The sequence below is a fragment of the Drosophila grimshawi genome, unplaced genomic scaffold (assembly GCF_018153295.1).
Source record: "Drosophila grimshawi isolate 15287-2541.00 unplaced genomic scaffold, ASM1815329v1 contig_59, whole genome shotgun sequence".
NCBI lineage: Eukaryota > Metazoa > Arthropoda > Insecta > Diptera > Drosophilidae > Drosophila > Drosophila grimshawi.
In genome coordinates, this window is record NW_025063406.1 from 271,767 (window position 1) to 413,659 (window position 141,893).

At 36.8% G+C, this 141,893-nt stretch overlaps 17 protein-coding genes and 1 non-coding gene across 31 annotated transcripts; 12 read left to right on the forward strand and 6 right to left on the reverse strand.

Annotated features, from left to right (window-relative positions):
* Nucleotides 1-15,850: 15,850 nt before the first annotated feature.
* Nucleotides 15,851-20,102, reverse strand: LOC6564074. The gene is made up of 7 exons (XM_001990846.2): nt 19,883-20,102; nt 18,210-18,326; nt 17,872-18,133; nt 17,660-17,814; nt 17,499-17,588; nt 16,957-17,438; nt 15,851-16,126 (listed from the first exon to the last, which is right to left on the reverse strand). Exons 1-7 carry the CDS (start codon nt 20,054-20,056, stop codon nt 15,898-15,900), a joined length of 1,509 nt encoding a protein of 502 aa, XP_001990882.2. The 5' UTR covers nt 20,057-20,102; the 3' UTR covers nt 15,851-15,897.
* A 2,660-nt stretch (nt 20,103-22,762) lies between these two features.
* LOC6564073 (all trans-polyprenyl-diphosphate synthase PDSS1) lies at nt 22,763-51,116 on the reverse strand. Its single transcript, XM_001990845.3, has 8 exons — nt 50,141-51,116; nt 33,092-33,268; nt 31,553-31,692; nt 31,212-31,353; nt 30,633-30,722; nt 25,500-25,631; nt 25,140-25,334; nt 22,763-24,317 (listed from the first exon to the last, which is right to left on the reverse strand). The coding sequence occupies exons 1-8, from the start codon at nt 50,390-50,392 to the stop codon at nt 24,096-24,098; spliced, it is 1,350 nt and encodes a 449-aa protein (XP_001990881.1). The 5' UTR covers nt 50,393-51,116; the 3' UTR covers nt 22,763-24,095.
* Nucleotides 51,117-51,345: 229 nt separating this feature from the next.
* On the forward strand, nt 51,346-52,207 carry LOC6564072 (39S ribosomal protein L32, mitochondrial). The gene is made up of 2 exons (XM_001990844.2): nt 51,346-51,844; nt 51,906-52,207. The coding sequence occupies exons 1-2, from the start codon at nt 51,523-51,525 to the stop codon at nt 52,157-52,159; spliced, it is 576 nt and encodes a 191-aa protein (XP_001990880.1). The 5' UTR covers nt 51,346-51,522; the 3' UTR covers nt 52,160-52,207.
* Nucleotides 52,150-53,383, reverse strand: LOC6564071 (methionyl-tRNA formyltransferase, mitochondrial). Its single transcript, XM_001990843.2, has 3 exons — nt 52,861-53,383; nt 52,621-52,783; nt 52,150-52,563 (listed from the first exon to the last, which is right to left on the reverse strand). The coding sequence occupies exons 1-3, from the start codon at nt 53,356-53,358 to the stop codon at nt 52,175-52,177; spliced, it is 1,050 nt and encodes a 349-aa protein (XP_001990879.1). The 5' UTR covers nt 53,359-53,383; the 3' UTR covers nt 52,150-52,174.
* A 543-nt stretch (nt 53,384-53,926) lies between these two features.
* Nucleotides 53,927-55,369, forward strand: LOC6564070 (protein spindle-F). Its single transcript, XM_001990842.2, has 2 exons — nt 53,927-54,762; nt 54,818-55,369. Exons 1-2 carry the CDS (start codon nt 54,027-54,029, stop codon nt 55,180-55,182), a joined length of 1,101 nt encoding a protein of 366 aa, XP_001990878.1. The 5' UTR covers nt 53,927-54,026; the 3' UTR covers nt 55,183-55,369.
* Nucleotides 55,370-58,646: 3,277 nt separating this feature from the next.
* Nucleotides 58,647-62,272, forward strand: LOC6564069 (carbonic anhydrase 2). The gene is made up of 5 exons (XM_001990841.2): nt 58,647-58,844; nt 59,068-59,180; nt 60,308-60,398; nt 60,479-60,741; nt 61,706-62,272. Exons 1-5 carry the CDS (start codon nt 58,775-58,777, stop codon nt 62,051-62,053), a joined length of 885 nt encoding a protein of 294 aa, XP_001990877.2. The 5' UTR covers nt 58,647-58,774; the 3' UTR covers nt 62,054-62,272.
* Nucleotides 62,273-66,327: 4,055 nt separating this feature from the next.
* Nucleotides 66,328-94,307, forward strand: LOC6563228 (carbonic anhydrase 14). 3 transcript variants are annotated; one of them, XM_043215769.1, is made up of 4 exons: nt 66,328-66,568; nt 66,628-66,718; nt 66,776-67,189; nt 94,113-94,307. In XM_043215769.1, exons 1-4 carry the CDS (start codon nt 66,404-66,406, stop codon nt 94,301-94,303), a joined length of 861 nt encoding a protein of 286 aa, XP_043071704.1. In that variant the 5' UTR covers nt 66,328-66,403; the 3' UTR covers nt 94,304-94,307. The 3 variants fall into 3 exon arrangements, with proteins under 3 accessions (XP_043071704.1, XP_032592941.2, XP_043071705.1); XM_032737050.2 differs by lacking the exons at nt 66,328-66,568; nt 66,628-66,718; nt 66,776-67,189 and adding exons at nt 82,635-82,715; nt 93,478-93,568; nt 93,626-94,039; XM_043215770.1 differs by lacking the exons at nt 66,328-66,568; nt 66,628-66,718; nt 66,776-67,189 and adding exons at nt 93,179-93,418; nt 93,478-93,568; nt 93,626-94,039.
* On the forward strand, nt 71,198-71,915 carry LOC122322703 (carbonic anhydrase 7-like; the record flags this gene model as incomplete). The annotated part of the gene is made up of 2 exons (XM_043215764.1): nt 71,198-71,651; nt 71,725-71,915. Coding segments are annotated over 2 exons (645 nt in total), but the record flags the coding sequence as incomplete, so codon positions are not given.
* On the forward strand, nt 88,029-88,761 carry LOC116805438 (putative carbonic anhydrase 3). 2 transcript variants are annotated; one of them, XR_004365183.2, is made up of 2 exons: nt 88,029-88,181; nt 88,240-88,761. XR_004365183.2 is itself a non-coding variant. In XM_032737362.2 (2 exons), the coding sequence occupies exons 1-2, from the start codon at nt 88,063-88,065 to the stop codon at nt 88,558-88,560; spliced, it is 432 nt and encodes a 143-aa protein (XP_032593253.2). In that variant the 5' UTR covers nt 88,029-88,062; the 3' UTR covers nt 88,561-88,761. The 2 variants fall into 2 exon arrangements, 1 of the variants encoding a protein (XP_032593253.2); XM_032737362.2 differs by having other exon boundaries at nt 88,248-88,761.
* A 184-nt stretch (nt 94,308-94,491) lies between the features above and the next one.
* LOC116805459 (carbonic anhydrase 2-like) lies at nt 94,492-95,208 on the forward strand. Of its 2 annotated transcripts, none has more exons than XR_004365195.2 (2): nt 94,492-94,643; nt 94,702-95,208. XR_004365195.2 is itself a non-coding variant. In XM_032737442.2 (2 exons), the coding sequence occupies exons 1-2, from the start codon at nt 94,525-94,527 to the stop codon at nt 94,969-94,971; spliced, it is 381 nt and encodes a 126-aa protein (XP_032593333.2). In that variant the 5' UTR covers nt 94,492-94,524; the 3' UTR covers nt 94,972-95,208. The 2 variants fall into 2 exon arrangements, 1 of the variants encoding a protein (XP_032593333.2); XM_032737442.2 differs by having other exon boundaries at nt 94,710-95,208.
* A 15,883-nt stretch (nt 95,209-111,091) lies between these two features.
* LOC6571332 (carbonic anhydrase 7) lies at nt 111,092-112,252 on the forward strand. The gene is made up of 4 exons (XM_043215771.1): nt 111,092-111,366; nt 111,426-111,516; nt 111,574-111,987; nt 112,061-112,252. The coding sequence occupies exons 1-4, from the start codon at nt 111,202-111,204 to the stop codon at nt 112,249-112,251; spliced, it is 861 nt and encodes a 286-aa protein (XP_043071706.1). The 5' UTR covers nt 111,092-111,201; the 3' UTR covers nt 112,252.
* Nucleotides 112,253-115,912: 3,660 nt separating this feature from the next.
* LOC6563225 (carbonic anhydrase 7) lies at nt 115,913-117,240 on the forward strand. Its single transcript, XM_001990835.3, has 4 exons — nt 115,913-116,225; nt 116,285-116,375; nt 116,433-116,846; nt 116,920-117,240. The coding sequence occupies exons 1-4, from the start codon at nt 116,061-116,063 to the stop codon at nt 117,108-117,110; spliced, it is 861 nt and encodes a 286-aa protein (XP_001990871.2). The 5' UTR covers nt 115,913-116,060; the 3' UTR covers nt 117,111-117,240.
* Nucleotides 117,241-117,270: 30 nt separating this feature from the next.
* LOC6563684 (carbonic anhydrase 2) lies at nt 117,271-119,478 on the forward strand. Of its 7 annotated transcripts, XM_032736758.2 has the most exons (6): nt 117,271-117,451; nt 117,510-117,863; nt 118,748-118,898; nt 118,956-119,035; nt 119,092-119,173; nt 119,412-119,478. In XM_032736758.2, exons 1-6 carry the CDS (start codon nt 117,332-117,334, stop codon nt 119,414-119,416), a joined length of 792 nt encoding a protein of 263 aa, XP_032592649.1. In that variant the 5' UTR covers nt 117,271-117,331; the 3' UTR covers nt 119,417-119,478. The 7 variants fall into 7 exon arrangements, with proteins under 7 accessions (XP_032592649.1, XP_032592647.1, XP_032592648.1 ...); XM_032736756.2 differs by having other exon boundaries at nt 118,748-119,035; XM_032736757.1 differs by lacking the exon at nt 119,412-119,478 and having other exon boundaries at nt 119,092-119,406.
* A 179-nt stretch (nt 119,479-119,657) lies between these two features.
* On the forward strand, nt 119,658-120,813 carry LOC122322354 (histone deacetylase 11). Its single transcript, XM_043215773.1, has 2 exons — nt 119,658-119,786; nt 119,848-120,813. The coding sequence occupies exons 1-2, from the start codon at nt 119,658-119,660 to the stop codon at nt 120,694-120,696; spliced, it is 978 nt and encodes a 325-aa protein (XP_043071708.1). The 3' UTR covers nt 120,697-120,813.
* A 435-nt stretch (nt 120,814-121,248) lies between these two features.
* On the reverse strand, nt 121,249-124,422 carry LOC6563683 (nicastrin). Of its 3 annotated transcripts, none has more exons than XM_032736753.1 (7): nt 124,285-124,422; nt 124,098-124,193; nt 123,326-124,030; nt 122,454-123,270; nt 122,182-122,393; nt 121,908-122,118; nt 121,249-121,755 (listed from the first exon to the last, which is right to left on the reverse strand). In XM_032736753.1, exons 1-7 carry the CDS (start codon nt 124,346-124,348, stop codon nt 121,743-121,745), a joined length of 2,118 nt encoding a protein of 705 aa, XP_032592644.1. In that variant the 5' UTR covers nt 124,349-124,422; the 3' UTR covers nt 121,249-121,742. The 3 variants fall into 3 exon arrangements, with proteins under 3 accessions (XP_032592644.1, XP_001990868.2, XP_043071707.1); XM_001990832.3 differs by having other exon boundaries at nt 121,249-121,593; nt 124,285-124,387; XM_043215772.1 differs by having other exon boundaries at nt 121,908-122,393; nt 124,285-124,397.
* Nucleotides 124,423-124,955: 533 nt separating this feature from the next.
* LOC6563682 (60S ribosome subunit biogenesis protein NIP7 homolog) lies at nt 124,956-125,831 on the reverse strand. Its single transcript, XM_001990831.2, has 2 exons — nt 125,675-125,831; nt 124,956-125,615 (listed from the first exon to the last, which is right to left on the reverse strand). The coding sequence occupies exons 1-2, from the start codon at nt 125,728-125,730 to the stop codon at nt 125,129-125,131; spliced, it is 543 nt and encodes a 180-aa protein (XP_001990867.1). The 5' UTR covers nt 125,731-125,831; the 3' UTR covers nt 124,956-125,128.
* Nucleotides 125,832-127,157: 1,326 nt separating this feature from the next.
* On the forward strand, nt 127,158-127,230 carry Trnak-cuu. The gene has a single exon. It is a non-coding gene; the product is annotated as a tRNA-Lys (tRNA).
* Nucleotides 127,231-128,000: 770 nt separating this feature from the next.
* Nucleotides 128,001-135,382, reverse strand: LOC6563680. 2 transcript variants are annotated; one of them, XM_032737211.2, is made up of 4 exons: nt 135,334-135,382; nt 130,512-130,658; nt 128,547-128,723; nt 128,001-128,478 (listed from the first exon to the last, which is right to left on the reverse strand). In XM_032737211.2, exons 2-4 carry the CDS (start codon nt 130,573-130,575, stop codon nt 128,381-128,383), a joined length of 339 nt encoding a protein of 112 aa, XP_032593102.1. In that variant the 5' UTR covers nt 130,576-130,658; nt 135,334-135,382; the 3' UTR covers nt 128,001-128,380. The 2 variants fall into 2 exon arrangements, with proteins under 2 accessions (XP_032593102.1, XP_043071711.1); XM_043215776.1 differs by lacking the exon at nt 135,334-135,382 and adding an exon at nt 133,386-133,739 and having other exon boundaries at nt 128,002-128,478.
* Nucleotides 135,383-141,893: the final 6,511 nt, after the last annotated feature.

Here is a 141,893-nt window from a genome sequence, read left to right on the forward strand (position 1 = left end):
CGCGAACTTTTGCTCTTGAACTGTCAAGTTGGCTGCGCATGCGTTTCTGAATTTTATTCTTCCGCATGCTGTCGATGCAAGAAGCAAAAGCAGATCGGTGCCAAGAAAAAGTTTCTGTTGGTTTTACGTGAAAATTTGCACGTGGTCAAACAAATACAATCGGCAAACATCCGAAGCTGGGATAGAATTTAAAGTGCGATATTACGGATACCAGAACACTGAAGACGGGTCATACCCGACAGCAGTTGAATTTAATAAAATTTCGACTCATTACCGGGATTTTGGCAGTTCACGTGTTTCGAGTGTTGGGTGGATCTGCAAGGCATTGCAAGCAAAACAAAAAGTGCATACTATTGTGTCGGTACCCTGCAAATACTGCACCACACCACAATACACCATCGACCACGGAACTGGCCACCCACGCCCCTTCTTCTATTCTTATACCTCATTGTGAGTATTTCCTGAAGCATAGTAATTGTGAGCGGACTTTAAAGTTGTATCTCTTTTGTGCTCGGCTATAGATTTTGTTAAAAAATAAAATCAAGCCGAATTCAGCAGAGAGGCGTTGCCAGCGCCTATTCAGGGCTGCTCAACGCCTCTCAATAACAACAACAGAAGAACAACTACAACAACAATAACAAGAGCAACAATAACAACAACAGAAGAACAACTACAACAACAATAGCCGGCATAGAGTATTAAAAAATAAAGGAAAAAAATGAATTTTAGTTCTAAGTAAAATTATACTCCATACTTATAAATTTGTACAATATTTTCTAGTGAGCGCTTTGTATCCATTTTGCACCTTTGACTCTAATTATCACCGCCTACAGATCGTCTACATCGACAGGCCTGCTGACATCGATGGATCGCTAAGGATGATATGGTAGTAAGTACAATATTGGTAACTAAAGCGCCCATAGAATTTTGTTCAAGCATTCAACTGCATAAGTATTGATATTCCTAATAGTATAAAATTATTAAGATTATAATAGTATGAGAGCCATAATTTATAATGAAGTTACAATGTCCTTATTGAATCCCATTATCATGAATTGCCCTTGTATTTAACTTTAATTCAATTATAGAAATATAAACATGGGATAATTTGTTATTATTAAAGGCACCTTAGGTTTGTAGCCCCGCAGGCTTCATAGGGTAGGATCCGAAATTGCAATAGATTCCTACAAGGTTGGGTGGGTAAAGAAGGAGAACTCTAACAACTTAGTTCTCCAACTTTAGATAGGCTATAAGCAACATCAGTCCGTTCCATTTGTATGGCTCACATTCCTTATCCCGTTCTTCCCTGTCTACGAAATTATTAGTGTAGCACCGTTTGTTTAGGCGGCACAATACCCACGCCAAATTTCCCTGAGCAAGGCCGCCCCAAATAATAGACAGGGTGTGCAAGCCGAGACGACATTGTTAGTGTTCCTTACAAAGTCTACCAACGATTTCAATTGAATCATCCCAATATACATAATTTAGCTTGGTTGAACGGATTTCTTTTAGAGGTGCATACATTGCACTTGGATCATCTAGAACAGGTAGAAAATACGTGAATCCTAGCTATATAAGGTTAGGATTATAAGAAATAAAGTCAGTTCTAAATTACAACTCAACACAAACAGTTGTTGAATGAGTTTTCCTTGCTAACCTCTTGAGAGGGCAACTGTTCGTCACTATCTATTTCCCGCTTTATGTCCTCTCCTCAATCACATTCAGTATCATTTGGCACACATTTTCCAATTGTCGTTTTAGACATGATAACACAAAAAATCAAAGAGCATTAAGCAACGAGGGTTCTATCGAGAAGATAGGTAAAGACGTGAACAGACACGTACTCGGCACCAGTCGTGACCGTAATAAAACCTCCCGCGATAAGAGTTCTCCAAACTGATGGGATAATGATTCTACTATGCCGCAGTAAATATGTACCTAGATAATGTCCTAATGGGAAGAATAATCGTATATAGTTGTAAGATAATTTAGAAATTTTCTATTTTCTATTTTCGATACTTAAACAACGCCGTTGTGCTCTAAATTTGCTCTCGGGATCACCTTTCAGTTGTACGTGTACCTTATTATTACACCGCGCGTAAATTAAATAGTCATGTTATTGCTGTTTAAACAATCTAAAAATGTATTCACCCTTTCGAAGTGGGTATGGCACTCAATTGGGGAATGTATGTTTCTTTCAGTCTTGAATGAAAAACGACTAGCGCGAGGCAAAATACCATCCGCACAATTATTCACAGACTTCAAAATCCATATATGCATGAGGATAGTGACGGAGAAGGCGAAGAAGTTTGAAATACCTATGTATGCATTGAGACAAGAAACCTAATACCAACTAGAAATCGCACAAGAATCACAGTACACCAATAAGTACGAAGGTGATAACAACTAGTTCGAATTAAAATTAATAGGGTAATTAACAGGTTGATAAAAACGGCAGAGCAACTTTGTGGCTCTGCCTGCATAGCAAATGCTGCATCTAGCATGTCAATATATTTAAGCTTAAACCGTTTGTGAATCGTAAGATAAACGTATATCAAAGAAAATGCCCTGAAGTAGGCAACACAAGTTTTGCATTGTCCGTTCGTTCGTATGTACTCAAATATTAATCTCACAATAGTTCTGTACCCACTCCGTTTTTGACTGCCGAATGCGTCGCGTCATTAGACTAATAAAAGTGTGATTCCTGCATATCGTTATCTTGTTTGTATACCATGCATTTTAGTAGTAGGGAAATGGGGATTCTATGACAGGAAGCAAGTTATTGCTTTTTTGATTTTTAATTGCTTCATTATTGGAGCTAATTTATTGCTTTTGGGTGGGGGAGTGACAGGTGTGTGACCTTTTTTAGGAAAATGTGTGATTTTGGATCACGTATGAGACATTTATGATCGAAGGGTATAGATTTATGGCTGACTTTTTTTTTTATTGTGCGTTGGCATGAGGTGGAGGATCACTCAGCAGCACTTGTGTGTGCGTACGTGATTGTGGTTTTAAGGAGAATATTGTGTGCGAGGCGTGTAACCTGTAACCTGTGTGTTAGAATCAAGTGGAAGATCAGCTAGCAGCTGGCGCACTGTTGTGCATGTTCATGATTTGATCATTGAGGGTGGGTGCAATGATCAGTGGAAAGGTAATGCTCGCTTCTCTTTTGTCACTTTTCATACTCATACGAGACCTCACACCTGAATGTTTTCCCACACAATAATTAAAGTATTATTGGTGTAAACTGTTGTTAAGTAGATACTTCGCACGTACGTTTACCACGTGCAGGTACCTTCTTCGTGTGTTTGGTTCTCTCCCTTTTTACAGTGCACTCTGTTTGAGTGACCCTCCTTATGTTAATTTCACAATAATTTGAAATAATAACCTGCGTTGCTTTGTGCACCTTTGAAATAATAGCCAGCGTTGCTTTGTGCACTTGTGGGCTTCATAACTAATATTATTGATTCTGATTTCTAAAACCTTAATAGTTTTCGAACTCTGCATTCTTTTGGTTTCAAAGTTTTAAAAGAATCTAAACTCCGTCAACGCCGTCAAGGGATTCAACTATGTCGCCCGGAATAACTCGGCTCAAGGACAGAGCCACCCAAGGATTTCGACCACTTGACTTATGTGGCTAATACAGGCATACCCGCCAATTCTACCAACTCCATCATCAACAACAATATCATCACCAATCCCAACATCACCACCACCAACACCAGCTCCATCATCAACTCCGTCACCACCACCAATAACACCAACTTCGTCGCTTCCAATATCATCTCTAATGGAGTACCAACTCAGGGTCTGCACTGCATGCAATATACAAATTGCATCATCAAAGTGGAGCGCGCATCTTCGTTCCAATGCCCACAAGATGCTCGTTTTTACGCCTGTAAATAGTCAGGTGAAATTAATTTCGAGCGGATTTAAGAATCAGATCTCGACATTCTTATTTGAGAATAAACACAAAAATGTAGTCGATCCAACAGAGTTTCTAGGTGCAGCAGCTCAAGAAACTCTTCCATTAATTCATAATGTATTGCTAACTCACACAGCATGCAAAATGGATATTGAACTCTTTGCAGAGTATATAAAATTCACTGATGATGAATTGCTGATGACAATTAAATCTCATCGGTCTAATATGAGTGTCTTAACAGCATCTAGTGGTCTTGGAGAGATCATCAAAGATCATTCAGCAATAATTTGTGTGAAAATGAATGAGTTCCAAGAGAAGGACAGTGGTTGGACATTGTCTCAAATATTAAGACTGGAGATAAATATTAACAAATATACTCCACTCAAAGTTTCAAGCTTTATTGAAACACCAAAAGTTTTGAGGAACAAGAAGACGATCATCAATGTTAAAAATGCTGATGAATTTTGTTTTAAATGGGCATTAATATCAGCCCTTAAAGCACCAGCTAACAACCAGCCTGAACGATGCTCAGCATATAAAGTTGATGCGATTGAGAGCGACTTAATACAAATTGATGGAGCACTCACGCTCAATTTTTCCAATTTGGATTTCCCTCTACCATTGGATCAAATAAAAATTTTTGAAGCTCAAAACCAAAACATTAGCATCAATGTTTTTGGTTTCGATGAGCAGTCCAATGCAGTCAACGGACCATTGTATGTGACGGAGATGGAGAAGAATACCCACATAAGCCTTATGTTGCTGGAGAGTGAGGAGCGCGGACATTTCGTGTCGATGAAAAATTTGTCAAGGTAATATTTAAATAAATACTCTTTTCCAAAACACAAAATTTTTTAAAACAAATATATTTGTTTTTTTTTATATTTCCAGACTTGTAAGACGTCAACTTACATCGCACAAGACGCAATTGTACTTCTGCAAGACGTGCTTGAACTTTTCACATAATGCGTGGATGCATGAAGAGCACCGTCAACAGTGTGGGAAGGTTGTGTCAACGCTCTCTGCGGAAGAAAAAGCAAGTCTTAATTTAATAATTTTAATCATAGCTTAGAAGTACATTTTGTTGTATACGCAGATTTTGAGCGTGTTCTAACCCTTAGCATATCTCCATAGCTTATTCGTACTATAAAGTGCGCCTTTAACCCAACGTTCGATAAGCTTGTTCTAGAAACTGGGGTAGATACAGGTATAAAATTCGTCAAGTCTCTTATCAGAGATGTAAACGATATTTATACTTTCTACCTAAGCACCATCAAGCCAATAAATATGAGTGCAGATGATGAGTTTAGGTTTAGAAATGCAGCCATTTGTCACATCTGTGAAAAAACTTTAGGCAATGATCGAGTTAGGGATCATTGCCATTTAACTGGGTTGTATAGCGGTGCAGCACATAATGCCTGCAACATTAATTTTCAAATTGCACCTTTTGTTCCTGTATTTTTCCACAACTTTTCTAAATATGATTATCAATTGTTCGTTAGGGAATTAAATAAAGTTGAAGGTGATATAAAAGTACTCCCTCTTAATAAGGAGTTGTACATTTCACTATCAAAATATGTTCATATTGCATCCCATGACAATAACATTGAGATTAGATTCTTAGATACATTCCGCAATGGCAACAAATCTAGATGCACTTAGTAGCAATCTAGATATAGACAGTCTCAACAACGTTAAAGCATTTTTCCCATTAGATGATGAATTTCATCTAATGTGTAGAAAGGGGGTATTTCCCTATGAGTATATTGACTCAGAGAGCAGATCAGATGAGTCAGCTCGTCCCCCCAGAGATAAATTCTTCAACAGTTTATCTTATACAGAATGTTCAGTCGAACACTATTCCCACGCGCAAAAAGTCTGGTCAGTTTTTGGATGTCAAAGCCTTAAAGATTACATGGAATTGTATCTTAAGACAGACGTTCTTTTACTATCGGATGTCTTTCAAAATTTTCGTACAATTTGTAAGAAAATTTATTCATTAGATCCCGCCCATTATTACACTACACCCGGTCTCTCATGGGATGCAATGTTGAAGACCACAAAAATAGAACTAGAATTATTAACTGACATTTATAAGTATAGGTTAATTCAAAATGGTATTCGTGGTGGATTAGTTCAGTGCTGCAAGCGCTATTCGAAAGCCAATCATATGTATATGGAGAATTATGACAGCACTAAGCCATCAGAATTCCTGATGTATTTAGATGCCAATAATTTATATGGTTCCGGCTTTGGATGGATGAATGATGCAGAATTGAATGCATTTGATATTTCATCTATCAAAGATAATTCAGAGTCTGGGTACATTCTCGAGGTAGATCTTTTGTATCCAGACTCTCTTTACGATTACCATAATGATCTACCTTTTGGACCATCAAACCAAAAGCCTACTCCGGAGGCTAAAGTTAAAAAACTTGTTGCTGACCTTAGGTCAAAAATAAAGTATCCTATCCATTATAGAAATCTTCAGCAATGTCTAAGAAATGGCTTAGTATTAACAAAAATACACAAAATTTTAGAATTTAAGCAGTCTCCCTGGCTTAAAAAGTACATAGACTTAAATACATATCATAGAACACAAGCAAAAAATAATTTTGAAAAATACTTTTTCAAATTGCTCAATAATGCGGTCTATGGAAAAACTATGGAAAACGTGGAAAATCGTAAAGACATCAAACTGGTCACATCGTGGGAAACCACAAGTCGCAATAGATTGGATGCTCGTGCAAAGGCCAATTTCCACAGTTCAGCCCAATTTTCTGAAGATATGTATGCGATTCAAATGAATCGTCTCCATAACGTCTATGATAAGCCTATGTACTTAGGTTTTACAGTTCTAGAACTGTCAAAATGGCAAATGTACGATTTTCATTATGTTTACATGAAGCCAAAGTATCAAGAAAAAGTTTCTTTGAATTATATAGATACGGACTCATTCATATATTCTATTGAGACTAAAGATTTCTTTAAAGACATTGCGGAAGATGTAGAAAAGAGATTTGATACATCTGACTATCCGGAGGAGTTATCAAAAAAATATGGGATCAGAAGGTGTAATAAGAAAGTTTTGGGAATGATGAAAGACGAAAACAGTGGAAAAAGAATGTTGGAGTTTGTTGGTCTTAGAGCCAAAATGTATTCATTGTCTCTTGAGGGGGGTGGATGCATCAAAAAATCAAAAGGTGTTAAAAAGTCTGCGTTAGATAAGTTGACTATAAATAGTTATAAGCAATGTCTATTTGAAAAGAAGACATTTTGTGATAGCATGTTGATGCTTAGATCTAAGATTCACAATTTGTATACACATAGAATAAGAAAAACAACTTTAAATTCTAGAGATGATAAGAGAAAAATAAAAGAAGATGGGATAAATACATATGCCTGGGGGCATTATAGAATTAATTCATAGTAGTAAAAAAAAATAAAATAAATAAATAAATAATAAATTAATTAATAAACAAACAATCAAAAATGTTAGTAAAATTAAGTGGAAAAAAAATGTAAATAAAATTAAGAAAAAAATAAATAAAATAAAATAAATGAATATTTAAAACAAAAAATAAGTACATCTATCTCTTTTACTTTAATTTATGCAAGCTGAAAATGTAGGGTGTTGATATGAAAAAAAGAAAAGTAGAAATACCAAATATATATAGTTGAAAATGTGTGTGTGTGTTTGTGTATCTGTTTGTGCCTGTATTTAGAAATGCAGTGTACCTGTAAAAAAAAGGAGAAGATAAACACAAGACTTTAGGATTCAAGTGTGTGCTTGTGTACCTGCGTGTGTCTATTTAAAAATTCAATGTACCTGAATAAAAAGAAGAAGATGATAAAGACATGATTTTAGGTTGAACATATATGCATATTATTTGAATTCATGAAGCTGAAAATAAAATGTGTATGTGTATATGTATGTGTGGAATAAATAATAACACAAAGAAATATGTATTTTGTAATGTTTTTTTATTTAAATGTGAACTAAAGATGAAATACAATTTGAGTTGACTTAGTATTAAGGTAATTTGTATTTATTATTATTATTATTGTTAAATATTTTTAATAAAATTTAAAAATTCTATTGAATTTTCGAGATCACCGTCAGCATCGAAAATTTTCTTTATATTCCATTCCTCAGCAATGGGCTCCATCCTTTGTCCCTCCTCGGTTATATTGATGCTGAAGGTTTCCGAGCCGTCGTCAACCTTTTGCTTCTTGTTGAACGAAGCGTCCTCCTCCTCCTCGATTTTCCGTTTCTCCCTGGGTGAAATTTCCAAGAGAAGAAGCTGCAAAGAGGAGGAAGAAGTTGAATCTCCGGAACACTTTTTCTGCCTCTGCCCAGCACTTGCCAGGAAAAGGCTGACAATCCTGGGAAACTACTCCCTAAATGGTTTATCGGAGCTCCGATATATGAGACTGGTCAAGATAGCGAAATACATAAACGCATCGGGTTGGGCAAATGTTTGAATAAATGTTAGAATGCTTGAAAGCACGACTGCAAGAGAAAACCCCTGGATCCCATTTCGGTATGACAACGGGCCAAATATGGCCTAAGTGTGTCAGCCAACCGGGCTGACTGCCGATACAACCTAACCTAACCTAGATAGAGCCCATTGCCTAAAGCAATGGCTTCCATTTTTCTGTTATGTCGTTTATTTTCTTCCAATTCTTTCTTTGCATTTTTAGCACTATTAATACTCTTTGCAATAGATGCACCACCAGAGGCAAGTCCACCTAATGCTCCGAGTGCTGTTATAATGGGTATAAGCGGCAAGAAGCCACCAACTTTCGGAACACTAATAACTCGAGGTATTATTACTTCATTTTTGTTTCGCCCAAAAGTCTTGTTTATTGCTTTTTTAGCGATTTTTATCGCAGATTGAATATCATAAGGCTTCTCCTTCTTCAATGCTCTGGTAGCCACTCTTACGGCATGCATGAATTTTTTCTTTTTCTCACATGGCTTTTTATATTCTCTTTGTTTGAGTCCCATGCCAAATTTTTTCTTTGCTTTCATTATGTTGGTTACAAAATAAGCTGCGGCTCTTTCCCCAAGAGTACTATCAGAGGCCTTTACACGCTCCCACGCTCTTTCGGCCAAATTTGAATCAGCTATATGCCGATTTCTCAAATCTTTATGATTAGCATATGCTATGTCGTGCTCCCTACAAGCAGCATCTAATGAATTTATTCCCTTTTCGCCTCTTTCCAAACGACTTTCTAGCTTAGTTCCTGGACCACAGAACTGATAACCTGGTATATGTAGTTCAATTGGGAGGGAGTTGATTATTTTATTGATGAGACCTCTACCTCGATAGAGCTGTGATTTGCTACTAGTTGATTTATAAAAGCGCACTACCATTTTAATTGATGTTTATTCTTCAAAGACTTGCAAGAGAGTAACGATCTGCTGAGAGAAGTGTATCTGATATGAGATTAATAAAACAAAAAACGAACATAGAAGTGAGGAATATCGATTTTAAAAATGGAGAAGACAAACAAGTTAGACATAGCAGATTATTACCCAATTCAATTAGAGCCCTAATTGTTGGACCTTCTAATTGTGGGAAAACAAATTTAATGATCAGTTTGATTGAAAGCCCAAATGGACAACAATTTGAAAATATTTATTTATATTCAAAGTCTTTACATCAACCAAAATATGAATACTTGAAAACGCTCGTGAACCCAATAAAAGCGATGAGATATTTCTTATTTTCAGAAAATGAAAGTGTTCTAGCACCAATTAAAGCCAAAAAGAACTCTATAATGATTTTTGATGCTGTTGCTTGTGAAAAACAAAATAATATTCCTGCATACTTCTGTATGGGACGACATAATAACATTGATGCGTTTTATTTATGTCAAACGTGTACACGCATCCCTAAACATCTTATTCGTGATAATACAAATCTAATAATAATGTTCAAGCAGGATGAACTAAATATGAAATATGTGTATCAAGATCATGTAGGCGTAGATATGAAATTTGATGAATTTAAGAATATATGTCAATTTTGTTGGAAGGAAAAATATGGTTTTGTACTTATAAGTAAAGATGATCCTCTAGAAAATGGACGCAATAGACTGGGATTCGCTGACTTTATTAGAATTTGAAATATAATATGAACAAATCTCAGTATTACTTTACTTAACAATAATCGATCGAAATGACAACTCTTACATTAACGGACAACAGCTCAATTTTAATGGCAAACAATTATCCACCCATTAAATTGAAGGGAAATTATGAATGTGCACTCATTGATTTCCACATGTATAACTCAATTCCAAATGTTGATCACGATAATAATTTATTTCATATTGGAGAACATGTTTTTGAGATACCTGTTGGATCATATGAGCTTAGTGATATAAGAAATATTATTATTGAGAAAATGGAGGAAAAAGAACCAAATAAATTAAGACACCCTCTCATCGAAAGTAACAACAATACGCTTACGCAATACGCCAAGTGATGATATCAACTAAGGAACATCCTATATATTTTAACAAAGTATTCCTTTGGTCAAATTGGTCAATTATTCGGGTTTAATAAAAAAGTTCACCGAATTCTATTCTACACATCTCAGACCAGCCTATTGATATTTTAAAAGTAAATAGAATTCGAAAAGAATATAATATTGTAAGCGGATCATATGTTAATGCAGAATCAAGTCATGTATTGCATGAGTTTGCTTTAAATGTCCCCCCAGGCTATAAAATGAGTGAGAAGCCACCCAATCTTATTTATTCGCAGTGAACACGAGAGAGATACAGTCGTTAAAAATACGGATTGTTGATCAGGACGGAAATTTAGTTAATTTACGTAATGAGAGTGTTACACTTCTCCTTCATTTCAAACAACGAAAATGATTATTTACAATAAAAATGCATGCTATCCTCCATTATCAAATACTTTGAGTTATACAGCAGAAGAAGAAAGGTCGTTAAGGACAGCACTCACAACAGAGAACGAATTGTTTTTAAGGTCATTGGGTCTAAAAATTAGAGAACAATGCCTAATTTTTTAACTGTTCGAGAAAAACCGTATTCGGATGAGAGAATAATAAAAAAATAATATCATAGCTACTCTCCCTATACTCAATCATTTAAGAGTAATGATGAAGTTAGAATCACAATCCAGAATCAGGACTTATATGTGCTACCGAGCGAGAGTTTTATTAATATTGAGGGCGTGATATCTTTGGCTAATAATGCGCCTACTGGAGGTGGTAAACTGAAAAACAATTGCATGAGTTACCTTTTTGATGTGGTTCGATTCGAGTTGAATGAAATTGAAATTGAGCGAACTAGATTTGTTGGCACTCCAACAACCTTAAGAAACTATATTTCCTTGAATAAACCTGAAAGTCGAATGCTTGAGAATTCTGGTTGGTTTAATGGAAACGAAAAACTAGTGCCAAATGATGGATATTTTAATTTCTCTATTCCTATTAAATACCTACTTGGATTTTGTGAAGACTATAACAAAGTCTTATTAAATTGTAAACATGAACTAATACTACTCATAACATAGTAAAATTGGAAGTATTGAGTATAAATTAAATATAACTAATATTACATGGAAAGTACCACATATTACTCTCAGTGATGAGAAGAAATTACTAATGTTAAATATAACAAAATATGGAGGATCACTACCACTAGCATTCCGCAGTTGGGATTGTTATTTCAATCCAACACTAGCAGAAGGCACTCATCATGTGTGGAATGTAAAACTTGCAGCCAATAGAGAACGCCCACGTTTCGCTATAATAGCCTTTATACTGGATAATAAATTGATTCAAAATCAATTGCGAAACTTGAAAGTGTACTTGAACTCTGAAACTTATCCCTATGATGATTTGAATATAAATTTTAGTCGTGAACGATTTGCAACTTTGTATGATATGTATGCAAATTTCCAAGCAAGTTACTATATGAAGCAGTCTGAACCGTTGTTAACACCTAAGGAATTTAAGGAAAAAGCACCGATTGTTGTTATAGATCTAACACATCAGAATGAGTCTGTTAAAACAGGACCGATCGATATCAGAGTTTCCATCGAGTTGGAGAGTGCAAGTGTGAGAAACACTAAAGTATATTGTCTGCTTATGCATGATCGGTTAGTTGAGTATTCACCATTAACAGGATTAGTTCAGCGCATTGTTTAAATCAATTCGATGGAGAATCAAGTAGTTGTCGACATTCAAGGATTTTTTGATAATTGAAATTAAAATAAATTGCTCTTGTTTTTAAGAATGGTTATTATCATGACATTCATTACCTTATAAGACCGCCATATGATTTTCTTAGACTAACGAAGAAGGCCCGTAAAACGGCAATATGGTTAACTAGAAATCAGCACAATCTCTGTTGGAATGATGGAAATGATAGCTTTTTAGAAGTCAGAAACTATCTTCGTGAGCTTCTCAAGGATATGAGAGTAATCACAAAGGGAGATACAAAGAAAAAGTTTCTTGAAAAGTTTCTAAAGACGTGTGTAATCAACATTGAAGACTTTGGATGTCCACGATTATATACAATGAAATTAAATGTTTTCTCCGATTGTGGGTCCCATTTAAATAAAGGTGTAAGTGCCCTAAAAAATGCGCGAGTTGTATTCGATTTTATTATAACGTGTAATTTAAGTGAAATGTAGACCCATTGGCTAAATTGAATAAAGCAAACTCGATATATAGAATTTTATAGATTTTATAGTTTGTTTATATTTAGGAACATAATGGTATAATCAAATTTTAATTTCCATATATTTCAAAATTAGAGCTTTCTAAGATTACAAAGAGTTTAAATAAATTGTTTAGTTCAAGAAAACTTCAAGATCACGAAATCATTTTTGGTTTCGAGTATTTTGTTAATCTACAACTAAAATTAAAGTGTGGCTTTTCAACAACGAGACGATTTACACCAATGGTTTGGATGCAGCAGCATAAACGTAATTTCATTGGATTTGGAAAAGAGGAATGGATTCAATTACTGAAGTTTAAGGAGTATATCCAGTTAAGGCTTGATCAGTTTGAGTTATTGATGTCTGATGAAATAATTGATAATCCCAAGATTGAGAGCATAAAGTGTCATTTTAAGATTAGAAAATCCGATAAGCAATGCATATTAATTTTAAATCAATACGGAAATAAAATTGAATTTGATAGTGAATCATGGAGAGCCTTCATAAGATTAGCGATATTTTTCACGTAATTTTTATGTTGGAATACACTGCTTAAAAATCAAATTTGTAATATATATAATAATTATATTATCCCAAAATGTTCAAAGATGGGGAAATATGATGTACAACTTCTAGATTTAAATGTGTCTTATGGACATGAAGCAGAAATTGATTTAACTCGCTTATGCTTTGAAATTTCAAGAAATAAAAAATAGATGTAAACCAGTATTGACAAGTATTACAAAAGAAAGTTACACAAGTATAGACACTTTATAAATAAAGTAAAATAATTCTTCAGTTGCATTTCTGCTTTTGGAGAATACACAACAGAATGGGTCTAATTTTGAATTTTGGATTTAAAATAAATGTGAGGAAAATTGATGATTTCCTCAAGGAGTGTGAGGATGCAATTTTTCCAGAACATTCTAAATTGTTGGAGGAATACCGAGTATTTTTCTTGGAATATGAAAACTATCGTCTAATTAAATCAAAATATGGAAAGCACTTGACAGTGTGCTCATGGTCTTCGGATAACGCCAGAGAAGGAGCTGATACATGTGCTTGTCACTACTTTGTATCATATAAAAGAAAACTGGATCGTCTTATTAAGAAAGTAACTTAAGAAAGAGGTTAAGCAAAATGGATAATAATAATAATATACTTTCATAATGTACATGTATCCTAAAATTAAACTATATCAATAAGAATAAACAAATTTTCACATTTGTAAACATTCTATACATAAATAAATAAAATATATTATGAAAATTAGAAAAAAGAAGTTATTTTATTTAAACATTTTAAACTCTACAAACCTAGTTATGAAGCCCACAGGTGCACAAAGCAACGCAGGTTATTATTTCAAATTATTGTGAAATTAACATAAGGAGGCTCACTCAAACAGAGTGCACTGTAAAAAGGGAGAGAACCAAACACACGAAGAAGGTACCAGCACGTGGCAAACGTACGTGCGAAGTACCTACTTAACAACAGCTTACACCAATAATACTTTAATTATTGTGTGGGAAAACATTCAGGTGTGAGGTCTCGTATGAGTTCTTTGCATTGACAAAAAAGTGACAAAAGAGATGCGAGAATTACCTTTCCACTGATCATTGCACCCACCCTCAATAATCAAATCATGAACATGCACAACAGTGCGCCAGCTGCTAGCTGATCTTCCACTTGATTCTAACACACAGGTTACAGGTTACACGCCTCGCACACAATATCTTCCTTAAAACCACAATCACGTACGCACACACAAGTGCTGCTGAGTGATCCTCCACCTGATGTCAACCCTCAATAAGAAAGGGTCAGCCATAAATCTATGCCCTTCGATCATAAATGTCTCATACGTGATCCAAAACCACAAATTTTTCTAAAAAAGGTTACACACCTGTCACTTCCCCACCCAAAAGCAATAAATTAACTCCAATAATGAAGTAATTAAAAATCAAAAGCAATAAGCCACTTCCTGTTATAGAATCCCCAATTCCCTACTACTGTGCAGAAAAAATAAACTGCATCAACTGCTGACTATTATCATTAGTAGGCGTTAGTAGTTTAGGTGGCGTAAACCTTACCGGAGCCAATAAATTTGAAGCAAAGCAAGCTCAGTAGATCGCTTCTGCCTAAGAGCTCTTTCAATAGTTTACACTATCAAATTAAGTGTCCAAAATCAGCACTGAGCCTACTGAAAGCTCGTCGTCTAACTACAAGCAAACTTGTTTACGATGGTAGTTAAATAGGGAGTTAGAGAAAAAAATTACACAACAATAAATTAACAAGTGAGAGCGTTGCAATCGAGCACAAGGAATACTCTGATATCAGCATTATGAACACCTCAAATTTTGTAATACAACCTCTAAAATTGCTGGAGATACAGACTTTTTTGGGTCTAGATGAGTTTGGCCGAGGCATGGTCTTACTAATCTTATAAGGAAGTTCCTATTCATCTACATATCAAGTATGGTAAAACCCACTCTTAAATTGGCGGGAATGGTCTAGCTGGCGGTTGCTATGAGTAATATATATTTCAGCAAGCTACTTAGTTGTTCAATATGTTAAGCACATCGAAATTATGAAATGCTTTTAAGCTCAATCTCATTGATATTAGTAGTTATATCACAAATACTCAAACGAATCAACAAGATTTTACACTTTAAGGCTCGCCTGCACCAGGTTATCTGGAAACAAAATAACCCCGCAGTTGGACATACAGACCTACAGTTTGACATCAATTGTTTACATTAAGTTCCTATAACAGTAGCAATCGTCTGCTTGGTTTGAGTACCACTGTACAATGCTATTATTTAGACAACACACCCGGAATAAAAACGATAAGCTGTGTGTACAAACTTTAAATACGCATAATACATTTTATTTACACAATATGTTTACTTTATATATATACTATTTATGACTAGCAGAAATTTGTTGTTTATTTCACATATTTCAATGCAATTTCGATATAGTCAAGTGGGATATAAAAACTAACTAAATACTAAAAAATCGAATAATTTTTTGTGTCCACCAGACCTAGTTGACTAATGCAAAACTTTGGGCAACTTGCGAACTATGCAAGTTGGCAAAACTTTGAAGTCAACTTTTACTCCGCAGATATGCAAATCGTCTGCTGGGCCGTGGCGCCAAAAAGCGGCATCGATTGATTTCAGTGCAAACGATTTGCGTCGAACAAACAACGAGCCGAATGCGAATCGAGTATCTGTAGCAGGAACTGGACTTGGACCCGTACAGCTTACGATGTCTCAGGGTCACCGTAAAGCAAATTATCCAATTTTAATTTGTTTATCTTATCGCCAGAGGGTGCGCCGTGTCCGGGCCGTCCCCAGAATGTTTCGAATGTGTCGAAATGTTGATTACACAAGTCTCGCTCCATCTGCCTCGAGACACTGACCGAGCGCCGTTTCTGTGATATTTGCACGTTCAAATCGTGCAGGTAGCGCATATCGGCGGCTGTTTGTATCCTACACCATTTAATTGCCACAGTGGGATGTCAAGTTGCAAGTTGGGTGATGGGCGATGGGCAGCAGCAGCAGCAGCAGCAGCAGCAGCAGCAGCATTGTTGATTGTTGTATTGTGATAAGTCATTTGATTTGATTTTAGCGATTGGTTTCGTTTTGTTTTGATTTTTTGGGTTTCGGTTTTTCACGGGGATGGATACATAGAAGATTTGTATTATGATTTGGATATTGTTTGGGGTTGTTCAGTTAGTTTTTAGTTTGGTGTGTTTGGGTTTACTCTTTTGGTTGCTATACTTTCACTTGTATTACAATTGATATTTTGTTGCTGAATGAGCCAAAAGAAGTGATAGAGAAACCATTAAAAACACAAAGATGACGCAATCGTATAAATTTCTATTCAATTGCTATGAACTTCAAAAGCTGAACTCAAATTTAAGAAATTGTCGCAGAGCAAGCAAATGAGAAACGGTAACAGAATCAGAAACAGAAACGGAAACGGAAGGGGGAAACGGATGCAGGTGCAAACATTCAGATCGACACAAAGAGAGACACATTAACAGATACAGATGCAGATGCAGATGCAGATTTGGTTGCAATAAACACATGACAGATAGACAGATGACTAGCGTATGTGCAGGGTGAGTCGCCTGAGGCAGCAGGTGGGCGCTTGGGGCGGCGTTGCTGTGGCTGGCACACAGCCGCAGCTGCAACTGCAGCATTGCAATTTGCAGTTCAAGTTCTTGGAATGGCGCTTCATGTGACTAATGTTCTTGATGATGTTGTTGATGTTCTGCTCTTTGTTGGACTTTGACTTGTGCTTGGGTGGTGCGTACCTATCATGCGAGGGCGTCCTCTTTGTCACATCCGTGCTGGACAGGCTGATTGGGCGATGCAGGCCGCGCCTACGTGCCAACAATGGCACCAGCTCAACACCACCGCCTACTCCATTCTCGATTACAGCATCCGGGGTACCATCGACACCAGTGCTGTTGCTGTTGTTGGTGCTGGCCATACAGTGGCCACGTAGCAGGCGCGGACAGAGCTTAATGGGCTTGCATTCTTTGGGCGGCGATCGTTTGCCACATGGTTGTTGGTGCGGGTGTGGGGGTGGAGGTGGCACTACTGCGGCAATCTTTCGGGACGTCTTCGTTGGACTGGAGCTGTTCATGGCGGGGCAAGTGCAGGTGCAACGCTCGCAACAGCGCTGCAGCTTGGATGGCTTACTACCTTTCGATTTGCGAAATGTGTTTTTTTCAGCGGGAGTCACGGGATTGTCCTGGTCCAACTCCTTCAGCATTTCCTTATTTGTCCAGCCCTGTAAGTAATTTAACATTTGCTTCACATTCTCAAGTCCGTTTATTCAAATGAAGCCTACCAGAGATTTCATAAAAGTGTTGCCTACTTCTTTGGGACTGCGCCAGGGCTTGCCACCGGGACCGGCCTTGCCCCAGGGTTCTTTGAAGAGCTGAAAATGTTGGGATGAAAGCCATAAGATTAGAAATGCTACGTCCCTCGTGAATTGTAACTGCCGCTCACCGGCTTTTCCAACTTGCTCTGCAGTTTCTTCTTCTGGCAGGCAAATTTCTCCTGCAGACGGTGTTCGGTCTCACTGTTGACAACAATCTTATCCAGCATTGCTTTGCCCTTGCACGGCGGAGAGGGCTTGTAGCGCAACTCAATGTCCACGTGCCCTTTATTGCGAAATGACATTGAGTTGTGTTCTTTCAGATCGATCTGCAGACTCTCACCATTCGGAGCATTCTGAGCCAGACTGACGCCACCCTTAAGCGGATGCTCTCGCTCACAGATAGTCACGGTGCTGCTCCGTGGTCCACTCTCCTGCAGATGATGTATCGAATGGGCGTGTGCCAGACGACCACCGGGGGGAGGCGGATGATGATGATGATGGTGGTGATAGGCGGCCAGTGGATTTTTATGGCAAGTTTTCTGCATTGAGAAATAGTCATTGTAGCGACAAGGCTGCAGTGAATTGATGCGATGGGCGGTAGTCTGTCGTAGAGGTAGTTAGATTCGAAGTCGAGACATTAGACACATTATCTGAAAACACACCCCACCCTACACTTACAACAGTTGGCGTTGAGTGCAGTCCGACTGCGGTAATATCCTTTCGTCGCACCTCCACATTTGGAGCGCCCCCACCTGGCCTGCCCCAGGGGCAGTGCTGCAGAAACAAATCGTAGTACTGCAACAAATACAGATTCAGAGATGATAACAGTAATGGTACCCATTTATTACTTATGCTATTCCAATGCCTATATTTTGCTATGTATATATGTATATATATATATATATATATATATATATATTCCATCCATGAACAAGCCCAACCCTATATCGAATTCTATCAGGTTTGTTTTCTCCTGTTTATTGTTTGTAGGTTGTTGTTATAGTTGCAATGTGGGCCGCTTTGCTTTTCATTCACCCATTTTTTCTCCTTAAATTCAGTCGGATTTGAGTCGCATTCGCAATCATAAACACGCGACCTGATCCCAGTGGAACTATGTTGCTTCTGGTTGATTGCTCGCCTTGACTACGTATTGGTGAAGTCAAACTCGTCAAATGGTTTGTTGAACCAATTTCTGGCCAAGTTAATAAATTCGCTCATAGGTCTTTGAACTCAACTTAAGTGCGGGATCTCGTGTGGGTGTAGTTGGTTACTTTAAATAAATGAATATACACTGAACAATTCGAAAAGGATAACAAGAAATGAACCCTTACCAAAGACTCTTTAGGTGAAAAACGTTGCGTTACCTACATTTGTAACATGTTGAATTTATTTTCAACATTGTTTTAATTTTCCAAATTACTTCACCATTCAAGATAAGTTAGGTCATGGCTGTCTCTGTATGACTGGGACTGTCAAAACGAACCGCTCACATTTTAAAAATTTAAAAGATTACATACATCTAAGTATACGAAAGATGCACAACACACTTTTCAAAATCATAAGAGCCCAAACCAATACAAAGTCCTCTTATAAAATGTTAGCAAACTTCGACATAAGCTATTTCCTTAAATCTCGAGTTAACATTCACAGAGAAAGCGCAAGGAATTTTAGAGGTAGTAAAAGAAACACTAAGTTCAAAAATAGGTAAAACAAAAATAATTAAAAATGATAAAATACATTTATGTAACATGAATATATATTCATCAAGAAGAATGAATATCCGATTGCAGTAAAAAGCACTCTTTCTTGGATACGACTCTTTCTGGGTACTGATGATGCATAAGTATCAAGCATATCAGTTGCGTTGTTAGGAAGTTGTTAGAGCATTTGATATTAACCTATTCACGGCCACTTTTAAATTTCAAATTTCGAATTTGATTTGTGTAATTTTCATCCAAAATGCAGTGCAGTGGCACTGTATGATCATTATTCAAAGGCATGAAGACAAAATAAATAAAGAACTGTATAATTTACAATCAATTAAGTTTTATAGACACATATTCTGCACACCAAAGATGCATTCACTTAAAAGCCAATTGTAGGTGAAACTATGCAAAAAAAATATATTTTTGGCATTATCAGCGTGCGTGTGAATCATTCATATGATCAGATAAAAAAAACCTCAATTATGAAAAGAGTAAGAAACAAGTTGTTGTAAAAACACTACCGATTTGAAAGCAACTAAAACACCGAAATTGTAAAAATCGTTTGGAACTTTGCTGGAATTGATTTCTGTGACATCCCTGTATATCAGTCAGTTTGTAATATTATATACCTAAAAATGTATTTACCTCCTGTTTATCCTTTTCCTTGCGGGCGCATTCCTCAGCTTTGCGTCGTCGCCACATCCGTAAACTCTCCTCGGCATTTTTGCGCTCGACCAGCCGCTTCTTCTCATCACACCACATCAACGGATGTTGGATGTGGTCGTGGCAGAAGGCACCCATCTCATCGCTGGTTGTCATCGCTTGCAGTGTGAGCGGCTGGATAGCGGAAGTAGCGCCACGTTCAGCAAATAACGCGCTACTGAAACAGTCCCGCCGTGCAAAAACCCAAACCTTCGACTTCTATATCATACAGTCGAAGTCGAGTTGGCCGCGCTGATCCGTGCCTGGCACGGATGTTCGTCTCGGCTCAACTTTCGTCCGGCCCAGCCCAACCACTTTGGTTGTCTAGGCAGCGTTGCCAGCCAGCAAATTATTTATAGTCTAGGTTAGGGCGGTGCACAAGGTGCACAAGTGAGCGGGCACGCTTCTGTCCTTGAAGTTGTTTGTTAAGTCAGGCCAGGATTGCAGTTCATTTGCGTAACTTGCTCTGGCCGGGCCATTTAAATATTTTGCCAGTTAGGCACGCTGCCACTTTACTTTGCGCGTTTGTTTGCTTGCACACTCTGCAATTGAGCTGAAGTGCTTCTGGGACGCTTCGTTTCGTTTCGTTTACCAAGCCTAACAGGACTTGGACATTGAATACATTTATTTTATAGCTATGGCAGGCCATGTGCTTTGGTTAAATTGTGGCACAGTTTGCCCTGATTCGTGTGGTTGCATTAAAATGGAAAGTTCCCAAAACTATCAATATTGGATTGGGGCTTGGGATTTCCGGCTGCAATATTGCGTGCTCCACTTCATAGCCAACGTTAACCTAATTAAGCAGCCCTCACTAACTTGTTGATGTTTAACAAACTATAAGCTCTGCAAGTGTGTCAAATGTAAAAAAGATTCAGTTGAAACCGGAGCCGAAGCAACCTCCATTCCTTAAAATGTAAACCCATGTGAAGTGAGCCTTGCAGTGTGGCCTAATTTTAATGCAAGTCTTTGAACATTCATACAGTCCAATAAAAAATCGCAATGAAAACTAGAAAGATTTTTTGGATTTTCAAAGTTATTTAAAATATACTTAAAGCTAATTTTTTAAAATTGAAGCTTAGGGACCGCCTAGCTCTATGGGAAGTCACACAGGTCGTTAACAAAGGCTCAAAGCAAAGTTCGAATCGACCCAAAATCGTGAGTTTTTTCAAATAAGTTACACTTTTTTTTTAAATAATAAATTATATAACCTAAAAGCTAATGTACAAATTCGGTGAATAAATTAAAAACACTTTGGAAATTAGACATATTTTTTTTAAATTGTAGGGGTTAAGTAAATAAGAACCCTGTTTTTTAGAACGACACAACTTTTTGTCTTAGAAATATACTTTCTAAGTAATATGGTGAGATATTCTTGGCACCAAAAGTATACCGATTTTTTAAAGTTCAGTGTATCCTTGTGTTTTATATCTCTGTCAGGCTAATAGGCAGTGCTAGAATATTGTCTTTATCTGTTACAGGTCATTTTAGATATTGACAATCTTGTAGCAATCTAAACATAATGATATTAAAATTTCTGACAAGGATTTTCAATTAAATCAAATTAACTATTTGAAATGATGTAATTTGTTTGCCTTTCGCCCGTACCTCAATAAGCTCCACCTTAATTGTAATTTTTGCGATGTGCCGAACCTTTTATTAAAATCCGCCCATCATAAAATTTAGAACAAACATTTCTAGGCTCACTTTAGGTCAAATTGAATAATCATTAATGTACCTTTCAAAATTTAGTGAGTCTGGCTTTAAAATTGCAGGAGATGGACATTTACAATTTTTGGCGCGAGATTGGCGATGCAATGAAATTTTCTTACGTATCTTTTAAGGAAGTTCCTAGTAATCTAGCTTCCAGGTTTGGTAATTACGGCTTATTCTCAACAAACGTCATAAAACGGCAGATAAAATTCTTTAAAAAATCACAATTTAATATATTTGGTGTATAAAACACATCTCAAAATTAATACTCTCTTACAAACTCATACTTTTAAAAACAATTATTCAACCAATATTCCACATTTACAAAGATTAACAAAAACTCTTTTTAATTGTAGGCAACACTTCATTAATAAGAAACACAATTGTACATGGAGACATTTGCAGTCTTTCATGGGCATAATTATTTATTTTTAATGCAAACTCCTTTTAAGCTCCAACTCCAACTCACTTTCTCGAAACATTGTACATAACAGTTAACTTTTTAGAAAAACACTAAAACGATTTCACCCACAATAACTACCCTTAAGTACCAATGTTTTTGGAAGACTTTGAACTGAATTGCCCCGTTTTATCATTTTAATATTTTAATAATAATTATCACGAACACGTCCTACCAGCGATTTATGTTTATACTGTAAATAACCACTATTATTTTATATTATCGATGAAAATTGTACTCTGAAATTGTGAGAGATATTACATTTTTAATTTGTTGGTTGCGGGATGTGAATGTTCCAAATAAAATGATTTTGTAAATACAGCTTTAAAATTGCAGGAGATATGTATTCTTATCGATTTGGAATTATTTGAAGGTAGACGAGTAGATTACTGGTAACCTCCTCAATAACATCGTCCGCTGAAAAAGTGATCGCTGACACCACGCAAAAAAAAAATCTTAATCTGTCACAATTCTAGAGATAACCTTATTAACAGAGTATTGAAAACTTTCCTGTCATCGGATAGATTACTGGTAATCTTCTACATAGGACGAACATAGGCCATATCAACTATCGCGGCTTCCTATGCTCACAAGCCGAATCTTTTCCAACTGCAGCGTTCTTTCATATTTCAATCTACGATTGATATTCTTAGTTTGGTTTTCTCAAAAAATCGTATTTTATTCATCGTTATTATCATTACATAATTATCATTATCAAAAACATTGTCAACATTTGCATATTTATTCAGTAGACCAATAACACAATAACACCCATGTGATTTGTATGCTAGAATATGAAGTTGATCTATTTACGTAGTTTTCGTTGTACCTGGCTGTAAAGGTGCCTTTGGCTTATCTAAAATTACACCGAAGCCGGAAAGGGTTGCTTACAAACCAGTCTTAAATATATTTACAATCATTTAACATTCGTTTCCAATGTGTTCATTGAGGATTGCAATTAAAATTTTATTCTTTTTTTTTTTGATTTATATTTTTATTGTGTATGGATATTAAAATAATTTTTTTAAATTAAGACTGGGGCAGCTTAAGCAATATATTATCTCTTTGATTTGCATTATGGACTTAATTAGCAAATATTTTGTGATTATATGAGTATGCTGTGCATTTCATGCACAAACGCTTTAAAACTCAAAAAAAACCGTATTTAAAGAAATAAAAAATAAACAAAACGAATAATATGTAAATTTGTGCTTGAATATGCTTATATGGGTGACAAAAAGCATGCAGTGGCCATAAAACCATTCAGACATGTCTTAGAAACACACAAATTTAGTTACGATTTTAATTATATTTTTCTAAATTATTAAACACTGCTCATTATATATAAATATCGTTTGTTGCGTTGTTGACTAATAATCATTTGTCTTATTGATTTTTAAGGTTCAAAATCAGCTTATTACATTAGCGCAATTACTTTGTATTACACAAAAAATTTAGATTTTTAGCACTGATTTTCTTTAGTATTTTGTATTTTCAATCATCCAAATATCAAACAAGAGCATTAGTAAACATAATCAATTTTTTCCAGTGGACTCTTCCTTAAAGTTAAGCTGAATTGGTTCGATTTGTACAATTTGTTCTTAATTTTCGCTTTAGCTTGGGCATCGCAAATAAGATCTTACATTGCGATTTATATACATGCATATACATATATTTCAAAAACATTGCATATAAAGTTTATTAAAAATTCTTTTCAAGTTTTACATGTACATATTTACATACAATGTACATCGTTATCATAAATTTGTCTCAATATCTTGTGTACTTTTAATGCAATTATTTACAGTGTCAACAAAAATGCTTAAAAACTAAATAATAAATCTTGTTTTTACCATTTACTAATTTCCTTTTTACAAATGTTTTCCTTGTTGCACTCATTTGCTGACTTAATTAACATTAAGTGTTGCCTGCTACTAACTTACTAGTATATGTATAATTTTAATTTAGTATATTTTGTTGCGGTTTCTACTTCATTCGATTGATGACTAAATCGGCAACAACTTGCAGACCCTTTTGATACGGAGACTCAGTCAGCTCCTGTGCCAGACGTATCGCCTCATTGCAATGCTTCTTAGCCAGAAAACGCGTCTGCTCGAGTCCATGTGACTTATGTACCAGTTCAAAGGCACGCTCCACATCGCCCGGCTCACTGAAACGACGCATCACCATGGGATTCAGCTCGGGATACTGTGAAATAAAAATACGAAATTGTTGTTAAGTACATAAGCAGTATGTGTGCAATATACGTTAATACATATGTGTGGCTATTTTATTTATGTAATTTATATAGACACCTCCTAGGTGACTTGGGAGAGCGTTGCAATTAAGATTGCTAGTTAATACGCATTACACGCGCACGCCTATCGCGCCCCGCATAATAAACTGATCTAAAATGGAAACGCATTTGAAGGCACGCGGTGCACACACCCAAAAGTATAATGATATCATCAACATCATGACCGATGGTGCTTTGTAAATGACCACAAGTGGGAAATGCACATAGCTGTCAATGCAAACACACAGCTGGACAAATATCAAATGCTGCGACTTCTATAAACACTTATTTATATATATATATATATATATGCGTATATTAACACACTTAGAAAAAAATCATCCTACAATGAGAAACTAGAAAGTTCTCCTTGGTTTTGGGCTTTTATACTTGATTTTACTAGTTGTCTACCTTAGACAGGCCCCACGTAAAATCGGAAGGTTTATCAAATTAAATTGTACGAATTTGTGAAGTCTCAAAAGTTTGTATATCTTAATACGTTAATTGTTATTAATAATATAAGCAATAAAATTGCTAGTGTTATTGATTTCTTTTTACACATCTGAAATACAGGCGTATTTTTTCTACATTTTCGAAAAACATTGAGAAAAGAAAACTCCTGGTTTTAGAAATCTTCTTTCTGAATAGTAAACTAAGTTACCCCCCGCGTCAAAAGTTGAAAAGTCTGATTTTTGTTAGTGTTGTAGCAATACGGAAGTTATTACGTCGCTCACCTTTTCGCATGCAAAGAGAACCGGCGCTGTGGCCAGGCCAAGCTTTAGGTCCGCTGCCGTTGGCTTGCCCATTTGCTCTGTGGAGGAGACGAAATCCAGCATGTCGTCCACCAGCTGAAAGGCCAGGCCAATGTTGCGTCCATATTGGAAGGCCACTTCGGCGACATTATCATCAGCCTGGGCGATGACGGCGGTCTGCGAAATAAAAATAAAAAGATTTCAAAGTCAATTGCTGGCCAATCACCCGTCCGAATGGGCACAATGACAAACGCATTCGTGCAAATCCAAATGCAAGCAAATAATTGCATTTAAATGTGCAATTGCAATACAAATTGCATTTTTAATGATCGCCCAACTTACCGCCTTCAGCGCATTGGCAATCAGCGAAGCGGTCTTCCTGTATGTCTTTGTTAGATAGTGTGCGAAGCGCTCGTTCTCCGTTTCCCTCGAGCCGAGCTGCATGAATTCGCCTTGAACTAAATCGGTTAAGATCTGAAACAAATGAAACAAGTGAAATTCAAATTTACTGTCGTCTTTATGATTTAAATATTCCCTCACGAGTAAAAAGAGCAAGTGATGTAAGTTTGTTGAAGAATTAAGTTATTTTAATTAAGGATAATAATAATAAATAAAAAAAATAGTATTTTCTAACTTCAACTTAATTATGTAATCAATTCAGAGTCCTATATTTCTAATATTACGAATCATATTTTCGCATACATTTGTGATTGGTTCATACTAACTATTTATTTTAAATATATATATAAATATAGAATATATATACCGTAAGCTTCTTTCTGCCCTTATCCACCGTGTTTAAGTTTAATGGGTACAGTATTACAATAATTATTTTTGATTGCTGTAAACATAAATATTCCTTCCCGAAATCAGAGTGGTTCGCAACTTAGACTCATAGATAGGAAACGAACATCCAAAATTATAAGACTCTTACAACAGACAGATACGTACAAATTGATTTAAAGAAATATTAAGTTGTTGGGTGTAGCACGCCTAATTTTGCAATATGCTTATAAGCATACATACTCGTATACATATGTATGTAGAAACCACAGATGATCGATATGCGGGCAACTTCCGCATGGCTGGCAATTCAAATGAATTCGGCAAACAGAGTTGTGCCAAATAATTTAGGTAAATAAAATTTCATTGATAGTTTGGAATCCAGCAGGATGGATAATACCACTCAGATACGCCAAAGATAAACTTATGAGCATTAAAATATACAAGTGTAAGGGTTGTTCACTAAGTACGTCAATATTATCCCAAGCAAATTTTCTTATTTTGTCTTCATGACAAAACTGCAACTTTTATTACTTAACCCAATTGTATTATCTGGTTGGTTATTATTAATAAACAATAAGTTTATTACTTTTTCATTATTTCTTAATATACTATTATATATTTTTTATATATATATATTATATAATTTTGTCGTGAAGGAAACGTGTACCTTACAATATTTATGATATTTTTTAGCATCACAAGGCGGCTGTCCGCCTGTCCCATATGTATATATAAGCAGAAGTCCTTAAGCTTTAATAGTTCAGATATTTTTCACACAACACCGTTTTCAATAAAGATATAGATTTTTGATTGATTGATTTGATTTCTAATTATTCCAAATCCCAATTGATTTCCACATCTAATAAAAACTTTACATAAGACCCTCGTGGCTGGATGCCATTGTTGTTTGCATAAAAAATGTTGGCGCGCCCTTCGCTTAATTTTGATTTTGTTCATAGTTGATGCTGCTCGCATAAGTATTTCCATTCATTCATTCATTCATTCTGACAATTTCGCAGGTAGTTGTCAAAATGTTGAGTAAACAAACGGCAGAGTAGTATTTTGTCGTCTAGTATAACAAATATACAGTAGTTGTCGCTTGTCGGTTGTCGGTTGTAGCTTAAGGAGCCCAAGGTGAGAGCCAGAGTCACAGCTCAGATACCGATACGGTCACAAATATATTTTTGGCCAAAACCCAGCGAGTTGGCTTGTTTAAATGACGTTAGTTGAAGTTGTTTTTTTTTCGCTGTAGTTCGCCTTAGAAGCAAAAACAACATATTGATTTTCAATGTTAACTAATTTACACATGCGGCCAAAATAAGTGCGACTATTGCGTACGACCAGCACCACCAACAACAATAAAACAACATCAACCCGCCGAGCAAGAAATAGAGAAGAGCAACAAATTGCAGTTGGTTGAAGCCTTTTAAGCCGCTGACGATGCCAATTTTTCATTTATCTGCCTAAATTGGAGCACATTTTAACAATTAGCTTTTCGAAATGCTGTGCAAAATAAATCAAATTAAGCAAATATGTATTTCATGCCGTCTTAAATTGTTATAACATTGAATGGTTGACCAAAAATGTCGCAATTTCAATACAATTGTGCGGCTGTTTTTTTTTTTTTTTAAAAACAACATGAATCGGTTCTTTGTGTTATTAATAAAATATTTAAAGGGTACAGGGTATACAAAGAACAACTCTCATTTTAAGTGTGAAACGCCTTATTTTGAGGGAGACTTTAAATGCACCGATGCGAAGGTCAGGGAAGTTCTACAAATAAATGAATAACTTAATTTTTATGATCTGCTACCAATGTTCGCAAATCGACACTTCAAACTTGGAATAAATGTATATTCGTGCAAGTCGATAAAAATCACCTCTCCCACAATTAAAATTAAAATTTTGATGAATTCCTTAAAAGATCGATATACAAATTTACAGAAGATTGAGGAATACATTTCCTGGTTAAAGTGACTATTTGTTCCTTGAAATAAATCAAAAATTTTAAATTCCCATTTATTTGAAATATAGTTTTTTTTTGAATACAAATTGAATGAAAACATTTAATATGTGTATTTATATTTGTACAGCGTATTTAAGCTTTACCTTGATTAGATATTTGCGTAAATGTGATGTATTTAAAACATAATTTGCCATTTGTACAATAATGCCAACCGAGCATTCAAAACTTTAACCGACTGGTTTAACCCACTATATAGAAACAACCAAAAAATTCCCATTGGATTCGAACGTTCTGCTAATATTTTAATGCCGGCAGCGTCTGTAAGCTCGTTGAAATTATTTTGACACATGTTTTGCATATCAAATACAACAGTCTTTCATAGATAAGAGGAAATGCAAATCAGTGGAAAAATATAAGGCTTGGACAAAAGCTGCTTATAAGCATTACAAAAAAGTAAACAACAAAAATATACAAAATACAAAACTACTTTCAGTATAAGAGGGATTTTATGGGCTTGCCTTTGGATCTGTTGTAAGAGCAGTCAAGCTCATTAATTCAAGTTTGATCTTGTTACTATAAATTCTGAATATCTTCGTCAGGTCGAGCTTAAGCTAAAAACAAAACTGATGGACAAGTCTTCATAGGAACCGACAAACAGAAACTTTCCACAATATGCGCCAATGTAAGCTACATTAATTTATGGAAGTCCGATGTTAATTTGATTTGGACAAAATGTAAGTTACATTTTAAAATACAACTGATGAGTTTGGTTAAGTCCAATTAAAAAGCCACAAGTATTTTTAATATTGTAAAAATGTACAATAGGTTTATGTATAAATTATGTGAGTCGATAAAATGAATATATTTCCCACAATTTTATAACTAGAATCAAATATATTGAAAGTTTACCTTAAGAAAGTTGCATATTAGTTAAGTTTTATACCCTGTACCAATTAAAAACGGACTAAAGGGGTTTTTGATTTTCTGAAATTTATGCAACAGGCAAAAGAAAGCTTCTCCTCTACATACTTTATATATTTTCTTGATCTATAACAACATGTCAGACAGTCTCGTATTCCACGCGCAGGTTTAAATAGTTTCATTTGATCGATAACTCCTTCCCATTTCTAACCTCGGTAATCGATTATCGATAGTTGTAAAAGCCAAGTAATAATACTTATCAACTGTATACATTTTCTTGGATGTACATATCGAAAAGGTGTACGATTTAAGATAGTATAATAGAGTAATGGGTATCTCGTAGTTTACATATAGCTATGTAAAATTGATTCTTACGTCTTCCCTAGTTTATTATACACTTTTCTGCCCATTTAATGGGTATTGAGCTTAGCAATTTCAATAGCGGACAGAGATGGCTTGTTAAAGTGTTAGCGGATCTGTGGTTTGCTTTGGCCATTAGCTCGATTGTGTAAATAACAATAGATCGAGATGAGATGAGATGACTGAAAGAGGCCAGCTTCAAGTTCACTCAAGCAACAGAAAGTGAAATTGTCAGGTGACTAATTTAAAGTTTATTAAAACTGCCTGTAGCTGCGAATTTTGTTTTGTATTTCACTAGTCGAAGCGATTCTTCTGGAATTTTGTAAATGACTGAGGGGTAACTTCAACAAAGCGAAACATGCTGGTTTATGGTGTAGTGCAAAAAAATGAATGTTGCAATCAGATGCCCTTCGCCTTTGCATTGAACTATCCCAGGGTTCCAGGAAGTTCAACTGAAAAGGCCCCGTAATTTGTGGTCGTTAACGGAACAGGTTTTTCACATGGATACAAAGCCATGCTGGACATTTCTTAATTTAAAAACTGTTTACATTTCGAGTAGATTTTTTATTTTTTTATTCTGTTGAGCCAACGTGCGTGTGAATTTCGACACTGAATATGTATTTATGCACCCGGAGACAGCACACAAGTCCGGGACTTTTTGTGGTGAATTCTTGACGGCAGATTTGCTTTTGAACAATCTCAGTAAACAACACATAGGCACTGTTTGTGTTTGATTTAAAAATCATCTAGGTTTGTCAAATATGTGCTTAAAATAACTTGAAACTATAGAAACATTAAATACTTACACTAGCTGATACCCGGCTAAACTGTTAACTTAATAAAAAAAAATATTAGCCATCTTAAGCATGCGAAATTAAACATACCCTCGCGGAATGTCTTAAATAAATTATCAACTTCAGCACGCTCTACCATTCTGAATCAAAATTGAATCATTAAAGCCGCCATTCTTTTTCCAATGGTAGCACCATAACATATATTAGTAAGATTTGAATACTTATAGCGTAAATGTGAGGAGCATTATAACATATATATATTTGTTTATTACGGATATATTTTTAAATTAAGACATTTGACGGACATATTCTAAATTAAATCAAGATCTTCTAATTGCAAGCATTTACTTTTGGGGTCGGAGATGTCTTCTCGAACATGCCCTGTCAACATTTTAAATACTCATAAAATAGCAAAAAATCATGAATAAATTCTGAGTAGTTCAAATATGCCTCACTTTTTCCGTTTTTTAATTCAAGAAAAAGTCGACTCTTGACAACTGTCGCGTGTAAGTAGAATTAAAGTATTGATTGGGATTCATTTAATACACATGCTGTAATATTTACCACTTATATTATATATATGCTTATTTATGTATTTGTATGTAGTGAATCAAGTCACCCATATTGAAAGCAATTGATCAAGCTTACCTGACTCAACACGATCGTCACATCATCGCTGCGCAATCGCGATATCATTATCGAGGCAATCGATAGAATGTAATCACCAGCCATTGTGACCTGTAAGCACAATGATGAAAATCGTAATTAACTTTTAAATAGCTGAAAATAATGTTTGATGCACACACGAACACATCGACAAGAGTACAAATCAATTTGTTGAGCAACTAATTTTTATGGTCCAACACACCGATAGCATCAAAACACAACACGCTTTTTGCGTCGGCTTGTCAAGATGACGATCGAAATTAATTTGAAAGTGTCGCATGGAAAAATGTAAAACTGTTAATGGAAAGCCCAGACTATTATTAAAAGACCTTCATTCAAAGGCCTCTCAAATGAAGCAACTTGTTGACTAAATCTTCACACAATTCATTTCAAATACACAATGCATTGATGACCAAGTCAGAGATGCGTGAAATAATTTTTCTTGCGTTTGATGATCTTCGGCGTTATTAATTCCACTTGAGTGTGATAAACATATATATATATATATATATATCATATAGTTGACATACATATCTCATCTGATATTCATAACGCGCTTACCTTTTTGTGGTTCCACAGAGCATTTACGCTGGGCTTGCCGCGTCGAAAGTCCGACTGATCGATGACATCGTCGTGGACTAAGCTGGCCGAGTGGACCATCTCGGAAAAGAGGGCTATCTGTCGTTGTTTGTGTACTAATTGGCTGTCAAGGCGATATGCGATGGGTAAATATAATTTCTTAATCAGTATATAAGTGGCTATATTTTGGCATTAATTGTTATTCATAGACGCAGCGCAGAATGTGCACATATCGCAAAGGTCTGTTAATTACATTACACCGCCTTACAAATATGTGCACCATCCGTCGGTCATCCACTCCGTTCCCACCCAACCACACTCACTGTGATTCGTTGTTCAGATGATAGTTTAACGCCTTAGCCATCAGCAGGGTCACCATGGGACGCAGCGCCTTGCCCTGTCCATCAAAGTAGTAGCACGCGATGGTGTCCAGTTCTGGCTGTGATGTTCCCGACTGTAATAGCTGTGGAGATGGAATGATGAAGGATTGCGTTTCTACCAAAAATTAACAAATATTTGTGAACTATTTACTCATTCTTTTGCTAAAAACAATTAATTATCAATGTATGCGGGTGCCAGGCCCGACTAAGTATATACCCTGTAGTGAAAAAACATTTAGTTTAATCGGACTATTATCACACATACTTGATCCAATGTGAGTGTGAATATTTGGATTGATATTTGAAATTAAGTTGACCAGTGTTAATTTCTACCATGAGATCGAATTCTCACAAAGCTGTTAACTTTAGCTCTCAGAATGGTAAAAAATTTGACTATATCTATATATATTGATTTCTCAAATTATCTATATTGAACTCCTAATCTAGGATATTTCTCGATTTTATCGGATTCTTTGAAATATGAGTCAATCGATTCAAAACTAATGTGCCTTTCCTTATACATGCGTATCCGCTACTAGAGGGTATCCAAAAATATCACAAATGCTAATTAAGTTAAGTATGGAAAAGACCCTGATGTCATTGTGACGTAATAAGTTTGATTGTTGACAATAATATAAATGGAAAATAACAATGTGATAACAGAAAAACATTGGTTTCTGTCTGGAATTTTGTCCAAATGATTCATAGGCTTAAAATAAACATTTCAGATCGTTGCAGTCAGACATAACTGACTGCAGATTACTCTATTATCATGTGGTATCGATTTTCGACTATCAATTAATCGATTTCCGAATCTCCAATCAACGTAGTACTTTGTACCTTATGTATGTTTTATTGATGTGATATTTAGTAATATTTTTTTTCAAGTGCTACAAGCTTAGGCTCATTATTTAAGGCTGTAATGAATAACATATTATATAAAAGTTAAACAGCTTATATTAATGGTAAATAGGTATAAAATATTTACAATTATAGTTTCAAAATTAGTTGCAATCACTTTTATACTTTGACCCGAAGGTATATTAGTATCATGGTTTTGTGCAATGTCCTTCATGCTGTCTGTCCGTCTAGATATACTGACTTGAAACTTGGGAAAATTGGAGTGCTACGTCCACTTGGAAATTGATAAAATCGATAAAGCTTCATATCTAACATAATGTTAAGGCTAAAGTTACCAAATTTGGTTGGTAGATCGTTAGCGGTGTCGTTCAAAGATCGGCAATGCCACACAAATACCCGCCGCTCGCCGCCCCGCCGCTCCCCTCCCCCCCCCCCCCCCCCACCTCATCCCCAAACAAAATTTGTTTAAATGGCTATATCTTCCGTAGTTTTTGAGCTAGTAATTATAAAAATATTAGTTCTTATTTTCCGTTTTCTGGACAAAATCAACACATAAATATAATAACAATGATAACTAAATGTATATATATATATATATATATATATACATATTGAACTTACATCTCTCACATCGTCGTAGAAATACTTGAGCTCGTCGTCGAGGATTATATAGGGATCAATTTGGATTTCTCTCACAGGTCCGGCCGGCTGCTGTGTGTGAACGGAGCTGTGTTTGCGTATACTTGATGCTAAGCAGCCTGAGTACTGTGAGCTGTGACTGCAGCTGTGTGGGTTTTGCTACGAGTTAAAGAAAACAAAAATTATAAGAACGATGTGATTAACGAATTTTCCATAAATGCTGTAATTAGTAATAAAGTGTGAAAATTGCAGCGCTTGGATAAACGGTCATAGCTCCTAATGTCAGCGGTAACACAACATAAAAACGTAGTAAAACGAAAAACCGAAAACGGTTTTTGAGTCACTTAACAACTTTCAATTGCTGGCAGCACCACTAACGAGTTTTTGTTTGCTGCCCCAAAGCAATTTGAAACAAACGCAACTTGTTTTTTTTTGACACTCAAATTAGTTGACAAGATTAATAACATTAAAATTGCAGCGGCAAATTGCCAACAAATTCAAGTTTATTTGTTGGCACCTACGCATCGACATTTGACCTTGTCGCCAATTTGAACTATGCCCGTAAATCCTTTTGTTGCTGCACACAACAAAGCGAAACTGCCACGTGGCAGGCAGTTTTGGGATATAATTTCTAAATTAGGCTATGTATGTACATGCAAATAATGTTGGTTATGTGCCTGAGTAGTTTCACAACATGATGAATGAATTGTATACTTTTATACTTTTTGTAACCAAATACATAATACAGATAAATACTTTGCTTTAGATGGCTTTCAAATAGTGTGAACTACAAGTTTCCTGGAATTGTTTTACTTGTTTTATGTCAATTACAAAATTAATTTTAATTATATTAAATTAAATTCAAAATAAAATGAAATATTTAAGTTTAAATTATAAAAAAAGTAAAGAATAATTATAAGATTTTCTTTCTCATCTTTAAATGTAATTTATACATTTTCTAGAATTTGCTATTTTTACCTTTCTTGTAAGTTTTCTGAGTACACGTCCTTTTCGCAAAACAGAAAAACCGGCAACTCGGCTTTGCTATTTGATATTTGTTTGATAACTGACTGATAACTATTTAGACGATTTTTTTTCTAGATACCTTTATTTACAACAGGTTTTTTACTGCAACTAAATTCAATTAACATATTTGCAATGACTTCTTTTTTATATATGGACATTGGTTGAAACCAGACATATCTAAATCAACCAATATACATTTACTTTGTAATATATATATATATATAATAAGAGAGAGCAGCCATATTTGCGAAGCTTAAAACAATAATCCCTTGCAGACTGAAAGCCCATCAACTTATTGTTCCTGGAGCTACATGAAATGAAATTGTAATCTGATCATTATATTGTTAATTGCCAAAATAATGCCAAAACTACAATACTTGCAGAGAATAAGATTACTAATATTTTGACTCAGTTGACGATTTTCCGGAAGGAATTAAGAGTCACTGTTGTAATGGTGTTATTATTGTAATAACTATTTTGGTTGTTTTTAACATGTAATGAACATTATGCTGTTGGAATTTTATAAAATATATTTACTTATTATCCTTTTTTATATCAATTTTTTCATTCAAACTGGAATTTTATTATTCTCCATAAATCTATATTATTTAAATTGCAACTTTATATAACATTTTAAATTTATATCTTAAGAACCTGTTTAAAATATGTGGACTGTTTTCAGTCCGCATTAAATACGCAAAAAGTGTCGTTCTTTACATTTCCTCTTGTGTGTTTGTTTTGTTTGCTTCCCTTGTGTGCAATTGTGCAACTTGCTATTTGGCATTTGAACATGACTCTAAACATATATATGCATATGTACATGCAAATGTATGTACATATTTGTGCATAATATATTTTGAATTTGCCAATTCGTACGTCAGTCAATAAAAGTGGTGCGCATGTAAGCACGATAACATGTAAATTTTATGTTGCCAACTGTCAACAGAGAGAGCGCTAAACTACTGCTGCCAAATGGAGGCATCTTCTACAGCCAAAGCCAATTGAGCTGCAAATATTTGTGTTAGGTTATGTGATGCGTTGAGATGAGATGTGATGGAGCTGGGCGTGGCCATTACGCATCAATACAAGCGCAGACTACAAAATCACATGCATGTTGACCCAGATGCATACACTAAAAAAAAAAAATAGCGCGATATTGTAGAAAATCGGCATAAACTGATTTTTAAATATAAGAATAAACAAGATCGACAATTCGAAAAATATGGTTCTCTTAGTTTTCTAATATTATGTATCAAAACTTAGAAATGCACACTATCATTTTTAAAAAAAATTCTTTCCAAAATTCAGAATCAATGAATGCACAGCTTTTATATTAAAGTTTAACTGTCCTCCGTCTTAAAGGCCGAGTAGCTCAGTGCGAACTCACTCAACTCACAAACCAAGGCTTGTATGTGAAATCTTAAAATATCAATGTTTAATGATAATATAATTAACAAAAGAGCTAATAACGGTAAGCATAGAAATCAACAGCGTGGAAATTATATATATTTTTTCAAAAATGTTGAAAGATCCTCGTTGTAATTAAGCATTACACAACATTAAATTTTAGCAATTAAATTTCTGAATAAAAATATGAGAAGCCCTTGTCGATTTTCCAAAATTCACGGGTATTTTTTTTCAGTGTATAGATCCTGCAGCTCAAATCGCTCCCATCAAGAGGCCATAAAGTTTAACGCCCTTGGCAACACACCGGTCGGTCTGAGAGAGTAGTCCAGCATCTCATAAGCGGTCATAATTAATGGTCTTTGGTGCACGTGTAGACGAACACGACGCCCCAACTGCTCCAACTGGTTGAATCTGATGATGACTTTTCATTGATGGTGGTCGTCGTATCATAAAAATAAATACTTATGTACATATATACATATATGTATTTACGCATAAATTTTGACCATCGCTCGCTTTTGTGTTCATTGAAAAGATCTCGTTCACATTGAGCTTGTAATGACCCACTTTTATATTGAGTAAGAGTGGACAAACATATGTGTCATAAATACAATACATATATATATTTATATATATATATATATATATATATATATATATAAGTATTTGAAGTAGAAAGCGCCAGGCAATGGCGACCAAACTTGACTGATTGTTATAAAATCAACCCATCACAATTATAAAGCCAATTAAATTCAGCTCGTGAAAAGTTTCAGTTTCAATATGTGCGTGAAAATAATACAAGTGCAAAAGTCCGCAACAAATGTTTGGCTACTTCTTATACACAAAATCAAAAACAAAAATCAACATTAATTTCACTTTTTTCTCTTCTTTCTTTGTTGGTCTTCATTTGCTGGTTAAGAAACGTGCAAAAATGCATTTAATCGTGGTTATTTTTTCGTTCGCAAACTACGTTGAATGATTTATAAATTTTTAAATTGTTTTTATGGCCAATGTCCAATGACCAAATAACCAGGCAGCCAACCAGCCACATAGCAGACTATCGCACATCAATTTCATTCAAAGGTGTTTAACAAACAATGATAAGCATTTCGATTTCGTGCAGTTAAAGTCGAGATAAGTCAATTCTAAATTGCAATAACAGCTAACGAGCAATAATTTTTAATCTTGTAAGCTGAAATTGCTTTAGTTTTCTGCTTGCAATGCGTGCTGCGCAAATAGGAAGAAAAGTCTTCGTCGCACTTGGCTGCCACTGGCGGGCAGAGGACTTTGACTCAATTCAGTTTATTATATTATTATATAGTCGGAGCGAAAGATAAAAGTAATATCAAATGCATAACTAAACATTTCTGAAATCGTTCCAAGTACCAAACACTATCTTTGAACTTTTATAGCATCATAATTGCAAATTATTAAAAAGCGGTTGTTTAATTTCCTCTTTTGGTATTTCTCAATAAATAAGCACATCAAATTTGAGCAGACGATTCATTGGTATTTTATATATCGTATTTAGATACGCACAACTCGAGACTAGAATAAAAAAGAGTTGGAATTAACCCAAAAAAGGCCAAAACACTGAATAATAAAAAAGACCATGGGGTTTTTATGTTTAAATTAATTGAAAATAAGATAAGCAACTTACGAAAACATGAAAAATTAAAAAAAAATCATTCATTTTTAGCCTTTTTACCCAACCGAAATTTACATTAACATTTTAAAGTGCAAAATTTTTTTAATGGAAATTCTTTGCAATTTAAAAGAACGAATGAAGAATTTAAAGGACATGCTTCAAATACAGAGAAATTCACACTGATCGTAATTCGTCATCTCAACTTTGCTCTGTCACCATTCAGCATATAGTGCATAATGAATCTGTGCAAAAGAAATGTGAACAATTTATTTCTTGTTGCTTGTACCCAACTAGCTACAGTAGTAGGGCGGAAATAGGTTAAAAACTGAAAAAAGACTTAATTCTTACATTTGCATTTTGAATGACAATAACATTTTTTAGCAGCCACTTATAGTGTAAACTGTAGTTGATGTTCGTTCAAGTCTTATACTAGCCAGTGAATTGAAATGTGAACTGTGTTGAAGTTTATCAACGTTTGGATTTAAGAGTGCATTATTATATTATAATGTTATGGTCTCTACATAACTCTTAAAATTACACCTTAATAGCGTCTAGGGTTTTAAGTATCGTCTTAAGAAGTAAACGTTCTTTAAAAACCCCTTTTTATAGTGCACAATAATCCAATCACGGATTAAGATTAAAAACAAACAACTGTTGCCAGTTAAATAGGGTTTATTATTTTCGAAAAATGTAAGACAAGATGCATATGGCTATAGCTCAGGCGAGGGATAGTCTATATATAACTGTTGCGGGACCTTTCTTAACTTTTGCGGATTCATCAATATTTAACAACCCTATAAGCATATTGATTATACAAATTACTGCACAATTTGCGCGTTAGTAATTTAATTATTTATTGCAACAGCAAAAAAATAAAACTATTCGCAAAATGTATGAACACATTTTTGCAGCACTTGAAATGCGATGCGTGAAATGTAAATTGATAGTCAAGCCAAAAAACACACACACTCACCAAACAAATTAACAGGTGTACATAGATACATACACATACACATACACATACACATATACACATATATATATATATATATATATGTATAATAATCGAATTTAACATTTTTGCTTTGGGCCTCGGGGCCTCGGGGCGCTCCCACGACCTAATCTTGAGGATTTTGGAGCGGCCTGTGCTCGATTGCGATTGAAGATGGAACCGAATTGCCACAAAGCAATTGAAATGTGCAAAATCTTGTAAGTGACACACGCGTAGACAACAAAACATAATCAAAAGAAAGAAAAAAAGAAAACAAACAAATAACAAATACAAAAAGACGTTAACGATTTTCAAGTAGCTGACAAGTGCGCTGATTGATGTAATTTTAACTTGGCGCACTTTTGATTGACAAGCCTGTCATGCAATTGCAACATTTGGCATTAGATATTGACTACTCTATTCGAGTTTGCTTTGAATTTGAATTGACTTTGATTCTTTTCACAATGTCTGCATATATATGTGTATGCCAGAAGTATGTCTATTTCTGTGTCTATATTTCGCCTAAAATTAGCATTACATTTAGCTATTTTTATGGATGCCACATGAAGCATATGTGTTTCAACGTCCTTGGGCACTAAGTGCACAATAAAAAATTTGCGAGTGGGGGGAAGCATATAAAACAGTTGAATTTTGAAGCTGATGAAATGTGACTTTATAACTCAAACATTCTTTCTCATAATAGATAAAACAAACGTCTAATATACCGACACACAAAGTCACATGTACTTTGCAAATTAAAAACAAGTTCTTTGCCGGATTATGTGTATTTCTTCCTTTTTTTCGTGTTTTTAGAAATAATTTCAAAATTTATTCAAATTAAAAAAGCTTTTTCTATTTTTGTTTAGACATTTTTCTAAAATAATAATAAATAAATTTCGAAAAAGTTAAATTAAAAGCCCTTATTAAAAAAAAAATATTTTTTTTTTAATTCAGAAAAAGTAATCAAATTTTATGTCTCGTCTTATATGTTAGAGTTTAGTTTGTTTCTATCTGAGTGTGAAATCTCAGTGGGGAATTACAATCAATTAAGTTACAAAAATATATTGTTCAAAATATTAGATAAAAATATATAGTGAAATTAAGAATAGGAAGACACAACCTTATGTGCTTGAAATATACTGTCTGAATAATAATGTGAGTTATTTCCAAAATGCAGGACTAATATTTTTCTGAGTGTAAATTTCATGTTATATAACACATTTAGATGTATTTCTAATCTTAGATTAGATCTTTTGGATTGACACTCATCATTCACCTGCTGATTTTGATTGCACTTAAAAAGAGATACATATATGTACAACTAAGCAGGTATAACGGGTAAAGCAGCCAACGGCCTGTAAAAGCGGAAGCTACAGCAGCAAGAGCAGCAAGAGCAACAACAACAATAATAACCAACGGGCAGATTTGTACAACAAGAAAGTATTGGCCAAAAGCGGCCAAGAAAGTGAATAGCATTTTGTTGAGGGCCGCTAAAGACGAAGACGAAGGCGAAAACGAAGATGAAGGTGAAGACGTAGACGTAGACGAAGAGGGAGCCGAACGAGCAAACCAGAGACACTTTGGACTTTCCCTTTTTGTCGTCATCGTCATCGTTGTCTTCGTTGTCGTTGTGGATGTCGCTGACGTAATAAAAATGCCGCTTGAGTTGTTGTTAAGGTGTGGAGAGGAGCAAAAGCTGCGACAATTGGCTGCATAAATCGCTCTCCATGGCCATGTCAGTTAGTGGTAAATTCTCTCATTGATTTTGTTAATGTTGACAACAGCAGCAGCAACGGCAGCAGCAACAACAGCAGCAGAAACAACAGCAGCAGAAACAACAGCAGCAGTAGCTTTTGCTGTGGGGATTCGTTAACATGCGTGTTAACATAACATATTGCTAGGAGATATCATCGCATGCATTTTGAGTACCAATGAGGAGGGTTTGTATTTGTTTGGTATTTGAATTCGTATTGCAGATTCGAACTCGAACACTGAACAAAAAGATCGCGCATGAAATTTAGAAACGGGCAGCTCACCTTGACTTTTATTCCTAATTACCGGTTCGACTTTTCTAACACTTCGATAAAATATGTCTAATTCCCTTTTTTACATATAATTCTTATATAAGCTAACCTGTTCTTTCTATTATTTTTATTTTTAATAATAAGTATTTTAAGATTTAAAAACATAAAAAAATAAAAATTTAGAACAGAAGTCGAACCAGCAATTTTAATACCTTCTTTCCCAATTTAAAAAACAAAATGTTTTCCCAAAAATAAGAGTTTAATTTCTGCTTTTTAGAAATTTATTTCTTAATAAAAGAAACCCTTTCGTAAAAGATACAAAACAAATAAGCATTTATAATTTTAAAAATATGTTTCATTCTAGTTTTTAGGTGTTTTTTTTTCTGAGTGTATGTATTTGTTTGGTACTTAAATTCGAATTGCATATTCGGATTCGTGCATATTTGTGTATTTGAGTTTATAAATTGAGTCTGTTACACGCATTGGGAACGCTTCTTAAGCCGCCGTAACTAATAGCACATTGACGATATTTAAGTTTACTGGCGACACAGACAAACACACACACATACACACGGATGCTCAAAAAATGTCGCAATTGCCATGCATCACGGTTTTATTACGACAGAAATGGCCTCATTGTAAGCTAAGTATGTACCATCAAATATTGCAATTTTAGTCATGTCAATCAGAGAGAACTGCTCTCCACGAACTTCAAGAAATCGAAACATTTTTACTGAACGATAATTGTATCTAAGAGAATTTTAAGCAATGAGAAACTGATTTCGTGATTTCACTTCTTGCTAGAAACTCAAGTTTATACTGATTTTGCATAATAGTGCTGTGATTGAGTTTACTTTTTTTATTGTTCGATGAAGCGAATAAATTAAAACTTCATAACTTAAGGCTTACTCAATTGTCCCTATACAATGCCATGAAAATTCGTCAGATCCCTTCTATATTTTTTCTCTCGCTCTGGTTCTCTCCTTTCTTAGCGTTTCACTTTCATTTTTCTTGTCTGATTGTATTTTGTGTGATTTACCCGAATCCTTGCAATAATTGTTTAACCATTTTCGATTTCAATACCCATAGATTTCATGCATTTTTAACAGTTTCTTCACATTTTAATTTAATTATTTAATTGCAAATTTAAATCATTCAATTTGTAATTTCAATTTTAATTTAAAATGTTAATTTTTTAACACTTTTTTAAATTTATGTGCTTTTTGTAGTCCACATTAATTCATCAAATAAATAAAATAACATGAATAATTAAAGTTAAACTCACATGAATAAAGCGTGGCGGCAGATAAATCAATAAAAAACGCAGAAGAACTTTTGGATGCCCAAAAAAGAAAAAGATTCGACCATATAGACCAAGAAGGTACCTTTTTACCTTTTTATTAAAACCAGATTTCAGAACGACTTTCGATCATTTTAGTTTTATTTTATTATTTTTGGGAATATCAGCAAAGCAGTATAATAGTATCGTTTTATGATATTTAGGGTTCCATTAATTCATTGTATTCATGCTCAGTAGCTGTGATAATTGGTTTTTGCAAAAAAAAAAAAAATCCCCCGACAAAGATAGATTATTTTGGTGCTAATTTTTCCGAAATGTTTTAATTGTTGAGATTTTTTAGAGCTATCAGCTTGTCTCATTTTTTAATCAAGTGCTCAAAGTTTTTGTGGCTAACGAGACAACTGCATAACGCTTACACAGCCATAACACCTTGCACACACGCATACACACCAGATGTGCGTGTGTATGCGTGTGTGTGCTTTGACAAAAACGCCATGGCTTCCGCGCAACTAGAAATCGCCGAATATTCGGTTTTATATGTGGCATTGCGGCTTAAATAAGTAATTTATAGACTGGTCGACGAGTGCTTGTGATTATAGCAATTTATCAAATACAGACAGAAACGAAGAAAAAACGAAAAGAAAAAACGTTTTAAAAAACACTATTGCAGCCCAAATATGCAGACATTTTGAAAACAAGTTGCAGCAAGTGCCAAAAACCAGTCAAATTCAAGTTTATCCTGCGACTCCAGTGAAAATAAATGGCCAGCAAAAGCAAAAGCAAACGCAAAAAATAACTGACAAGCTCCAAATTCCAAATTCCAAAACAAAAACACCAAAATGCAAACTGTAATAAGCAACAAATCAGTTAACTTTATTTACTTGCTGCTCAAAATCGTTTATTATGCGGTTGCTGTTGTTGTTATTGTCTAATCAGGAAGTCAACGTATAATGTTGACATGTCGGTCGATTCATGACAGACATTTAACCAAATTTAAATGTAAATTAAGTGAAATTTTTTTCCGCCCAAATTGCGACAAATATCAATTGGATTATTTTGTACAAAGCAAGCAAACAGGTCAAAGACTAAAAATGTTTAAACAACAACGGAAATTTAATAGTTCAAGTTGCTGCATCAGGGTCAGGTCAGGAGTCAAAGGGTTCATTTTTTTTATTTATGTATGCACACTTAGAAAAAAATCTACATTAATTTAAGAAAATCGTAAAATAAAACAGTTGAATATATACCTCTTTATAACTTTAATATTACTTATTATAGAAGACATACATATCATAACAGATAAAACCAACATCTAACTAATGAACCGACAAAAATTGAGATGCACTGTACAAAGGTTTTTTCTATTTTTTGAAATGTTTCATATTATCAAGAAATTAATTTTTAAAAAGTTGAAATAAAGGCCCTTTTTTTAAAAATATTTTTATAAATTTAAAAAGAAAAATTGAGATTCTATGTTTAGTTCGTGTCTGCCTTTTTTTATTTTCGTTCAAAATAAGATATTTCTTTTCTGAAAACACTTATTTTATTCAGACTCCTCACATCAGATTTTTTACTACATTTATTACTAAACATTAGTATTTTAAGTATTTAAGAATTGGAAAAACTTACGATTTTACACACAACTGTTAAAATCGAACAAAGCATTAGATGGTACCAATTAAATTGCTCATTGGGTTGCATTTTTACTTTTTGGAAATTTATTTATTTTTAATAAGAGAATATATTTCTAAAAATTAGAAAAAGACTTTCAATTTAAGAAATCTTTTTTATATATATAAAAAAAAAATTATTTCTAGAAACAGAAAAACTTTAATTTGGGCGATTTTTCTGCTGAGTGTAGGTGCTTATGCATATGCTTAAGATGGTGCTATGTGCACTAACAAAACATCGAATAGGTTGAGTTATGATTGCCTGAAAAAAGTCAACTTTGTTGACCGACATTGATGGAATGTGAGCCGACAGATGGGATCGGCCTGCTGTCCAGCCTCCCGACTTGCGGCTAGGGCTGGGTCTCTGAGTTCGTTGGAGTTCGTCTGGGGTTCGTGTCTGGTGCTTGGCGGGGTTATGCAACTCTGACTGCTGTTCAAAAGCTGCAAACTTGCTTTTTTACAGTTACACGATGGCGATGGCGATGGCAGCGCTTCTTTGGCTTTCAAATCGAAATTCGAAAATGTTGCCGAGAGAAAAACAATAACAACAGCAACAGCAATGCCGAAATCATTAACAGTTAACAGTTAACAGTTGGCCGCAAGAGCCGCCAATCAATGCGGTCCGAAACCAAACCAAGACCAAAAACCAAAAGTAAAACCAGTTTAGGAAAACAACGACAGCAAACGAAACGCATGCGTCTTTGGAATTGGGTCACCAAGTACGAGCCAAAGAAATGGAAGCGAAATAGCCAAACGGCAACAAGACCAAGACCCAATGCAGGCCCAAGCCACACCAAGCAAGCCATCAACAATATGAGAAAAGTTCAACAACAACAGCAACAGCAACAACAAGTGAGGCAACAACTAAAAGCAGGTGTACGGCAGGTGAATGAAAGTAGCTTCGCTTAGGCATGCCCGGAATCAAATTGACTTTGCCAATCGATCGGCGTATTTTCGATTTCAATTTGATTTGCATATATGTTTGTATATCATAGATTTGCAGAATGTTGATCTTTTAACGTTTAATAAATACACTGTGCTGGCATTCCTTGGATACCTTTCAGCCAATTCACTCGGCGATTCGCACTTTAGCTCGTCTCGCAATCCCATTTGCCAGTGAAAGTGTCCGGCTCAGCAAAAACAAAAACAACAACACCAAAAAAAAAGTTTTAAAAAAAACAATAACACGTAAATGATGACACGGTAACAAAGACAAAGATTTACGATATGGCCACATCATACATATCATAGATATTGTTTTTTTTTTTTAAACATTTACCTAAAGTATTTATTTATATTTTCATCTCTTTTTTTTGTTTGTTTCTTAAACATATTTTTCACAAAATTATGAGCCGACTCAAAAGAAAGCAAAAGTAAAAACTCTCTGTGACTCTTTAAATTTAAACAAATCTCAATCAGTAACTCAGCAAAACAGTAACTCAAAATCTATTCTCTAACAGAGTTCTCATTAAAAATGGATGGCCAATAGCCAAGAAAGGAATCATTCAGCAGAGCAGTCATGCTCAAAATAATCATTATTTAGAAATGTACTAATAATCATACAAATACTATTTAATAAACACTATCTACGTTCTTTGACTCGACCTAATCTGGCACAGTGTGCTTATAGTTGATAACAAACGAAAACAATATCAGAGCGACCTGAATGGGGTTTCACTTTCGCAGACTTTAGAGACTTAGTCTTAAGTCGACTCAGACACAAACAAGCTCTCGACTTTAATAATGTCTCTTCTAGACTTGGTCTAAGCAAATTCACATATGCAGGCCATGGTTTAAACTGATCAAACAGCTCATCAAATTCACACGCAACCGTTAAACTCTTCGCAAATTTCACGCGTTCATAATGAAAGTGAAAATATTAATTCAAACACAAGCAACAACAACAGCAGAATCGAAAGCCAGAAGACAGTCTTTGTATACTCATATAATTTCGTATAAAAAAAGAAGCAATTCATATGCGTCGATCATGATAACAATCCCTGATCTAGCTGAAGTCTAGGCTTTTGTTTTGTTTTCTTTTCGTATTGCGACCGGATAGATAAAGATTAATCGGTATTTACATAGCCAAGAGCAATAAGGGACAGTGGCAACTGCGACGTTGACTTTGAAGCTGTTGTCTGTCTGTCGTCAAATAAAACGAAGAAGAAAGTCAATTGAGTTTCTTATGTTTACAAATGGATACATATACATATACCTAAACGTATACTATATATATTTATACTTAGAAAAAATCGACTTGCATTTGCGAAAATCGCCATATTTTTGACGCTAACGGCAACTCCTTATTATTCAAAAAGTATATTTCTAAAAACAAGGGATTTTCTTTTCTTACAACATAATAAATAAATGTATCAAATTTTCAGTGCTTTTTGTATGTTTAGAAACGCCAAATATTAATTTCTTAAGATTTCTTTTTACAAAGTATTTCTAAATTTAAGAAAAAGACCAAATATTTGGGATTGTCGATTTAGTGCAAGCCTTTCTAATTTGTAGGATTTTTTTCTTTTATTATATTCAGAAAAAGACAAATGTTCTAGTTTTCCGGATGACTCAGGTCAATTTTTTTCTAAGTGTATAAATACTATAAAGCATAGCTGTGTGGTTATTTTATTATTGGTGTTATTTCTGTTGACTACTGTTGGCGCCTTTTTGTACCCTGTATTGTTTTTTTAGACACATAATTTGGTATATAGGTTCTCGTTTACCATACGCAACTCAAGTTCTATTCATTTATTTTCTTTATTATTTTAAATTAATTTCAATATCTTGTCGTCAAGAATATTTAACTTTATAAGTATTGTTCGCTGCTTTGCTTTAAATATTTACACACTTCTAGGATTATTAGGACTGGGACGAAAAAGGGCATTTTATAGTCGAGCACTCGTGACTAGAGCGCTCTTACTCGTTTTCGGCTGCGCTGCTTGCGTCGCTGCTGCTGCGACGTGCGCTTTCTTTTTGCTTTTTGTTTATTGTTTACCTATGATGGAGGTACACACATACACACATACTCCGGTGTGTGAGCTGGGCATAAAACCATTTGGCGCTGAATTGAATGAATTTTTATTCGGTTTAACCAAATTTCAAGCCAGCAAGCGAAAATGCATAACTAATTTGAAGCCGTCGACTGCATACAAAGTTGCCTTTGGGATTGGTTTTGGATTTAACTCTTGCATTTTCATTTTCTTCAATAGCTCATAAAATTGGATTCAAAATGTATATATTATTTAATGCGTAATTTTTTAAGTGTGAGTCTAAACTTAAATATAGCCCTAATGTGTGTCAAACGAGTCAATTAAAATGTGTATTTTTATGGGCACTTGGCCTTTTTACCTTTTTATTTTATTTTTATTTTTTGTTTGTCACTTGACCGATCTAAGACCCCAAGCACAAACAAAACCTTGAAACAGTGGCCATTATTAAAGCACATTATTTACAAGGCATAAATGCAATGCACTGAGCGAAAAAGTGCAATGCTAAAGCAATTAAGGCCAGCGCTCAAGTTCTCAACCACGGCCGCTCAAATTGCGTGCACGAAAACAATAAAGAGTGTTAATTCTCAAATTGAATGCTCGCACATTTTCATGGCAATGCGAACAATCCGAGTGTAAAATGGAAAATGCTTAACGAATTAATTTCCCGAATGCATCCAATTACAGAACTTCCCATCAATAGGAAAATGCTTTCACACGAGCTAAGCAGAAAATTAGAAAATTGCCATAATTAAGAAAATACTTTACTTCAATCGTAATTTAAATTCACTCGTTATATTCGTTGATTATACATTCAAAATTTCATCTTGTATACATATACACTTTGCGAAATTCGATTAAAGGTAATTGATTATAAGGAAAAACTTACAAAATTGAAAATTAAATGTATGAAATTTTTTTGTTCCACAAAAGTTAGCTGTTTTACATATACCTCAAATAAAAAAGGATTTTTTAAAGTGAGGTTAAGGTGTGAATTTCGATTAAAGGCAGTGCTAATAAAATTAATATAATATGTAGAAATGACATAAAAATAACAAATTAATAATGAGTTTGGACTCCAGATTTGTTTATAACTAAAAAAAAATCGATTTGACATCGATTCAACAACTTTTTAAAACTCAGATAGTAGGATTTTGGACCATTCCTTAACGACAGCTTTCGTAGCTCGTGATGTCGGTTACCCACTTAAGCTCGACGGAACAGATGTCCCCTATAGTATTATTCAGGTCGGGCGATCTTGCTAGCCTTTCTAAAAGTTTAAAATCGTTTTCCCGAAACCACTCGCGACAGGCCCCCGACACGCGTATTGGAGCATTATCCTGTCGGAATAAGCCATTTGGGTCTGGTTTATGCTTTATAAAGTTTTAAAAAACTACGTTCAGCAGGTTTTTATAACCATCTGAGCTCATACGGCCTGTTGTGATGACTGAATACAGCCCAGATCATGAGTGAAGTACAACGACAGCTTCGATTAGGAAAAAATCTCTCTTGCCTTTTAATTTAAAGCATTTGGACCATCGAGATTAAATTTTTTCTCATCAGAAATGACTACATTATGCCACTCCTGGGCCCAAGACATGGATTCTTTTGCAACATTTAACCTGGCTCTGTGGTGGGCCTTCGTTAATATTGGCTTTGTTCTCATTTTCTTCCAAACCAATCGATCACTACCTGATCAAATTTAATGAATACGATGTTTCGATACTTGCAACCTTACATTATGCCGATATGTGATCATTTTTTGCTGTTGACTTTTTAGCATTGATTGTTGTAGTTTTCTTTTAATTTTAACAAGTCATCAATTGCTGATGCTAATCGAATTTAATTTAATAATCATTCATTCGAATGCATCATTACAGTGTAAGAAGCACCGTTATAAAATTCGTAAACGTCCAGTTAGGCTTGATACAGCACCATAAACACAAGTGCCTTTAATCGAATTTCGCAGAGTGGATCTTTAGATTTGCACATTCATATATGTATCGTATTGGGATTTTTCAGGGTCTCCCCAATTCTTAAAATTTTTTAAAATCATAATTGAAAGTAATAAACAAAAATAAATAATACTAACTATTTATCGTGGCCACATTTATATAAATTTTGTATGCACTTTGAATTTATAAATAGAAAGTTTTCAAACTGTGAACAAAGTTAAAATAAATGCAACGCTTATGTGACTTAACTCACAGTTCGACATTCATATGTATTTACTTTGTGGTTTATCAGGCACCGGTTCGTGCTTAGAGTTCACAAACAGCAACAGTTCAACTTTTGCAATAACAAACGACAAACAATTAAATAAATAAATTGCACAACCAAAAAAAAAACAAGCCACAAGAAGAATAGAGAAATTATTGGTGTAAAATATAAAAATAAATAAAAATTTTTAAATGTTTCATCTGCAAATATGTGATGATAAAATTTGCAAAACCGAAAAACAATCAACCAATATATAATAAATAACGGCTTCCGCCAACAGAAGCAAAAGCGCCCACAGCAACCAAAATGTTGTTGTGGTTGTTGTTTTTGTTGTTGTCGTTGTCTTCTTTACGCTAGCTGCACAAAAGCAATAGCGAATAACCAACGACGAAGTCAAAGCCACAACCAATTTCACTTTCCTTTTCTTTTGCTTTTGCAGCGAAATGAAAAGCGAACAAATGCAACAAAACAACAAAGCAGAGCAAAGCAAAAAGAGCAACAAAAAAAACTTAAGTCACGCAGACGCATTTGCGGCAAGCACTTGATGCACTTTGGGCATATCAAGCAACGACTTGTTGTTGTTGTCAACTAGTTGGCGGTCGATGTCATTGTTGTGATTGTCGTCGCTGTTTTTTTTTAATTTATTTTTTTTTTTAATAATTTTATTTCTAATTTTCTATCTGTGGGTGTCCGTGCACCAGAGTACGACCATGAAGACAATCAAACCTGTAAAAAACGACCAAATGCTTCTTCTTCCCTCGTGCTTGTGAGCAGCAAATGATCGAATCAAAAGAACAGATCAAATCAAATCAATCATAGCAGTCATGCGTGAGCTGATTTTAGTGTTGAGTTGCTTCATTTAATGCACAATCTATTTTTCATTTCTCTTCATTTATATTCCTTTTTTATGCAAAAATGATCTTGAACGAACAAATTTCAACAGAATAATTTTACCGTTTACCAAGGTCACATACAAAATGCTAGACAAAAAATCGCTCATTTCTAACGGGATCGGCCGACAAAGAAATTGCAAAATCGTCAACAGCTGTTGTCCAAACACTTTCTTGACAATCCAAAGAATGTATAATTTTTAAAATGTTTAAAATTAATGAATCTTGAACATTTTTTTGTTAAATAGTTTAAGAAGTCCACTTAATATTAGAAAAGTAAGAGTCAATAATAAAATACATTTTTAGAAAATGAATTGATAAAATATGAATTTTTCATGACAAACTGTATGTATTTTGTGAATGAAAAATTAAAGAAAATATGTCTGATTTTGCTCCAAAGCCAATTATTTTATAACAAATGAAAAGAAAGATGCATAATAATAATAAATACAAATTTAATATGAGTTTTTCAGTTTGATAAAAGTTTTGAAAAAGCAATCGCTACAATTTAATATTCGGAGCTCTCTCGTTTTGTACTCTCATGGAGAATGGGAGAAATAATAAAAAAAAATGGGTTTGCTCTAAAAACAGATTATTGTTAAAAATGCAACTTCTTTAAAATTCTAATTTTATAATATCAAAAAAGTGAAGGAAAAAATCAGTACTAATAAGCAAAAGTTTAGATAAATTATTCACTTTTTAATGCCTATATTTTAACAAAAATATTAAAAAACAAAAAGAAAACATAATAATAATAAATAAACATTTCAAATGCGTTTTTCGTGTTTAAAGGCTAAATTATAATAAAAAAAAATTTACAGATCATTGTGAACTATAAACCTTTTATCTCTCGATTTGTACTCACCAGCAAGCTGAGGTAATCCTGGTTAATGCCGCAGCCTAATCCTTGAAAGCTACGCACCAATTGTGGCTTATTGTTCGTGTACTTTTTCATACATTGTCCTTGGGCAGCTGCTGCTAATGCTGCTGGTGGCAGCTGGCTGCTTTGCCGTCGCAAGCTCAGCTGATGATTAAGGAACAGGCGACAGATGAATTTGTGCGTCTGTTGTCGACGCGAAACGCACGCGACGCGACCGGAAGTGCTCAAACAGGCCATTTTTTATTTATGCTGCGATTGATTTGATTTTGATTTGCTTTTGTTTTCCTTTTTTATTTAATTTAATTTTTTTTTTCTGTTAAAGATTTTTCAATTCGAAAAAAATGCAACTTGTTAAATTTAGAACAGCATTATTATTGCTGGCTTTTGTTTCGCTTAAGACTGCATCGAATTGGAAAAAACGACACAGATACAGATACAGTTAAGATATATGATGTTCAGATAATGACTCTGAAACACACGCGCCAAATAATTGAAACGACAGAGCGCTTTGCTTGCGTCCGACTACAGCAGCTGCAGCGAAGTGTTTCGCCTTTTGACCACTGTGTGCGCAGCAAGCTTGCCAGTAAGCTGTGGTGAGTTTATTCGCGCTTAGCGGTGGTGGGTTTGAGTGCGAATGCGAAAGCTAAGCGACTTGAAGACGTTGCCCAAAGCGTATTGAATTTGAACTTGACTTCACCGCACCTTATGGCAACCAGAAATTGCATATCCGTTGTGCAGTTTGAGGTGCACTGCACAGGCGCTTAACTTGCCTGTACTTGCCGACTTGGTTAAGACGCCTGTTGCACATCCAGCGTCATCATGTTTTCACCTCTACGTATTGCAGGGCACTAGAATCTTATTATATGCTAATTGTTTTTAGTTATTTTAAACTTTGCCTGGCTTTTCATTTCACAATTTTTTAAATTTCCTGGCACACAAGCAGACTTGTTTTGACGTAATAGTGTTAACACAGCTGTGCAGGCCGCCGATTGGAAAACGGACGGAGCTGCCAACTCACGTTTGCCAGCGAAACAGCTGTGCAACACCTGATGCATATCGATAACAGCATATCGTTGGCTTTCCTTTCATTATTCAAAATGTCTTAGCGAGCATATGAATTTAGTATGCAATCAAAGCGATTTAGCGAATATTGAAACGTAATCGATATATAAATACAAACATGTGCATTTTGAATGCAAAGCCACAATGAAGACGACGTTTGTGGGTATATCGATAAATGAAAATATATTTCGAGCTTAATTGATATTAATATCTATATATTGCACACAATATGAGTCGAAATTGATCGATACCTTGGTACACGCCGATTACATCGCTGCATTTACATAAACTTGCTCAATTGCACGATGTCTCGTAACCTGTTTTTATCAATTACAAACATTGTAAAATACTTGGAGCGAATGTTCCTGACCAACGCTGCACCACCTGCACCTGCGCTAGCCTACATAGTGCAACCACACAGCGATCCGCACAACAGCAGCTTCAGTCTAAGGGAACTAATTGGCGATGGCATTTTGTGGGCTGTTCCTAAACACCGGCGCAGCGTTGAAAAGCGCTTAAATCGTAAATTTGGCCATCCCGATTATGTTTGGAAACCACTGAAGGAGAAGAGAAATCTTCGCTCCTGCTTGCAATGTGGAAATGACCACGAAATGGGCGTGCTCTGCCGTAAGTCAGAACAAGTACAATAATAACACTTAATTAAAAAATCAAATATCTAAAACTACAGCTCACTGCTACGCCAAAGTGCGCGATGAAACGCAGCTAATGCAGGACAAAATCCAAGCGCAACTTGGCCTGGAACCCATCGAGCAGGAAGTGATTGTCCTCTACGAGGGCGAAACAACAGCAACAACGGAGGAGCAGCAAGGCAAACGCATTGTCGAAATGAAGAAACCACGACCCATGTGGTTCACCAAAAATCTGCTGCAAAAATCCACACAGCAATCCTCCAATGAAATTAAACCCACCAATTTGGGTTAAAAATTTTATCATCAATCAATAAATTGCGATTTGTTTATTCTGCGTAAATTGCCGGGATTGTGCACGCTTGAGATAACCATTGTTGAAATCCTGGGCACTCATCGGTCTCCTGCCCTCCAAGCGGAGCTGCTTCAACTCCAGCTGAGTGCCGCCTGCACAGCCAATTATCAGCGATCTGCGCAGGCGATTAAAGCAAAAGCAGCCAGGAGCTAAGGCTGCAGTTGGAGCAGCTGCTCTGTCCCACTCCCTTTCGTGCTGCTTCAGCTCGAGCAGTTGAATTTGTCGCTCCTCGAAGCTTGTGCTTAGATGCTTGAAGCCATAAAGTGCACGATGCCGCGCAAAGATCTCTAGCGCTGTTTGATGACTCCAAACGATCTCCGTAATTTGTGGCGTTATTTTGGGAGCTATAAAAATGTTATAAATTATATAATTGCATTTACTGATTGTATCAAATTACTTGCCATAAGTGGCAAGTGTTTCATCTTGAGGCGTCACTTTTGAGAGTCTCTCCTCCAGGTGATGGACTGTATCCACAAGCAGCTCGGCGCCCAATTGCGACAAGGTTGAGTGCAACTCAGGCAAGAAGATGTCGCTTCTCAGGGAAATCTCGCGCTGATTGAGGATCTGCAAGGGGCAAATGAGTTGGGTTAGCTGTTTAGTTTTAGTTTAGCAGTACAGCTACTTTAGTTTGCTGCACTCACGGGACCGATGTCGAAGCGATGAGGCTGTATTTGCATTATGGAAATGCCCGTCTTCGCATCTCCATTCATGATCGCATATATAATAGGCGCAGCTCCCCGCCAACGAGGCAACAAACTGGCGTGCACATTGATGATGCCCCGCGGCAATGCGTTAATGATGTGCAGCGGTATCAAATGGCCAAAGGACACCACGATGCCCAACTCGAAGGGGGTGCATTGTTCCGCCGTTATGGGCCAACGATAAAGCGGCAGTTTGTGCTTATCCGCATAGCTTCGCACACAATTTGCCGGGCTTTTGAAGGAGGTGACCACGGCAACATCGACTTTACTTTGATGTAACTTTGTTAGACTTGGCAACGAGAAGTTGTCAGTGCCGAAGAACAAAACTTTGGGCGATTGGTGTGTTATCTTACAGCGCCTGCTGCTCTGCCAGATGTTTCCATACACTTTTCTCTTATATTTAAAAAAGTTATTTGCTAAACTCTTGCCGCATAACATCTTCACAGCTGTTTACACAATTTAACAGCCCTGTCTTTATGTCGTGCGATATTTGGGCGAATTTCTATCGATATGCACGACGATCGAGAATTTAAAGTACTTAAATAACAATAATAATCATTTTGCAACAAGCAAATGCTTGTAAAACTATTCCGCCATACGTTTCTCATATATTGAAACAAGTTATTTAGTAAACTCTTGCCGTATATCATCTTCACAGCTGTTGAGACGAATTAACAACCTTGTCTTTGTGTCCTGCGATGTTTTTGTGCATTTCTATCGATATGTTGCAACAAATTTAAACATACAATTTTATTGCCGCAATTTTGCAGTCACACTATGCTCTTATATTAAAAAAAAAATCTAACCCATTTATGTATTCATGCTGCTGAAATTTGTGAGAAAATAATAGGTTTGCGGACAAGGACGGTTTGCCAATGTATCAGGCAAACTGAAAAAAGCCTGATACAGCACTGGTGGAGCTGTAATATCGATACGACATATGGATCAAATACATTCAAGTAAAAAATGAAAAGACCGACATCGATATGCCATATCGATAAAAGTCATTCGTCATTGTAAGTAAGAAAAATGAAAACAGCTACGCTACGGAAAAACACATCTAGTTAAATTCTAGAAAATTGAGTACGACTCCAAGAAGGCAGACGATGGAAGCGAAAGCTGCCAACATCACACCCACATCCCTGGCCAGCAGCAGTTCATCGAACAGTGATAAAATGAATTACGCATTGCAAGTCGCTTTGCAGACAATGAAAGAAAGATGCATTCAGCTGCAGCGAAGAGTGTCCAATATGGAAGAGGAAAACCAACGTCTGCGGGAAAACACTGCAACTGGCACTGGCACTAGGACTGTGAGTGCCACTGGGACTGGGTCAACAAATGGCGATATCATCTCGCTTCGCTCGAGGGTGGATGAGCTGCAACGGCAAAAGGAGCAGCTCGAAGATCAGAATAACATGGTGGCTAACGAGAATCGGAGACTCTGGGCGCGTCTATCAAAAATATCGAAAGATCAGCCACTGCTAACAAGAGACGACGATGCGGCGAACACTTCGTATATACGCAGCGCCGGCATAACTTCAATTGGTGCCAATCAGAACCTGATTCGATCGAAAACTTTCACACAACACTCGCCAAACCCGCAATTGCGCCAGAAACTGATCACTGAGATGAGCCTGGAAGAGGTGGCCCTGGACGAATTCGAGACGAAACTGGGCTACCCCTACGGACTGAATGTGGACGACGTGAGCACTGTGAGCGGCGAGCTGGATGCCAATGCCGATGCCAAGCACTGCATGGACGGACTGCAGGATTTGCGACGTGAGGCGATGAAACAGCAGCAGCAGCTCAACTCGGCGCTGACACAACTAGAGACTCGACTGGGTCAGTCGATGATTTGCGTTATTTTATTTTTATTTACTAACATAGCGCTTTGCAGCTTTGCATCCATGTCCCGAGTGTGCCAAGAAGGCGGCCAACAAGCCGGAAATGGCTGATAAGAGCTTGGAGACTGAAGATAACAGTGAGCACCCCTCACATTACACATTCAACGGGCATGTGACAACGATGACTACACCGCTTCCGCCCACTCCCACGCCTCGCTTCAATATCATCCAAGAGAAAATTAACGCTGATTCCATAGACAAGACATGTCCCATGTGCGGCAAACTCTATTCGTGCCAGGTGTCGTTCAAGGCATTTCAGGAGCATGTCGAAATGCATTTCATTGATGACGCTCTGGATGTGGACGCGAGCGTGGAGCGCCAATTTGAGTTCATATCACATGCCGTTGGTGATTTTTGACCCAACAAACTGATTCATTTGTTATATATTCAATTCTGTATAATAGTGTAAGAAAATTATGATAGAGTTATGCTTAGTTCTCAGTGGAGTTGTGCGCTCTGATTATGATCATGATTATATCATTATACATTGTGTTTTGATATAGTAAGTATAAAAAACTGTATTAAAAGAACTTTACTTAATGTTATGTTTAATATGTGATTTTTTTTATTTATATATATATATATTTTTTTCTTTTGCCGAAATCAACTTTCTACAGCGTTGGAATTTTATATACTTCATTTCCATTTGAATTTATTTTACATATTTTATTTTGACAAGCGAGATTCGCTTTCTGTTGTTATAAAGTTTATATTTAGTGTATTCGAATCGGAAATGCAATGGAGATCTTGCCAAAAGTGTGCTGTGGCTAATAATAAATTAGGAGGATATTTCTATAATAAATAAGTGGTTTTCAATTCGTGCTGATCTGGCAGAGTTGTCAAAAAACAAACAACATACTCGAACTAAGTATTATAACGAAATAGCCAATTTGAAGTCGGAGATGTTTTTTTCTATAGCAGTTAAACAATGTGTTTATTTACATAGTTTTTATCAAAGAATGCGATAGATGGTTCAGTTAAAATAAATACATTTTTTAACTACAAGCTTTGGTTACAATCAGAGCCGATATTTATATTTAAAAATGCTCTCTTTATTTTATGTGATTTTTTTTTATATTTGGTTTACTTTGGTTTTATGATATGGACTTATACTTAAACATAATTTCTCCAATTGAATCTTATTTGATTCATCTCGAAAAGTGAGACGCCCCAATTAGGAGCATTTACTAATTGCCTTTTGATTTTTGTTCACAAAAAAAGGACAAAATATAATTTTAATTTTGAATGCGTAATAAGCAACTGTGAACTTAATTTAATGTCTCTTCATCGTTATATGAAATGATGCTTTAAATTTTCAAACTGGAACGACTTTGGTTTCTCTGGTAAAATGTTTGTTTATGTCGATAATCAATAATGAAATGGAGCTTAAGGCACAAAGGAAACCAGTATTCAAAATATTTTTTTTTTCAAATACAACATCTGATTCAAGAGAGATAAGCAAGGGAGCCTGACATCCTTACCAAAAAAATTAATAACTTATATCAAATGTGAATGAAATTGATAATTGATGATTTGTGTAAAATATAAATAAATGTGACTGCAACATGGTTGTAATTATGATTTTATTTTAATGTAGTCATAGATGTATTTTTGATTTTTTTTTTTTTAATTTTTCGTATATAATAATTCAAATGATAAATTTTATTTACTTTCCAATTAGGTGTCTAAATAAAACATTTAACACAGCGAGAACTTAAATACTTTTTTACGGCTATTACCACAATTTAATTCTAAATTCTTATTTAATTATAAATTCTTTTCGATAACAAATCTTTTGAACTAACAAATTTTTGTATATCCGTAAAAATAACATTTTGAAAATAGTTTGCGCAACTACAGTTTTCCCAAAATTCCTAATGTGGGGTGTACAGCGCCACCTACCAGAATTCATAAAAACCATGTACATTTTAAAAACTATAAGGAATGTATTCTGATATAAAGAAATATTAGAAAATATAGTTTTAAAGAAGTTCCATCATAATCGTCACTTAGATGGCTTAAATTTAATTCATTTATTCAAGAGATATTTTGAATTTGTTTAAATATTTTAAGCTGATTGTTTTAAATTCATGCCTCCGGAAAACAACTCACCGAAACCTTGCAAGCTGTTAAAAGTATTGTGTAATCGGTTCACCGGTTTTGGACACTAGTATCTGAAACGTTGATACAATATTAAAATATATTTATAACTGAACTGGACCATCCAGACCTTTTCACAAACCTTTTAAGTTACCGAAATTGTAATTCGTGTAAACTACAAAGTACCGAATACAAATGTATATGTTTATTATCAACTCGATGACCCAATTATTGTACAGTATAAGAACAATTAACGTATACGACGTAAGCAGCAAATTTTGGATCGATTCTTCCTTTATGACCAGTCTTAATTAACAAAGTCGAAAAAAAAAAATAAAATTCTACAGCTGCCTTGTATGCACCGAAGTTTCACACCCTGGCAGAAGGAAATTTAGCTGATAAGAGAAAAGAAAAAAATAAATTATTAATTTAGACATTTTCAATTATTGTTTTTGCGATTGAGTGATTTAAATTGTTAAATTTGTAGCTTTGTGGTATAGCACGAATTCCAAATACCGACTTTTTATTTATTTTTTTCACAAAAAAATTTGAATAAAAAATCCATATTTTAACAAAGCTTAAGTATGCTAAATTTAATAAATAGCAACACTGGCGAAAGAACAAAGGAGAAAGTAAAGACGTTATATTTATTTCATATGTCTTAACAACATTTTTAAGGGAGTTCTATGCTTATGTCAACATTCGCGTCAGTGGAGCAAGTCCAATTTAGAGTAAATTAGAAATCGTTTAACAACACCTATGAAAAATATTATCATTTTAATTGACTTACATACATAAATAAAAATCGATTAAATTGCATAGGAACACAACTGCAAAAAAATGTTATATTCACAGAATGTAGATATAGCGGATATAGCGGAAAGAAAATGAATGAAGAACGTTAACAGAATAATAACAAATTCTTCAATGTGGATTACAAAGCTTCAGATTTATACAAATATAAATATAAATAAAACAAGTATTCACTGTGGTGAGACTAAACTACCACTTAAGCCATATTATCAAGAGTATTTAAATGCTTTTTAATTTGCTTCAATTAATTTTTAACAATATATGTGTATATTTATAAAGCAATCCGATCCACTGGGTTTCTTTTCTATATATACCGCTTAAGGAATAATGAGTATTAATCTGTCAACTAAAATCACACAAAACATGGCTAATATCCTCTAATCAAGAAGGAATGATTACTTTAATTTACCTTATTATTATTTTATAAATGTCTATTTAACGAGCATACATCATAAATTCTACATTATATATTATATAATTTAAATTATATTATATATTTAAATTATTTTTATTTTTTGTATTTCTCCGTTTCGACTGATATAAATCGACATTAAATAAATAAATAAGCAAAAATTAAAAAAAAAAATGTTCTGCAAATTTAACATATTGAAGAAGTCATTTACAACAATCAGCCCAATGTGTTTAATAATATAATATAATAATTAAGTATTATTAGTACAAAATGCGAGTTAAATTAATAATTAACTTTAAAACTTGCTGTAAAATTTTTTCCGCAAAAGTTTTTTTTTTGTTGAGATGGCTTATTTGTCTGTTGTCTTCGATGCAAAGTAGTGTATGTATTTGAAGTGTATATTGGGATGAGACTGCGACGGTTGTGTGGCTTTTGCGACTGCGCGCAGCTCTCTTGGTGGTATAAAAGGTTTTGTGTTTTTCAGGCCCACTCAGTTGTGTTCGAGCGGTAGCCGCAGCAGCCAATTTAATCGTAGTTCCACATAAAAAAACGTCTCGTTTCACATGTGAAGAAATATTGACAGCTACAACAATTATCAACATACAAATAATAAGACAAAAAAATTATGCAATCATCTAATCTCTTCCAAAGAATATTTATATTGGTGGCACTCGCATATCAGCCACCCCCAAATAGTAAGTGTGGAAATGTAACTCTTTTCTTTATTGTGTGAAAGAATCAATCTCAATTCTCACCCAATTCCGCTTAATATTAGTTATATTTTTCATTGTGCGTAAAGAAGAATTTTGAAGTGACGATGTGAGAGAGAAGTGGCAAAAACCATTTAGCGCGTGGAAGAAAGTGAAACTGATAACTATGGCTCAGCTCATTAATTATGTTGATTGCTTCTTCTTTTAGATAATGATAGTGCGGATAATGCCGACTGGAATTTGAACGAAAACGGTGCGGATTGGGAGGGAATTTGTGCGGCTGGTATGAGGCAGAGCCCTATTAAACTGTCTATTAATAGTGTAAGCAAATTTTATGTCATATTTAATACTTGCATCTTAGTTGAGCGAAGTTTGTGGTTCTTCAGTCTTCACCTCTATATGGGTGGATATGGATAGAGTTTAACGTAATTTTAGTTTATCTTAAAGACATGGAAAAAGCGAAGAAATATTATTATAGAAAATATCTTAGCACGTTTATGTAAATGCGCCAAAGTCAGCAATCCGTAAATTAAAATTTTGATTACCACATGCCACAGAAACAAGTTAGCTGACTGCTGGTTAACTGCACTGCAATCTATTACAGCACACAATACTCACTGTTTCCGTTACAAACGATGACAGCTAATTTGATAAATGCTGCTCGAGAGCTCATTTCACGAAATTGCTTCCGAATGGCCCAATTTTCTTTAAGCTCTACGCAATTTTTCGCTTCTTTTCACTATTAGCCTTATCTGTGCAAATTGCTTTCGATTATGGGTATAGGGGGTAACAAATGTATACACTCAGAAAATAAATCGCCATAAAATGAAAATCGGTCTATAATTAGAAAGTTTTTCTTGTTTTTAGAATTAATTTCTAAAAATAAGAAAGACTATTTATTTTCTTTTTGGAGAGGCCAGCCCTAAATATACAATCTCAAAAGTATGGGTTTTTTTCTATTAATTTATGTCTAGGAATATATTTTAATAATAGAAAATAGTTCTGCAAAGTCTAAATGCAGGTCCTTATTTTTAGCAAACAAGTAATGAATGTAATGAAATTAACCTACTGTCGCGGGATCAAATCGTTCGATTTTCAAATTAAGTTATATGAATTTATAAACTATGTAAACTGTTTGTGTACATGTGAAATCTTAAAAAACTAATGATTAGCTTACAGAAAAGATAATATAAGAATTCCTCAAAATACACACATAGATAACAATCACCTTGGAAATCAGACATATATTTTTTTTAATTTTAGCAAAATCCGCTCCGAAATTGAAAAATGTAAACACTGTTTTTTAGAAAGCCACAATCTTCGATATTAGAAAATTATTTCCAGAATATAAGGTGAGGAACCCTTGGCGGCAAAAGTATGGTGCATTTCCAAAATTAAGGGTGCTTTTTTCTGAGTGTGGTTTTCATTTAATGTCTTGCTTTCCGTAGTCTATTATTAGGCCGCTACCACGAATTTTCTTTGGAAATTATGACGTAAGGCTCAAAAGACCGCTAAAATTGGCTAACAAAGGATACACGGGTATGTGAAAGATCGTATTACCATTTGTATAAATCATTTTGATAATCGAATTTTTGTTGTTGTATTTTGTCACTGTTCAGTTGAAATGGCCATACCACAAACACGCAATGGCCAAAAACCATTTATTGCAGGCGGCCTGCTCAGGGGACAATATGTGGCCGAAGGCGTGCATTTGCATTGGGGATCGCCTGCTTCCGGCGGATCCGAGCATATGGTGAATAAGAGACGCTACGATGCGGAAATGCATATTGTGCATCGGAATGCACGCTACACCAATATAGACGAAGCCTTAAACTATTCAGATGGTGTTGCCGTACTCGGCATTATGTTTAAGATTGTCAGAGTGAGTTAATACTAAACCTAAATCGGAATTGAACCCGGAACAGGAACCGCATTTTTACAGATTGAGCTTCAGAATTGGAATCAGTGCATAAGTTCAAAATTCGTTTAAAAACATCGTAGCGCAATATCAGAATGTTCAATCCTGTGTTTAAACTGGTATACGAAAACTTATATTCCCAGCTTGATGTTTTTAGCTCTTAAGGTCTCTGAGATCCATTTGTTCATACGGACGGAGAGACAGACTGAAATGGCTAGATCGACTCGGCTATTGAAGCTGATTATAAATATATATGTGCCTTATAGGGTGCTTCGTTCTGCCTTTGGTGACGTTTCCTTGGAAACGCCACTGCCTTCTAGCTATCAAATTTTAGAAGATAAATGGTTTTATCGACATATACCATGAGGCTTATCGGTTTTGGTATGCGGAGTGTGCGTGACCATCCAATGTTTTTTTTTACCCGTGATATGCCTTCAAAATTTGTTGGCCCTAACTCAAAAACTGTGGGCGGTTTTTAAGCGATAAGGATTCTTAGCCAATGTCGATCTTTGAGGGATATCCCTAACAACCTACCAACCAAATTGACTGACTGTATCCATAAAATTGTGGGAGATATATGGCCTTATCGATTGTGGCTATCGATTTTATCGATTCCCTAGCTTCCTAGTGGTCGTACCACCCTAATGTTTACACTTTGTTTGACCATTCTTAGACCCATATATGTTGCATAGTTCTAGGCTTTTTCCCTAAGAGTGTCGAAAAAAGTTGCGTTCATACAGACAGACAGATGAACAGACAGCATGACGGACATTGCACCAAACTAATATACTCTGAAAACCTTCGGTATCAGAGTATAAATACCGGAATATTTCTCAAAAATTGTATACTTATTCGTTTCGGTTTGACACACGGACTGGCGTATGCATTTCTGGTCAAAAATATACAAATCTATTCTTTTTCTTTACAGATACCGGATCGCATTTATCCAGGACTAAAGAAGATATATGCAGAGCTTCCCAATTTGGTTGAATATCACAGCGAAGCCAAGCTACCAGGCTCCATCACACTTGGTCAATTGCTGGGCGACTTGAATACACGCGACTTTTACACCTACAGGGGATCGTTAACCACGCCGGAGTGCAACGAGGCTGTTACGTGGACGGTGTTTGCCAAGCCCTTGCCCGTAGCCATGACAGATGTGGTCAAGTTGTGGAAACTGCAGGATTCCGATGGCAATCTGATAAGAAATAACTACCGGGTACTTCAGCGTCGCAACAATCGACCCGTTTTTTATCGCACTCCTGAATCTCAGTAGTTATTATCTAGCTTAGTAAGGGGGTCTCTCGAAAATCCGCATCAAAAATATATAAATAATGTATGTAGTGTATATATATATATATATATAGGAGGTCGATACGCTTGTTGCCTACTTCTGGTACGACATGATACACTTAATGACTTAATTAAAAGTAAAATATAATGTTTATGGTGTTAAAGTATTGAAACACATTTTAAATATAAATGACTCTAGCTCCAAAATTGACAGATATATAAACTAACTCAATATTTGTGGGTGGGTGTAAAAAGCATTTCCGCTTTATGAAGAGAAACGCCCTTCAAGAAATGTGGAAAGTTAATGATTTTCCAAAAGCAGGTGTGGTGAGTGGCGACGGTGCTCAATGAGCAGTTTTTTTTAAGACTTATCATGGATAATAAATTAAGTTATGTTAAAAAAAGGTACAGAATAATAATAAGCAACTTGTACATATCCCTTACTTGTTTTAATAACTGTCTCGCGCTTTACCTGTACAGCGGGTATATTATAAGTTAAGTCACTTGTTTTAATGAGTTAAATCAGTTTAAAATTATGACGGTGCTATGGGTGCATTTTCATTTAATAGTTAATTTTTAATTTTTTTTAATTTATAGTTTAATTTTAATTTTGAATTTTTGTATTTTTATTTTTGGACGTGTTTTAGTCAACTTTAAATAAATTAAATACATAATAAATAAATAGTGTATTCCTCTCTGGCGACAAACTTGAACAATATCAGTGGCAGTCACAAAGACATCCAGTTGGCTCTGAAACATCAATAATAAGTAACAATAACAATATAATAAGAATAAGAACAAAATTGTTTCATTCTTAAACCAGCGTCTGGTCTCAATGCTGCTGTTTACAAATTCGGTTTGTTAATTATGCAACTGTCCAAAAGAGTGGAGCTCGAATACCGATTGAGTGAAATGATCGAGCACTTCAATACATGGGCTCCTTTTTAATTTTATTTTCTAGTGTTTTTTTTTTTTCAATTCTGTTTTAAGTATGTGACTTTCATTACAACATTAAGTGAAGTCATTCGAAAAAATTAATTTCATCATGGCATTACTAGTTAATGAGGCATACTCAACGAATTGGGAGCAACTAATCTCTTGGAGACATTTTACATTTTTAGTAATGGTACTTCTTATCATTTCAGAAAAATAAACTAACTTTGTACAAATAAATATATCTTATTGCTCGGTCGGGTTTTTAAATGAAATTGAGGTGTCAGCAGGTGGGCAATGGTATGTGTCTTCGCTATGATTATAGCCTAAAACCATTAAAAATTGATTAAAAAAAAGGTACAATGAAGTTGTGCAAGCTTATGTAACTTATAGAAGAAGGAATGTCCGACTCCATAAGGAAAAAAAAACAGTCGAGTCGATCTAGCCATGTTCATCTGTCTGTCCGTCTGTGTGAATAAACGGGTATCAAATACATTAAGAGACTTCAAATTTAGAATACAAGTTCTCAAATACCAGCTTGAATACAGGTACACACACTAAGATGTTTTGGTTCTGATATCTCCTTTCGGGACAATTAATATCAAATACGGTATTTGGGTTTTGAAGGAACTTTGATTTTAAGAATGCGGTTGATACACTGGTCGCAAGTTAATTTTAATCTGGAGTGAATTAAGAAAATTATTCAGTCATTCATTATCCTATTTGTATACCTATGACAGCAGATTTTTGGTGTTCACAAGTGAAGCTAATATACTTGAAATGTTAATTAATTTAATTTAAATAACAAATCTTTTGTTCAACTTCTTTCCGAAAGTTGTAAACGGGCATAAATATAACTAAACTGAAATAAATAAATGCAGACTGAATACCGGAAACTATCGGCAAACAATAAAAAATTGCAGAGAAAATAGATTATTTATACAAAAGAAGTCCGACATATAAATGTAAGAATCATTTTAGCACACGTAACTGGTGAGTTTGTTCGAGATTGTTTTATGATATAGTGTACAGTTTAGATAAATAAGTAGTCTAATATGAATAGCTTATGTCAAAATTCTAGGATTGGTAAAAAAAAATATTTTCATGCAATACATTATTTTTGAACTGATAGAAATTTAGGTGTTTTTTTCCTGCTCATTCCTGGTTCTTGGCAACGGAATGTTAAAATTCCATTACTTCTATTAAATTTCTCTGTCTTAGCTAAATATAAATGCAAATAGAAATAACACATATGCATAAACTAGCTTCCATTTCGACCTTGAGATTTGTTTAGGAACTTCTAGCTTGCCTAAGATAGTCTATATCATAACTCATGTGATTTATCGGCGAGAGGGTAACCCTATAAGCAAGAACTCAATGTTGTGCAAGTGTCAATGTTGTGCAAGTACAGAATTCAATAAATTATCTCTAATGTGAAAATTAATTTTAATCACGTGTAGTTACAAATAACATTTACATGATATTTTATATCTGATTGTGTCTCTAATCATTAACAATTTTGTTCTGATTGCATACTTATGGGTTTCCCAATCCATGCTATATTGTTGGACCACTTTACACCCAACTATTTTATATATATTTTTTTTTGCATTTTAAATTTTAGCTTAACTATTCCATTAATATTTAATCTTTAAAGTTTGCAGGCTACGCTTAGTCTAAATTATCTAAATAAATAAATGAAAAGAAAGTTAACTAACACCTACTCTTCATTATTAATATGTGTTATAATTACCATCTAATATTAAAACTTCGGGAAACTTTATTTTTTATTTACGGAAGCTTGAGAAATATTAATAATCAATATAGATTGTATTGACCATCATTATCATACATCAAAATTAAACATATTGAGTTAAAATACTATTACTATTCAAATATATTTCCTGCGATTTTTAACATCATGTGTGCTACAAATATATGTTAGTAGGTCTGTAATAATTGTAATAATAATACAGGTTCAAGGATTTCCCCCTCTTCTTTATTTTTTCTGTCATTCAATTTCCTTTTCATTCTATCTCTTGCCATGAACCATATTTTGTCTTATTGGTCTTTTTCTGGATTTACTTAATCTTTGTAATAAATGTTTAACCATTTTTCTCTTGAATACCCCCAGATCCATTTATCCTTTTGTCATGTTTAATATAAATGTAATTGTTCATAAAATAAAAAATATATCAATAAACAAGTAGTATTAGCCAAAATATTCCGTTGGGACGAGAGTGCACTTGGAATGATTTTTGGAATTTTAAATGTTCAATAACGACAAGAAAATGTGAAAGTATATTTTATAATAATTAATGGCTCGTTGTGCGATTAGCTTGAATATTTGTTTCAAAGATGTATCTGCACGCCTGTATTCAAACTGCAGCTTCTTTAAGTACAGACTACAATCAAATAAGCAAATCGAATCCTAGCGTACTCAAAACAAATTGCATCCGTGCAAAAATGAACGCGTGAATAAATGAACGCAGAATAACAATCAGTGTAGAGTACAATGAATACGCAATTGAATTGAGCAGCTGCGGTTTAGTTTTCTATAATTAAGCAATTACAATATGAATTAAACAAAACCCAGTGTCAGTCTTTTATTTCATTTCGCAAAACCCAATTAAAAACAAAATTAACTATATATATATATATATATACTCACTCATCTCTTATACTTAAATATGCACTGCCAATTCTTTTTAAGTGCAAAAGTGATCAGAGGAGGGAAAACCGTTAATTTTAAAAGATTTGTATACAAATATATTTCAAAATGAAAACAATTTCTTAAATCTCTGTTCAAATTTGTACCTTGGAAAATGATTTTTCATGACTGAATACATTTTTCTAGCGGTACTTGTTGTACTAATGATTTTATTTTATTGATTTATTTCGACTCTTTTAGGATGGGATATATGGGCTGGCAATATAAATACATAAATACAAAATTAAATTACCTTTAATAATAAATTTATTATTAACAAAATATATATATATAAATAAATTGATAAATAATGGCCAAATGAAAGAAACCTTTTTCCAAGTGCAATCAGCTGGAACAAGATTTTACAGCTCTTTCTCACTTTCTTTTATTGGAAAGAAGTTTGATGAACCAGTGTCAGGGGCACTAACGCAGCTGACTGACGCAGTGATGAGGACAAAATTCAAATATTTCGAATACGTTGCAACCTCTATACAAATTTTCAACCTCGCTTGACAAGAGCTGAGCAAAAAACGGCTTCTTATCTTTGCTTTAGAAGCTCCCGCCAAGCAGACTCTGCGCCTATAAATTGCTGCGTCCCATTGCACAATTATTGCAGTCTTCTTACAAGCGTTATTCAGTGCATATCGTCAGAAATTACCTGTAACTTCTACATACGCATCGAAACAGAAAATGTGTGTTTTAAATCGTAGGCGATTTATAGTCTTTCTGCAGTTCTTACTGCTGGCAGCCAAACAGGCGAGTGGACAATTCAACTACGACCAACAAGGCAGGGATTGGGCGGGAACATGCGCAACTGGCCGAAGTCAATCTCCAATTAGATTGGCGGACAATACTGTGAGTGACATAGACTTTCATAACACTGAACGGTTTTTAGAAAAGTTACCTTTTCACAGGCTATTCGCAGACCCATACCACGAATTCGATTCACGAACTACAATCGGGCCTTGCAGTCACCGCTGATTATGACAAACAATGGACATACAGGTGTGCAGTAATTTTGATTTATCTGTGCCTTAATTACAGTATTAAAGTGTACTTCAGCGAACATTGTTTTGCCGCCCACAAATAACGGACAGCGTGCTTCCATCCAGGGCGGCCTGTTGCCAGGCACCTTTGAAGCGCAGAGCGTGCACTTCCATTGGGGCTCGGCCAACAGTCGTGGATCCGAGCATCTCATCAATGGTCAACGCTACGACGTCGAAATGCATATTGTTCATAAGAATGTTCGTTATGCCACGGTAGCCGAAGCAAGTTTGCGTCCAGATGGTCTTGCCGTTTTGGGAGTCATGCTTCAAGCTGTACCTACACTGATCTCGACGCATTTTGGCCTTAACCGAATCTTAGATCGATTACCTCAAGTTATTAGAGACCAATCTAGTACGATGATAGCTGGGCAATTAACGATGAACGATCTCTTGGGACGAATTCCTACTGGAAGGTTTTACTCATATAATGGTAAGCATTTAACGAAGATTTTTCACTCTCACTATTATGCACATATATTTATATATTCTACATTGTAATACAGGCTCCATGACTATGCCTGAATGCGCCGAATCTGTTACTTGGACTGTGTTCTCGAGTTCTGTGAGACTACCTAGACGACAGATCGCCAAATTTTGGGATTTGCTAGACGAACGCAGTCTTCCTTTGATAAACAATTACCGTAGTCCGCAGGAAATAAATGGAAGGCCAATCTTCCAGCGAACTCTGATATAAGTTTTAAAACGAATTTCACTGAATATATATATATACGACGACTACTACTGACAAAAAAAAAAAAAAAACAGAAAAAAAATAACACAAAAAATACCAACCAAATAAACTTGACATATGCAGACACAAATTCGCAGTTGAGTTTCACTTATTTCTCATGGTTTCTTAGCAGATCCCATTTAATTCACATACGTATTCATTTAGACAAGTCGGTACGGATTTTGAACTGAATTGTATACTTCACACAGCAATCAATATTATTATATATATAAAATATATTATATATAAGATATAATATAATGTGGGACTGATTATGTCCTGTTTATTAATAATATAAAAGTTGTAAGTCTATTATAGTGAAAGATGCGTATTGGATGTACAAAGCAATGACCGACTTTAAAAACCAACGACTTATTTTTCGACGCACCGACAACTTTCCCACTTTAGGTACTCGGGACTTTGATTACCCTGAGCTTCACGAACTCGACTGTCTCGTTCTGCTGTTCTTCTACGACTCTTCCTCTAAGATGAATGCTTATGCTGCTAATAGGTCTGTTAACCAGCGTTGCCACCCAACAGCACTGCAATCTACTGTAACATCGCGTTACATTCGGTCATCTTGATCATCGAAGTCCTCGTATGCATTTTCATATCTTGAGCAGCTTTTTTGACCTCATATCGACCGTTGCGCTAGTCTTAATTTTATATGGACAAAGAAATGTACTAGCGAGTTCCCTTCCTTCAAAAAGTTAAGTGCTAAGCCGTCTTTGTCATAATTCGTCTTGTACTTCCGCTGAGTCTGCTCGATTTGCCACTTGTTCTTAATTTGCTCACTTTCGACAATAAGACTGAGAGAATTCGCAGTATGGGTCACTCAGAATATGGGCCTTGCCCACGAAACATCCGGTCCACTAGCAACCGTGGCTTTCTACACAGATGGCACAAAGCTCGGAAATCACGTTGGAGTTTGGGTATAAATATGATTTGGGTTTAAAGATGATTTCTGACTGAAGCAAAGCGGGAGGGATTTGGCCAGTCTTGAGAGCTTTTTGGAAAATTGCATTTAGTCAATTTGTGGCTGTTGCGCCCGCATTTTGTAATTGGGCTGAACTTATGTTGTCAAGGCCTTGGGATTTAATCGTCTTGAATCTGTTTATTGCCCATTTTAAATTTTCTTTGCGAAGAAAAGGTTTCATTTATGTTCATTCATACCTGGTCTAAACTTGTGGGACAATTGGGATGGGGCTGAGCTGAGGCCACCAAGCAGGTCGCGGATTGCGGATAGCGATCGGCCTCCCCCCGAGGAGGTTAGCTGCGAATAATACGAGATTAATCGTAAATAAACAGTCCCGGATAAACAGCGGGTGCGATATTGTCAATCGTACCGACACTTCGTACCGGCGCTTGTGTTGCGCCTTTTGAAGCATAGCCTTACACAACCGCCTATTTCCCCACACTACTACCTATCCCCATCCTGTCCCCGCACCTTACCTCACTCCGGGCCGGACTAAGACGTTACCTGAACCGTGCCGAGAGTCAGCTTGGCTGGGGGCCCGGGCTAAAAAGTAGCCCTAGCCACTAATGGTGGGCTCAGGCAAATGTCGACCGTCTGTTCTAAATAGCCATACCCGGGAAACGCGGATCTCTGCCCGAGCAGATCGTGAGAACAACATGAATCGTTCTGAATACACAAAATTACCACAGGATCTCCCTGCGGAGAATATCGCAAGACATTTAGAGGATCAAGTCCTTGACAGAGAGAGATCCTCTCGTGTGGTAGACCATGCATCACACCGTACTGTTCCAGCACCAAATAGGAGAATGCCCTAAGCACCGCAAGCTCCGGCTTCGAGGCGAGAGTGGTAGTTGGACCATCCCGACAACCACGCTTAGCACCGAGCGCTGCGAGGCAAGGCGCACAGCGCCCACACATCACATCTTTAAAAGAATATGGGAACAATATCGTGAAAGTCTGACATCCTATAATAAGGTAATCTGAAAGGCCAAACGGAAGAATTATAGAAACTTCTGCGAAAGCATAGTAAGCACAAGTGAAGGCGCCAGGCTCCATAGAGTACTGGCGAAACGAACGCCTGATGAAAACTTAGCACTGAAGCGTAAGGATAACTCCTTTACAAGCAGTAATGTGCAGAAATTAGAACTGCTTTTCGAAATTCACTTCCCAGGTACGCCCCTGCAGGAAGCTGCTATCGAAAGAGAGAGTAGATACAGATTGGGCATGCGCCAAGTCGACAGTCACAAGGGAGCGCTTAAATTGGGCAATTGGTACATTCCAACCCTAAAAATCACCCGGAATGGACGAAATATCGCCAGCTTTCTTTCAAACGGACTAGGACGTACTCCTCTCCCTTATTAGGAAAGCACTAGTAAGCAGCCTAGCCCTCGGACATATAGCGGGCGCATGGAGGAGAGCTAGGGTAGTCTTCATCCCCAAAGCAGGGAAGTAAGATATTACCGACCCAAAGTCCTTCAGACCCATCAGCTTATGCTGCGGTCCAGACAAGCCACGGCATCTTTACACGATAGCACTGTAACCTAACCACTAAAGGCGGTTCCCAAGTGGGAGTATTATCTCCGCCACTCTGGAGCCTGTTTGTAGACGAACTACTTAACAGACTTGCAAACAGTGGTATTCGATGTCAAGGTTATGCCGATGACATTGTTATTATAGCGAAAGGTAAATTTGAAGAATAGCTTTGTGACATAGTCCAGTCATGGCTGAGAATAACGAGTGACTGGTGTAATGAGGTTGGACTCAACCTAAACCCTACGAAAACAGTCACCGTCCGCTTTACTAGACGACATAAGTTACAGGATATTGACAGGACACTGTAGACTAAGAAGTTGCCTAACTAAATTGGGTATATTTAGTAGCGATCTGTGCAGGATTTGTGAGAGAGAGATGGATTCCTCGATGCACATCCTAGCAGAATGTGTCGCCTTAACTAGAAGAAGATGCAGCCACCTAGGGATGCATGTTACGCATTTTAGAGACATAGAAGCCTTCAACCCAACAACAATCCTCACATTCGTGCGGGACCTAGGGCTGATGGAAGAGCTATAGGCTCAGAAGGGGGCACAATAGATTGAGAAGGGCGCGGTACAATTCGTAGCGTACTCAAAACAAATTGCATTGAGTGAGTGTGCGTGCAAAACGAAGCGAATAAATGAACGCAGAATAACAATCAGTGTAGAGTACAATGTATACGCAATTGAATTGAGCAGCTGCGGCTTACTTTTCTATAATTAAGAATAAAGAAGCTCACGCCACGAAGACTCTACGCCTATAAATTGCTGCGTCCCATTGCACAATTATTGCAGTCTTCTTACAAGCGTTATTCAGTGCATATCGTCAGAAATTACCTGTAACTTCTACATACGCATCGAAACAGAAAATGTGTCATTTAAATCGTCGGGGACTTATAGTCTTTCTGCAGTTCTTACTGCTGGCAGCCAAACAGGCGAGTGGACAATTCAACCACGACCAACATGGCATGGATTGGGCGGGAACATGCGCAACTGGCCGAAGTCAATCTCCAATTAGATTGGCGGACAACACTGTGAGTAGCATAAGCCATCACAACACTGGACGTTTTCTAGCAAAGTTACCTTTCACAGGCTATTCGCGTACCCATACCAGGAATTCGTTTCACGAACTACAATCGGGTCTTGCAGTCACCGCTGATTATGACAAATAATGGGCATACAGGTGTGCGGTAATTTTGATTTATCAGTGCCTTAATTACAGTATTAAAGTGTACTTCAGCGAACATTGTTTTGCCGCCCACAAATAACGGACAGCGTGCTTCCATCCAGGGCGGCCTGTTGCCAGGCACCTTTGAAGCGGACAGCGTGCACTTCCATTGGGGCTCGGCCAACAGTCGTGGATCCGAGCATCTCATCAATGGTCAACGTTACGACGTCGAAATGCACATTGTTCATAAGAATGCTCGTTATGCCACGGTAGCCGAAGCAAGTTTGCGTCCAGATGGTCTTGCCGCTTTGACAGTCATGTTTCAGGCTGTACCTTCACTTTCCTCGACGCATTTTGGCCTTAACCGAATCTTAGATCGATTACCTCAAGTTATTAGAGACCAATCTAGTACGATGATAGCTGGGCAATTAACGATGAACGATCTCTTGGGACGAATTCCTACTGGAAGGTTTTACGCATATTCTGGTATGTATTCAACGAAGATATTTCACTCTCACTATTATGCACATATATTTATATATTCTATATTGTAAAACAGGCTCCATGACTATGCCTGAATGCGCCGAATCTGTTAGTTGGATTGTGTTCTTGGATTCTGTGAGACTACCTAGACGACAGATCGCCAAATTTTGGGATTTGCTAGACGAACGCAGGCTTCCTTTGATAAACAACTACCGTAGTCTGCAGGCAATAAATGGAAGGCCAATCTTCCAGAGAACTCTGATATAAGTTTTAAAACGAATTTCCTTTTTCGACGACTACTACTGACAAAAAAAAAAATAATAATAACAGAAGAAAAAATAACATACAAAAAATACTAACCAAATAAACTTGACATATGCAGACACAAATTCGCAGTTGAGTTTCACTTATTTCTTATGGTTTCTTAGCAGATCCCAATTAAAACCACATACGTATTCATTTAGACAAGTCGGTACGGATTTTGAACTGAATTGTGTACTTCGACATGAAATGATTGGAATGGAATGTCTGGCACACAGCAATCAATATTATTATATATATAAAATATATTATATATAAGATATAATATAATGTAGGACTGATTATGTCCTGTTTATTAATAATATAAAAGTTGTAAGTCTATTATAGTGAAAGATGCGTATTGGATGTACAAAGCAATGACCGACTTTAAAAACCAACGACTTATTTTTCGACGCACCGACAACTTTCCCACTTTGTTGGACTTTGATGACCCTGAGCTTCACGAACTCGACTGTCTCGTTCTGCTGTTCTTCTACGACTCTTCCTCTAAGATGAATGCTTATGCTGCTAATAGGTCTGTTAACCAGCGTTGCCACCCAACAGCACTGCAATCTACTGTAACTTCGCGTTACATTCGGTCATCTTGATCATCGAAGTCTGGCCCAAACGTCATCCATTCCTCGTATGCATTTTCATATCTTGAGCAGCTTTTTTGACCTCATATCGACCGTTGCGCTAGTCTTAATTTTATATGGACAAAGAAATGTACTAGCGAGCTCCCTTCCTTCAACAAGTTAAGTGCTAAGCCGTCTTTGTCATAATTCGTCTTGTACTTCCGCTGAGTCTGCTCGATTTGCCACTTGTTCTTAATTTGCTCACTTTCGACAATAAGACTGAGAGAATTCGCAGTATGTGTCCCTCAGAATATGGGCCTTGCCCACGAAACATCCGGTCCACTAGCAACCGTGGCTTTCTACACAGATGGCACAAAGCTCGGAAATCACGTTGGAGTTTGGGTATAAATATGATTTGGGTTTAAAGATGATTTCTGACTGAAGCAAAGCGGGAGGGATTTGGCCAGTCTTGAGAGCTTTTTGGAAAATTGCATTTAGTCAATTTGTGGCTGTTGCGCCCGCATTTTGTAATTGGGCTGAACTTATGTTGTCAAGGCCTTGGGATTTAATCGTCTTGAATCTGTTTATTGCCCATTTTAAATTTTCTTTGCGAAGAAAAGGTTTCATTTATGTTCATTCATACCTGGTCTAAACTTGTGGGACAATTGGGATGGGGCTGAGCTGAGGCCACCAAGCAGGTCGCGGATTGCGGATAGCGATCGGCCTCCCCCCGAGGAGGTTAGCTGCGAATAATACGAGATTAATCGTAAATAAACAGTCCCGGATAAACAGCGGGTGCGATATTGTCAATCGTACCGACACTTCGTACCGGCGCTTGTGTTGCGCCTTTTGAAGCATAGCCTTACACAACCGCCTATTTCCCCACACTACTACCTATCCCCATCCTGTCCCCGCACCTTACCTCACTCCGGGCCGGACTAAGACGTTACCTGAACCGTGCCGAGAGTCAGCTTGGCTGGGGGCCCGGGCTAAAAAGTAGCCCTAGCCACTAATGGTGGGCTCAGGCAAATGTCGACCGTCTGTTCTAAATAGCCATACCCGGGAAACGCGGATCTCTGCCCGAGCAGATCGTGAGAACAACATGAATCGTTCTGAATACACAAAATTACCACAGGATCTCCCTGCGGAGAATATCGCAAGACATTTAGAGGATCAAGTCCTTGGCAGAGAGAGATCCTCTCGTGTGGTAGACCATGCATCACACCGTACTGTTCCAGCACCAAATAGGAGAATGCCCTAAGCACCGCAAGCTCCGGCTTCGAGGCGAGAGTGGTAGTTGGACCATCCCGACAACCACGCCCAGCACCGAGCACTGCTGCGCAGGGCGCCCAAAAAAGAAAAAAAGGTTCTTCCCCCCCAGGGCAAAAGGGGGGAAGGACCTGTCCGGCGGAACCTCTACGGTTCCAGGGTATACCTACGGTACCTCCGTAAGGACTTGCTCCTGTTCAGCCCTGAAAAGTCAGATCCCAGGGAAGCGTCTCGCACCAACGCCAGCTCCAAAGCGGCGCAGCAGCATACACCACCGCTGGCCACCCCAAGAGGATAATAGTCCGGTAGGGAAAATACATGACAGCCTGGAAAGGTTGCGCATTACCACACATCACATCTTTAAAAGAATATGGGAACAATATCGTGAAAGTCTGACATCCTATAATAAGGTAATCTGAAAGGCCAAACGGAAGAATTATAGAAACTTCTGCGAAAGCATAGTAAGCACAAGTGAAGGCGCCAGGCTCCATAGAGTACTGGCGAAACGAACGCCTGATGAAAACTTAGCACTGAAGCGTAAGGATAACTCCTTTACAAGCAGTAATGTGCAGAAATTAGAACTGCTTTTCGAAATTCACTTCCCAGGTACGCCCCTGCAGGAAGCTGCTATCGAAAGAGAGAGTAGATACAGATTGGGCATGCGCCAAGTCGACAGTCACAAGGGAGCGCTTAAATTGGGCAATTGGTACATTCCAACCCTAAAAATCACCCGGAATGGACGAAATATCGCCAGCTTTCTTTCAAACGGACTAGGACGTACTCCTCTCCCTTATTAGGAAAGCACTAGTAAGCAGCCTAGCCCTCGGACATATAGCGGGCGCATGGAGGAGAGCTAGGGTAGTCTTCATCCCCAAAGCAGGGAAGTAAGATATTACCGACCCAAAGTCCTTCAGACCCATCAGCTTATGCTGCGGTCCAGACAAGCCACGGCATCTTTACACGATAGCACTGTAACCTAACCACTAAAGGCGGTTCCCAAGTGGGAGTATTATCTCCGCCACTCTGGAGCCTGTTTGTAGACGAACTACTTAACAGACTTGCAAACAGTGGTATTCGATGTCAAGGTTATGCCGATGACATTGTTATTATAGCGAAAGGTAAATTTGAAGAATAGCTTTGTGACATATTCCAGTCATGGCTGAGAATAACGAGTGACTGGTGTAATGAGGTTGGACTCAACCTAAAGCCTACGTAATCAGTCCTCGTCGCCTTCACTAGGCGACATAAGTTACAGAGGATGAGGCAAATATGGCTCTTAGGAGCCCTACTAGAAACAAGTAGGGAGGTTAAATACCTGGGTAGACTTAACTTTGGCACCCATGTGTAAAATACGATATTAAAGTGCTCCAGGGCGCTTTATATAAGGCTCAAGCAGAAAGTCACGCTTTTTAGGATGTCGGCGGTTGGCAAAAATTCCTCAACTGGACTCTCCACGAGGGTGCCGACTGGTAATAGAATTATAGTGGTCCTGCAAGGTACCGATGCTAGCTAAGACTCGTGCCCCGAACCTTGAACATGAACTGTTTCCATAATCTTGTCCCTGGGAAAGGACAGAGTCTTGGTTTGAGGTAATGGGCCGGACTAGCGGTGGTGTGGACCAGGAAGGTGCTGCCAAACTTCTGTGAGGCACCACCCAATAAAGAGCAGTGCCAGGCGAAATGCTCGCAAGAAGCTCATGAACTCGTTGCAAAGCAGGCCAAAGTGCAGCCGGGAAGGTCCTTTGCTGAAATTGCCAAGGAGAGAATCCTAATAGGGATCCTTGACAAGGGCAATAAGGACGGCAGAATCCCGAGGAATCAGTGGAAGTGGGTGGAAGGGGCCCTCGCTGTCCACTGCTTGAAAATGCTGAGCAAGGTGCCTGGGCCACCACCGGTATGTAGAGATGCTGGGTGGTACCAGGGTAACACGAAGGTCATCGCCTGCCAGGATGCTCGCTCGGTAGAACATTATAAAGCTGCCGTAGCAGAGCTTGGTGAGGTCTACCCCGGGGCGAAGCTGGTCGCTATCGACTGGAGCGAAGTCCCGAGTAGACCTCGCCCACGCATCTGGATCCCGGCCTCTTTGAAGGAACCGGACCAGGTGCTAAACCTACTGCAATTATGCAACCCCTCTCTTCCCACCCATGATTGGAGGGTGGTGAAGATTGAGGCCACCGATGGACCAACCAACCAGGCAGTGCCAATCCTCAACAAGGAATCGCTGGCCCCCATCGAAGCTGCCAAAGGCGAGCTCAATTTTGGCTTCGGCTCCATTACCGTTAAGATATACAAATCGGATGCGCCGGCCGGAGGAGACCCTGCTGTCTGTAACAAGACGGCTGAACAGGGCCCTCCTGCGGGGATCGGAGCTGAAACCCGGTTACACGTCGGACACGTCGACTCTAACTCAGGGCCTTGAGGCCTTGTGTCACGAGTTAGACGAGGATGACTTCACGCCGTCGGACGAGGACGACAGCAACAACACGGTAGTGAGGGTGGAATCTCCGGATGTCCTTGAGACTACGGCAGATAAACCTTCACCACAGTAAAGCAGCATCCGCTGCTCTGATGCTCCGCCTGTCTGGAGGCGGAGACGACATAATACTAGTCCAAGAACTTTTGGTGATCGGAGGAAAGGTTTGCGGACTAGGCAATAAAGATTATAAGCTTTTAGTAACTGGAAATGAAAGTAAAAAACGCATCTGCATCTTCGCGAGAAGACATCTAAATATTTTTCTGCTTCATAATTTTAGCAATGCCGACAACACAGCGGTAAGCCTGGATCTCCAGTCAGCTCCAGTAAGGCTACTGTCTGCGATAGCGCTGGCCCGCCACCAGACGAGATTATAAGATCCCTCGTCCAGGAGTGTGAGAAGCACAGGATCGGCCTAATTATAGACTGCGACGCCAATGCTCACCACACTCAGTGGGGGAGCACGGACACAAATCCGAGGGGTGAGTCACTCTTATCCTTCATCCTTAATACTAACCTTCTAGTATGTAACACGGGAAATTAACCCACCTTCATTATTAAAAATAGGCGAGAGGTCATTGATTTGACCCTCATCTCACAATCTATGAGTGACCAGCTAACAAGTTGGAGAGTGTCTGATGACCACTCCTTCTCTGATCACAGGTACATCGAATTTGAACTTCTCGCGAGCCATCCAGAATCACTTCACAAATCAGAAGAAGACGAACTGGGAAATCTTCAAAGCCAAACTTGACCGAACCCGTTGGAAACACCCACCGAAAGGCCCGGACAACTTAGCTAATTTCTGCAATCTTACAGAGACTTTCACTACAGCATGTACCAAGGCTTTTAAGACAGCTTGCCCTATCAGTAAGCCAGTGCATAAGAAGAAACCACCATGGTGGACACCTCAACTAAATGTCATTCGACAAAGTTGCAGCTCTCTTTTCAATGCGGCGAAAGCGCAAAATAATGATTTGCAATGGTCAAAATACAAATCAAGTCTGGCTGAATACAAAAAAGCCACCAGACGGGAGAGAAGGAAATCTTGGAGAGATTTCTGCACAGATATTGATTCAGCTACTGAAGCTGCAAGGCTTAGGAAAGTTTTATCAAAAACCACACCCACACTAGGTTGTCGGTCGGTCTCCAGTGAAGAGTCATTGGACATCCTCCGTAAAACACACTTCCCTGGCTGCTCCGAGCAGTTCCCGAGGTGCGCAGAAACCAACTGTATAGAGAACGAACCTATTTGCTAGGTTGTGTTTTAGCTAAGTTAAAACTCAGTCGAACTGCGGGTTCCAGCAACAAAATTTATTAATTGCGTTTACAATAATTAACAACACAGTCGATGCATATATATTAAAACTTGCTTTATTCACTTATCTTATTTGCGATTACACTGTTGGGTTTATTTGTTTAATATCTGCCCGTTCCGTGTCGTCTTGCCCCACATCGGTGTCCTTGGTCAGTTGGAAGCGAGCTCCTGTGCGCCAAAATCTGCCCCAGGCACTCCGCCCACCAGCTACGCAAGTCCGGATCTCAGTCTGCCCGCCAGAGATTTCGTACAGCACTCCTGATGCTCACAAGGACTAGTGGTTTCCTTGTTCCTAAAGGATTGCCCCTAGTGCTCTTGTGAGTCAGGATTCGCGTGTCACTCTCTGGCTCAGCACGGACCAAGCCTCGTTTGCTTCGCCTGGTTTCTTGCGGATATCGCCTGTTGCCACAATTTTAGCGTGGCAAAGATATACGCTTCACAGTGGTTTACAGGACCTCGATATCCTGTGATTCTCGTGTTTTGCGGAGTGCTTTGACACTCCGTGTCCTTGCACTTTCACTGGTATAATTTGACTTTCACTCGCAAATATGTTCGCACCGTTTCGCGTATATTTTTGCACCGTGTATATGCGCGCAGCCTCTCTTGTTCAATTGCCCAGCCTCTCGTGTTTAATTGCACAGCAAATTAATTTAATTGCCTTGTGCTGCGGCGCTCCTTTTAGAGGCCGTGGCTGGCCACCTTTTGCCGGGACTGTAGTCTGGTGGCGTGATCTTCTGGTGGCGTGATCTTCTGGTGGCGTGATCTTCTGGTAATTTTCCACTGTTCTTTTGCTGGCGCCAGCCATTATCTGCCGTCAGTGTGAGTATAGACTACAGTATTGCTCCCGCAATACTCCTCACACACTAACGGCACATGTCCTAATGGACATGTGTGTCAGACACGTTCAAATGGCAGAACACCTGCGTTAGAAAGGGAAAGGGTGAATTCGCCGCAACTGCATCAGGGCCGGATTTCGGCCTGAATGGACAGTTGTTGTGAGGGCACATATAACATGCTCATGGGCATTTCGCATGCCCATTCGTGAACATACATACATATATATATATATGTTTATAACCATAAAGATACACATACATGCATGCTCACCAGTGCATGCTTCTATGGCTCCTCACAGAGAACACATCTTTAAAGTCTCTTATACACAAAGGTAACATAAAGTGGACAGTAAACAGCTTCAAGCCGTTCAAATCCCCAGGCCCAGATCAAATAAGCCCAGTCCAACTACAGAAAGCGGGCAATACAGCCATAAACTGGCTACATGAAATCTTCGGGAAGATTCTGAAGACTTGTCGCATCCCACCGACATGGCTCCAGTCAAAAATAACCTTCATAACCAAAGCTGGGAAGCCATCGCACACCAGCGCCAAAGATTTCAGACTCATCAGTCTGTCATCTTTCATGCTAAAGACCCTGGAACGACTTATAAGTCTCCATCTCACAGCATCCATTGACCCCAGGCTTATGTCGGAGTCCCAAAATGCCTACAGGAAGGGCAGATCCACAGATACTGCCGTTCACTCTGTGGTCTCTATTATAGAGAAATCTGTACTTCATAACGAGTACACCCTAATAGCTTTTCTCGACATTAAGGGCGCCTTTAACAACGTTACTCCGGCAGCTATAACTGGAGCTCTGCTGAGCCTGAGGATTGACACCGGTTTAGTGGGATTGATCAGTCAATTGCTTACTTGCAGGACTGTGATATCCACAATAGGGACGTCAACTCTCTCCAGGTTCGTAAGCAGAGGTACGCCACAAGGAGGCGTCCTGTCACCCCTAATATGGAACATAGCAATTAATAGATTGCTGCGGGACATGGAGGGAGCGGCTGACAAACGGTTGCATATACAGATGACGTTGCGGTAATTTTCAGGGGAAAATACCCACAAACTCTCTGTGACCTCATGACTAGTAAACTACTAATATTGTCATGCTGGGCACTAGAGAGTGGATTGGGGGCAAACCCAAATAAAACGGAACTGGTTCTTTTTACAAGAAATTACAAGGTCTCTTCTCTTGTCCCACCCAGACTAAATAATGTGAATCTACTTTTCAACAACAGTGCCAATTTCGTAGGACTGACACTGGATAGGAAACTAGACTGGAACCTCAATATCCAAACACGGGTTAAAAAGGCAACAGTCGCCCTCTATACGTGTAGGAAATCCATTGGGCTGAAATGGGGTATGTCCCCAAATATCGTTCGATGGTTATACACATCCATAGTCAGACCTATACTTCTGTATGGCGTCGCAGTATGGTGGTCCTGTCTTAAAAAGAAAACCACCCTTATTAAACTAAACAAATTTTAGCGTATGGCTGAATTATTTATATCAGGGGCGCTTCATGCCACACCTAGTGAGGCACTTGACGCTATCCTGGACATTCCGTGTCTGGAAAGACAAGGAATGGAAAATACAACACACACGGCCATAAGGCTCAGAGAATCCCTCGCCTGGGCCTCTCAGAGTACTGGCCATGCCTCTATCCTAGAAGGGAAACCGACCATCCCTTCTAAAACAGATTACTGCGTGCCAGTAACGCAACTGGGAACAGCCTTCAATACATACTTCCCTCAAAGGGAAGAATGGGTTCATGGTACCCCCGGTCCACCGGCAACCATAACCTTCTTTACAGATGGCTCCAAGCTAGACAACCGTGTGGGCGGAGGGGTCTACTCCGAGCAACTCAACATACAGTTATCCTTCAGCCTTCCAACACACTGCAAGCTGAGGTACTGGCCATAAAGGAAGCTATAGACTGCCTAGAAAGGCTCAAAGTTAGCCCTGGCTATATAAACATATATATTGACTGTCAGGCAGCAATTAAATCCATCAGCTCGATATCTTCCAATTCGATATCAGTAAAAACTGCCGCAAATCTCTATACGATATGGCTTATCAGCATGTTATTAGCCTGATATGGGTTCCTGGTCACCAGGACGTTGAAGGCAACAGTAAAGCCGATGAGATAGCTAGGAAAGGCACCATACTACCACTCCTCGCGGACAAGGAAGGTATAAGTATTCCTCTAGCTACCTGCAAGCTCAACATCAAGGAGGAGTACAGGCGCAGGTCAAGCAGAAAATGGCAAAATGCCACCTGTGCCCGCATAGCACACCAGACATGGCGAATCATCAACTCCAAGCGCAGCAAAGAGCTGTGCAGTCTGAGGCGGACTAACTGTTCTGCAGTGATCCGGGCTCTTACTGGGCACTGGCTGGTCGGCATTCATGCCAACAGACTCCAGGTGCCATACAATGACTTTTGCAGAAGCTGCAAAGAGGAAGAAGAGGTGGAATCTCCGGAACACTTCTTCTGCCTCTGCCCAGCACTTGCCAGGAAAAGGCTGGCAATCCTGGGAAACTACTCCCTAACTGGTTTATCGGAGCTCTGACATATGAAACCGGCCAAGATAGCGAAATTCATTAACGCATCTGGCTGGGCAAATGTTTGACATGTTAGAATGCTTTGGAGGCACGACTGCTGGAGAAAATCCCTGGATCCCATTCGGTATCACAACGGGCCAAATATGGCCTAAGTGTGTCAGCCCATCGGGCTGACAGCCGATATAACCTAACCTACCCAACAATGTCGGCAGAAGGAGTTTGGGGAATCATATCCTGAGCCATAAAGATGCCCAACTACTTTCAAATGAACTGCACCTGCTAATACAACCTAGGGACGAATGGTAGACGATTACAGATTCGAGCGAAATTTCACAGTTCGTATAAGTAGCAAAAGGCTATGGATGACTCTGGATGAAGTCCACCATATGAAAACGCACACCATAAAATGGTACACCGATGGATCATTCACTAATTAGGACACAGGTCTTGGAGTGGTGTGTCCTCGGGTATCTTACCATGAATTCATGGGAACGCACTCCAGCATATTTCGGGCTGAGGTGTGTGCGATAGGCAGATGTGCGGACTTCAACATAGAACGTAACTATCGGAATACGGATATATCCATCCTATCCGATAGTCAAACAGCATTGAACGCTATAATGTGGACTAAGATATTATCGAAGTTAGTCCATGAAGTTCGTTCAAAGCTAGACCTACCTACACAACAGGCTCACCCTAAGATGGGTCCCGGGTCACAGGGACATAGCGGGAAACGAGGCGGCTTATAAGCAAGCAAGAATGGGGGCAGAAAGTCCCCTAACAGGGCCAGATCCGTATTGTGGCATGGGAGACACACTATACGACTGGAACTTAGAAACGAGGAGAGACAGAGACGGCAACAGAGCTGGTCAGATCCCGCAGGACTCCAACAAGCAAGATGCCTCCTAGGTGGTTATAGTCTTAGACGATTTAAGCAAGTTATAACCATGGGAAAGAACAGCCTTAGGATACTTAGCGCTCTATTGACAGGACACTGTAGACTAAGAAGTCATCAAACTAAATGAGTATATATAGTAGCGATCTGTGCAGGATTTGTGAGAGAGAGATGGATTCCTCGATGCACATCCTAGCAGAATGTGTCGCCTTAACTAGAAGAAGATGCAGCCACCTAGGGATGCATGTTACGCATTTTAGAGACATAGAAGACCTCAACCCAACAACGATCCTCACATTCGTGCGGGAGCTAGGGCTGATGGAAGAGCTATAGGCTCAGAAGGGGACACAATAGATAGAGTAGGTCGCGGTACAATTCGTAGCGTACTCAAAACAAATTGCATTGAGTGAGTGTGCGTGCAAAACGAAGCGAATAAATGAACGCAGAATAACAATCAGTGTAGAGTACAATGTATACGCAATTGAATTGAGCAGCTGCGGCTTACTTTTCTATAATTAAGAATAAAGAAGCTCACGCCAAGCAGACTCTACGCCTATAAATTGCTGCGTCCCATTGCACAATTATTGCAGTCTTCTTACAAGCGTTATTCAGTGCATATCGTCAGAAATTACCTGTAACTTCTACATACGCATCGAAAGAGAAAATGTGTCTTTTAAATCGTCGGGGACTTATAGTCTTTCTGCAGTTCTTACTGTTGGCAGCCAAACAGGCGAGTGGACAATTCAACCACGACCAACATGGCATGGATTGGGCGGGAACATGCGCAACTGGCCGAAGTCAATCTCCAATTAGATTGGCGGACAACACTGTGAGTAGCATAAGACTTCACAACACTGGACGTTTTCTAGCAAAGTTACCTTTCACAGGCTATTCGCGTACCCATACCAGGAATTCGTTTCACGAACTACAATCGGGTCTTGCAGTCACCGCTGATTATGACAAACAATGGGCATACAGGTGTGCAGTAATTTTGATTTATCTGTGCCTTAATTACAGTATTAAAGTGTACTTCAGCGAACATTGTTTTGCCGCCCACAAATAACGGACAGCGTGCTTCCATCGAGGGCGGCCTGTTGCCAGGCACCTTTGAAGCGGACAGCGTGCACTTCCATTGGGGCTCGGCCAACAGTCGTGGATCCGAGCATCTCATCAATGGTCAACGCTACGATGTCGAAATGCACATTGTTCATAAGAATGCTCGTTATGCCACGCTAGCCGAAGCAAGTTTGCGTCCAGATGGTCTTGCCGCTTTGACAGTCATGTTTCAGGCTGTACCTTCACTGATCTCGACGCAGTTTGGCCTTAACCGAATCTTAGATCGATTACCTCAAGTTATTAGATACCAATCTAGTACGATGATAGCTGGGCAATTAACGATGAACGATCTGTTGGGACGAATTCCTACTGGAAGGTTTTACGCATATTCTGGTATGTATTCAACACAGATATTTCACTCTCACTATTATGCACATATATTTATATATTCTATATTGTAAAACAGGCTCCATGACTATGCCTGAATGCGCCGAATCTGTTAGTTGGATTGTGTTCTTAGATTCTGTGAAACTACCTAGACGACAGATCGCCAAATTTTGGGATTTGCTAGACCAACGCAGGCATCCTTTGATAAACAACTACCGTAGTCTGCAGGCAATAAATGGAAGGCCAATCTTCCAGAGAACTCTGATATAAGTTTTATAACGAATTTCATTTTACAACGACTACTACTGACAAAAAAAAAATAATAATAACAGAAGAAAAAATAACATACAAAAAATACCAACCAAATAAACTTGACATATGCAGACACAAATTCGCAGTTGAGTTTCACTTATTTCTCATGTTTTCTTAGCAGATCCCATTTAATTCACATACGTATTCATTTAGACAAGTCGGTACGGATTTTGAACTGAATTGTGTACTTCGACATGAAATGATTGGAATGGAATGTCTGGCACACAGCAATCAATATTATTATATATATAAAATATATTATATATAAGATATAATATAATGTAGGACTGATTATGTCCTGTTTATTAATAATATAAAAGTTGTAAGTCTATTATAGTGAAAGATGCGTATTGGATGTACAAAGCAATGACCGACTTTAAAAACCAACGACTTATTTCTCGACGCACCGACAACTTTCCCACTTTAGGTACTCGGGACTTTGATGACCCTGAGCTTCACGAACTCGACTGTCTCGTTCTGCTGTTCTTCTATGACTCTTCCTCTAAGATGAATGCTTATGCTGCTAATAGGTCTGTTAACCAGCGTTGCCACCCAACAGCACTGCAATCTACTGTAACTTCGCGTTACATTCGGTCATCTTGATCATCGAAGTCCTCGTATGCATTTTCATATCTTGAGCAGCTTTTTTGACCTCATATCGACCGTTGCGCTAGTCTTAATTTTATATGGACAAAGAAATGTACTAGCGAGCTCCCTTCCTTCAAAAAGTTAAGTGCTAAGCCGTCTTTGTCATAATTCGTCTTGTACTTCCGCTGAGTCTGCTCGATTTGCCACTTGTTCTTAATTTGCTCACTTTCGACAATAAGACTGAGAGAATTCGCAGTATGGATCACTCAGAATATGGGCCTTGCCCACGAAACATCCGGTCCACTAGCAACCGTGGCTTTCTACACAGATGGCACAAAGCTCGGAAATCACGTTGGAGTTTGGGTATAAATATAATTTGGGTATAAAGATGATTTCTGACTGAAGCAAAGCGGGAGGGATTTGGCCAGTCTTGAGAGCTTTTTGGAAAATTGCATTTAGTCAATTTGTGGCTGTTGCGCCCGCATTTTGTAATTGGGCTGAACTTATGTTGTCAAGGCCTTGGGATTTAATCGTCTTGAATCTGTTTATTGTCCATTTTAAATTTTCTTTGCGTAGAAAAGGTTTCATTTATGTTCATTCATACCTGGTCTAAACTTGTGGGACAATTGGGATGGGGCTGAGCTGAGGCCATCAGGCGGGTCGCAGATGCGGATAGTGAGCGGCCTCCCCCCGAGGAGGTTAGCTGCGAATAATACGAGATTAATCGTAAATAAACAGTCCCGGATAAACAGCGTGTGCGATATTGTCAATCGTACCGACACTTCGTACCGGCGCTTGTGTTGCAGCCTTTTGAAGCATAGCCTTACACAACCGCCTATTTCCCCACACTACTACCTATCCCCATCCTGTCCCCGCACCTTACCTCACTCCGGGCCGGACTAAGACGTTACCTGAACCGTGCCGAGAGTCAGCTTGGCTGGGGGCCCGGGCTAAAAACTAGCCCTAGCCACTAATGGTGGGCTCAGGCAAATGTCGACCGCCTGTTCTAAATAGCCATACCCGGGAAACGCGGATCTCTGCCCGAGCAGATCGTGAGAACAACATGAATCGTTCTGAATACACAAAATTACCGCAGGATCTCCCTGCGGAGAATATCGCAAGACATTTAGAGGATCAAGTCCTTGACAGAGAGAGATCCTCTCATGTGGTAGACCATGCATCACACCGTACTGTTCCAGCACCAAATAGGAGAATGCCCCAAGCACCGCAAGCTCCGGCTTCGAGGCGTGCGAGAGTGGTAGTTGGACCATCCCGACAACCACGCCCAGCACCGAGCGCTGCGAGGTAAGGCGCACAGCGCCCAAAAAAGGAGGTTGAGTTCCTGCCACCGAGGGGTCAACCCGGTGGATGACCTGATCCGGCGGAACCTCTACGGTTCCAGGGTCAAGTGATACCTACGGTACCTCCAGTAAGGACTTGCTCCTGTTCAAGCCCTGAAAAGTCCACAGATCCCAGGGAAGCGTCTACAGCACCAACGCCAGCTCCAAAGCGGCGCAGCAGCATACACCACCGCTGGCCACCCCCAAGAGGATAATTGTCCGGTAGGGAAAAATACATGACAGCCTGGAAAGGTTGCGCATTACCACACATCACATCTTTAAAAGAATATGGGAACAATATCGTGAAAGTCTGACATCCAATAATAAGGTAATCTGAAAGGCCAAACGGAAGAATTATAGAAACTTCTGCGAAAGCATAGTAAGCACAAGTGAAGGCGCCAGGCTCCATAGAGTACTGGCGAAACGAACGCCTGATGAAAACTTAGCACTGAAGCGTAAGGATAACTCCTTTACAAGCAGTAATGTGCAGAAATTAGAACTGCTTTTCGAAATTCACTTCCCAGGTACGCCCCTGCAGGAAGCTGCTATCGAAAGAGAGAGTAGATACAGATTGGGCATGCGCCAAGTCGACAGTCACAAGGGAGCGCTTAAATTGGGCAATTGGTACATTCCAGCCCTAAAAATCTCCCGGAATGGACGAAATATCGCCAGCTTTCTTTCAAACAGACTAGGACGTACTCCTCTCCCTTATTAGGAAAGCACTAGTAAGCAGCCTAGCCCTCGGACATATAGCGGGCGCATGGAGGAGAGCTAGGGTAGTCTTCATCCCCAAAGCAGGGAAGTAAGATATTACCGACCCAAAGTCCTTCAGACCCATCAGCTTATGCTGCGGTCCAGACAAGCCACGGCATCATTACACAATAGCACTGTAACCTAACCACTAAAGGCGGTTCCCAAGTGGGAGTATTATCTCCGCCACTCTGGAGCCTGTTTGTAGACGAACTACTTAACAGACTTGCAAACAGTGGTATTCGATGTCAAGGTTATGCCGATGACATTGTTATTATAGCGAAAGGTAAATTTGAAGAATAGCTCTGTGACATAGTCCAGTCATGGCTGAGAATAACGAGTGACTGGTGTAATGAGGTTGGACTCAACCTAAACCCTACGAAAACAGTCACCGTCCGCTTTACTAGACGACATAAATTACAGGATATTGACAGGACACTGTAGACTAAGAAGTTGCCTATTGGGTATATTTAGTAGCGATCTGTGCAGTATTTGTGAGAGAGAGATGGATTCCTCGATGCACATCCTAGCAGAATGTGTCGCCTTAACTAGAAGAAGATGCAGCCACCTAGGGATGCATCTTACGCATTTTAGAGGCATAGAAGACCTCAACCCAACAACGATCCTCACATTCGTGCGGGAGCCAGGGCTGATGGAAGAGCTATAGGCTCAGAATGGGGCACAATAGATAGAGAAGGTCGCGGTACAATTCGTAGCGTACTCAAAACAAATTGCATTGAAGCGAATAAATGAACGCAGAATAACAATCAGTGTAGATTACAATGTATACGCAATTTAATTGAGCAGCTGCGGTTTACTTTTCTATAATTAAGGAATTACAATATGAATTAAACAAAACCCAGTGTCAGTCTTTTATTTCATTCCGCAAAACCCAATTAAAAACAAAATTAAATATATGTATATATATATATATATACTCACTCATCTCTTATACTTAAATATTCACTGCCAATTCTTTTTAGGGCGAAAGTGATCAGAGGAGGGAAAACAATGAATTTTACAAGATTTGTATACAGCAGTTGAAGATTGTACATTGAAAGTTGAATTTTCATGGCATAATACATTTTTGCACAGCGGTACTTGTTAATATTAAATTTTTAATTAATTTTATTGATTTACTTCGATTATTTTAGGCTTAATAATAATTATATAAATAATGGCTAAACCAATTGAAGAAACCATTTTCCAAGTGCAGTCAGCTGGAACAAGATTTTACAGCTCTTCTCACCTTCTTTTATTGGAAAGAAGTTTGATGAACCAGTGTCAAGGGCACTAATGCAGCTGACTGAGGCAGTAATGAGGACAAAATTCAAATATATCGAACACGTTGCAACCTCTATACAAATTATACTTGGACTGTGTACTCGGATTCTGTGAAACTACCTAGACGACAGATCACCAAATTTTGGAATTTGCTAGACGAACGCAGTCTTCCTTTGATAAACAACTACCGTCATCCGCAGGAAATAAATGGAAGCCCAATCTTCCAGCGAAAACTGACATACATTTAAAAACGGATTTCATTGAATATACATAAGATTCGACTACTACTACTGACAAAAAAAAAATAGCAGAAAAAAACAAACAAAAAATACCAACCAAATAAATTTGACATATGCAGCTAAAAATTCGAAATTGAGTTTAACATATTTTTTATTTGTTTCTTAGCAAAACCCAATTAAACATACATATTCATTTAGATAAGTCGGTACAGATTTCGAAATGAATGGTGTACTTGGAAATTTTGCAAGGTTAAGCCATTTTAACTACGATCAAAACGGAAAGGACTGGAATGTAAACACTGGCAGACAACAAACGCCTGTTTCTCTAGTTACAGCCAAGTAAGTGCTTCACACAATATTTACCTGGTTTAAATTGCATAAGTAATTTAAATATTAGGCGGTCAGGTCAACGGCGTCAGAGTTAATCTTCATTAACTACAACAAGGTCTTGTCCCGTTTCCTAAAACTAACCAACAATGGGCATACCCTGAAGATGTCAATACCCTGCGCAGAAGACTGTAGTCAACCAGCGGTTTGCGGATGTAAGCTCAAAAGTATCTACAAGGCTGTGCAGCTTCATTTTCATTGGGGTTCGCCAGAGAAGAAGGGATCTGAACATTCGATAAACTGCACGCGATATGATGCTGAACTGCATATTCTTCATCAAGGAGAATGCTGTGTGCTCTCCCAGATGGGTTTGCTGTACTGGCAAAGATGAGAAATCTATTTTTCGAATCTGCTATAGATAATTAATTTGAACAGTTGAAAAGTGTTTTGATTTCTGAGCTTAAGCGTACATTGAGATGTGCCGATATACAGTCGAAGCTTTAAGAGAGAAATAAGAAATAAGACTAGTATTTTTAAGAAGTGTGTGAGTGAAATGCCAAACAAACAATACAATGGTGGCAGGAAATATATGTCGGGTTCAAAAAGTTGTCTTTGCTTTAATTGTGGCTACGCTGATCATATGAAGAAGGATTGTACAGCACAAACAAAATGTTTTAAATGTGAAGGCGTGGGACATATATCCAAAAATTGTCCACAAACAATGCAAAGTGAGCAAGTGGTGAAAGACGAGCAAGTGGTGAAATACATTAAGCGAGTCAAATTGGCGTAGTTGAACGGAGTTACGATTGGGTGGCTTGTTGATTCGGAGTCATATGTGACCATTTTGCGTCCCTCCGGTTTGCATGGCCTCGGAAATAGCAAAACGCAGCCGCTAGGTACATTTGTTGGCAACGTACGTGTTGATGGAATCCAAGTACAAAGATTCCTAGTAGTGCCGAATAACACAATCGAAAGCGACGCCTTATGGGGTTTTGACTTCGGATCAAAATTTCGCGTCACACTGAATGAGAAGTGATTCACATTTACGAAAGCAACAGCGCAGGTGGGCATCCCTGAAACAAATGAGCTAGTTTAGGTTAGGTTACGTTCAACGGTCGCCGATCAAGGTCCACACTCTTATGTCATTTTTGACCCGTTGTGACACCATGTGGATCTCATTTCCTTTCTAATGCCATCGTGTGTGCAAGAATCAGGAGGTAAACCAGCCGGTTGCACTTATAAATTTCGCAATTGTGGCTGGTCCCACATTGCCCAACCGTGTTACGCTTGATAAGAAGTAACTTCCCAGTACGGCGCATATTTTCCTCGCAAATGCAGAAGCATAGAAACTGTTCCGGAGATTGTACCTCCTCTTCATATCTGCAGCTTGTCCAAAAATTATTGTAGGGTGCTTTGAGCCTATTGGCATGAATACCCACTAACCAGTTGTCGGTATACATATACATTCCTCATCAGAGAAGAGGGGTAATAGAGTGCCTTTTCTGGCTAGCTCATCAGCTTTGCAGTTGCCTTTTATATTCCGGTGACTTGCACCCAGATTAGGCTAATAACATGCGGATTTGTCAACTTGTGTAGAGACTTGCGACAGCTTGTTACGAAAGTCGAGTTTGATGACATTGAGCTGATAGATTTGATTGTATATATTTAAGTTACAAGAACTAGTTTTGGACCTTTTTAAGCAATCCAGTGATTTTTTATGACTATTACTTCTACCCGGAAAACACTGCAGTGTTTCGGAAGGCTGAAGGATAACTGGATGTTAAGCGGTGAGCCATCTGTGTCGAAAGCCACGGTTTCTGGTGGACCGGGTGTTCCGTGGGTCGGTTCCTCCCTCAAGAGAAATGCACTAAAGGAACACATCGGTCCGTTTTTGTAGGAATTGCATTTCTCACTAGAATATAGGCAAGACCCATACTGTGGATACTATAACCCCATATAAGAGAATGGGTCTGATGATTGACAGGTACATCCATCGGCCAATTTTAGGCGACATACCCCACTTAGGTGCAATGGCTTCCATGGATGTATATAGAGCGACTGTAGCTGGTTGGCACTGTTACGGAAGGGAAAATTTGTGTTGTTTAGTCTGGGTGAGACTAGAGTGGGAATTTTGTATTTCCCTGAGAAGAGAACTTCTTCTGTTTTCGTGGGATTAACGCTTAATCCGAAATTACTTGCCCACGATTACAGTATTTTTAGTTTACTCGTCATTAGGTGACATCATCGGCATACACGACAATCTGACAGTTCCCCCTCCATGTCCCGCAGCAGTCTATTGACAGCTATGTTAGAGCTAAGAGGGGTGAAAGGATGCCCTCTTATGGCGTTCCTCTGCTGACGTATCTGAAGAGAGTTGACGATCCAAGTATGGACTTCAGTGCGAAGTGCAACTGAGCAATTGATTGATCAGTCCCACTAAAACGGCGTCAACTTTCAGATCCAGCAGGCCTCCAGTTATCGCATTTGGGATAACATTGTTAAAGGCACCCTCTATATAAAAAAAAAAAAATTCCTTGAAGTGTAAGGGCGTCTATATACTACCATATTAATAAACGATTTTCATCCCTGTTTCTCAACATGTCCGTAAAGTTGATCAAGGTAAAGTCATATATTCCTTGCGAATAGGAAATATTGTTATTGTTATGGGTAATCGAATTGAATTGATAAATGGAAATGTTGAGCTGCTTATGGTATTCGAAAACTTCTATTTTGAAGTCTCTATCTGTATTGAAACACATATTTAAGTATAAATGACTCTAGCTCCAAAATTTACAGATATATAAACTAACTCAATATTTGGGGGGTGGGTGTAAAAAGCATTTATGCTCTATGAAGAGAAACGCCCTTCAAGAAATGTGGACAGTAAATGATTTTCCAAAAGCAGATATGTCGCCAAGCGACGGTGCTCAATGAACAGTTTTTTAAAGACCTATTAGGGTAATAAATTAAGTCATGTGTTTATAAATAAAGGTCGTAGCTAGTAGGTGATGAATAATAATAATCAACTTATAGACATGTTTTATTAACTGTTTACATAAAATTGAAGTGTCATCAGGTGGGCTGATGTGTGCAAGTTTTCTCAGAGTTTTTATACCGTAAACCCAATAAAAATTGATAAAAAAAAATGGGTAAAATTAAGTTGTACAAACTTATGGAACTTGAAGAAGAAATAATGTTCGACTCTATAAGGTATATATATTCTGGATTTGAAACCTACAGACTTCAAATTTGGAATAGATGTTCTTAAATAACTGCTTGAACACTGGTACACACACATACATAGACCTAAGTTACGGCATCGGCCAGTATAATGTTCCCCTACGAAGTTTTCGTTCTGTAATGGTCTTTTCGGGACAATTAATTTCAGATCCGGAATTTGGGTTTTGATGGAATTTTAATTTAAAACATACGGTCCCTGTTCCGCTTCCAATTCTGGTTTGACACACTGAAAATATTAATCTGCAGTGAGTTAAAAGATAATATTAACCTGGAGTGAGTTAAAAAATTATTCCGCTATTCAATATCTTATTTGTATACTTATGTCAGCAGATTTATGGTTTTCACAAGTAACGCTAATAGACTTGAAATCTTAATAAATATAATTTAAACAACAAACGGGCAAAAAAATATTGAACTGAAGTAAATATAGCAAACTGGATACCGGAAACTATCGGCAAACAATAAAAATCAAGAATTGTAGACGAAATAGATTATACACAATAAGTAGTCCGACATTGAAATGTAAGAAATACTTTACCACACATTGCTGGTGCGATGGCTCGAGATTGCTTTCCTATATAGTATATAATTTAGCTAAATCAGTAGTCTAATTTTAATAATTTATGTCAGAATTCTAGGAGAATAAATCTTGGTAAAAAAATGTTTGTCTTAATTTTCATAATGATAAACTATACAAATAAAACATGCATTTTCACCTTGAGATTTTATTTAGGAACATGGAAAGAAGCCGCTGTGGCTTGCTTAAGATAGTCTATCTCACAACTCATTTGATTTAATAGCCTATAGTTAAAAACGCGATTGGAGGGTTATGAATAGTTATATTCTCTTTCACTATTTATCTTTTCTTCCTTTCTCTCTCTCCCTCTCTTATCTTTTTATTTTCGTTATTACTATATATACTCACGGCGAGATCTACCGTATTATTGAGATATACCAGACGCATTCAGAGTATTTTCTAATAATAAACAATTTTAATATGCATTAAACACAAGCCACACTGTTAACCTTTAAAATCATTTCGCAGAAGCAAGTTAAAAACAAAAATATGTATTACTATCATAAGAGCTGGAAAGGTAATACGTTCACAGCCGACTCCTTTTAGGACGAAAGTGATCAGAGGAGAAAATTCGAAAAAATATTCGAGAAACCTTTTTGACAATTGTTTTTTTTTTTTTTTTGTTGGAAGCTGCTTCAAATCTATTTTAAACGATTTGTGTAAGAAATTATTTAAAAAAGCATTCAATTTTGTAAATAGCTGTTGAAGATTGTACATTGAAAGTTGAATTTTCATGGCATAATACATTTTTGCACAGCGGTACTTGTGCAACTGATAATATTAAATTTTTAATTTATTTTATTGATTTACTTCGATTATTTTAGGATGCAAAGTGTGTATACATATATGCAAGTGTAATTAACCATTAATAATAATTATATAAATAATGGCTAAATCAATTGTAAGAAAACTTTTCCACGTGCACTCAGCTAGAGCCAGATTTTACAGCTCTTTTTATCTTTCTTTTATTGGAAATTAGTTTGATTCACCAGTGTCAGGGGCACTAATGTCGCTAACTGAGGCAGTGATGAGGACAAAATTCAAACATGTCGAACACGTTGCAATCTCTATGCAAATTTGCAACCGGGTTTGAGGAGAGCAAGCAAGAAACGGCATTCTTATCTTTGAAGAAGCTCCAGCCAAGCAGTCTCTGCGCCTATAAATTGCTGCGTCCCATTGCACAATTACTGCAGTCTTCCTGCAAGGGTTATTCAGTGCAAATCGTCAGAAATTAACTTTAACTTCTACATACACATCAATACAGAAAATGTGTATCTTAAGCCGTCGGGGACTTGTAATCTTGCTGCAGTTCTTACTGTTGGCAGCCAAACAGGCGAGTGGACAATTCAACTACGACCAACAAGGCAGGGATTGGGAGGGAACATGCGCAACTGGCCGAAGTCAATCTCCAATTAGATTGGCGGACAATACTGTGAGTAGCATAAGCCTTCACAACTCTGGACGATTTTTAGAAAATTTACCTTTTCACAGGCTATTCGCAAACCCATTCCGCAAATTCGATTCACGAACTACAATCGGGCCTTGCAGTCACCGCTGATGATGACAAACAATGGACATACAGGTATGCAGTAATTTTGATTTATCTGTGCCTTAATTACAGTATTAAAGTGTACTTCAGCGAACATTGTTTTGCCGCCCACAAATAACGGACAGCGTGCTTTAATCGAGGGCGGCCTGTTGCCAGGCACCTTTGAAGCGCAGACCGTGCACTTCCATTGGGGCTCGGAAAACAGTCATGGATCCGAGCATCTCATCAATGGTCAACGCTACGACGTCGAAATGCACATTGTTCATAAGAATGTTCGTTATGCCACGGTAGCCGAAGCAAGTTTGCGTTCGGATGGTCTTGCCGTTTTGGGTGTCATGCTTCAGGCTGTACCTTCACTGATCTCGTCGCATTTTGGCCTTAACCGAATCTTAGATCGATTGCCTCAAGTTATTGAATACCAATCAAGTACAACGATAGCTGGCCGATTAACGATGAACGATCTATTGGGAGACATTTCTACTGGAAGGTTTTACTCATATAATGGTATGCATTCAACTAAGATTTTTCACTCCCACTATTATGCACATATATTTATATATTTTATATTGTGAAACAGGCTCACTGACTACGCCTGACTGCGCCGAATCTGTTACTTGGACTGTGTTCTCGGACTCTGTGAAACTACCTAGACCACAGATCGCCAAATTTTGGGATTTGCCAGACGAACGCAGTCTTCCTTTGATAAACAACTACCGTCATCCGCAGGAAATAAATGGAAGGCCAATCTTTCAGCGAACTCTGATATAAATTTTTAAACGGATTTCATTGAATATACATAAAATTCGACTACTACTACTGACAAAAAAAAAATAGCAGAAAAAAACAAACAAAAAATACCAACCAAATAAATTTGACATATGCAGCTAAAAATTTGAAATTGAGTTTCACATATTTTTTATTTGTTTCTTAGCAAAACCCAATTAAAACCACATACATATTTATTTAGATAAGTCGGTACAGATTTCGAAATGAATGGTGTGCTTGGAAATTTTGCAAGGTTAAGCCATTTTAACTACGATCAAAACGGAAAGGACTGGAATGTAAACACTGGCAGACAACAAACGCCTGTTTCTCTAGTTACAGCCAAGTAAGTGCTTCACACAATATTTACCTTGTTTAAATTGCATAAGTAATTTAAATATTAGGCGGTCAGGTCAACGGCGTCAGAGTTAATCTTCATTAACTACAACAAGCTCTTGTCCCGTTTCCTAAAACTAACCAACAATGGGCATACCCTGAAGATGTCAATACCCTGCGCAGAAGACTGTAGTCAACCAGCGGTTTGCGGATGTAAGCTCAAAAGTATCTACAAGGCTGTGCAGCTTCATTTTCATTGGGGTTCGCCAGAGAAGAAGGGGTCTGAACATTCGATAAACTGCACGCGATATGATGCTGAACTGCATATTCTTCATTAAGGAGAATGCTGTGTGCTCCCCGGATGGGTTTGCTGTACTGGCAATAATGGTCAATATTGTTGAGATAAGTCTGTCTTCAATGTGTATATTTATTACTCCTAGTACTACTAGGTCTGTTTATGTTTATTGTAAATTATACGTACAGTCAAAGGCCTTGGTGTTCTTTTCGGGGCCTCAATTGATATCACTATAATTAATGGGACCCAGAATGAACTCCGATTCATAAAGTGCTGCAATTTTCACCATCAAACTTTTCTGTCTCTTCCGTCAGTAGTGATCATGAATACTGTTCATTTAATTTGTATTTTTCTTTTCTTTAATATTACGATTTAATCATTAATTTTAACCTTTTCTAGGCAAAAAAAATTTAAAATGGACAATAAACAGCTTCAAGCCGTTTAAGTCCCTAGGCTCTGACAATAGAAGTCCAGCCCAATTACAAAACCCGGGAGCAACAACCACAGCTTGTAAGCCATCACATATCAGCGCAAATGACTTTAGACCCATCAGTCTATCTGCTTTCATATGTTTTTCATATTAAAGCATCTAGAGTGACTCATAAGTCTACACCTAAATAATTCCATAGACCTGAACTTTATCTCTGGATCCCAACAGAATAGGCAGATCTACATATACGGCTCTCCAGTAGTTAATATAATGGAAACATCCGTGTACCCCACGTAGTATTTCTTTATGACTTCCCTAGACATCGAGGATGCCTTTAACAACGTTATCCCAGAAGCGATAACGGTCGCTCTGCTGGCCTGAAAGTTGACGCCAGTTTAGTGGTACTGATCAAATCTATTGCTTACTTGCGGGAGTGTGAAGTCCAGACTTTGATTGTCAACGCTCTGTAGCTACGTCGAAAGAGGAACGACCCAAGGGAGTGTCCAGTCACCCCTCCTATTGAACAAAGATGTTAACAGACTCCTGCTCGACATGGAGTGGGGACGACTGGCAGACTGTCGCGTATGCGGATGACGGCGCGGATATTTTCAGAGGAAACCACTTCCAAACTCTATGTGACCTAATGACAAGAAAACTAAAAATATTGTCATTATAGGCAAGTAATTTCGGGTTAGACGTAAACCCCACGAAAACAGAAATCGTAGAGGACTGTAAAGTTGTAAAGCCAAGAAAGGCACTCTATTGCCCCTCCTCACAGATAAGAAAGGTATACTCGTATCTATGCCTCTGGCTACCTGTAAGCTTAACATCAAAGAAGAAAACAATCTCAGGTCAAATGGCAAAATTGTAAACTTCTTGCACATTTTTGAAAAATGCTAAATATAATAGTGCAATGTTTTGTTTTTTTTTTATCCATTCGCCAGAATATAGTCAAGCGACTGGGACCAGTCAAAGAATTAGCTCTTCAAGAATGTGGCCGGTGTTTTTGCTGATATATCTCAGCACACAACGTGAATTATATTTATAGGGTCCCTAGAAGCGCTTATTGGGAATAGCACTAAGCACACAACAAAAGAAAACAGAATTGCAGTAGATTTTAAATAAATTGAATTAGATATCCTTGCCGTGAGCTTAACTTTCGATCAGTTTTGTGACTGTAAACTATATTTGTATGTATTTATGTGTGTTACCGTCGAGAAACAAAGAATTTTGTATGTGATACCCTGTTTTAGATTTGCACCACACATTTTACATTACAAAATTGGTCAACAGTTAAATCACCCCAGTTTACGAAAAGTTACATATAAAGCCCAAAAACTAATAAAATTGATAATCAAGTGGCAGCGCGCACACAAAAAGACAAGAATGCAGTGTTGCTGGTATCTTCGCATATATTAAAGAGTCTGTGCGATCTGGTAGGAAATTATGCTACTTCTTTCGCAGATATTCACAACCCATTAGACCCATTGGAAAAGGGTACCTATCATTAAAGGCGGGGTTTTTAATTTACCCGAAGTGAAGTGAAATAATGATCTGCCTTCTCTGGGTCGCCTGAGCCCACGGTCTCAGAAAAACCTGATGCACTTTTATGTCGATTTGACGCCTTTATGTGTTGGCTGCTTAGTGATCCAGGAAGAAGTGGAAGTGGAATACATTCTGGAATTTATTGAATTAGCTGTGAAGTTTTGGTTTTTCTTATACTTTGATTTTGCGAAATGTCATGCTGTCTGTCCGCCTGTTCGTCTGTGCGTCTGTATGAACGCAACTTTTTTCGACACTCTTAGAGATAGAGACTTGAAACTTGTAACATTTATTGGCCTGCGCCCGCGTTGGACGAAGTGTAAAAATCTGAGTGCTACGTCCACTTGGGGGCTAAGAAGTCGAAAAGATCGACAATTGCAAATTGATAAAGTCACATATCTCCCACAATTATAAGGCTGCACCACATTTGATTGGCAGTTTGCTGGCTATTTCATTCAAAGATTGGCATAAGCCACGCCCACCTACGCCGCCCCATATCCTCCAACCCTACATATTTTAAATTTCTATATCTTCCGCAGATTTTGAGTTAGAGCCAGCGAATTTGACAAAGCTGATATTTCGGAAAGTTTCAATCGATAAATCCGCATATAGACCAGGCATTCACCCGCCGCCCCAGGAACTTCAGCCGTAGAAATGCGCATACATTCTACATTTTGTAATCTAAAATCACACCCTCTCTGTTTTTTACTACTTGTTATCCGCTGGTATTACTTATGGTATCAAAGTATTTTCGACTGCATCGTTCTCTCTTGTTTTCGTTAAATTTTTTATTTGTATTTTTATGATATATATTATTTTTATTATTTATTTGATAATGGCACCTACGTTAAATGAAATGGTCTATGGGACAAATTTAGAAAAACAGTCGCTAGTAAGTGCAAAACCTCAGCTACTACTGCTTTACACAATGAAATATGTGACCAGCATGATTAACAGACAACAAACAACTAATGTGACTGAACAGCAGGTAGATAATAAGTTAAGTTAATTTAATGAGTAAAATCAGTTTGAAATTATGACGGAATATGGATTCCTTTTTATTTCATTATTAATTTTTCATTTTATTGGATTAAATTTATAAATAAAATTTTGAATTTTGCACTTTCATTTGTGTTTTTAGTCCACTTAAAAAAAAAAACATAAATAATTAAATAGTATATTCCTTTTCGACGACAAATTTTCAAATAGATTAGTAACAGTCACTAAAACACATACAGTTGACTCTCAAGTATCAACAATAAGTAACAACAACAATAAGATAACAACAAAATCGTTGGTTACTTAAGCCAGCGTATGGCCTCATTGCTGCTGATTACAAATTTGGCTTATTACTCAATCAACCGTCGAAAAGTTTGGTGCTCGAATACCGATTTCGCGCAGTGATCGTGCACTATAATACATTGGCTCCTTTATTATTTTATTTATTTATTTTTTTGTTTGTGGTCAATCTATTTTAAATATTGTAGCATTTAACCACATTTCGACGAGCAGGTGATAATGTTGCCGACAAGAGGTGGTTCCGGCCTTGTAATCGGTAGTTCGTCGGGGTTCTTTACAGTTCTTTGCGCGACGTGCTCACTATGCATAATACTAATTAAGCCATTATCGCGTGCGGTGGTATTTCGAACTAAATTGATAGGAAGGGGAAAGAAAAGAAAAAGAAATTGGTCCGATCTCATTAATATAATATGGAGGCGACACTCAAGAAGTGTCGTTGGTTGAGCTGGGCAGATATAATTGCCACAGCAGATGACCAACCTACCAAGATTATCATGTACCTAAAAATAATAGCATTTGATGATTCCTAGGATGACTATTAATTCATTCGCTAACCATTATGCATTGCATATCTCCACAAAAAAAATGTAAGTATTCAGTTCAACAATAACTTGGTATTTATTTATTTATTTTTTATTATTTCATTTTCAACTATTGTAATTTCAAATATTTTAATATTGTGCATTATAAACAGAATTTTAAAAAGGAAAATCAAGAAGGATTGTTATAATTAGATAGGAAAAAAAAATAATATAATTAAGACAAAAACTATATAATGTAATAGAATACAATAGGCAGTATGAGTGCAATATAATTTTATATTAATTATTTTTATTAAATTATTATCAATAATTTTTAAGTATTTGTACATTTTATTCAGTTTTGCCGAATTCCTGATTAATTTTCAGAACAACATTTTTGGTGAACAATTTCGATAACTTATTTAGTAAATTAAGTATATTTCTTTGCAATTTTACATTTTAAAATCTTCACTTCCCATATTACATGTTTTTCACCCAATTTGTAAATTACGTAAGATTGAAGAAAGATTGTTGTTTGCGCTATCAGCTTTATTTTCCATTTAACAACTCAAAGTCACTTGCACTATGTTATAATGTTTATTTGAATGTATATTGTTAGACTAGAAGCCAAAGCTTAGTCTTTTTCGCAACACTTTGATTTGTTTATTAAAAGTTTGACGCCAATTGCTACATTTTTTTCACGACAAGGATAGCTAATGAAGCGAAATGAAGATTTGAAGCCACCACTAAACCTTCTCACAACGAGAATAACTAAAACGATCGATCAGCTAAAGTTATGCGAAACAACTAAATAGCTGAAGCAGTCGGCCAATCAACGAACGCCTTTTACCGAGCGAGAGAGAGAGAGAGCTGCAAAAAGAGAGCGCTGTATTATAATTAAGACTAACAATATGCTATTTATATTAAGCCACGCAGGGCTCCAAATTCAAGCATATAAACAATTCATATTCCATTAGAAGTTCTTTGCTGCAGCTGCCAACAATTATAAAATGTAATAAAACAATCGATATATAACGTAAGGAGTATTAGTGCTAAACAAAAATATTCAATTATTTAATTATTAAATTCATTTTCTTATTTAATTTTTTATATATTTATTTATTTACTATTACTATTTATATATTCAAGTGCTTCTTTTTCGTTTATTTCGTTTAGATTGTTCATTTATTTCCGGCAGGCTATATTGATAGTGACTTCGATATTAAAGTGTTAGCATACTTTCAGACGGTGCTTTAATTTCAATTAGCATATTAAAAGCACGTTCAGCTTTAGCACGTAGATCTTTAAGGATAGTAATAAGCATCGGCTCATAGTATCTGCGATTAAAGTTGAGTGCTGAGTTTTTTTTTTTTTCCTTATCTATGATGGGTCTCTTATTCTAAGTTTAAGAGAGCTTTGCACGTAATTTTACACGACTTCACTGCATTTTTACACATTTTGAAATCGATGCATTCTTGCTGCCCACCAACAATACAAAATTAAATAAAAACCAAAATTGTGGATATTATGCACTTGTATATTCTCCACATCCAAAAGATCTATTGTAGGTGGGGCATCTGATTAGGATTGGAGGTAAATTGATTATTAAATTAAATTTAAAATTTTAATGCTGGCATTTCTTTTAGCACTTTATGTCGCTTGCATAAATTTTACTCCATATTATTTTCATTTCACTTTAAATTACTTTAATAATTTTAATATGTTGAATATTAGCACATTGGCTTACTACACCACAAAAATTATTTATAATTTTACTAATGTACCTAGTAGTTAGATTGGGATTATAGTGATGTTGGGTGGCAACGCTGGTTAACAGATCTAACAGCAGTATAAGCATGGGTCTTAAAAGAAGAGAGAAATTTGGCGTGGGTCTTTTGCTGCCTAGACATATGGATATATATGATATGATATGCATTATACCCTATCTATGGTTGGAGAACTAAGATATTATGGTTCTCTTTCTATACCCACCCAACCTTGTAAGAATCACCTATGATTTTGCGGTGCTGGAAACTTAAAGCGCCTTTTATAAAAACAAATTAATTATATAAATAAATAATTCAAATTTTATTATATTAACTTTAGTTTACTTATAAGTGCCAATATATGTGGATAAATGCAAAAAAAAAAAATAGGGCGCTTTATTGTTTACCATTGAATCTCATGATGCAACCACATCCGGGTATGACATACTTACTACCTTAATACTTTTTATTGATCCATCGATGTCAGCAAACCTGTCGACGTAGATGAATTGTAGGCAATGATAATCAAAAATAAAGATGCAACAATTCAAAATAAAGCGCTGTACTAGAAAATATGACAACAAATTTATAAGTATTGAATTTAATATAAATTAAGTCTAAATTTCATTTATAATAACGATGGCAATATATTTCGTTAGGCTGTTAATTCATTTGCAACCTCAAGAAATTTCAATTTCGGTGCCGAATAGTGTTGTTGTTGTAGCTTTCGTTGTAATTGTTGTTGTTATTATTGACCACCTTTACGCGGTTAGGCTAAATTGCGTTGAGCACTCCCTTTCAACGCTTTTTATTTTCCTATGGCCAAACACAAAAGATACCATTTTTAGAACCTACTCATAATCACTACTGCACAGAAAATACTCACCACAATATTTATGAAATGAAGAAAGCATCGGCGGCCAGTGCGGCAATACGCTAGTCGTGTGGGTGTCGATTATTTGGTGTGGTGTAATTACAGTATTTGCCGGTTAAGTCAGGGTATCGGCCAGTCGGTATGCACTTCTATTTTTTTTTTGTATTCTTTGCAATGCCTTGCCGATGTCGAGGGAACACCTAGAACTGATTAAACCCAATGCACTTTGTGTTTGCGCACACACTTTACACCACCACAAAATTTGACGCACTTGCACTGCCGCAATTCCGGTGAACGGTTGAAAATTCCAAGAAATCAAATGGGGGTCGGGTAGGGCAGGTCTGCAACGTGATTTTGTCAGTATTCTTGCGGATCAAGATTTTAATTAGTTCCGGATGTCTCCAGATTAGATTGCAGGTATTCAGCGTGAAAATCTTCCACGTGGATTCAGAAAATTTTTCGTGCGGACTTTGCTTATTGCTTCTGTCCTTGGCCGCAGCATGCAGAAAAATAAAATGCATGCTTAGAGCACAAGCGCAATAGACTTAAAAGCTCAAGTGCTTGAGAGCGCAAGTTTAAGAAAGAAAAACTTAATGAACGCCCGCTTAAGCCAGCTGCAGTTGAACAAAGTGCGTCAGAGCGCAAGTGCAAGTTCGAGAAAGAAGAGCTTTTTAAACGCACGCTTGAGCCAGATACATTAGCTGAGCTAGGCTTGCGGTGAGCGTGCAGGCTAAGCTTACCAAAGCTTTACACTCGAGGCCGAAATAACATGTATTTATCATTGAACATACATATGTATTCATTTACACACGCTGCCATTAATATACGCATGCCTCAATTAAATTATATTTGGGTACTAAATATTCGCACCAAAGATAAGAGCTGAAAAATCAAAGGAATTCGAATAGAAAATGTTAGCTACCGAATGTCTTTTGCGTGAAAATTGTCAAACTCTTTTCCATGCATATCCGCAAAAAGTTAAATCGATCGGCCCAGTTTTTTCTTGATTCAGGCCTTAGTACTGATAGGAGCTAGCTTAGAGCAAAAATTTGCTGCTGTCTTGCTCAAAGAAAAATTTCTTATGATCAATTCCTGATTTATTCCAAATGCATGTGTCTGTAACCGTAAATTATACGAGCGTTGGTTCCTCTCATAAGCTTTTTTTTGAGGTGTTTATCTACATACATCAACTATAAATTTCTGAGACTCGTAAGCCCTGGGCAGCCTTGCTGTGCTGTCTCTAAGCAAGTCCAAATTTCTCATGAATTTATAATCTTTACTATGAGAAATCATGTGTTGTCCAAAGACCATAAAATAAGGCAATCGACTGGTGTATATAATTACGAAGAGAGCTGTTGATACTACTTAAGAAGGTATCCCACTCACTCTGATCATTAAAAATATAGGCTCGTAAAGCTGCATTAATAGAATGATTTACTCTTTTAGCGGCGTTCGACTGTGATGCATAGGCTCCTGTAAATATATGTTAAACACCAAAACTTAGGAAATCGGAGGAAATCTTCAAAGACGCGCTTTTAAATTGAGTACCAGTGTCAATCACGGCTATTTCTGGTACTCCAACACATGAAAATAAATCTTCCCTCAGATAATCGATGGCCACTTTAGAGATGAACTTTTAAACGAATTTCAAGAAGTTGATTTTTGAAAAATGATCTAAAATGATCTGAAATGGTCTGTTGCTGGTAATTCGAGCACATATAGGAGGTTTGAGAGATTGAGTGGAATATTTTGTCGTCTTACATATATCGCAATCGCTAATGTTGTTACGAAAATCAACAAACATCCTGGACCAATACCAATGACGTCGTATTCATTGAAGACATTTCGCTGTGCTACAGTGTGCAGAGGATGGTTGATCATAAGCTGAACATATCACGTTATTTCGGAAAGACTCGGGCACGAACCATCTCCACGAATCGTATTTTCGATTCGTTAAACTTATCTCGCAAAGCACAGTATTCTGCTGACTGAAATGCTTCAGATTGCAGATCCACTTCTGGTAAAACTCCAACATTTAAGTTAGCAATCCCGTCTACTGACTCAAACGAACAGGACAAGGCGTCAACTACCACATTTTGGATCCCCTTGCGATGCTTATATTGAAGCCGTAACCTTGGTGACTAATCGCCCATCGCGCTAACCTACCACTGCGGTCAGATTGTTCCATCAACCATCGAAGACTAGCGTGATCGGTGACTACAGTGAAACGATGGCCGTCGATGTAAATACGAAAATTTGTAATACCCGGAACTGCCAAGACTCTTATTCCTTAACTGTATAGTTACTCTGTGCATTTTTCAACTTTTTCGATATGTACGATATTAGGCGTTCATGACCGGACTCGTCCCACTGTGCGAGAATGGCACTTCTTATGCAGAAGCATCACACAGCAACATGAACGCATTATCATACTGTGGATGAACCAGACATGGAGCTGAACACAATGCGATCTTGATCTCTTCGTATGCAGCTTGAGCTTGATCATTTCAGGTGATCAACATTTTACCTAAAAGTTCGATAAGGGGAAAAATGATCGTCATTCCCAGTCATTTCCAAAAATTGTCTGAACTGCTTCTAAGTTTTCGGAATCGGAAACTCTGCAATAGCACGAACTTTGTCGGGATTAACCTGCAGTGTCCCTTCCCCAGACAATACTGACTCTTTTGAACATTTCTTTCTTTCGTAATTGAGTCGCAACTTCTGAAAGATGCAATAAATGTGACTCAAAACTATCGTACAATACAAGCAAATCATCAAGGTACACTAATACGTGTGATATCAGCTGATAAGGCTGATATGATATGACTCATTGTTTGCGGAGCATTTGTCAATCCAAAAGGCATTCAATTGATAAACATGTCTTATTGGGACTGTAAACGCTTTTTAGCACGGGATTATAGATTTAAACAGATCTGCAAAAAGGCATCCTTGAGGTCGATACAGGCGGAAGCCGACTCAGCAGTCCAGCCATGATTGGAATAGGATAAACACCCCTAATTGTGACTGCATTGAGATTTCGAGTCGAGACAGAAGCGCACTTTGCCGGGTTTTATGTGCAAGGTAATAGGAGATGACCAGGGAGAACTTGGAGCTTCTTCTATAACATCCATTTGAATCAATATGCATCTCCTTGCATAAGAGTTCTTCTTTTACAGGAGAAAGTGGATAAAATCTTTGTTTGATGGGTTTTGCCTCGACAGTGTCAATTGCACGTTCGATTAATGTTGTTAGGCCACGTCCATTCGATGTAAAGAAGTCAATCACTGCTTTTTCTGGAATGAGAATAATTCAAATTTAGTGAAATTTTCGTCACGCTTTTCCGTTTATATTGGCGAAATATTAATATCGCCAAAAGATGCAATAGATATACCAAATGTGTTCCAGAAATCCATCAGAAATTTAAAGTCAAGCTAGCTTTGGGATGAATTATAAGTCAAGGATATGGTGATTGGACCAGCAGTAGATTGAGTTTGGCCTTCGGCCGTACGAAAACGCCTTTCATTTTGTCGATATTGAATTTTTCTAACATAATTCGCTTGACAGGATATCCGCCAATAACATAACGTTTTGTTGGTCCCGCTAGTTAATAAATCTAGGTAGTCCTGACCAAAAATGTCGATATTGATAAAAGGCTAAATATCATTGTTTTATATGGACAATGCATTAAATGATACATTTACTGCTCGCTTGCGTAGCCAAAATTTTCGCATACGCAGAGAGGAACGAGATTTACAAGATTTATAATTCGTCAGCGCTAAATATTTCTGACTTACGCCTCTCGTACTCCCGAACTAGCACATGGTATGGCTTAAATAGCAAAAGAGTAGATAATTCAGGGGGTAAAGCTGACTTGGGTTGAAGTGCCGACATACATTCAAAGCTTGAAGAGAGAAAGAGGAAGAAAGACGAATGAAAGAAAATTCCTGCCCTGGGACAAATATACACAGAATTTGTGATTAGCTATTTAGTTGTCGGCTTAAGTATTAAAAATTAATATAAATTGCTTTAATTGTGGCTCCGCTGATCATATTAGGATAAAATGCTTTAAATGCGAAGGCCCCTTGCCGTCAAATATAACCAAAAATGGTTCACAAACAATTCAAGGCGTGCAAGTGGTGAAAGACATTAAGCGAATCAAATTTGCGGAGTTGAACAGATGCGACAATTTTGCGTTACTCAAAAGCTGGTCAACGTTGTTCTGGAAAAGTTTCCCTCCAGTAAACGTAGTAAAACGCAGCCGCTGTGTGCATTTGTTGGCAACGTACGTGGTGATGGAATCGAAGTACAGCAAAGATTTCCTAATAGTGCTGGGGAACAACATCGAAAGTGATGCCTTATGGAGTTTTGATTTCGCATGACAACTTTGCGTCACACTGAATGAGAAGTGATTCACATTTACGAAAGCGACAGCGCAGCCGGAGAGCGCACAAATTCAAAATGCTTGAGGAGGAGATTGAGAAGCCGACCCGCTCGGAGGTCATCGATGTGATGCGCACATTGTCCACCGAGAAGCCCAAGGCCGGCAGGAAGTGTATGGATAAATTCTCGCGCAGCAATCGCTTCTTCATCGCCGAACATCAGGAACGCTACAAGGACATTTATATAGTCTTTTTTTTTAATATTTGTTATCATGATAAGCCAGTAATAATATCTTCTGAGTTTTTTTTTATTCCTCTGTGAGCATGCAAGGGATCATCAAGGGCCGCTTTAAGAGCCGATAATATTAGGGGTTGTGGCAACCTTAGAATATACCGCATGCTCGGATCGCTGATAAATTAATTAATTTTCAATGTTTAGGTCTGGCAAAGACTGGGTTGTGTGAATCTTGTCTGTATGGGCTCGTAGGCTGAGGACATAGATTCTGGTAACTCTAAGTCGACTATTAAGCTGTGAAGTATAACGGAAGACCAATTTTCAGTATACGTACTGCCAAAAGAGCCGCAAAGCACTCTTTCTATGTGACCGTTTACTGCCTTTGGCACCGATTAAGTTTTTTTTTTATATAACTTCAATTGGCACTTCTTCACCCTCACTATTGGTCTGCATCAGCACAGCACCAACTTCAGTATGACTAGCGTCACAATGTATTGAGAAAGGCTCAGCATTTTGGACTATGCAATACTGAAGCCGAACACATGTCATTATTTAAGGACTCGAATGCCTGCTGGGCTTCTTCAGTCCATTCAAACTTTCATTTTGACTTAAAAGTATAAAGATTATCACGAGTTAAATGTGAGGCAACTATCGGCAGGACTTCGAGATGGCGATCGAATCTGAAACGAAGACTTCGTTAAGGCAATAGCTTGTAATAAACTTTACTTTCGGCAATCTATTTAAAATCATATCGATTAACAGCATAGGGTATGTATCTTTTATGGTTGCTTCACTCACCCTAACTTTTCCGTCTTTTTTCACTAATACGACTCGGGATGTCAAGGAGTTATTTGATTTCTGAATCACTCTAAGTTGAAGCATCTGATCTAGTACATCAGGTTCTCAGTAGCAGGCGACACTGCACAGTGACGCTGCTTAATAGGTTTAGCGTCTGCCACATCAATTACATGAGAAATTAATTTTGTCCTACCCAATCCTTTCTTAGAAGATTAAAGGAACAAGTTTATTATTTTCTGCACCAATTTTTATTGTATTATAGTCAATTCTCGCATTGTCGGATCATGTAGTGACGAAATAATCAAGCTTTGTGTCATTAAATGCAAAGTTAATAAATCAAAAACTACCCAAAAGTCAATTTCAATGTAAAGATCTGCAGCTAGAGAAGAAACTAAATAGGACGACAAATTTTTAGTGTCTCTCCTTCATGTTACCCTTGAAAATACTTTGCCAACAATATTTTGACTTTTTCCGTCAGCCGTCTTTACTTTGGAGTTCATTGAGTTATAATTTAGATCTGTTGTTCCAGTGTCCATATTATTGTTTTGCCAAGAAGCACTACCTGGGCATGAGGGTGAAACATTAATACTTCAATTTTTTTCTTTTCGAAATTTTTAAAATCATATCTTCCACGTTTAAACGGTTATTTTATATGTCTGGTAGGTCAACATGATTGTTGAAATGTAAGACTATATGAAAGGATTGACACGATTTATTAATATAGCTTTGTTGTTGTCTGAGGTGCACACGCGTTGTAGTTTTTTGAAGCGCCTGCACTGCAGTTTCTGCAACTGATCTTGTAGGTGGCTGCTTTTCCGAAGCCATAACGAAATACCTTGCGCTCTACCTACTTTTAACGCTTGGCAAATAGTCAATCACTATTTAATATATACAATTAATGTTGATAGATATGGAGCAAAAGAAAATTTTAAAATAAAAAAAATTTTACGCAATCACGACATAGATAATACTATGGGAGTCATGCATTTGACTGTAAACTACAGTAGAATTACATTTAGTTATATGTTGAGACGAAACAGGAAAGAAATTATAAAACGAATCAGGATTTATCTATCAATAAGCGGCGGATTGCGAGTTGAAAAGTGATTAATCCTCGTCAAACAAAATTCCTTAAAGCTTCTAAAACGGATAAAAAGCGAAAGGGACTCCGGTATTTGCATAAAACAATCGTACCAGAGTGAAATTATAGGGAAGGCTACAGCTAAATACTCCACAATTCCAATAAACAATCTATAAAACCATCGGAGTAATAATTAAACAAGGTGTAAAAGCTATAAACTATTATTTGACAACAGAGCTAAACTAAGCTACAATAAAAGTTATAACACATCCAGTAAGTCAAAGTCTATACCCATGATGAAGTCTAATGAATTGTCTTGGATCCATAGCATATACTCAATAAGAAGGAAGGGTTCCTTAAAGTTCCTTGCGCTACGTGCTCCCTGTACACAATACTAATTAAAATTAAAATTACTAGGAAGGGAAAAGAAAAGGAAAAGGATAATATAATATGGAGGCGACACTCAAGGAATGTTGTTGGTTGAGCTGGGCAGATCTAATTTCCACAGCAGATGCCCACCCCACCAAGATCGTCACGCATCTAAAAATAATAGCATTTGATGATCCGTAGGACAACAACTATTTAATTCAATCTATATCCATTATGCGTTGCTTGTATCCACAAAAAAAAATATTCATTTCTCAGAGCTTTTTTTCCTTTTTGCGGGATCGTAGGTGACAGGGCACCGCAGAATACTCACAAAAATATATTTACGCTTGCGTGCTCGTATATTTATGCATATAGAAAATGCTTGCGGCTGCTGATAGAAATTAGATCAATATGATAATACTTCGACTATAACTTGGGTCTTTCCTATGCGATGAAATTTGGGCAGTTGATCAATAATAATATGCATGTGCGCATATTATGTATTAATTAGAAGATTCTGCCTTTAAAATTGTAGAATTTATTGCTATCGGAAATTTAAATGTATCGATATTCGAGAAACGAAGGCAGTTATCGATCAAATAAAGCAAACTTCATCTGCGCAAAGTATTCGAGAACCTACATTCTAAATTTGAAGTATCTAGCTCTTACAGATCTGAGATCTGCGTATTCATACAGACAGACAGACATATATGTACTTTGTGGAGTCGAAGATGCTTCCTTCTGCTTGTTACATACATTTACCAATTTTTAATGGGTTCAGACAGAATCGGTAAAAATTGTCGATAAGTAAAATTGTAAGAAACCTAACAAAAACGGCTCGACTTTGTACTACTTTATATCATAGAGGGTGTCGGCAAAATCTCGGCTTGGTATACGAAAAACCACAGCATAACCTTAGGCATAACATTTTAGCAACTTAGACAAGCGCACTACAATATGTATCTTTTGTATTCATTGTAATTTGCTCAGTCACTTACATCGAACAACATTAAAGAGAGTCTTTCGAAGACATCCATTTAATCATGGCATTTATTAGTGGTAGCATTAGTAGAAAAGCCACTCATATAATAGCCATATCTTGAAGAACATTGCAACATAATATTTATAAGGGATAGGTCGCCAACAGGATATCAAACCGAAACGAATTTAAATTTAAATTCGCGTTCCGATACCTGTTATCATTTTAGATGAAAAAACCAACTTTGGACATAAATAATATGTCATATTGCTCGGTCAGGTTTTTAAATACAATTGAGGTGTCAGCCTGTCTGTCCGTCTGTATGAACAAGCGGATTTCAGAGACATTAGGAGATAGCGACTTCAAATTTGGAATACAGTTCCCAAATACCAGCTTGAACACAGGTACAGACACATACATACATAAGTTACGGCATCGGCCAGTGTAATTTCGAATGTATCAAAACAACTAACTGAAAATTATGCAAACTGAATACTGGAAACTATCGGCATAGAAATGTAAGAAACATTTTAGCACACGTAGCGGGTGAGTTTGTTCGAGATTGATTTATGAGTATATACTATAGCTAAACAAGTGAGTGAGTAGTTGAATTTTAATAATTTATATAAAAATTATAGAAGTGCTACTATTGGTAAAAAAATGTTTTTTATACAATAAATTATGTATGTATCGATAGAAAGTGTGGTTTACTTATTTTCCACATGCGTTGACATGCGAAAGAGAATATTAAAATTCCATTACTTCTACCAAATATTTCTGTCCACATAATGATAAAATCTATAAATAACACATGTTCATAGGACAGCTTGGACCGTATTTTGATCTTGAGATTTTATTTAGGAGCATTGAAAATATACCATAACGTTTTTTGACAGCCGTTCTAGCTTGCATAAGATAAGAACTCAAAGTTGTGCAAGTATCTGTTAATTACATTTAACGACTTTTTAAGTACAGAATTCAATAAATTATCTGTAATGCGAAAACGAATTACTAGTAGTAGCGAATTTTCACGTTATAGATAATTTATTAATTAACATTCACATTATTATTTTCCTTCTGATTAGAGATACAAATCATTAAAAATTGTGGTCCGATTGCATTTTTATGGGTGTCCCAATTCCAATTCTTGCGATACATATTGGACCATTTAACGTCTTAATACAGCCAGCTATTTTATATAATTTATTACATTTTAAGTTTTAACTTAACTGCTCCTTTTAAATTTAACTCAATTATTTTTAATTATATTTTATTTTATTTTTAACTTCCTAAATTAGTTTATTTATTTAATTGAATCTATATTATCTAAATAAATAAATGATAAGGAAGTTAACTAATTTTCACATGCTCTTCATCATTAATATTTGATATAATTACAAACTAATATTAAAACTGCCGGTACTTTATTTTTTATTCCCTAAAAAATAGTAATTATTAATAAAGAAAAACTTATTTCTATATATATATATGTGGCATAATGGCATAATAAATTTTTGCCCAGCGGTACTTGTGCAACTGATAATATTACATTTTAAATTTATTTTATTGATTTACTTCGATTATTTTAGGCTGCAAAATATATAAATTTATATAATTATATAAATAATGGCTAAACCAATCAAAAGAAAACTTTTCGAAGTGCACTCAGCTAGAACCAGATTTTACAGTTCTTTCTTTTATTGCAAATAAGTTTGATGCACCAGTGTCAGGGGCACTAATGTCGCTAACTGAGGCAGTGATGAGGACAAAATTCAAACATGTCGAACACGTTGCAATTTCTATGCAAATTTGCAACCGGGTTTGAGGAGAGCTAAGCAAGAAACGGCATTCTTATCTTTGAAGAAGCTCCAGCCAAGCAGTCTCTGCGCCTATAAATTGCTGCGTCCCATTGCACAATTACTGCAGTCTTCCAGCAAGGGTTATTCAGTGCAAATCGTCAGAAATTAACTTTAACTTTTACATACACATCAATACAGAAAATGTGTATCTTAAGCCGTCGGGGACTTGTAATCTTGCTGCAGTTCTTACTGTTGGCAGCCAAACAGGCGAGTGGACAATTCGACTACGACCAACAAGGCAGCGATTGGGAGGGAACATGCGAAACTGGCCAAAGTCAATCTCCAATTAGATTGGCGGACAACACTGTGAGTAGCATAAGCCTTCACAACACTGGACGATTTTTAGAAAAGTTACCTCTTCACAGGCTATTCGCAAACCCTTTCCGCGAATTCGATTCACGAACTACAATCGGGCCTTGCAGTCACCTCTGATGATGACAAACAATGGACATACAGGTGTGCAGTAATTTTGATTTATCAGTGCCGTAATTACAGTATTAAAGTGTACTTCAGCGAACATTGTTTTGCCGCTCACAAATAACGGACAGCGTGCTTTCATCGAGGGCGGCCTGTTGCCAGGCACCTTTGAAGCGCAGAGCGTGCACTTCCATTGGGGCTCGGCCAACAGTCGTGGATCCGAGCATCTCATCAATGGTCAACGCTACGATGTCGAAATGCACATTGTTCATAAGAATGTTCGTTATGCCACGGTAGCCGAAGCAAGTTTGCGTTCGGATGGTCTTGCCGTTTTGGGTGTCATGCTTCAGGCTGTACCTTCATTGATCTCGACGCATTTTGGCCTCAACCGAATCTTAGATCGATTGCCTCAAGTTATTGAATACCAATCAAGTACAACGATAGCTGGGCGATTAACGATGAACGATCTATTGGGAGACATTTCTACTGGAAGGTTTTACTCATATAATGGTATGCATTCAACTAAGATTTTTCACTCCCACTATTATGCACATATATTTATATATTTTATATTGTGAAACAGGCTCACTGACTACGCCTGACTGCGCCGAATCTGTTACTTGGACTGTGTTCTCGGACTCTGTGAAACTACCTAGACGACAGGTCGCCAAATTTTGGGATTTGCTAGACGAACGAAGTCTTCCTTTGATAAACAACTACCGTAATCCGCAGGAAATAAATGGAAGGCCAATCTTCCAGAGAACTCTGATATAAATTTAAAAACGGATTTCACTGAAAATACAAAATTATCGACTACTATTACTACTGGCAAAAAAAAATAAAATATATAAGAAAAAAAAAAAAAAACAAAATACCAACCAAATAAATTTGACATATGCACCTAAAAAATTTGAAATTAAGTTTATAGTTTAGAAATGAAGTGTGTACTTCAAAATTTTCCAAGGGGTAGCCATATTAACTAAGAAACAAAGAAATGGGGTCAATTAAGAGAAGGATGAGAGCGAGGATAATTAATCGAAGCAAGTTAAGTATCAGGTGTTTGACATAAACTCTGTAGTTGAAGTTCGGTCCGATCAGTTCGGGGTTCCTTAAAGATCCTTGTGCTACGTGTTCACTGTGCACAATACTAATTAAAATATATCGCGTGCGGTTATAGTTCGAACAATTTTTTGTTTTTTTTTTTTAGTATAATTTGTTTGCACCAATTAGACTCAAAATGGTTCATATTTTGATTTCACTTTATATGCACTTGAATAATTGTAATAATAAATTAATTTAATTTTTAATTATTTATTATTAAATTTTGTTTATGTTTTATATTACAAATAATAAAAAAAAAATGTTCAATACACTATTAAAAATGAGTTAAGGTTATGCAAATTGTATGCATATATGCCGGATCGCTTGATGAATCGACACTGTAGACGTAGGGGAAGCCTCAATCCTCGCCATACCACCGTGGTGCAGCGGTGACTGTACCGTGGAGCCGAGCTGGCGATGGCGGTTGGCGCTGGAAAACTCCACTTGACTGTGCAAAAACATATGTATTTTTTTTTTCAGAAGTTAAATCGGTCACGTTTTATTATCGTATTTACATATATTTAGTGATAATATATTTATATATATTTATTTTGTTTGTCGGAGACGCACGTGCCCATAAAGAATTTTTGGCCGGTTGCAATTATATTATTCCTTCAGTTAAAAAAATTTCGGGTTAAGGATGATGTACATCGCGTCCACGTGTAACTTTTCTATGTCCATGAAACAGAAAAAAAAAACCAAAGTCGATGGGAATCGCATGACCATCCCTTTCGGCAGATAAAAAGTCAAGGGCAGCTATCAGAAAAATTTGTAATCAACTTACCAAAAGGGCTCGACATTGTACTATATCTCAATGAGGGCATCGGCACGAGCTCAGCTTGGTATTAAAAAAAACCGAAGCATATTCGTAGGCATAACATTTTATTAACTTAGTCAAGCGCACTAATATTTTCGACTATAACTTGGGTCTTTCCTATGCGATGAAATTTGGGCAGTTGATCAATAATAATATGCATGTGCGCATATTATGTATTAATTAGAAGATTCTGCCTTTAAAATTGTAGAATTTATTGCTATCGGAAATTTAAATGTATCGATATTCGAGAAACGAAGGCAGTTATCGATCAAATAAAGCAAACTTCATCTGCGCAAAGTATTCGAGAACCTACATTATAAATTTGAAGTATCTAGCTCTTACAGATCTGAGATCTGCGTATTCATACAGACAGACAGACATATATGTACTTTGTGGAGTCGAAGATGCTTCCTTCTGCTTGTTACATACATTTACCAATTTTTAATGGGTTCAGACAGAATCGGTAAAAATTGTCGATAAGTAAAATTGTAAGAAACCTAACAAAAACGGCTCGACTTTGTACTACTTTATCTCATAGAGGGTGTCGGCAAAATCTCGGCTTGGTATACGAAAAACCACAGCATAACCTTAGGCATAACATTTTAGCAACTTAGACAAGCGCACTACAATATGTATCTTTTGTATTCATTGTAATTTGCTCAGTCACTTACATCGAACAACATTAAAGAGAGTCTTTCGAAGACATCCATTTAATCATGGCATTTATTAGTGGTAGCATTAGTAGAAAAGCCACTCATATAATAGCCATATCTTGAAGAACATTGCAACATAATATTTATAAGGGATAGGTCGCCAACAGGATATCAAACCGAAACGAATTTAAATTTAAATTCGCGTTCCGATACCTGTTATCATTTTAGATGAAAAGACCAACTTTGGACATAAATAATATGTCATATTGCTCGGTCAGGTTTTTAAATACAATTGAGGTGTCAGCCTGTCTGTCCGTCTGTATGAACAAGCGGATTTCAGAGACATTAGGAGCTAGCGACTTCAAATTTGGAATACAGTTCCCAAATACCAGCTTGAACACAGGTACAGACACATACATACATAAGTTACGGCATCGGCCAGTGTAATTTCGAATGTATTAAACGGGCATCAAAATAACAAACTGAAAATTATGCAAACTGAATACTGGAAACTATCGGCATAGAAATGTAAGAAACATTTTAGCACACGTAGCGGGTGAGTTTGTTCGAGATTGATTTATGAGTATATACTATAGCTAAACAAGTGAGTGAGTAGTTGAATTTTAATAATTTATATAAAAATTATAGAAGTGCCACTATTGGTAAAAAAATGTTTTTTATACAATAAACTATGTATGTATCGATAGAAAGTGTGGTTTACTTTTTCTCCACATGCGTCGACATGCGAAAGAGAATATTAAAATTCCATTACTTCTACCAAATATTTCTGTCCAGATAATGATAAAATCTATAAATAACACATGTTCATAGGACAGCTTGGACCGTATTTTGATCTTGAGATTTTATTTAGGAGCATTGAAAATATACCATAACGTTTTTTGACAGCCGTTCTAGCTTGCATAAGATAAGAACTCAAAGTTGTGCAAGTATCTGTTAATTACATTTAACGACTTTTTAAGTACAGAATTCAATAAATTATCTGTAATGCGAAAACGAACTACTAGTAGTAGCGAATTTTCACGTTATAGATAATTTATTAATTAACATTCACATTATTATTTTCCTTCTGATTAGAGATACAAATCATTAAAAATTGTGGTCCGATTGCATTTTTATGGGTGTCCCAATTCCAATTCTTGCGATACATATTGGACCATTTAACGTCTTAATACAGCCAGCTATTTTATATAATTTATTACATTTTAAGTTTTAACTTAACTGCTCCTTTTAAATTTAACTCAATTATTTTTAATTATATTTTATTTTATTTTTAACTTCCTAAATTAGTTTATTTATTTAATTGAATCTATATTATCTAAATAAATAAATGATAAGGAAGTTAACTAATTTTCACATGCTCTTCATCATTAATATTTGATATAATTACAAACTAATATTAAAACTGCCGGTACTTTATTTTTTATTCCCTAAAAAATAGTAATTATTAATAAAGAAAAACTTATTTCTATATATATATATATGTGGCATAATGGCATAATAAATTTTTGCCCAGCGGTACTTGTGCAACTGATAATAGTACAATTTAAATTTATTTTATTGATTTACTTCGATTATTTTAGGCTGCAAAATATATAAATTTATATAATTATATAAATAATGGCTAATCCAATCAAAAGAAAACTTTTCGAAGTGCACTCAGCTAGAACCAGATTTTACAGTTCTTTCTTTTATTGCAAATAAGTTTGATGCACCAGTGTCAGGGGCACTAATGTCGCTAACTGAGGCAGTGATGAGGACAAAATTCAAACATGTCGAACACGTTGCAATTTCTATGCAAATTTGCAACCGGGTTTGAGGAGAGCTAAGCAAGAAACGGCATTCTTATCTTTGAAGAAGCTCCAGCCAAGCAGTCTCTGCGCCTATAAATTGCTGCGTCCCATTGCACAATTACTGCAGTCTTCCAGCAAGGGTTATTCAGTGCAAATCGTCAGAAATTAACTTTAACTTTTACATACACATCAATACAGAAAATGTGTATCTTAAGCCGTCGGGGACTTGTAATCTTGCTGCAGTTCTTACTGTTGGCAGCCAAACAGGCGAGTGGACAATTCGACTACGACCAACAAGGCAGCGATTGGGAGGGAACATGCGAAACTGGCCAAAGTCAATCTCCAATTAGATTGGCGGACAACACTGTGAGTAGCATAAGCCTTCACAACACTGGACGATTTTTAGAAAAGTTACCTCTTCACAGGCTATTCGCAAACCCTTTCCGCGAATTCGATTCACGAACTACAATCGGGCCTTGCAGTCACCTCTGATGATGACAAACAATGGACATACAGGTGTGCAGTAATTTTGATTTATCAGTGCCGTAATTACAGTATTAAAGTGTACTTCAGCGAACATTGTTTTGCCGCTCACAAATAACGGACAGCGTGCTTTCATCGAGGGCGGCCTGTTGCCAGGCACCTTTGAAGCGCAGAGCGTGCACTTCCATTGGGGCTCGGCCAACAGTCGTGGATCCGAGCATCTCATCAATGGTCAACGCTACGACGTCGAAATGCACATTGTTCATAAGAATGTTCGTTATGCCACGGTAGCCGAAGCAAGTTTGCGTTCGGATGGTCTTGCCGTTTTGGGTGTCATGCTTCAGGCTGTACCTTCACTGATCTCGACGCATTTTGGCCTTAACCGAATCTTAGATCGATTACCTCAAGTTATTGAATACCAATCAAGTACATCGATAGCTGGGCGACTAACGATGAACGATCTATTGGGAGACAGTTCTACTGGAAGGTTTTACTCATATAATGGTATGCATTCAACTAAGATTTTTCACTCCCACTATTATGCACATATATTTATATATTTTATATTGTGAAACAGGCTCACTGACTACGCCTGACTGCGCCGAATCTGTTACTTGGACTGTGTTCTCGGACTCTGTGAAACTACCTAGACGACAGATCGCCAAATTTTGGGATTTGCTAGACGAACGCAGTCTTCCTTTGATAAACAACTACCGTAATCCGCAGGAAATAAATGGAAGGCCAGTCTTCCAGAGAACTCTGATATAAATTTAAAAATGGATTTAATTGAATATACATTTAATTCAACTACTACTACTGGCAAAAAAAAAAGAAGGAAAACAATCATACAAAAAATACCAACTGAATAAATTTGACATATGCAGCTAAAAATTCGAAATTGAGTTTCACATATTTTTTATTTGTTTCTTAGCAACACCCAATTAAAACCACATACATATTCATTTAGATAAGTCGGTACAGATTTCGAAATGAATGGTGTACTTGGAAATTTTGCAAGGTTAAGCCATTTTAACTACGATCAAAACGGAAAGGACTGGAATGTTAACACTGGCAGACAACAATCGCCCGTTGCTCTAACTACAGCCAAAGTAAGTGCTTCACACAATATTTACCTTCTTTAAATTGCATAAGTAATTTAAATATTAGGCGGTCAAGTCAACGGCGTCAGAGTTAATCTTCATTAACTACAACAAGGCCTTGTCCCGTCCCCTAAAACTGACCAACAATGGGCATACCCTGAAGATGTCAATACCCTGCGCAGAAGACTGTAGTCAACCAGCGGTTTGCGGATGTAAGCTCAAAAGTATCTACAAGGCTGTGCAGCTTCATTTTCATTGGGGTTCGCCAGAGAAGAAGGGATCTGAACATTCGATAAACTGCACGCGATATGATGCTGAACTGCATATTATTCATCAAAATATAGCATACGCTCTCAAGGAGAATGCCCTGTGCTCCTGGGATGGGTTTGTTGTACTGGCAATAATGGTCAATATTGTTGAGGTAAGCCTGTCTTCAATATACATATTTATGACTCTTACTACTAATAGGTCACTTTAAGTTCATTGTAAATTATGCATACAGTCAATGGCCTTGTTATTTTCTGTACAACAATTGATATCACTATCCAGTGGTATCCCAGAATGAACTCCGCTTTATAGGGTGCTGTTTTACGACCTTTTCATCACCAAACTTTTCTATATATCTTCCGTCAGTCGTGTTTTTGAATACTGTTCATTTAATTTGTATTTTTCTTTTCTTTAATATAACGATATAATCAATAATATAAAATAGGGATATGTAGATAATTTTAGCTGATATCGTTGCTAGCTTTATGCAGATGTATAAGCTTAAATGGTCTTCTTTATATAAAAACTAGCAACGACGAATTGCATTTTTTCAATTGGAATTCTTATTCTTCTATCGCAGAGTTATGCTTTTTTTTATGATGTCTTCATTTTTATGTCTCTTTTAACTATTTCTACAACCCTAAATATAACTTTGTTCACTATTGGTCGGAGGTACTCTTTTCTCTATATTATTAAATGTTACATATTAATACACCACAGCCAAAAATTTTCCAACTTTTTCCCGCCTTATTGTTTTATTTTTTTCAATTACTGTCCATTTTAATTTGTAATATATATATGGAATTTTTGTTTTGTTTTAAATATTTGAATTTATGGAAATGTTATTTACTATTCCTAATTCAGTCTTGGTGGGCTTTTTTTTTATTTAGTTTTTTATTTTTTTTTTTATTCCGAATTTTGTATATTTTTATTTAATATTATAATAAAAAATAAATTTGTGGTATGTATATACTAAAACAATAAAACAACATGTTAGAATACTAGTGTTAAATATACGTATGTATTTGTGATATTTAGTGTCCCACATTAAAACCACGGGTCCTGAACGAAGTCTTTAATAAATCGAGATTTGTCAGGAATTTCAATAAAACTTCAACAATTGAAGGAACATTTTCATTAAGTGATATTTTAGCTGGAGTAAAATGCACCGAATTTTTTACCTACAAAGGTTTGCAAGTCAAATCGAGTTCCCAAATGGATGCCGTAATTGCACTTTACATTTTAGGATCACTGACAGCACCACCATGCGCAGAGGTCGTCAACTGGTATGTGTTCCCAAAGCCTGTAGAAGTATTAAAAACAAATGTAAGCTGCAAGTCCTTCCAAAATATATTTAACCGTTAATAAAAACATTATTATAGCTACAAAACCTGTGGTTGTTGGCAGACGACCGTGGCAAGCCTTTGAGAAACAATTATCGTCTTTTGCAAAGCCTCAACAATCGTACAGTATATTATAGAACCGAAAATGCTACTTAACAGTAGACAGACAATATTCAAATGCTTCTGTTAGCGCTTACAGCCAGTTGCATCGATAGTTATCGACTTATTTAATTGCATCGCAACCTCATTAAACACATTGTGTTATCGATAATAATAGTTCCTGCACTGTAGACATAAGGACTCGATTATTGCAACAGTATATTTTACGAAAGCTCGAAACCTAAAATCCAATTTTCCAGGTTGACAAAAAAAATCGTGACTTGCCTCAGTGAAAAAAGAAAACCAATGAATGCAATATTTATCCACTCAAGACCCAAGCACACGTAATGCAGCGATAACCAATTAAAGCAAAAACGAATTACGCTTGGAAGATGCTTTCGTATAAGCGTCTCAAAATATGTAACGTGTCATTCCACTATAATAAATACACCGATGTGTCACAAATATTAATAAGCAACTCATAAAAGAGAGCACAAGATTGGAGGATGAAGTGCGAGGATGTCGGGAAAAGTGATAAGCTTCCCATAGTTTACTCCAAGAATTATTCCGTGCGCTTCGCTGGCCTTGAGAAGCTTCATCCCTTCGATGCAGCAAAGGGCAAGCATATACAAGAGGTCAATACAAATATTATGTGCATAGATAGATAAAACACATTCTTATTTATACTACTTTCAGCTGCTCTGCGATGAGTTGTCGCTGAATGCCGGCCAATTCTACGACCCCGTCGAGATTACCAAGGAGCAACTGCGTCGAGTGCACACTCGAAAATATTTAAAATCCCTCAAATGGAGTGCCAAGGTCGCCTGCATTGCCGAGGTGCCCGTCATGATCTTTATGCCCAATTTCACGGTGCAAAGCGGATATTTGCGTCCGATGCGTTATCAGGCATCCGGCTCAATATTGGCTGGTAAACTGGCCTTGGAATATGGCTGGGCTATCAATTTAGGCGGTGGATTCCATCACTGCTGCTCTAACAAAGGTGGTGGCTTTTGTCCCTATGCTGATATAACATTGCTGCTTGTCCGCCTCTTCGATTTGGAGCCGACGAGGGTGCGCAACGCAATGATCGTGGATCTGGATGCTCATCAGGGCAATGGTCATGAGCGAGATTTTATGAACACGGACTCTGTATACATCCTGGACATGTACAATGCATTCGTCTATCCAATGGATCACGAGGCCAAACTGAGCATACGCTGCGGTGTCGAGCTAAAGCATCTAACCGAGGATGCCTACTATTTGAGGCAACTGAGCCGATGCTTGCTGCAAGCGCTAACTGAATTCAAGCCAGACATTGTCATATATAATGCCGGCACCGATGTCCTCAAGGGAGATCCCCTTGGCAATTTAGCTCTAACTGCCGAGGGCGTCATCGAGCGAGATCGCTTAGTCTTTAGCACATTTCGTTCTTTGAACATACCTGTCGTCATGCTCCTCAGCGGTGGCTATATGAAGTGCTCCAAGCGTGTCATAGCTGACTCCATTGTTAATCTTCAGAGGCAGGGCTGGCTATGTGTACCTTAACTTAACTTATTAATATTCAAATATTGGTCTTTGTTAGAACGATTACTCCTTAAATAAGGAGCACTGTGCACTGTGATGAATTGCTAACTAAGAATAAATAATAGATATTGGCTTAAACGTATTTTACTTTATTTGTCTAGTTAAGATCTTTTCAATACACGAATAAATTTTGAGAGCAGGAAATGCGTTAATATTCATTTTATATTAATTTCAATTAATTATTATTTTCAATGTCAATCTAAAACCAAACTCCTGTACGCCAATTCCAATATTATTATTATTAATTACAGTCTTTAAGAATAAAAATTGAAATTGGCGTATACTTTTTATTTATTTATTGTTATTATTATATATATATATATTATATTATACACGAATAAATTTCGATCTCAAGAAATGCATCCCTTTTGCTGTAGTATTAATTTAAATTGAGAAAGTATTTAGAACCGAACTGCTGTATGCATTAAATACAGACTTAATTCTACCGCTAATTATTAACGATAATACAAATAAATCAGATTAGTTGCTAGTTGCGTTTTAAAAATACAAAAATACATATAAATAAATCTTTATTTACGCGTTCTTAACGTAACTAATTGGAATATCAATGTAGTGTCTTTTCGTTAGAGGTTTTACGATATCGTGGGCATTTGGCTTGTATATGCGTATTTTAGTCTATATCATACAAGATCAAGAATATTAAAAAAAAAGAAACCTATCTTCTTGTGTGTCGTTCTAGACAGTGTAATTACAATAGTTATTTCAGAATCAAGCGCACATTCTTCCTGTCTGCGATTAATTTTACTTGCCCTCTTGCAGCTTTCACTCCCATGAAATAATTCATGTGCTTCTGTGTTTGGCGTGTCCTGCCACTAACAAGGCGTTGGCGTTGGCAAACTAGAATTGCAAGTCAAGCGATGTTAATATTTATAAATAAATTAATTATGAGCGAATCGGACTGCTCTTAGTATTTTGAAGTGAGATTTGCATGCACAGCTTGTTTTTTTTCTTTTTTTTTTGTTGAAGGGCCAAACAGTTGAAAAACATCAATTAAATAATCTAAAAATAATATAAATAAATTGAAGATTAACAAATAAGGAATGAAAAGAGGGCAGATAGCATTAATGTGGAACAACAACCATGTCCAAGGAGAAACCACTTTATATACATGAAGATATATATGAATGATGAATATAAAGAGAGAAACTTACGCCGCGTTGCTTGCCGGCACATCCTCGAAAAGGACCTCCCAACGCGAACTGATAATATATATCAAGCAGAAGGATATTATGAAAACGACAATGCCAATGCTTAGAGTGGTTATCTCATGCACATTGGACGGACGTAAAAAGATGCGTGCGCTCAGCAGCGACCACGTTGATTCAGTCCACGTTGAGTAATCACCTGAACGCCAATCATAGTCTGCAAAACAAAGATCAAAGATCAACGTTAAATTGCAGTCAGTGAGTATCTCCGTATACTTACTGTCAATCAGAAATGCCGGACTCAGGGCATGTGTGTAATTCTGCGTTGTCAGTCGACACTCGCCGGTGCCATTTAATCCGGCAAAAAAGAACAGTGGCAATTGAGTACAATTTTCCTTGGACACAGCTGGCTGAGGATGCGAGAGCAAATAGCCAAGCATGCGATATGTCCAACCCGACGACTCCTGCGAACCACCTTGCACACTAATGTAGCTAAATAACGAGCAGACGATTAATACATGTTTATACATTTTAAGTAATTGGAATTCTCACCGCATAGGGGGCTGCTGTGGACCTGCTGGACTATTTGGAGAGGAGGCAGCTTTGAACAGCGGGCAATCGGAAGACTGCAGGAAACAGTAGAAGAACTCATCGGCCAACAATGGATTTGCCACCAAGCTGCCCTGGTACTGCTTGCCCGACAAGATCTCATATAGTGTCATCGCCACAATCGAGGAGACATTGCGCACCCCCATTTGCAGGGCGCTGCTGTTGAAGATATTCGCTGTGTCGCCGATATCGGCCAGAGTTGTATAATCCTTGCTGGCATTGGCATACGTAAATTCCACATTCTCCAGATCATCGTAGATGGAATGATAGTACCTGTTGCTAGGCACTGAGTTTAGGATTAGCACCGGTAATTTGGGATCGTAACGCAAAAAAGATTGCGCCGATGTCGGCGGAATATGATAGCCGACATTGGACTCAATGTTGACGGTGAAATTGTAGCGTGGACTCTTCGCATATCGATTGAGCTGTTGCAGCAATTGATTGGCCAGCGGTGTTGAGGTCAGCGTGTGCAGCTTTATGTTTGCTACATCGTCGAGCGCACCAATATCGAGAATAAACTCAATGTTCTCCAACGAAATGGGAGCAGTGTGTGTGGAGGGCGAGGGAAATGCCAAATGTTCCATATCGTAAACGAATCGTTGCGAGCCAATGTAATCATAAGATTCGCCATCAAATACCACAAACAGTACATTCCTCTGGCGATCACTCAGTGCACCCGGTGAGGGCAGAAGCAGGCGCAGCATATGCGCCACCTGCGTCAGAATTGCCAGGCCAACAAGCGAACCCATCGCACCCATGCCTAGAAGAGATTCACAGTGAGTAATTGCTAATTATTACTTGCCTTGCCTACGCACCCAATCCATCGAACATGCTGGTCGTGTCCAGACGACAGGAGACAATGATGAACTTCTCGCTGCCTGCAACATTGACTTCAACATTCTCGGACGCATTACGTGGGTACAATGTGGCATATACATTGCGACCCTCCATGGGATCACAGTAGCGGCTGCCGCCAAGATTATTGATGAAGTTCGTCCGTCGTATGCATACCTCCGAGTTAACGGCGGCCGACATAAACGCCTTGACTTCGACGGCACAAAGGCTGCGCAGCGCATGCGACTCATAATTGAAATTGTTGAACTTCTCGAAGCAATCCTCCAGCTTGAAAATGTCCTTGTCCTCACCGATGTAGTATATGGGAAAGGGGAAATCCTCGTGCAGCAGGCCAGTGCCCCAACGATTCCAGGTGTTGGCCACATTGCCACTGGCATCACATGTTGCCGTCTCGCTCATGCTCCGGTTCAATTTGAGGCCACTATACTGATTGGGACAATTGAGCTCATGCGAGAATTGTTTCATTTTGTCGGTGCGATTTATGAGCAGCACAACGGATATGATCTTTGGACCGGCCTCCTTCAGGCGGAGCAGATTCGCGCGCGTAAACAGATGTGGGCGGATCAGAGGCGCATATGGCGGCGACGGGGGACTATTGAGCAAGAATTCCAAATCCGCATCGACGTTAACCAAATGCAGCACGCCAACTGATCCCGAGTAGGTGGCTGTGGTGCAAAGGCAAATGATTATTCTTTTGGCCATGGACACCCTCCCCACCCACCAGATACTCACAGGAGCAGCCAGTTTGATGTGTGCCGTTCAAGCGTCGAAAGCAGCTGGCGCCTAAAATTGGCTCGTACATTTTATCGCGCGTTCGTTCGCTAAAAACTGCAAGGCACAAGTAAAATAAAAAAAAGAATAAGCTGAGTCAGCAAAGGGATTGTTTTTTTTTTTGTATTGAATTCTTTTTGTTACTTACCAGTGGCAGTGCTTTGCAGAAACAGCAGCAGCCATATCGCAGCTGCTTTCTTTTGTGGCGCCATTAACTATTATTATTATTTTCGCCCGTCTGCAAACGACAACAATGAACTAACTGCACATATGGATGAGTGATACTTTTGTGCGGTATTTTCTCGTACGCGTTACGTGTCACGACTTTCTCACTGCCGGCCGGTAGCCACAGTTGTTTGACACTATTAGCGATATTCTACGATAACCCTAATTGAGTGAAATCGAAGAAATTTGTAATTTCAATTGTTTTTGCTAAATATATGCATTCGAATTAGCGTTTATCCTTTTTCTTATAAAATATAACATTTAGTCGGATTTTTATTTCGAACTTTTTCCAAAAAATAAAAAGTTTATTGACTATATAATATATATATTATACCCAAGTTGAGAAAATTTAAATGATATTCGCTATTAAAAATCGTATCTATGTAGTTTAGGGAGTCGACCAATATCAATAATTAAATTCTGATGACATTAATAGGCAAATCTCCTTCCAATTCTTAGCTGTGATATGTACATATATTTTATAGATAAATATATAAAAACAGAAATTTCTAAAAGTGCAATAATCTAAGCAAATATTCTTGCAAATGATCGTTCCTCGTACTGCAAAAATTATATGTCACTGTCGATATTATCGATGCTTTGCTTGTGGTAAAACTATCGATTATTTCACAGTCGCCGTGATTTGTTTTTTATTTCGCTTATTTTTGAGTTTGATTTTGTATTTGGATTTTAAAATTCTAGACAATATTTAATGTTAGTCGTTAATAATTAATAGGTCTAAAGGCTAATTAATTAATTCAACTTTGCTAAAACAGCGAGTCCTCGGCTCGAATATATTCGCCAATATCCGATTGATGAAAACAAACCGTGGTCAGAGGATCAGCAGTTTTGCACTCAGTTGTGGAGCGTGCGAGGACCCCAAATCCCAGTGCCAGATCACTCATGGAGAACACAATGACGCCCTGATATTGACCAGCGTTCTCCGTGATGCGACCCAGTCCCGATTTGGGGATGTGATTGCCGTAGAGGAACTGCTGCTCGTAAGAGGGCTTCACCCAAATCTTGTACTGCGCATAGGGTGCCAAATAATAGAGGGCCGTAATGTGGAACTTCAGCTTGTTCGTCTTGGAGAACTTGCCGAAGCAGGTCCCGACGCAGACGAGCTGCTTGTAGCCGAAGCACTCGCTTAGTTTCAAGATGCGCTCGGAGACATAGTAAATGCGGTCTCGATGCTCGCGGAAACAATATGTACCATCGGGGCGATCAATTAATTGTTGCACATTTGGCCCAATGCTGAATGGGAGCAGAAACTCATTAATAATAAGCGTTTTATTGTTGTCCTCGGCACTTACTATTTGGCAAGCTTCTCGAAGAGAATTTTTGTACGTTCGTCCGTTAATCGTTTCATTGTGTTCAACTGTAAAACTGTATGAACGCGGCACAATATAAAAAATGTGTTCTTCAAAATAGTACTAAAAAATAACTTAGCAGCACATGCTGCGATTGCAGTGCTCGATAACGACGCAATTTGATGAATTTTTAACACCGATATCTGTCCCCGATATCTTCGCCCCGATATGCACTGTCTGCTCCTTTTGCGTTAACATTATGTTATTATTTTTGATTCTCTACATGCATAGTTTTGTTTTGATTTATTATAAAATAAATTATTTAAATAAATATTTGTACTAATTTGTATTGGGTGTATATCTGTTCGACATATGTTTCCTTTTTTCGCAATGCATAACGCTTTCAAGTATTGGAGTTGTATACAAATTTCATTAACAATCTATTTGAGTAGATGCGAAAACGCACATTCATCTCGGATGATCGGTGCAAAAATGAACAGGATTTATGTTAAAAAACGGTAAATTTTCAGAATTTACAAATAATTCAAAAATCTGCTAAATTCAAATAAGTTTGATCAATATCAATATCAGAAAAGTTTAAAATAGCTGACATGTAAAAGGTACAAGTTTTTTATTATTCTATAAAATGTATTATTATGTTGCATGCGGTTGGGTTCAAAAGGATTTTATTAAGTAAGGATACAATTTGTTCGATATTATAATGACATAGTTTTGGCCAAGAGGTCGTGACTGGATAGATTTTTTATTTTGAATGTGGTGATTGTTTTTGATTCAAATGCGGCTTTGTCTTGATTTAAAAATGATCTGGTAAATATATTTTGCATTTAAAAGATAAATGATTTTATTCTTTAATAAAACAGCCAGATGTTCCAATGGGAGCAAATATATATCACATAGTATTCTAGTTACAGTTATCGGAATCGATGCATTTTTGCTGCATTTTATTATTAATTATTAAAAATATATTCTGTTGTACAGAAAAATTTGTTAAAAGTAATGCTTTTGATACATAATTTTGTGTACCTTACAGATTCTTTGATTTTCTGCACTTAATGTTGTCACTTCGTTTATAGTTTTGTTAATTAATTTGTCGTTTTTTTACCTTACCAAATTGAAAAACATATCAAAATTTCATAAATATATATTTTAGGTGACATTTCTTAAACATAAAAATAAAATAAAAGATTGCTGACAGCTGTAGCCTTCCGTTCACAGCTTTTATTATGTGTTGGACTTGGTTTTGAAGAAAGCTTTTAACTCAACTTAAAGTGAAGCGTTATTATAAATATTCAATATTCGCAGTTTAGGGGCAAGCAAAAACTGTTAGTGTCTTACCTCATTTAGGCATGTTTATTGTCTGAATAAAATACATAAATCTATAATATCTAAGCAAATAATCAAATAAAGCACTTCCATTAAAATTATAAGTAATTTCTTCTTTGTATTTGGCACAAATCAGCCAACTGCCCGGCTAGCTCAGTCGGTAGAGCATGAGACTCTTAATCTCAGGGTCGTGGGTTCGAGCCCCACGTTGGGCGAAAAGCTTTTTTATATTTTTTTTGTTTGAGATTGGTAGCTTTACAAACCAAAACAAATGAACCAATTCGGATGGAATTCAAAAAGTAGTCTAAGTAATAAAACGACGTTTAAGTTTGTAGAATTTTATTTAATAAAATTTAACTGCTACGGAAAAAATATTTTTAATCGGAATGATTCTTAACTGTAACATACAAAATTAATTTGGAAGCAACAATGTAATGCTTTAAGCAAATCCGATTTTGAAATAATTTCTGTTTGGAGATTGATCTACAGGGTATAGCTTTTTAATTGTATGCACCAGAGAACTGCATCGATCATGGGCTATTTAGCGATCGGCAGATATTTGTTCGCTTACGAATGCAGTTGATTTTAAGATTCGGGTTTGAGATGTGATTGTTTGCTTCATGTTTGTGTCGACGTTCGAGCAAAAGGAAACGATCAAAATGATACATCTGATCATCAGCGAAGCAAATCAACCCGCCTCGATTTCGAACGCGAATTCCCCTGATTCTAATATAGTAGAAATGGTGTCTGTAATCGTTGCAGTTCTCTGGCGTGCATCTTGAGATACTATTTTCATAGTTAGTTAAGGTATGGTTACCTAGAATGAAAGAATATATATTTTATTGTGTATACTGGTTTTAAGGTTAATGCTGAACGTACAACACAATAGATTTAAATGTAAACAATTTTTGATACAAATGTGCGAACATTTTCTATATATTGAATTGAATTAAATTGCATATTACGCAACAGCTATTGACTATATATATGTGTAGCATATATATGTATATATATATAAGGTACCGACTAGTGTTCGTGAATTGGATTTATATAAAACGTTTATTAGATAATAAGTATATATGTGTAACGCGACCTGTGTGAGAAGCGAATAAAATTGACGGTGGTACTTATGAAACTTATTCAATATAACGACATTTAGGCTAATGACTACCGAAACGGGCATTTTACGATTTGAATAGCCAATTGAATAGCTTACTGAATTTTGAGAGCATTATTGGAGCATTTATTTCGAACAATGGTTTAGTTGTTTTTATTTATTGAGGCACATTCGATAGATCACTTGGAGATGACGACATAGACGTAATAATTGAATTGGGATTCGTTTGCCTTGGTTCAATAATCCTTCTAAAAATGCTTTCTCATGCTCATGTGAGCAGAGAAGAAGAACGGCGCCATCAGTGAACAAAGTGATACCAAAATGTTTACCAGAAATCGATGATTTGCTAAAATGTCGATTAATTACATTATAATTATTTATCAATAATGATTCGGCGAATATGACTGAACTCACCACCACTGCAAATATCATGCAATATATCCTCGACATAGCCATTATCGTTGTCACACAGACACAGTTTGGTTTTACTCGTTATGAACTTGGATACGCCAATGGTTCGATTGTTGTTCTCAAATTGACACACCATTCCATCCTCACACTCATGATTGCTGTTGCACCTATGCCGCAGTCCTGCAACATTAATTAAAATATTAAAACCATATATGCTGAATTTTGTGATTTTTCCAGCATCTTTGGAAATTATAAAATTGTGTGTACTATGCTTAAAACAATCAAATCTATTAACTATGTTCGTTTTAATATAACTTGTATATTATAAATTTGAAATAATTATACATCCTGAAAACTTTTTATGTTACATGAGAAAAACATTGATGGAAAATATAAAAAAAAAATTAATTACAAGTAAGAACGTTGCAGTTATGGTTGGGACGAGCCAGTAAGTTGTCTGTGAGAACTAGAAACTCTCGCTCAAAAATTGTGAGAGGAAGAGGAATATAACAATTTATTAGCTGTTTGAAAATTTGTGTTTCCAGTTCGAAAACCAGCGTATCAAATTGAGCTCTCTGATTTTTATGGGCGAGTTACATTCACAAATGGTTTATTGGTTTGCTCATCAAGGTGTAACGACTTATTATCGATTTCTCAATCCTCCTGTGGACAACTATTGCTTGCTAGATGCCATTTGCCAGCTGCCTTAACAGCCTTTTTATTACAAAGCAATATCGGAGGTCGAAATATGTACTTGATCGATAATATGGAACCCACAAGAAACTTTTTCCCAGCTCTTCGCTCCCATTAATAAAAAAATTTAGTGCAGCAGTTTTCCAGCATTTAAGAGTTTTTTTTTAAGGCAATGCGAGTTTCGCTGATTTTAAATAATGCTTGTGAACATGCATATACCTCCAAAATAATGAAGACATTTGCTACAGGCAAATTGCATTTTATGCAATACATTATTATATTAGACAGATTCAAAATAAAACTCTTGTTTTGAGAAACACTTTCATCTTTTGCTGTCCTTAAGCGTTTTAATACATCTGTAAAACATACCTTGTCAAAAAATGTGTATTAAAGGAAGCGCAATTAAGAATTGCGAACTAGATGGTTCCTGAATATAAATCGCATCCATGAAATCGCCAAGTCGGCAATGTAAGCTGTCAAGATTTGTTCATTATGGACATAAGAATGCCATTTCTTTCAGAGTCGAGAAAAAGGCTTTCAAAAATAAGAGGGCTATGTGGAAACCTAAATGAGCGTATCCTCGGATTGACACTCAAGTTCAGTGATTGAAAATGTTGCGCTTCTATGTAGCTTTTCGGCTTACTATTACTACTGCTACGGACTTTTGAATAGCCAATCGCAGAGCCAGTGGATATTCTGCTCTGCTCAGTCATTTGCAAGAGCAATCAACTCTAGGAAGTCAAACAAATTTTCATTGGAGAAAGAGTATATTCTTTTTGCTCTAGTTGCAATGGAGTAGTAAATTTAAACACTTCTCAAAATGCGTCATTAATATTGCTGACAATTATGAAATTGTTGACAATGTTTTGATAGTCCAGCTAGTAAGCCTCTCATAATTAGTTCTTCTGCAAATTACTTATACTACACATAGTATTTATTCCGATAATCTGTTGTTATAATAAATTGAAATTAAACTACATATAGGGAAAAAATAAAGAAAACGTCGCTGCGCGCATTTAAGTGAAAACGTGCTTGGAAAAGATTCGCATAAGTGGGTACTATTCAAGTGAGCTGCAGTCTATATAATAAAGCTTTGTTTAGTTATCATTTACAGCTTGCACTTGCTGCAGCTGGCACTTGAGCTACAGGCAAACAAAGAAGGTGGCCTCTTGAATTATAAATGTGATATGCAAGTCTACCAATTAGGTTCGCGCCAACTAAAGCATTCTATTTCTGGGTGCCCCAATTCAGTTAGTTGATGGGCTTGGCTTTTACCTTTTAGCACATCGGGGCAGAGTCCATTTGAGGGCGGCGAATCATTTCCGCATAGGCAACGCATCTTGTAGTCATTGGTATCCTTGACACAGCTGGTACGCTCTGCCGTCGAGCAGTCGTCGTTTGTGCTACACTCGCGACCCTTAACTGTAAATAAAAGACACACCAAATAATTGATTCAACAAATTCGAAAATATTTCATACACTCAGAAAAAAAAACAATCTAATGCCAAGGGTAGCTCTCCTTATTATTCAGAAAGTAAATATCTAATTATCAAGGTTTATCTGTTTTTAATTTCAGGATGGATATTCTTAAATCTGATTTCTACGGTGTTTTTCCCAAAAGAACTCTAAACATTTGATTTTTGTTGCTTGTGTCATTAATAAGCATTAGTATTTTTAGATTTCACATATACAAACGTTTTAGATAGTTTGAAATAACTTAAGATTTTACGCTAAACTCTATTGTAAAAGCCGAACCGGTAAAATTCATTACTTGTTTCTGAATTTTAGAATGGATTTTTTCAAAGCATCAGGGCTTGCATTTCTATATTTTAGAAATTAATGTCAAAGAAAATAAATGTTTTTAAGAATGTCGATTTATTTCAAGCATTTTTAAGTTATAGAAATCATTTTTCTTATATTTAAATTTTAGTTCTAAAAACAAGGCGATTTTTTAAATTTGAGGCGCTTTTTTTGAGTGTATAATTGTCTGACAGCGTCTTAGCAATTAGTATAGATACACCTGTATAATTCTGGTTAGTCGGCAACCTCATCATTATATGTATATAGTACCGCCCACACATTTCGAGTTGAATGACAATGCTCGTGATATGCCCATAATTTGAGTTCACCGTTCTGACTTGCCATTAGCGTTGTTGTCATTGCATTTGATTTGTTTGACTTGTTTGATCAATTTTTGATTTATGCTGGAGCAAAAGACTAGACAAACGGTTTAGTTATTTGTGTAGGCAGGTAGTGTGATTGACAGTCATGGCATGTCATTAGGCGACTCGGTCATTTACATATATACATATAAGTAGATGCTTAGTAGTACTTAGTACTTAATTTTTCTTGGGATAAGATCCGAATGAGCAGAACTTAATATTTGCCCAAATATATTAAATTTGATTATTTTACTACATCTGTTATTACATTTTCAACTTTTGATTGAGCTGAGAGTGCTAATGCAATATAATATCCCAATAAATAGCAACGCTCTGTTTTGACCAATCACATTGCTTTCAAATTTTTTGTGACTCTAGCTGTAAATATGTTTTGCATAAGACTTAAAAATATACCATTAGTAATAGTAGCAAACTATTTTAAATACCTTCCATTCGGGTGTTCTCGACCGGACCACAATCATTGGGTAAACATTTCATGCGTTTAGAATACGCGTAACTATACAACTATAATTTTAGTTTATATTACAATTAAAGAAGCTTTAACAAAATATTCATTTGCTGAAAATTATTCTTTTAATATAAGTATATTACATTGCACCTAATAAAAAAACATTTGTCTAACGTAAAATGTCCACACTATAATTATTGCATTCCCTTACAAAAACTTGTTTAACCTGTTCCATAAAGCTTTTAAAATCACTGGAGCCATTTTCTTACTAATTTGCAATAAAATACTTTATTTCAAATGTTACTGCTTACTTAATTAATCTAGATAAAATATGTTTTCTTTGATGAAACAAATCATTAGCTTCTCTGCTTTGGGATCTTTGGGATTAGCGGATTAAAGCTGAATTTTTTTTCCAAAAGTTCTAGAGCAAACAAAAAAAAACTCATTCTATGAAATAAGATCAAAAAATTCCAGATAGCTATCTCAATGATTTCATAGAAGTAATAAAAGAAACATACAGCCCATACCTTTGGGCAAAATAACTTTACGCTCTAAACACTTCTCAAATAGCTCATCCATTCAATCCTTAATAATTCCAATTCTAATAATATCAATAATATAGTAAAAATTCTAAGCAACGCTTACTTATATGAAAAAATAAAAAATTGCTTAAGATATGCAATGTGAGAATATATAATTATGAGAACAATGTAATCGCTGTGAATTTGAATTTGAATCTGAACAAGAGTAAAATCCTCAATCTCACTATTATATTTTTGTAATATTATTAAGAAAAAAAAACAGGTATAAATTTAAATGTAAATTTGTAATCAATTATTAATTTGTTAATTAGTAAATTAAAATTAATAACCAGAGAAATCAATTGTTAATTTGTTAGTAAGTTAAATAGTCTATTTTTAATCACGAAGATATAGATAATATCAAGATGCTAGCGCTATACTACATATGAATAGTAGTATACATAGTTTACATATGGATTTATTCAGTATATTTGTAATACCTGATATTAAAAAACCGATATCCTTTTCATTTCCATTTGGTTAAGCCAGTAAAAATTTAAGTGAGTTATGGGATTTTAGTGATTCAGGCAATCTTTCAAAAGTTACGAAAACTGGAATTACTTAAAGTCGCAGCATTCAAATCTTATATTTAATACTATAATTTTTTCGGTATATGGTTATTATTTATTTAACGCCGTCTAACATCAGTCGCCGCATAAAATAAAACAAATTAAACAAAATAAAAGCTAAATTATAACTTTTTTTCTAGATGATCTGGGGAAACCAAGAAGGAGCCCAATCAAAAAAGACTTAGTATTTTCAATGCATACCTTTTTCAATAATTGCCTTCGATTGCAAATGTGTGTTAGGCAAATTTTATTAATTTAATATTATGTAAATCAGTTTTCAAGTTAATATTAAGAACTTTTTCCTAATTTACAGACAAATTTGAAGCCATATAAACATTGTATTTAATTCTCTGTGGAATGCAACTTACTAATAGGTCCCTGAGTGGGAGGCGGCTGATTATTGGTCTTTCCGAATGTAGTCAATGCTGTGGAGCTCACCCCAAAGAGTATGATGAAGACGCCGAAGAGCATTGTCAGGCTGCCACATTGTGTGAAGCGCTTTAAGGGCTGCATATTGGTGCACTATTATAAAGCTTGTGTGGGCGAAGTAAAGGCGCCAAAAATGAACTGTTATGTAAACAGTAAATTCTCACAAACTAGGCTTTAACAGGCAGTTTAATATCAATTTTCATGCAATTAGGCAGTCACTTAATCAAATTGACGCAGATTCTGCAAATCAACTGATTTCGAACTTTACACCTTGTATTTCACAATTTAATCCTTGATACTATCTAGGCCCAAGTCAACAGCGAAAAAACGAACCAGTCGCCAGCGCGTTCGAAATTCAAGTGATGAATTTCCTAGCGCACACGTAGCTTAAGTTTTGTACACCAACAGCCCTGCTGAGGGTTACTTACGGCTCGCTCACGCCAGTCTACAACAGGCCTACCCTACCCTCTGAGCCTTATCCAATGTCAAGCAACACCAAAATTACGTAGTAGTCTTGATAACGAACTTTGCATACTCTCCTCGAACTTGATAGAGAATAGATTTCAACACAAAAAAAATCGAATGAGTGTGATTCATGATATGGGTTTCAGGGTCCTTCCTCCTAATTTTCATAAAAACTTGTCAGATCTTCTAAGAGCTTGAGAGATTAAAAATAAATAATAATATAATGAGATCATGTTTAATTTATAGCATAAATTTTAGGATTTTAAAAGTCAAAAACTACTTTTTACAATTTTCAATCAAATATGTATTGAGATATTTTATTAAATACTTTATTTTTTAAATTTAGTTTTAAAATGAAAATGTATTATTTTATTCCTATTTTATATTTTTTTAGTTTTATTATTTATTTTATTTTATTATTTATATTATATTATTGTACGGACTCAAACTGAAAAATAAAATAACTAGATTAAGTCTGTGTAAAATTTTATATATAGTTTTATTCTTATTTTATTTCTTATTATATTTTATGTGATTTTTAATAATTTTTTTTATTAATTTTTCAGTAATAACAGAAATTAAATAAATAAATAATATCTGTGTATCATTTATTGAAAAATTGCATATAACTTTTTTTGTGAACACTTTTAACGGATTTTAAAAATACTTGTTGTAATATTATAATTAATACAAATAGCAATGAAAAATGTTTTGAAATTTGCTTGCATCCCAAAGTTGGATTTTCAGGGTATGCATTATTGTACCTAAATATACGCACTTTTAGCGACTTCGTGTAAGTTTCGTTAACGAAGATGTTTTTTTTTTTTGTAGTTTTTTTTATTTTTTGTAGTTTTACCTTCGTGCAATTTTTATTGTTGTTGCGTTAAAGTAAGGGCGGCCTCGTCTCGTCCTCGTCCTGGCCTAACTCTATGTGTGTATTATAATAACGGCGAAGTCATTAGAGTCATTGCATAGCCTAGTTTCGGAGCCTCCAACTAAAACGTGCACAAGCCACAAACATACATGTGTAACACTAACGTGTAGTATTAGCACGCACAAGAACTACACTTACAACTTCAACAACAACAACAACAATAACAACAATAACAACTACTTTTGCTAAAACAGCAACAGCAAATTCTCATTTTGCCCATTATTATTATTTTTTTTTGGGTTACTTGACTTGTGGACGGATTGTGCAGGGTTTCTAATTACGTTTTACTTGCACTACCATTAATGTTGAGTGGGCGCTTGTTGCTTTTGTAGCCAAACTCTCAAAAAAGGTTGCACGCCACGCCCACAACGTAAAAAAGAAATTGGCAATTTTACAAATCAGCATTTCCCTATCGATCCATTGAATTTCAGGCACGAGCAAGATAGAAAGGAAATAGAAAAATAAAAACCCGCTTGTAGAACACTCACATGGGTATGTACTTCAGTCTAGTCTAGTGTTATTTTGTTTGATATTTGCAATATTCACTTTTGACAAACCGGAGCCTGTATTATTTTTCAGCAATAAGCTTTGACTTTATCAGGGCGTAAACATGAATAAAAACGATTGTTTTGACCGGTCTGACAGCAAATCCATTTGCCCTTTACTAAACGTGTACCATTTAAATCTATTTTGGTTCTCTTAGGCCACGCAGAAAAAATTAATTTAACACGCACATTAAACATAATTAACGAATCTTAGTACATTAGCGTATTAATTTATACTAAAAAAATAACATATGTATATTTTTATAAGCCTTTATCATGTAAACACATGATCTTCATTAATATGGTTTAGAGATAAACTAAGGTTACCGCAAATATCTTAAACTAATGTTTGATTTTAAAATAACAATTAACCACGATCGCATTAATAGCTGTTTTTTTTTTAAATAATATTAGTATATTTTCATATTGTATTATTATTATAATAGCCCAATATTAATAATACATATTGTAAATTGCGCACTTTTGTGCCAATGTGCGGTACTACGTAAATCCTCGACCAGACGAATTGCGAAATGTATAAATTCTTGCATGGCATACCTAATTAAGTACCTACGAAATATTTTTGTAAGTAAGTATAAGTATATATATTTTATTTGACTGTACAAGTATATTTCTACAGACATAGTTATTTTTTAGTTTTTTTTCTTGACATTATTGATAAATGTTCTGGCCCAAATCCGCGGAAAATTATATAGAAATATCACGAACTTTGGCAAGTGCCAAACTAAAATTCACAAAATTAAGGTGCTGCAGCTACACATAGAGCTCTACCCCAAAATAAAAGGATACAATTTCTTTACTCACAATCTGCCTGGTATATTATTCTTAACTGATGATTAATTAGTGCGAAAGTCGCCAGCAAATGCCAACTGCCCAAATAAGCGAATATATAATTTGCTCACGAAATCTGGGAAACTGGCGATGAGCATGCTTGGAGGTCATCATGCCGCTGTAAATGCTGAAAAGCCCGAAAGCAGCCCATTAACTCCTCAGTGAAAGTCAATTTAGTTACTTTAGTTTCATATTATCGCCTGGTCTAATTGCACCTGGACACATTCTCCTTCATTGCCATTTTCAACATGCAAGTCGGTTGTGCGTTCCTGCATGCACACCAAATAAGTACAATCATACATATTTTAGATCAATTGCCAGATAAGCTATGAAAAATAATTGTCGAACTCTCTATATATATTTATTCGCCTCGAAGTAGTTCTTGCTACCAAAAATTGTATTCAAATGCGTAGGTATGGATATGATTTTAAACTTAGTCAAAGTGTCACCCCCAGCAATTGATAAGAACTCGATCTATACCAAAATGTTTATTATATTTTTATTTACCTACAGAGGCGACAACAGAGAAGGGCAGAGGTACCAGACCTCCGTTAAGCCAAATGTCTTTTAGATGGCTATAATCAGGTAATAACCACTTAAGCTGGTAATAACCATGGGAATGAATTGACTTAAGATACTCATCGGTCTATTGACAGGACATTGCAGACTAAGAAGTGAGTATTTTAGTATTAGTATCTTGCGTGCTCTGAGCTCAGAAGACACGGGAACCATCAACCCCAGAAAGATTCTTGCATTCGTGAAGGAGCTGGGGTTGATGGAAGAACTATAGGCTCAGAAGGGGGCGCAATCCCAATAATAATTATAATAATAACGTTTAATACACGTTTAGAAAAATTTGAAATTAACCTTTTTTAGTTACAAATTAAGAGATATAATAAAAGTTTTTTATTTTTTTATTTATTGTTGTACTAATGTCATTATAAACTAATAGCGGTCATTTACTTTGGAAGTGATCTTAAGTAAAAACTTAAATTTTTAAGGATGAAAAAATTAAGAGATATAATAAGTCAGGAAGCATTCAAATGTAATATTGGCCACCATTTATTGCAAGGATAAAGGTCAACGAGACAATAGCCAATCAGACCCAAAATTCTTTGAAATTATTAATAAGGAAAGTAAAACGATAAGAAGGAATACTAATAATCTCCTTTAACAACTTTGATGTTCCATACGTCCAAAAGCATGGTCTTTTCCTTACTTTAATTACACTCGTATCAGAAATAAACGTTGACTGCAACTTTCTTGCTTGTTGAACGTGTGATTGTGAGTACAAATTATATGTTTATTTTATAAATAAGTATGCATATATTACTCGTGTGTACGCATTCTACCGAAGGTTTCAAGTTCATTTTTAACACCTTTCACAACGTTGCGCATACGACACGCTAGCCAGCGTCCCTTGAGGTCAAGGAAAAAGTGTTGTGACGAAAAAGAAAAACTTATTTTATATACTTATGAACTTCCACATATGTGCCCTTATGACCACCCAGTTGTACTTCTGGCGTCAAGCTTAATTCATCTTTTTAGTTAGAAAGTACAATTATAAACCATAATTTCAGGGTAAATTTTTCGATGACTTAGAAAAAAATATGTTTAATCTTGAAGATGATTTTAGTAAGTAAAGTTGCAAAATGTATCTTATTCGAGAATTTTAAATATTTAATATATTCATACAATTCAATTTGAAAAAAAAAACAAAATACGATTTAACGGAAGAGCGACCCTTGGCTCGCGAGTTAAAATAAAATAAAAAAATAAAAGTCGCACCAGTAAATATTATTATTTGTTTCTTAATTTTAGGAAGGATTTTTTCTTCATATTAATTTCAATTTTCTAAAATTAAGAACAATTTTTTTGTGACCTGTACCTGTGTGGTACAGGAAATAGAAATCATTCCGATAGTTATTGCCATTTTTAAGGAACCATAAATCAATTAATCTATATGATTTTTTTGGCTCCCAACTTTTCTGCATCTCTGTCAGCAGAAATGACTCAGCATAAACTCATATGAGTTGTTTCTTATAAGAGCGTCAACAAAAAACGAATGGTTTGAATGATTTAAAACCAATCAAATTGAATAATTTGATAGCTTGAGCCCGAAATCTAGTTTATTCGGGTGTGTATGAAAGGAATGTTTTTGAATCTCATGAGCACATGCTGCAGTTAACTTTTAGTTGGATACCTGCACGACTGAATTTGTATTAGGGCTGCAATGTTTTGTGATCGGTTTGCTTTTTGGGCACATAATTATTGATGAGCTCTATGTCTATGAGCTCTCTGTATTTTGCACTTGTGGGTGGGAGGTACAACACAGGGATAACCCAAACTCATTGCGTAATATTATGCGACTTCTGTTCGGACAAAAGAATCGTCAACATTAGACGACTAGTTCATATATCTTTCATAACTCATAAATGGTTTTCTATCATTTTATTAAATTTATTAATTTTAATTTTATATTTTTAAATTTGAGTTTATCTCTTGTGTGCCTCGGAGAAACGTCGTAAAATCTCAAGTATTTTTTTTTTTCAAATTAAATGATAAAAATGTATAAACTATTTAAAATATTGGTATTTTCACATTTATATTTGCGTAAAATAATAATGCTTATTGATAATATAAGCAATAGAAAATATAATATTTACACATACGAAAAAAACACTGAAAATTAGACATGTCTAAATCTTAGAAATATACTTTCTGAATAATACTCTGCCAAGAGTATTGCGAGTTTGTAATGATCATGGAGTTTTTTTTCTTGATGTAGTGAAAGTTAGAAAACAAGAAATAAAATGTTGCTGACAGCATATTAATATCAAAAATAACAAGTTTTAGTTACTAACTGTAACTACGATAATTTTCATAGATTTTGTGGCAAAAACATGGCAATTCTAACCAGTGTGCATTGAGCTGATTCTGCTGATTTATCGTTTTATTACGTATTCGCAGCATTGGCATTTGACCTTTATGTTTACCAAAATAGTCGACAATATTCAACTAAATGTTCAAAATGCTCACGGAATACATTTAATAACACCTGCGTGGTAGTGTAATCAATAGCACATAATAGTCATAAGCGGTTAGGCGAGTGTTGGTGATATAAATCGCCTCCAAGTAGTTGGTCTTAGCCATAAGTCTTTATGTCAGATCTACATGATTAAGCAGACTTTATTTGTTTTGAGCAACTAGGAAACACCAACACGGGCTACACTGAAATAATTGGCTGTACACAATTCGTGAAACTTGCAAATTGTCACTCAGTGAAATGTATTTTCCCAGACGGAAGCATATCCGGCCCAGTAAATAAAAATTTCTTCCTGCTTATTTGCCTCTACTAGTCGGAAGCTTTAGACTAGAGCCAAAAAATTCAATTTTTTGGCAGTTCCCTCGGATTTTCATCGTACGTTCAAAAACAAATTTTATATACATAAGTCTTGAACTTTTTTGATCCTTTGTATTCAAGTCGTAAAAAACTTGCAGCACATTAAAAAATATAATTTCAAAATTTTCGTAAGTTCTCACCTTAACTGTGCATACAACAATAAAATGTTATTAGTTCGTTTCGTCGCGCCCTTTAACTGCACACTGCGAAATAAAAACTTGGAAAAAGCATACTATATACATATATGGTTAGAGATATGACCGTCCCCTTTTCACTTACTTTCGCAACCTCACTAATCTTTTTACTAAAACTTAAGGGCGGAAATTATATATAGCTCTATAGATAAAAAGGGTTAAAAGTCATGCAATTCCGTCAACAAATAATAAATACAATTTGCAAGTCCCGCTGGCATGTTACTGATAACCTTTCACCCCAATTATGCAAAAGTTCAAAGCAGGCACCCTGTAAGCCATAGAATATGCAAATTTCGTAGTGCGTACAAAACAGCCCTAGAAGAGCCAAAACAGAAACCGCCCAGAAACCCTAAAATTCGAAAGAAAAAAATCAATGCCGAATACTAAGAAAGCTTTTGCAACAATTCCAAATATTGCGGTCAGTTGGGCTTCACGGAGTGAGTGAGTTAGGGTGGTAGGCGAAAACGCGATTAAACCCCGTTGATTGCGGGTTACCAGTTCATTTCGAAGTCCGTTTTGGCCAAGAACGAGACTCCTATGCAGTATCATGAGCACAACAGCACTCAGAATAAAAACCGCTGAGAAATTTTGAAAACCCCACTTAGATTAAACCAAAAACTTAAAAAGTTTTTGTTTTCATTTTAGAACTAATTTCTAAACACAAGTAAAGAATTTTCAAAAAATTAGAACGAATTAGGTCATAAATTGACAATTCCAAATATATGATGTTATTATTTAAATTTTTTGGAAATATTTTCTGCATTAAAAAATGTTTAAAAAGTAAAAGTATGCTTCCTGAAATTCAGAAAACAATTTTGAAATTAGCTCTTTGGAACCCTATGTCAGAATTTAACTGCTCTTCTTCAGAGACCGCGTAGCTGAGTGGGAAGACTTTCTAATCGCGAACACAATCCATCCCGGTTTAAAGAAAGCAGCAATCTCAAATTTTAGAAGTGTGCTTTCTGAACAATAAGGTGAGAAGCCCTTGGCGCCAAAAGTATGTCGAGTGTCTAAAATTCAAGGTGATTTTTTTTTCCGAGTGCACCCCTGTATTCTGGGGCGTTGGTCGGGCGCCTTGGTTGTTGACTCCGTAATATTGGTGACGGCTGAGGTGCACGCAATCCATGACATCAGCATTGTCCACCCCGTTCTGTTGCACGATGGACGCGTACTGTACACCAACAATTAGTTCAAATGCTGAGTTCCTAAGACGCATATAAAGCCTAGCACAATTACTTACTCATGTATAAACATGCACATATGTATTTATGTGGCTCGCTTAGCAGGTGCTAAGCCCCCTCTGTGAGTGAGGGCATCCAAGCTCATTTGTATGCCAGTAATTACTTTTTTTTTACTTTACTTTACATAGCTCGGCACTGAGTGCAACAATTTGACTACACCCTCTCACGCTCAAAGAATGGATTTTTATACTCTGATCCTGAAGCAAAAAAAATGAAAGAGAATATTCCTTTAGCGCTACGCCAAATTTTTATTGACCCTGTTAAAAGGAAAATCGCGTAACTTTTCCAAATTGTATTACTGATGACCTTCTTTTTTCCAGTTTTTATAGCTTTTCTATATATATATAGTGGGATTAGGGGAATTTGCAGTCGGTTACATCTCTCTGTAACGTGCCTTCTTGTTCAAAATAGTCCCATAATTAGTATTAATAAAAAAAATGCAATTAACTCTTTTAAAATAAGTAACAATGCTCCAGAGCTTTATTAGGAGACACGTTGAACCCAGCTGTTAGATAAAATGAAGCGATTAAGCACACCGGTTCTTGTACTCGATTAGGCACCAGCTTTTTATTGCTATCGGAAATCGAAATAATTTCGAAAAGGATGCAGTTATCGATTAAATGAAATAAACATGATTTATGTGGGGCATATGAAAACCTATATTCCCAATTTTAGTTTCCCAAGTTTCTGCCTCTTATAGACTCTGAGATTCGCGTTTTCATACAGACGGACGGACGGCCGGAAAGTCGAACATGTATATATCAACGCGGCTTTTGATCCTGATGATTTATATAAATTGACAATAAGGGTTCA

Coding starts and splice junctions, on each gene's coding strand:
- LOC6563225 (XM_001990835.3), top strand. CDS start 116,061: ATGTGTATCTTAAGCCGTCGGGGACTTGTAATCTTGCTGCAGTTCTTA. Junction 116,376..116,432: donor GACAAACAATGGACATACAG/GTGTGCAGTAAT, acceptor AGTGTACTTCAG/CGAACATTGTTTTGCCGCTC. Junction 116,847..116,919: donor AAGGTTTTACTCATATAATG/GTATGCATTCAA, acceptor ATTGTGAAACAG/GCTCACTGACTACGCCTGAC.
- LOC116805459 (XM_032737442.2), top strand. CDS start 94,525: ATGAATGGTGTGCTTGGAAATTTTGCAAGGTTAAGCCATTTTAACTAC. Junction 94,644..94,709: donor GTTTCTCTAGTTACAGCCAA/GTAAGTGCTTCA, acceptor TTAGGCGGTCAG/GTCAACGGCGTCAGAGTTAA.
- LOC6564074 (XM_001990846.2), bottom strand. CDS start 20,056: ATGACAACCAGCGATGAGATGGGTGCCTTCTGCCACGACCACATCCAA. Junction 17,589..17,659: donor AGAGCAAGTTGGAAAAGCCG/GTGAGCGGCAGT, acceptor CAACATTTTCAG/CTCTTCAAAGAACCCTGGGG. Junction 16,127..16,956: donor AGGACGCCCTCGCATGATAG/GTACGCACCACC, acceptor TAAATGGTGTAG/GATACAAACAGCCGCCGATA.
- LOC6564070 (XM_001990842.2), top strand. CDS start 54,027: ATGGAAGCGAAAGCTGCCAACATCACACCCACATCCCTGGCCAGCAGC. Junction 54,763..54,817: donor ACAACTAGAGACTCGACTGG/GTCAGTCGATGA, acceptor AGCGCTTTGCAG/CTTTGCATCCATGTCCCGAG.
- LOC6564072 (XM_001990844.2), top strand. CDS start 51,523: ATGTCTCGTAACCTGTTTTTATCAATTACAAACATTGTAAAATACTTG. Junction 51,845..51,905: donor CGAAATGGGCGTGCTCTGCC/GTAAGTCAGAAC, acceptor CTAAAACTACAG/CTCACTGCTACGCCAAAGTG.
- LOC6563682 (XM_001990831.2), bottom strand. CDS start 125,730: ATGAAACGATTAACGGACGAACGTACAAAAATTCTCTTCGAGAAGCTT. Junction 125,616..125,674: donor TTCGAGAAGCTTGCCAAATA/GTAAGTGCCGAG, acceptor GCTCCCATTCAG/CATTGGGCCAAATGTGCAAC.
- LOC6564071 (XM_001990843.2), bottom strand. CDS start 53,358: ATGTTATGCGGCAAGAGTTTAGCAAATAACTTTTTTAAATATAAGAGA. Junction 52,784..52,860: donor ATCGCTTCGACATCGGTCCC/GTGAGTGCAGCA, acceptor TGCCCCTTGCAG/ATCCTCAATCAGCGCGAGAT. Junction 52,564..52,620: donor TGAAACACTTGCCACTTATG/GCAAGTAATTTG, acceptor ACATTTTTATAG/CTCCCAAAATAACGCCACAA.
- LOC6563680 (XM_043215776.1), bottom strand. CDS start 133,530: ATGCAGCCCTTAAAGCGCTTCACACAATGTGGCAGCCTGACAATGCTC. Junction 130,659..133,385: donor TCCCACTCAGGGACCTATTA/GTAAGTTGCATT, acceptor TTTTATTTACAG/TTAAGGGTCGCGAGTGTAGC. Junction 128,479..128,546: donor GCATGATATTTGCAGTGGTG/GTGAGTTCAGTC, acceptor TCGACATTTTAG/CAAATCATCGATTTCTGGTA.
- LOC6563683 (XM_043215772.1), bottom strand. CDS start 124,348: ATGGCGCCACAAAAGAAAGCAGCTGCGATATGGCTGCTGCTGTTTCTG. Junction 124,194..124,284: donor TCTGCAAAGCACTGCCACTG/GTAAGTAACAAA, acceptor TGTGCCTTGCAG/TTTTTAGCGAACGAACGCGC. Junction 123,271..123,325: donor CAGCATGTTCGATGGATTGG/GTGCGTAGGCAA, acceptor AATCTCTTCTAG/GCATGGGTGCGATGGGTTCG.
- LOC6563684 (XM_032736755.1), top strand. CDS start 117,332: ATGAATGGTGTACTTGGAAATTTTGCAAGGTTAAGCCATTTTAACTAC. Junction 117,452..117,509: donor TTGCTCTAACTACAGCCAAA/GTAAGTGCTTCA, acceptor TTTAAATATTAG/GCGGTCAAGTCAACGGCGTC. Junction 119,036..119,091: donor TAGAAGTATTAAAAACAAAT/GTAAGCTGCAAG, acceptor ACATTATTATAG/CTACAAAACCTGTGGTTGTT.
- LOC6564069 (XM_001990841.2), top strand. CDS start 58,775: ATGCAATCATCTAATCTCTTCCAAAGAATATTTATATTGGTGGCACTC. Junction 60,399..60,478: donor GGCTAACAAAGGATACACGG/GTATGTGAAAGA, acceptor GTCACTGTTCAG/TTGAAATGGCCATACCACAA. Junction 60,742..61,705: donor TTATGTTTAAGATTGTCAGA/GTGAGTTAATAC, acceptor TTTTCTTTACAG/ATACCGGATCGCATTTATCC.
- LOC116805438 (XM_032737362.2), top strand. CDS start 88,063: ATGAATGGTGTACTTGGAAATTTTGCAAGGTTAAGCCATTTTAACTAC. Junction 88,182..88,247: donor GTTTCTCTAGTTACAGCCAA/GTAAGTGCTTCA, acceptor TTAGGCGGTCAG/GTCAACGGCGTCAGAGTTAA.
- LOC6564073 (XM_001990845.3), bottom strand. CDS start 50,392: ATGGCCTGTTTGAGCACTTCCGGTCGCGTCGCGTGCGTTTCGCGTCGA. Junction 31,354..31,552: donor CATCTGAACAACGAATCACA/GTGAGTGTGGTT, acceptor TCGCCTTGACAG/CCAATTAGTACACAAACAAC. Junction 24,318..25,139: donor TTCTCTTTGCATGCGAAAAG/GTGAGCGACGTA, acceptor TTTATTTCACAG/TATCCCGAGCTGAATCCCAT.
- LOC6563228 (XM_043215769.1), top strand. CDS start 66,404: ATGTGTGTTTTAAATCGTAGGCGATTTATAGTCTTTCTGCAGTTCTTA. Junction 66,569..66,627: donor TTAGATTGGCGGACAATACT/GTGAGTGACATA, acceptor ACCTTTTCACAG/GCTATTCGCAGACCCATACC. Junction 66,719..66,775: donor GACAAACAATGGACATACAG/GTGTGCAGTAAT, acceptor AGTGTACTTCAG/CGAACATTGTTTTGCCGCCC.
- LOC122322354 (XM_043215773.1), top strand. CDS start 119,658: ATGAAGTGCGAGGATGTCGGGAAAAGTGATAAGCTTCCCATAGTTTAC. Junction 119,787..119,847: donor AGGGCAAGCATATACAAGAG/GTCAATACAAAT, acceptor TACTACTTTCAG/CTGCTCTGCGATGAGTTGTC.
- LOC6571332 (XM_043215771.1), top strand. CDS start 111,202: ATGTGTATCTTAAGCCGTCGGGGACTTGTAATCTTGCTGCAGTTCTTA. Junction 111,517..111,573: donor GACAAACAATGGACATACAG/GTGTGCAGTAAT, acceptor AGTGTACTTCAG/CGAACATTGTTTTGCCGCTC. Junction 111,988..112,060: donor AAGGTTTTACTCATATAATG/GTATGCATTCAA, acceptor ATTGTGAAACAG/GCTCACTGACTACGCCTGAC.